Source organism: Zophobas morio, unplaced genomic scaffold, assembly GCF_036711695.1.
Source record: "Zophobas morio isolate AGI-343-1 ecotype UQ-CSIRO unplaced genomic scaffold, CSIRO_AGI_Zmor_V1 ptg000304l, whole genome shotgun sequence".
Classification (NCBI taxonomy): Eukaryota; Metazoa; Arthropoda; class Insecta; order Coleoptera; family Tenebrionidae; genus Zophobas; species Zophobas morio.
In genome coordinates this window covers 1-142,440 of record NW_026972408.1, presented here as the reverse complement: position 1 = coordinate 142,440, position 142,440 = coordinate 1, and the positions used below count along the sequence as shown (strand labels likewise).

At 32.1% G+C, this 142,440-nt stretch overlaps 9 protein-coding genes and 4 long non-coding RNA genes across 24 annotated transcripts; 9 read left to right on the top strand and 4 right to left on the bottom strand.

Moving 5' to 3' along the window:
- Window positions 1-4,254: 4,254 nt before the first annotated feature.
- On the top strand, window positions 4,255-4,963 carry LOC135119740 (uncharacterized). The gene is made up of 3 exons (XR_010278356.1): window positions 4,255-4,387; window positions 4,654-4,732; window positions 4,890-4,963. It is a non-coding gene; the product is annotated as an uncharacterized LOC135119740 (long non-coding RNA).
- Window positions 4,964-56,371: 51,408 nt separating this feature from the next.
- LOC135119799 (large ribosomal subunit protein mL38-like) lies at window positions 56,372-58,739 on the top strand. Its single transcript, XM_064044186.1, has 12 exons — window positions 56,372-56,389; window positions 56,444-56,509; window positions 56,623-56,705; window positions 56,757-56,836; window positions 56,887-56,984; window positions 57,281-57,388; window positions 57,814-57,889; window positions 57,999-58,044; window positions 58,110-58,168; window positions 58,264-58,378; window positions 58,440-58,558; window positions 58,613-58,739. Exons 2-12 carry the CDS (start codon window positions 56,450-56,452, stop codon window positions 58,732-58,734), a joined length of 966 nt encoding a protein of 321 aa, XP_063900256.1. The 5' UTR covers window positions 56,372-56,389; window positions 56,444-56,449; the 3' UTR covers window positions 58,735-58,739.
- A 4,366-nt stretch (window positions 58,740-63,105) lies between these two features.
- Window positions 63,106-64,280, top strand: LOC135119803 (uncharacterized). The gene is made up of 3 exons (XR_010278373.1): window positions 63,106-63,185; window positions 64,050-64,154; window positions 64,206-64,280. It is a non-coding gene; the product is annotated as an uncharacterized LOC135119803 (long non-coding RNA).
- A 1,963-nt stretch (window positions 64,281-66,243) lies between these two features.
- LOC135119795 (uncharacterized) lies at window positions 66,244-69,062 on the top strand. 2 transcript variants are annotated; one of them, XM_064044181.1, is made up of 5 exons: window positions 66,244-66,372; window positions 66,430-66,489; window positions 66,546-66,856; window positions 66,959-67,148; window positions 68,709-69,062. In XM_064044181.1, exons 2-5 carry the CDS (start codon window positions 66,444-66,446, stop codon window positions 69,029-69,031), a joined length of 870 nt encoding a protein of 289 aa, XP_063900251.1. In that variant the 5' UTR covers window positions 66,244-66,372; window positions 66,430-66,443; the 3' UTR covers window positions 69,032-69,062. The 2 variants fall into 2 exon arrangements, with proteins under 2 accessions (XP_063900251.1, XP_063900252.1); XM_064044182.1 differs by having other exon boundaries at window positions 66,419-66,489.
- Window positions 69,063-70,385: 1,323 nt separating this feature from the next.
- Window positions 70,386-75,523, bottom strand: LOC135119785 (uncharacterized). The gene is made up of 14 exons (XM_064044175.1): window positions 75,032-75,523; window positions 74,849-74,959; window positions 74,667-74,758; window positions 74,350-74,615; window positions 73,729-73,754; window positions 73,101-73,200; window positions 72,967-72,998; window positions 72,882-72,914; window positions 72,719-72,829; window positions 71,833-71,934; window positions 71,048-71,143; window positions 70,749-70,879; window positions 70,525-70,599; window positions 70,386-70,472 (listed from the first exon to the last, which is right to left on the bottom strand). Exons 4-14 carry the CDS (start codon window positions 74,387-74,389, stop codon window positions 70,403-70,405), a joined length of 816 nt encoding a protein of 271 aa, XP_063900245.1. The 5' UTR covers window positions 74,390-74,615; window positions 74,667-74,758; window positions 74,849-74,959; window positions 75,032-75,523; the 3' UTR covers window positions 70,386-70,402.
- A 5,825-nt stretch (window positions 75,524-81,348) lies between these two features.
- On the bottom strand, window positions 81,349-82,337 carry LOC135119775 (small ribosomal subunit protein uS9-like). Of its 2 annotated transcripts, none has more exons than XM_064044153.1 (4): window positions 82,121-82,337; window positions 81,963-82,047; window positions 81,723-81,849; window positions 81,349-81,664 (listed from the first exon to the last, which is right to left on the bottom strand). In XM_064044153.1, the coding sequence occupies exons 2-4, from the start codon at window positions 82,017-82,019 to the stop codon at window positions 81,399-81,401; spliced, it is 450 nt and encodes a 149-aa protein (XP_063900223.1). In that variant the 5' UTR covers window positions 82,020-82,047; window positions 82,121-82,337; the 3' UTR covers window positions 81,349-81,398. The 2 variants fall into 2 exon arrangements, with proteins under 2 accessions (XP_063900223.1, XP_063900222.1); XM_064044152.1 differs by having other exon boundaries at window positions 81,963-82,029.
- Window positions 82,338-82,466: 129 nt separating this feature from the next.
- Window positions 82,467-83,105, bottom strand: LOC135119741 (uncharacterized). Its single transcript, XR_010278357.1, has 3 exons — window positions 83,025-83,105; window positions 82,666-82,911; window positions 82,467-82,604 (listed from the first exon to the last, which is right to left on the bottom strand). It is a non-coding gene; the product is annotated as an uncharacterized LOC135119741 (long non-coding RNA).
- An 8,292-nt stretch (window positions 83,106-91,397) lies between these two features.
- Window positions 91,398-101,972, top strand: LOC135119776 (ATPase family gene 2 protein homolog A-like). Of its 6 annotated transcripts, none has more exons than XR_010278364.1 (31): window positions 91,399-91,456; window positions 91,537-91,650; window positions 91,718-91,775; window positions 91,828-91,868; window positions 93,902-94,034; window positions 94,228-94,365; window positions 94,453-94,517; window positions 94,585-94,626; window positions 94,687-94,786; window positions 94,839-94,905; window positions 94,963-95,050; window positions 95,172-95,261; window positions 95,316-95,398; window positions 95,451-95,542; window positions 95,593-95,672; window positions 95,725-95,794; window positions 95,847-96,053; window positions 96,110-96,272; window positions 96,331-96,440; window positions 96,494-96,570; window positions 96,633-96,768; window positions 96,823-96,965; window positions 97,025-97,144; window positions 99,539-99,608; window positions 99,736-99,839; window positions 99,888-100,146; window positions 100,203-100,252; window positions 100,349-100,442; window positions 101,499-101,675; window positions 101,758-101,832; window positions 101,895-101,972. XR_010278364.1 is itself a non-coding variant. In XM_064044155.1 (24 exons), the coding sequence occupies exons 1-23, from the start codon at window positions 91,421-91,423 to the stop codon at window positions 97,142-97,144; spliced, it is 2,253 nt and encodes a 750-aa protein (XP_063900225.1). In that variant the 5' UTR covers window positions 91,399-91,420; the 3' UTR covers window positions 97,207-97,264. The 6 variants fall into 6 exon arrangements, 2 of the variants coding, with proteins under 2 accessions (XP_063900225.1, XP_063900224.1); XR_010278362.1 differs by having other exon boundaries at window positions 100,345-100,442; XR_010278363.1 differs by having other exon boundaries at window positions 100,345-100,442; window positions 101,753-101,832.
- Window positions 101,973-104,849: 2,877 nt separating this feature from the next.
- Window positions 104,850-106,368, top strand: LOC135119781 (lymphoid-specific helicase-like). Of its 2 annotated transcripts, none has more exons than XM_064044170.1 (7): window positions 104,850-105,267; window positions 105,404-105,473; window positions 105,529-105,566; window positions 105,623-105,712; window positions 106,005-106,062; window positions 106,195-106,255; window positions 106,309-106,368. In XM_064044170.1, the coding sequence occupies exons 1-6, from the start codon at window positions 104,998-105,000 to the stop codon at window positions 106,248-106,250; spliced, it is 582 nt and encodes a 193-aa protein (XP_063900240.1). In that variant the 5' UTR covers window positions 104,850-104,997; the 3' UTR covers window positions 106,251-106,255; window positions 106,309-106,368. The 2 variants fall into 2 exon arrangements, with proteins under 2 accessions (XP_063900240.1, XP_063900239.1); XM_064044169.1 differs by having other exon boundaries at window positions 106,304-106,367.
- Window positions 106,369-106,414: 46 nt separating this feature from the next.
- Window positions 106,415-110,322, top strand: LOC135119780 (lymphoid-specific helicase-like). 3 transcript variants are annotated; one of them, XM_064044165.1, is made up of 18 exons: window positions 106,415-106,680; window positions 107,372-107,437; window positions 107,561-107,671; window positions 107,723-107,824; window positions 107,883-107,964; window positions 108,022-108,138; window positions 108,190-108,317; window positions 108,369-108,432; window positions 108,489-108,541; window positions 108,591-108,660; window positions 108,721-108,785; window positions 108,836-108,921; window positions 108,973-109,147; window positions 109,204-109,320; window positions 109,371-109,437; window positions 109,496-109,588; window positions 109,640-109,750; window positions 109,809-110,322. In XM_064044165.1, exons 2-18 carry the CDS (start codon window positions 107,378-107,380, stop codon window positions 109,877-109,879), a joined length of 1,572 nt encoding a protein of 523 aa, XP_063900235.1. In that variant the 5' UTR covers window positions 106,415-106,680; window positions 107,372-107,377; the 3' UTR covers window positions 109,880-110,322. The 3 variants fall into 3 exon arrangements, with proteins under 3 accessions (XP_063900235.1, XP_063900237.1, XP_063900236.1); XM_064044167.1 differs by having other exon boundaries at window positions 106,422-106,680; window positions 107,723-107,821; window positions 108,193-108,317; XM_064044166.1 differs by having other exon boundaries at window positions 106,423-106,680; window positions 107,723-107,821.
- A 2,426-nt stretch (window positions 110,323-112,748) lies between these two features.
- LOC135119748 (protein O-mannosyl-transferase 2-like) lies at window positions 112,749-116,887 on the top strand. Its single transcript, XM_064044130.1, has 18 exons — window positions 112,749-112,860; window positions 112,913-113,028; window positions 113,109-113,185; window positions 113,239-113,347; window positions 113,405-113,513; window positions 113,727-113,767; window positions 114,676-114,794; window positions 114,857-115,000; window positions 115,056-115,113; window positions 115,164-115,264; window positions 115,315-115,365; window positions 115,428-115,571; window positions 115,697-115,760; window positions 115,819-115,901; window positions 115,956-116,085; window positions 116,138-116,290; window positions 116,344-116,481; window positions 116,529-116,887. The coding sequence occupies exons 3-18, from the start codon at window positions 113,162-113,164 to the stop codon at window positions 116,885-116,887; spliced, it is 1,827 nt and encodes a 608-aa protein (XP_063900200.1). The 5' UTR covers window positions 112,749-112,860; window positions 112,913-113,028; window positions 113,109-113,161.
- Window positions 116,888-134,127: 17,240 nt separating this feature from the next.
- On the top strand, window positions 134,128-135,419 carry LOC135119791 (uncharacterized). Of its 2 annotated transcripts, none has more exons than XR_010278370.1 (6): window positions 134,128-134,247; window positions 134,309-134,458; window positions 134,511-134,765; window positions 134,835-134,909; window positions 134,967-135,127; window positions 135,326-135,419. It is a non-coding gene; the product is annotated as an uncharacterized LOC135119791 (long non-coding RNA). The 2 variants fall into 2 exon arrangements; XR_010278369.1 differs by having other exon boundaries at window positions 134,128-134,253.
- Window positions 135,420-139,385: 3,966 nt separating this feature from the next.
- On the bottom strand, window positions 139,386-140,697 carry LOC135119800 (DNA replication complex GINS protein PSF2-like). Its single transcript, XM_064044187.1, has 6 exons — window positions 140,603-140,697; window positions 140,190-140,337; window positions 139,961-140,067; window positions 139,833-139,907; window positions 139,645-139,767; window positions 139,386-139,568 (listed from the first exon to the last, which is right to left on the bottom strand). Exons 2-6 carry the CDS (start codon window positions 140,305-140,307, stop codon window positions 139,455-139,457), a joined length of 537 nt encoding a protein of 178 aa, XP_063900257.1. The 5' UTR covers window positions 140,308-140,337; window positions 140,603-140,697; the 3' UTR covers window positions 139,386-139,454.
- Between the last annotated feature and the right edge of the window lie 1,743 nt (window positions 140,698-142,440).

Below are 142,440 nucleotides of genomic sequence, written 5' to 3'. Positions count from 1 at the left end.
GGCTTAAGAGATTTTAAAAAGATGATTGTTGACTAAAATTATATTATACTATTTATTGGCATGCGCCGACTGTTGATTAGTGCAATCTTCTGTCGGGGGCGAGGGACTGGTCTTCCTCGGAGCCACTCCCTCATGACATCTAGTATATGTTCGTAATTTTTTTTTTACCGCAATGGGGGTTAAAACCCTTTTAGCTGCTTATAGGTCATCTGACTCTTCGCAGTAGAGTTAGCTCTCTAAGTGGCAACCCCATTTTAAGCCTCGAGAAACCCTCCAAGCAAGCCATGGCATATTTATGTAAGCACGTGCTAAGTTTTTAGTGTAATGACCCCATACTACTAGCATTAATTAAAAGCCTATTTAGTTTCTCATAATGGATACTTGTTGTCTTTTTTAAATATACAATTATTAAAAGTTTGAACTATGGGAGTATTAAAGCATATATACATATAATTTATAACTAATAAAGGTATACGCATTTGCGTTCGTTACGGTGTGCCATTTTTGTATAAGGCATAATTATATAAGGATAATATGAAGAAAGCTTGCAGTCAGATATAAATTACCTGAAATTATAAAGTTACTTCGTCTGCTGGTAGGGGTTAAATTCAAGTTTAATCTAGATTTTGATTTCTATAACTTTTAAACATTTCTAGATAAAAAAAGTCTAAAAAACAATTTTTTACGCGGATATCCTGCAAGTGTACTTTCAATTATTAAAATAGTAACTAACAAAGCTAAAATTGTAATTTTGTAAAACAGTTTTTTCTTGTTCAAGCAAAGATATTTAGTTATACAATTAGAAAACGTGGAGCGCATCTTTATTTAAGGGTAGCCAATCCACACCAGTCATATCAAAGAGAATTTGGTTTTATACGGGAGGTCAAAATATAAAAATACGGAAACACCAGCCTTATTGTACATGACACGCAAAGTGAGCGGGTTTGTGGGGAAAATGTCTTACTATTGCAGCTATTTTTATTGTGCAGTGTGTTAGTCTATGTTTATTAGTAATTTTTTCCTATTTATTCGCCATCTACTTTCTAAATTATGAAATTTTAAATTAGGTGACTGAAAAGTACGATAAAAATAAAATGACGTGCCCAATCCGGTTAGAGCCCGCTACAAGTCTAAATTAATCGAAGAGAGCGTTACTATAAAGTTTATATAACCCTTTTTAAAACCCGATGAATCACTTCCTTTAAACTAAATTAATATTTCGGACGTTATTTAATAAAATTTTTTTTATTACCCTCGCCACTCAAACAATACGCTCCTGTTTATTCCTGACTTTTGGCAAACTCAACCGCTTGTTTAAAAAAACGAATAGCGTTTTACCTTGTTAAACTTCCAAAATATATAATTCTGAAGGGCCTTTATAAATATGAAAGACGTCTGTAGTCTCATATTTATTTGTAAGAGATATAGCTTTATTTGTAATAACGCTTTATCACCATCTTCTTCCACTAGCCCGTTGGCAATTGCTATAATTAAGGTCATAAATCGGGTTAGCAAACCTAAACGTTCTTTAAAACTCATTAGGGTTTTGTTAAGGGCTTTTATTACTAAAAAGATAATATTAAATTTGTTATAATAAGTGATTTCTACTTAACTATTTAACTAAACTCTTACACTTTAATTAACTCTCAGAGCGGCGCTACAAACATAACCAAAATACCGGTGCCGTCAAAACAAAAAGGTTTAATAAAATTTTACAAAGGCCTTTTCGCGCAGATTTCCGTCTTTTTTAAACTGGATAAGCTTTTTCGAAATCAACGTTTTCTAAAATAAGTGGCTAAAAATTCTGTAAATCCATAGTATAGAGGACAAGCTGGGCTAAGAAAACAATCTTCAGCGACAAGATTATATCTTAAACTTAAGTCCTTCTTGTGACATTCTCTTAGCAAAAAGGAATTACGCAGTACTATTAATTAAGGTTCAAAAACACATATGCACTGCAGGACAGATCTTCGGCTTGTTATATTAATTATATATTTTTTATTACACAATCATTCAGTATTACCTTAAAAATTATTTTTCACAAATACCATCCCTCCATCCCCTACAACGATCTTCAATTGCAACTCCTTTTAACACTTTATCAACGTGTTCCCCGCAACCCACCCAAGTGGCCTTTCCACAGTCAAGGCATTTAACTTGTTTGCACATCTGATAAAGAGTTTATAACTATTTAGTCACTAAATTAAAATTTTGTAATAACGTAACTTTAACGGTTCTCCTACTTGCGTAACTTAAATAAATATTAGTTTGTAAGAAAACTATTTTAAAAGAAAGAGTAATAAATATAAATCTTGAAAGTTGTTAACTTTCTGAAAAATAACTGCTTTCATCCGCTAACCACTATTTAAAGAAAATTTTTACTAAGACATACTAGTTACAACAAGTATGTCTATAAATAAAAAGTGGTTAAAACATATTAGGACATATATTACATAATTTTAACAGTTTCGGAGGTTTTATAAAAAATTATATAAGATGGTTTTACGTAACAAACAAAATGACACAAAGCAACCATATATTAAGCGACCTTCACCACCTCAGACTCACCAGCAGCTTTGGAGCTATTGCATGGTTTAAAAATTATAGCGAATTTAAGTAATTACTACCTTACCAATAAATGCTACGATCAAGCATGCACAACCAGCTTTGTTTAATTTGGTCGAATTATAGTTTAAAAAAAAAGTTTGATAAGACTATTAAAAAGTAGGTTTTACGTATGAACATTTCTTTCCAATTTTTTTTTGAATGGCAGATTTGTATATATAAAGTGTAAATTTAAAAAAATAACAGTTCCCTGTTATAAATTTATAAAAAAAGTTTATAACAGTCATTAGAAAGCAAAAAAGAGAGAAAGTCCTTTAACAGATATAGGTATAAAGCAGGATATTAATGCTAACGAACTCAAAAGCGTTCGGCCAGCGGAACTAAGTTTTCACTTGTTTTTTTATCGTTAAAAACTTAAATTTAAACGCTGTTTAGGTGGGTTTTTCATGCTGTTTCCATCTTTTCTTTTACTTTTTCTTGTTTACTTTCATGTGAAAAAGTTGTTTGTCTGGTGCTAGTCTTTTAGAGGTTATCGTTGACACAAACAACTAAGCAACCTTAATAGCTTCATTAAGCATCATTGGAAAAGGAAGCTCAACAAGAAGTAAGAAACTAAAAATATTTGGCAAATCCGCTATCCACCATCTTATCTCATTAATTACTCTTGCTATAGCAATGAGTCCGTAATTCAAATTATAAATACATAATTCAAATTATAAATACATAACTTAGTATTTTTATTTAATTTTTTTTACTGATTTAAAGGAATATTCGATTACAAAGGAGCACAAAGGTCATCGGTCTGTTGAGTACATAAGGATATTAAGTTTTATACAGGCAACGCAAAATTTCTTATTTTGTAAAAAAACGGCATCCAAACATAAATTACATTGTTATTCTGAACATTTTCAGATGGGTATTTTGCTTCTCGTAATGAATAATAATATGTAATTGAATGCTTATTTTAAAAAAAAGGTGACAACAAAAAATCCTTTTATTTATATGTCTGCTCAGTGAGGTACGAGTGAATTTCTTTTTTTTTTATCAGCTAGGAACAAAGTCAACTATGAAGCAGGTGGTAATCTTTTAAGTCCGATCGTTGAAAGGGGCTCAGTTCACTTAAGTATTTTTATTGAAAACCCGTTATTAAAATTTATATAAATTAAGTATATTTAAATTTTTATGCACATTATATTTGTTTAAAAAAAAAGTAACTTTATATACAAAGTTTAAATATTAAGAAGGTGACAGTAATGAAGTGAGAAGGCAACCCTGTGCAAGGCTGCACAAGGGCTTGTTTGCACTTGGGTCCATTCGCGAACTGGGCGTTTTACGAATTAGCTATGTCCTCTAAGAAAAGTTTTTTAATTAGATTAGTTAACTTTTAAAACTAAAAGGAGAATTAACTTATTTTAATAAAAAAGAATTATAAGTATGAATAGAGACGTTATAAACTTAACTCGTCTAGCAAATAGTTTATCGAAGCTAGCCTCTACTGAAAAACCTGTTTATTCTACAAATTTAAAACTCGAAAAAGTATACATAGAAACCTGTCTTTTTTTACTTTAAAGAAAACTCAATATAATGACTTTCTTGTTAGTTATCGTTATTGTGGGGAATTAATTATGTAACTACTCTTAGTATTTGGAATCTTACTACTTACTGTTAGATTCCCTAAGAAACCGCGCGTAAGTCTTTCCATTTCATTTTACTTTTAATTAACTTTTGCATCACAATTCTAAGCCCTTCAGCCGTTGACTTTGCGGAGTTTCATCGTAAAGCTTTGCATTTCGAAAAGATTTTAGAAACTAATAAAGCTAAGGTTGTTAGCTTAGTATTATAGTTAACCTTTTGAACTAGTTTAAAATTTATATAATTTTATGATATCAACCTTATAAAAATTAGATGATAAATTTTTTTTTTAAAAAGAATAAACCAATTGAAGCTTAAGTAGTTATATTTTACTAAGTTAATTTTGTACTCATTTCAAATATAGAATTTTAATTATTTTTTTAAAACCTTTTTAACTTGCCAAAAATAAATTAAATAATATTTTGTAGACTTTTCTTAATGTGAACTTTATAGCAGGATCTTCTATCGAAAGATCTTTTGTATAATAAAAAAAATGCTTTTGATCTTTTAATTGTTCGCACTGCTAATCCTTCTGGTATATACATAGTAAAACTATTACTTTAAATAATAGAAAATAACTTTCATTATAATTTTTACTTTTAAGTGAATTATAATATTAGTTTGTATAGAAAAAAAAATAATTATGCAAAATAAAACAATTTTTAATTTTGGCATTATATTTTTTTAAATAGAAACGCCGGAGGAAGTGCAAGTACGTCAGCGTAGTAAAAATGATCTTTTTATAGAATCAAAGAAACTTCTTCTCAAAAAAGTAATTTTTTGGAATTATTTTTAATCAAACAATTTATTAATTTAAATTTTTTGTTTATTTTATTCTTAAATACTTCAAATATTTTTATTTTTATTTAAAAGTTTTCTTTTATTTTTATTAATAATAAAACTTTTTTCATATTTTTATTAAAAATAAGTATTAATTTTACAGATAATATTTTTTTTTAATATTTTTTATTATTATTTATTATTTTTAGTACTATTTATAGTATTTTAAGGATATTTTTATAAACATTTATATAAGTGATTTCTGTTTTAATTAAAAATTAAAATTTAGTTAGTTTTTTAATATAATTTATTTTTTAAAAATAATTTATTAGAATTAAACAATTATATTATTTAGAATACAAAAGTTTTATTTTGATAATTTTTTAAAAATTATATTTATAATAATAAAATTTAATAATGCAATCTTTTTATAAATGTTTTTTTACTTTTAACAATTAAATTTTTTACTTATTTTTATATTTTTAAAAACTTTATTAAACCAAATTCAAAAATTTTATAAATATTTTTTATATTTCACTATTTATTAAAAAATTGTTTTTATCGACCTTGAAAGTTAAACAATATTTTATAAATTATTTCTGGTTTTCATATTTTTATATATTTTTTAAATTAAAAAAATTATAATTTTTTTTTTTTAAAAAAAGAGTAAAAATTATAAAAACTTTACTATTAATAGCCAAATGAAACGGAGAGTTTTGATAATACTCACAAAGAAACTTTTGAAAAACAAATGGAAAGAGAAAGAAGTGAACAAGAAATGATTGCTCGTGAAATGCTGGAAATGACTGGATTAGTAAAACTTCTATTATATTTATATAATGTTTATAATATTTTTTTTTTACTTTTCTATATGCTTTTTTATATATATAAAAATTTATATTTTTATTAAATTTCTTTACATCTTTTTCAAACTTGTTTAATATAATACTTTTTATATATTTATTTTTATTATAATTATAAGAATAACATAATTTTTATTATCTTTTATGTTTACTAATAAAATATTAATAAATATATTTTTTTAATTTTTCTTATATATTTAATATATAAAGTTTTACTTTAATGTTATTAAAAATAATACGAATTTTATATTATTTATTATAAACTTTTTTTAAAAAAAAAATTTTATATAAAAAATTATATATAAAAGTTGTTAGTAATAATAAAAATATTAAAAAAATAAAATATAAAAAATATTCTGTTACGTTTTTACTAAGTATATTTTTTTATTATTATTAAACTTTTTTATTATTATATATAAATATTAATAGTTTATATTATTACAAAATATTTATTAACTGTTATTTATTTTATTACATACAATAAAATATTTTCATATGTATAAAAGCTTTTTAATTTTTATTGTATATAATAATTTTTATATAAACATTTTCTTTTTGATATATCTTTTTTATTAATATAATGAAAATTTATTCTTCTTTTTCTTTATAATAAAGATAAAAATTATACTATTTTTATTTTTCTATTACCTTTATAATAAAATATAATTTTTAACTAAAAGTTCAAGCAACAAGCAGAGAATACTCAAAGCATATTAAAAAGTGATACGCAGGTTTTGCCTTATTATTTTTTATTAAATATTTTGAATATTTACTTGTAATGAATATTTTTTTTTTATAAATAGTAATAATATATATATATTGTAATAAAAATTAAAAAATATATTAAAAAAAATAATCATAACTACTATAATAATTATATTTTTTAATATTTACTTGTTAGGAGTATTTTTTATTATATATATAATTTTGTTTTAAGAAAATTATTAATAATAAAAAAATATATTCTAAAGTATTTTTTCTTATTATTAATAAAAAGATTTTAAAAAGTTTTACTTATTAAAAAATTCTATATTCTTATTTTACAGTTTACTTTTGGAATTACTAAAATAGAAAACTGATTATAAAAAGTTTTATATATTAATTTTATTAAATTTTATAAGTCATTTTCGTTGAACGAACTAATAATTATAATTAGATAAAATCCTTTTTAAAAGATGAAATTTTATTAATAATCCTCTTGAGAGCATCTCTAAAATCTATTGCAATTTTTTTGTTAAGCGTTCGGTTAAATTAATAAGTTAAAACTTTTATTTAAAAAAACTTCCCTCCCGCTTGAAATTAGATGCCAATTTGTTAAGCGCGCAATCAGTTTTATAACTGAATTTCTTTAGTCCTCGTTGAATTATTGGAAAAACAGAAAATTTAATTTTGAATCTTTTTCAAAAAAAGAATTGCCACCTACCGATCAATTTAAAATTTCTACGCAAATTTGTTAGCTTATAACTGAAGTAATAGTAATTTTAAAAAGTCTATTAAAAGAACTTTTCTTCTAAAATTTCACTCAGCTCTGTTGAGCGCTTCATCCAGTTCATAAATCATTACAAAACTTCATTTTTAATTTTTTAGTTATTTAATTTGAAGAACAGAAAATAAATTAAAACATTAATTGATTATTTAAATTCACTTACTTATCCAATTATAATTATAACGCAATTTTGTTTAGCGCTTAACTAAAATAATAAAAAAAAGTACTTCAATAAAACTTTTTTTAAAAGTGCGCCTCATCAATTTTTTTTCTTTTGGCTTCAGTTTTCCTCAAATAATAAAGTCTATTATAAAAAAATTTAAATTAAATTTTATAAATTTAAAAATAGATTTTTTTAAGTATCGTATAATAAATTTAATGAATTAGAATTTCTTAATCTGTAAAAGTTTTCATAAAATTTTCCAGCAAAAGTATTATTTTACTAGGAATTTATTTATAAAATTTTAAAGCGCATTATTAATACTTTCAGCACTTTGTCCCTTTTTAGAGATTTTGTCTAGTAAATTTCAATTGACGTCTTTATACGATAATTTTTATAATTATTTTACTACTGTCACGTGGTTTTTCTATATTATTCCTATAAATTTTATTTTTTTATTATCCAAATTAGATATTTAACTTTTTTTCAAATTTAATTTCTTAATTTTTTTTTATAAAATGTTCCTAATCTCAATTTCTATGCTTAAAAATACCAAAGTTATAGTTTTTTTTTGCTAGCTTTGTAAATTAAATTATTAATAGCATTTTTAAATCGAATTTTATTCCAAGAGACTTTTTATTTTTCACTTTTAGTTATAATTTGAGTAATAACTTTCTTTTAATTTTAACAGTTTTTGGAAAACATTTTAAAATTATCCACGCAAAATGTAGAAAAACTTGAACGCGTGAATGAAAAACTAAAAAAGCATAATGAAATTTACAAGTCGTGGTGTATATTTGCCTTTCTTAGTATAGTCACTTCTATCTTCTTCGCAATGATTGTCATCATCAAACTTTTTCCAAAAATATAATTTAGTTCTTAATAAAAACGTTAAAAAATTCAAAAATATAAAATTAATTAAAGTTTTACTAAAAGAATTAAAAAGCTCCGGAAAGTAAAAATCTCAATTTTATCTAAATTTTAGTTGTCATTTCCTTTTTCTTCCTGATGACTAATATAAAAATTCAAAATAGATATAATGAATTTAGTAATTTTTATCATAAAAATCTCGAAATTTTTAAAACCATTAGATTTAATTTTTAGGTTTAGTTTTTTCCATTATCGCCCTAAAATGTGCTGAAACTTTTTACGAAATATAATGTTTAAATTTTGTTCTTATAAAAAAAAACTTTGAAAAATATAAACTTAAATAAAAAATTAAAGTTTTATTAAAAAGGGTAAACCTCTTTAGACATTAAATTTTTTAATTAAAAGTTTTTTTTTCTTCGCACTAAGTGGTGAACTAAATTCTTTAATGTAATTTATTAATACAGTTATTATTGTAATAAAAAAGTTAAAAAAAATTTAGAAACATTGATTTAATATCGTAAGTTTAACCTCTTCGATTTCACTGCCATAAATTGTGATCAAACTTTTCATTAAATTTAATTTTTAAATTTAATTTTTATAAAAAAAACTGTAAAAAAATAAATTAAAAAAATTAAACATCAAAGTTTTACTAAAAAGAAATAAGAATTTTGGGAAATTAAAATTTTTAAACATCAAAATTTAGCTATTTTTATAAATACTTTTAACTATTTAAAAACTCTTCAAAATGATAAAATAGTTATAGTTTATTAATTATAATTATAAAAAATACATGCTTTACAAGTTAAGTGTTTTGTGTTATATATTTTGTTTGTCTTAATTTAGTCACTTCCGTGTTCATCGCATTTAAATGTAATCATAAAACATTTTAGAAAATTTAATATAATTATTTCTTATAATAATTTAAATTTAATTTTTTTTTTTTTATTAAATTTAAAAACTAAATAAAACAAGAAAGGGTTTACTTTATAGTTGACATTTAAAATTATCAAATTTAAAGCAGTCTTAATAGTTTTCGGTAATAAACAATAATTTTATTTTTTTAAAGTGAGAGGTTAAAATTATTGCAATCATGTTTACAATTATATACTACTGTATTAAATTTGTATATTTATATTTAAAAAATTATAGTATTAGGTGAGATTTGCTCATAAGTAAAACTTTGAAGTTACTATTATTTAATTTTATGATCTGTTTTAATACTATCATACACAGTTTAATCGTGATAATTATAAGCCACGCTGTTTTAATTTATCGGCGATAAAAATTTAGGAAAAAAAAAGAAGTACCTTCTCGTATATACAAATATAAAACTTTAAAGTATATTACTTGAAATTGTAAAGAATAGCTAACAAAATTTTTCCTTAAACAGCACAAAATTATAAGTAAATTTTATTAGTTAATACTACGTGAACTTATAAAATGTTTATTTTAAACGAAAAAAGAAGTAAGACTTCATCTTTTGTTCAAAAGTGTAAGAAATTAGTTTAAAAGTGAGTAAGACCATTAGAACATAAAAAATTAAAAGTCGTGCTCAGCTCTTCTTTACCTATTTTTGTCGAAACTGTTATGAAAAACCAAAGTTAAAAAAATAATGTTAGAAAATTTAGATGTTTAAGAAAGTAAGATATATTAATAAATGGGTAAACGAAATACTTGCACCATTAATATTATCTTTATGTTATAATTTCAGATATATCAAATTTTAACTTAAAAGCGGTTTTATGCTAAGTTTCCGCGTACAAATTACTTTAGCCTAATCAAGAAATCAGTAAATCCTCTGATATGTATTCACTCTTTGAAAATCGGGGTAAAAAGAATTCTGTTAACCATTTTATGTAAGGTAGCAACAGAGGTCACATATTGTACACTGCAAAGTAAAATTAATACTTGCGTAACAACCAAAAAGTTTACATGTTATTTGTTTAACATATGCGCCGTCACTGTTCATTATATAAAGTTTAAAAATTGTATAAAATTTACAAAGCCAAACTTTTTAAGCGGTATGTCGCCATAGTAACGCAATAGAGTTGTACTAATGCAATAGCAAAGTCGTATCAGCTTACATAAACTTAGAAACATTAAAGTTTTTTTTTTTAACCTATATGAATTTAAAATTTGTACTTAATTAAAAAAGATGCTGTCTCTCTATTTTAGTATTGCTTTTACAAACATTTTTGAAAGAATTTTTACATACTTAAACGGAGTGTAAACCCCTTTTCTAAACATTAAGTTCGGCGTGATGCTATCTGCCTTCAATCGCTCACTTGCATTCCTTTGTTTAAAAAAAAGCCATCGAAGTTCTTTAGTTCAAGGCTATCTAATTTCCTTGCGCAAGTTAGAGTTGCAAATATCTAATAATATTCGATAACCAGTCCAAAGTTATTGGCCAAGCTTAATGTGGCCTCCATGGATGGTTTATTGCAATGTCAAATTTTTAGTACTTTACCAAAATATTTAGTAAAACTTGGGCATCTAAAATATGTGACGTCATGAGGATACAATGGTAGTATTCTTTCTTTTTTAAAGATTTGCTCCTAAATAAAAATTTAGTAAAAATTTTGCAAAATATTTGAAGTAACGAAGTCGTCAACTTATTTTTAATTTTGAAAAATAGCCGTTATCGTCACTTCCTAATTCAAAAACATAACAAAAACTGATGATGGATATACAGTGCTCCAATTTAATGTATAAACTAACGAGTTTAAGTCAGAATAGCTGTTATTTAGGACGATTGGTAGGCTTATTTTATAACTTTAAATCTTTGGGGCTTTCCAAAGTATATATTACAGCATTAAGAATTGTAAAAAAATTTTATATGCTTTCATTTTTTAGGCTGCGTTTTTTAATAAATCTTGAACCGGTCTATCGACTTTTTCATAAACATACTCTTTTCTCCCCGTTGATGGCCCACTTACAGTGCGCAGTTAAATAAGGTAGAGTTACGCAATCTAGGAGTCTGTATATATATTTACCTTATCCTTATTTAACAAGATTTTCTTATGTTTGGTAAAGTACGTATAGACTTTAACCTTGCCTGGTTATCTATAGGGAAAGCGTAATTTATTGTTTCGATTTTAAAGATTGAACTTAGTGTGCTTATTAGCTGTTTAGAGGGGAGTAGAGAAGAGTTTATAGAAGAGAGCAAATGTCAAGAGGGTACAATAAAAATAAAGATTTTTTAAACAACCACACTTTATTATACAATTTTTTTTCATCGTATTCGTACCTTTACAAAAGGTCTAAATAATTCCATGTTTGTAAAATTTAATTTTTCTTATCAAATTATATTATTTTTACCTTGTTAAATTTGTGTTAACATAAAGAATTGGGATCGATTTATCGTTTCGTTTTTGTATAAATAAATGTTTCCGTTCCGTTTTTTTCCGGGGAAAATTTTTTATTAATGTAATTTTTGTTTAGGTTGTTTTTTGGCTTATGTTTATTAGTCTATCACTTTGTGACAGTTGTGGTTTTGTTAACTATTTAATGTAATATCCTGAATTAAGAAATACTTCGTGTAGTGTTTTTTTGTTTTATTGTTAGTTAGAGAGCGTGTGCATTTATGAAGTTTGATTGCTCTAAAAAAATTTTAATAGAATTATAAAAGTTATAATCAAACATTCCATGACAGTATCATGTGAATAATATATTTCACATTCCTGGTAACATGTCTATACTATTACGTGGTGTATAGCTTAACTAAACTTTATAATAATTAATAATCTACATAAATTACATTTGGAGGTCAATAATATTTGCAACCTCGTTATATATTAAAAACTTAACGCCTTATTCTAGCCCTTCTGTCTTATAAAATACAAGTAAAATAAGCGCTATGCTTCCCTTCTGACTTTGGTTTTGCCAGTTAAGCGCTACCTTGCCAGTGATTTTCTTCTAAAATATTTTGGTGAACTCGTTTGGTATTTACTATTAAATACCCTCTTTAATCTTTGTAAGTATGGTATTTATCTTTAAGGTCGTCCTCATGTCTACATACATGTCGAAATTAAATGCAAAGACAAAAGAAGGCGCCCCCCAGTTGAGTGGGCCTATCCCGTTATAAAGTACGCAAGTTCGACAATATATGTAATTGTTTAAATTGTTAACCTCTAGTTATTTTTTTTCAAACTAGATTTTATCATATTAGTTTCTTACTTTTATGTAATCCTTTGAAATCTTTAACTTCTTTAACGTCACATACTACAAAGTGCTTTCTATAAGTGCCATCCCGCAGGCACTCCTACTCAAAGCCTACTAATTATATTTAATTAATATGTAACTTGCATAAAAACATTTAATTGTAAAAAATGACGTAATATTTCTTTGGTACGATCCAAGTCAATTATTGGTGAACGTAATGTGTTACAATTTAGCAGGACTCTCTGTTAAACGAATTAACTAGTTTGGTATATCATAATTATATGTTATAAATGGTTAGTTGTTATATTAAATTCTCTAATTAAGATTATAAGCCAGAAAAAAATTTCTGATGATATATATATGAGGCAACACGGCCGGTGACCCTCGATTTCTATAAAAAGTTTATTAGAAAATGAATTCTTTTTTAGTACTATTTTACTTTTCTTTATTTTTGAGTAAAAACGTATTTTCTAAAGGTAAATGTCGTGGTCCCTTTAGTGGTGCTCTTGTGTAAGAAGCCTTATTTTATTCGCTCGTAGCCCTATTATTTTTTAAGGGTAGTAGAATATTTAAAGACCCGCTAGGTATTCCTAAAAACTTTTAAGTACCTTCTAACTAACAACTATTTGACCTTCTGTAAAAAATCTCTTCTATAAGGTAGTTTAAATTTAACCTCTCTTTTATTTTTCATGTTTTCATATTAATTAATTAGTGCTTAAGAGAGCAGACATCTAGCATGACAAGCATTTCTCACCGTATATTAATTTTTTAACAACTCTACTGACTTAAATTACCCAAGGGATCTTACAAGATGTGCGCTGACAGCTTTTTCCCCGGAAAATATTCAGATACCAACAAATATAACTACTTTGTAAGTTTTAAATGCGCTTAGACTTATAAAAATCTTATTTTTGAAAAGGTCGTTAGGAAGAAATAAAATCCAATCTATTGAGAGAAACACTTTCACAGGGTTCAGTTCTTTAACTTATTTGTAAGTTAACTTCAAGGGTATTACAAGTTTACGTAAATTTTGGCTATAAAAGAATTTGCACGGTTGTGCTGCTTAAGAAAATATATATTATTAGTGGTTAATTAACATTTAGTAAAACCTGGCGAGAAAACTACTTTTATTTAAACAAATTAACAAGCAACTATTAATAAGGTTGTAAACGTCAATTATTCTTCAATAGAGCCCCTTTTCCATATACTAAGAAGCAGTTAGGTTTAAAAACTAAAAGAGCGAATTTGAAGTAACTAGTATAATTTTATAAGTTTAGTTTCCTTTTTAGGCCGAAAAGACTAATTATTGTCATAAACGTATTCTTTTTTCTCCTATAGACAACTTGGGAACAAGCTTTCTAAGATAGAAAATAATTCTTTTATGGAGCTTACCTCTTTAGAAACTTTGTATGTCTAAAATTTTTTTTTAAACTATCTCTCCCTGTTTTTAATTTTTTTTGATATCATATTTTTAGCTCACTAAAATAGTTTAACAGGTTTAGCAAAAATCATCTTAACGAGATAATATCACTTTTTTCAATTAATTTAAAGTTACCAAATTAATAAAGTTACTTAAATTTTATATTTAACTTGTTCCTTTAAAGAAATTTGGCAATTAATGAGATTAGAAGTATCGAAGGAGGAATGTTTAAGGGTCTTGTTAAACTAAAAGAGCTGTACGTTTTGCATAAATTAAAGAAAAACTCGGGGATGTAATAGTTAGTCGCACAATTTTTGAAGCTTTAACGCTGTGAGGGTGCACATTGACTTTTTAAATTCATTTTTGTAGTAAATAATCCTTTTTAAGAACCAATTCTTAATAATCTTGCGATGATTTTTTAATATTTCGAAATAAAATAGATTTCTTCCGTATAACAAAATTAGATCTATTGAAGCAGGTGCATTCTTAGAATTAAAAGGGCTAACTTCTTTGTAAGTTAAATAACAAATTAATACCCCACTTTTACGAAAAAGGTATTTAAAAATACTACCTCTGAGTAAGTTTTTATATACTTTTTTAAATAATTTTATGTAACTCTTCTCAGAATTTTAAGTAACAACGACTTAGCTTCGGTGGGTAGTTACTTCTTTCAGGGTCTTTTTAATTTGAAAGTATTGTAAGTTAAAATAAGATTAACAACTCTAAGGTTGTATTTTTTAAGAAACTTACTTGGTATTAGATATCTTAATGATAATAAAATTGAAGTAGTTGAATCAAAATCATTTTGTTGTCTAGAAAAATTAAATAGTTTGTAAGTTGCATTTTTTTGGAGCCTAATTCTAAAAATTGTTATATTTTCTTACATTAAATTATCTTGTAATACTAGCTTTCTTTTTTTTAGGGATTTGAAAGACAATATAATTACCGACATTGCACTAAACGCTTTTGGTGAAACCTTCAACTTCGCCGATTTGTAGGCGGTATTTAGGGCTGTAATAAATAAAATGAAGAGAAGTTATTTTACAGAAAACTGGAGCTCGATGAGACTTTTCTTTGTTGCTCCCGAGTGCATTACCAAGATAAACTTTACTTCAATAGAGGGGGATGCACCTATAACGAAACAATAGAAATTTACGAAAGTTTTTCTAAGACACTGTGTGACTATCCTAGTTAGTTAGAGTTGATAATAGAAGCTCTTAAATGTATATTTGAAGCCAATTCGCGTTAGTTATTGGTGCGTGATAATGTTGTAGTTAATAAATAATTAATAACTGTATGCTTTCATGAAATTAGTCAAATATTTCCTTCTTAAATATTTAGCTATAGTTTAAACTTTACTTGCTTTTATATTGTTATGTACATTTCTATACTGATCCCCTTCTTTTATTTGCTACTTACGAGGGTATTAGTCTCACTTGGTGCTAATTATCCACACCGTTCGTGATGAACTAATATAATCGTAACCGTATTCTTTCTTTCCTTATTTTTCAATTTCCTTGTATTTATAAATTACTTGGTACTCGCAGTTATCTGAACTCTTGTCAGAGGCTATATAAGTCTAAGTCTATTGTGTTTCTTCTTTCTATGACCGGGTGTTCGTAGCTTTTCTATGCTCTTTTTTTTTTTTTTTTCCAGTTTAACCCTAATTTAGTAATTTATATATATAAAGCTTTTGTTGGATTTACAACACCTCGTCTTTTACAGAATAACCTCACCTTAAAAAATTTTGTTAAAAGTATAGTAGGTTACGTTCTGTCAATTTTTTTTTAAACCTCTAAATATTAGAACTCCCAGGTTGAAGCCTCTACGTAAGAAGGCTCTCCGCTTATCAGTTTATGTATTTTTCCTAATTCCTGGTTATACATCTATGAAATAATGAAAAAATTAAGATTTTCTTTTAATAAAACCAACAAGAATAATTTTTACGCTTGAGTTTTATAAAAGTAGATCCAGTAGATTTTTTAAGTGTTTAAAAGGAAAAAATAAATAACTTTGTATGAATTACATTTGTAACCAGAAAGTCTTTTTTTCCTGGCATATAATAGTTAAAATTGTAAGCATCGGTTTTTCGTAACAGGCAATCAACCGAAGTGAATGCTTATGGAGTGGGTTATGTAGTTAATGCTGATATATTAATACCTTGCAAAATTAAGTTAGTATTTAGTTAAGAAGAAAGCATGTAACCGATAATGGTGTAACAATATTGGAAGATTATTGTTCAGTGCTACATTTAAAGAGAACTTTCTTTTCAACCTTTTATATTTATGACTTTTTAAAAGTTTTTATCACCAAATTACATTTAATTTAACTGAGTCTCTTTAAGAATTGAGAAAGACTTATTCTTAACTGTCAATGAGACCCTTTTTACATTGGGTTTATTTAGCTATTAACCCCCTTCAATTTGTACAAAGTTAACAGTTAGGTATACAATAAATTTTACCTATCTACAAATTTAGCACTGTAATCTAGTACAAATAAATTACTGCTTTCGAAGTAGAAATTTTGCATTGTTCGTAAGCGCTATTAGTTGGCCACTAACGCTTTTTTACCTTACAAGTGCTTGCCTTGTAGTTTTAAGTTCAGTTTTTACCTCGTTTTCCTTACCAAGTATAAGCTCCTACTTTTGTTTTCTTAATTTACGGTTGAGCTCCACATTTTTTTAAATATTTTCGGTCTCTTACAACACCTTAACACCTCGTTTCATCGTTGGAATTTCTTTATATTACTCTTTAATTGATCGTTACTATTTTAACACTTTTATTGGTGAATATTTCAAATCTTTCCACTTTTTTCGACTTGACCTTTTAAGCCAAAGATACGCTTAACTGAGTTGGGTTATACAGTTTACACCTAAGCATTATAAGATTGAAGTCTATATCCTACACAACTGAACTTAAAACTTTGTAGTGCTGAGGTTAAGTGCGTACCAACCGAATGTTTTAAAAATTATTCGGCTACTTAAGTTTACTTTTACTTTTTGAAAATATTAACCTGTTTAAAATAAGCTTATTACAATCTAAGAACCACCAAAATATCTTGCTAACACCCTTTTACCAGTCAATATCCAACTCCTACGGGTAAACAAACTTTTTTGGCTTTTATAAATTGATGACCTGCGGCTTATAAATTCTCCCTCTGCTGCGCCTTAGTAATTATTTTATATTAACCATGAGAATTTATGCCCTTTGCTATAGGGAATTATTATTTTTAATTATATACAGTAGACCTCGTTTAAAACGGACCCTCAATTAACCCTCTAACGGGTAAAACTCTGGGGCTTAAAATAATTTGTATTACGTTCACTGCTAACTAAATTTACCACTTTTTAATATCTGTTGGGTTGCTGCCTTATCCGTTAGAACAGGGTACCCAAAATTACTAGAGATTGTTTTGGAAAACCGAGTCTGTCGTCTAGGGTCAATTTCCATAGACCTACTTTGCAAATTGAACCTACGCTTCAAGTGGTAAACATAGTAACCAGTAACCTATAAGGGGTTCAACCGAAACCAAACCTTTCGGTCCCGTTCACAGTTATACTGAACCAAAGGGTATCGATGGCAGAGTTTAAAACATGATTTTTCATGCTGTTTTCTTTCAAATTTTGCGATATTTCTCCGACAAATTGGATTATTATATTTAGACATTAGGAAAAAATCTAAACGAAAACCGGTATTCTTTAAAAGAAAAGACCAAAATTTTATTCGAGTTAGGTTCAGGTGTGAAAACCCAAGTGGACGTGTGTAAAAAGTTTATTTTAGCTATTTCTACATTATAAGCAACAAAAAAACTATGAAAAATAATTAAGAAAAAAACACTCCGAAAGCGAAAAGGGGTTAAAAATCGAAGCAGGATGAATTAGGCCAAGTTTTTTTAGTGACTCACATTAAAATGGTCTGTGGTAATCCGCTGACTGATCCTTGCTACAGACTAAAGCCAACGAACTTATGAGTTGTTTGTTCGAGAGAAGGTCTTAATTCGTTTAAGAGAATGGTTGGATTGGTGGAATAAAAAAAACCACAACATCTTACCCAGTAAAGTTAGCAAGAAGTTGACAAATCGTTAAAAAATGAGTGGCCAAATATTAGTGAGGGTTATTCACCGGAGAATTATATATAACGGGAATGAAATGGATTTGTATTATAATACCTGATCAGTTTAAATTTGAACATGAAAACGGTGAGGGAGCAAAACTATCGAAAGAGAGCTTATTTATGTTCGTCTGCACTAACATGCCCTGTTAGAAAAGTGAAAATTACTTGTAACTAGCAAATTTGATAAACTCCGCTGTTAAAAACGTCAAACGCCTCCCTGTTAATTACGCCTTCAATAAAAAAGGATGGCCTCAAAGTTATTTAAGATGGTACTAAAGCGATGACACAGGAAATTAATTGATCGTAAGATTTACTTTTAGTGGATAGTTGTCCGACTCACCCTAAAGTGATGAATTTAAAAACAGTATTTAACTTTTTTTACTAACAAAACGGGGATCAGGGTGTGTTTGGAAGTTTTAAATGCCACTACCAAAAAAAAGTCTTCGGTTAATCTAAATATAAGAGTTTCGGGGAAAAGTTGGCCTGACAGCCTTGGTAGAGCAAACTCTTTACTAAAAAAGCCTGGCGAAGTGTAACACCGATTACAATATATAGTTGCCTTCATCTCGCTACAATATCAGTAGGTCTGTGGCCAAATAACGTGTTACCTTCGTCGCAGCTATTTCGACTTCAATGGTTCCATCTAATGAAAATCTTATTAAAGCTTACAATCTTATTGATGAAGTGATATTTTACGAAATTTTCAGTGATGCTCCCACTAGAGAGTTGGTCATGAACTTAAGCGTTGACGAGCCTGTTGAAGTCGAGGACGTTATAAAGAATGGGGTCGAGGATCAGAAAGATATTATTGAGCAGATGACAGCAAAAGGAGCGTTAGAAGGAATAAGGAGAACTATTCGTTATATAAAAACAGTCGATGCTAAAGATTCGGTCTTATGAAAGCACTTGATATAAAAAAAGAACAAAAAAATATCTGTCAAAAATGGGTTGAAGCATAAGTCGATAACCGATTGCAGTGTCTTTTCCAAAACTTAATTTGAATGAATTTTTAGACTGAATAATTAATAAAAACATGCCTATAATAAAATAAAGATTTTTTGAAATTTTTTTCTTTTTTCAGCGACCTAGTATTTAGCGTTCCTCAGTTATAACGAACAGAGATAGCCGGTCTGCTGGAGTTCGTTAAGCGAGGTCGACTATATTTTTATATATAGAGAGCAGAGTAACTAAGCGGGCTAAAGTCTTCAAATATATTTCGCTTGAGACGCTTGCCTTAAGTGTGGATGGTTTTGTTTAAAGTAGCTAAATATTACAGAGATTTTTCTTTTTAATCTTTAGAGTGTAAAGGGGCACAGGTAGTCCCAATTTAGGGTTTTGGGAAACATGTGTAAACATGTTATAGTAACATGCTTGGGTAGGTGGATGTGTGCGGGGAAGGCTATTATAATACATATTAGAGAAAACAGACTTTTCAGTGGCCTGAGCACGTTTTTAATTATTATCGAGGTAGATCAACTATGTGAAAGAAATTTATTTCATACGTTTAGTTACCACCATGCTGTTGTAGAAAAGTAGCAATCACGAAACGTTAATATAACCCTGCTAAAGGTACTTTATTTAACTAGTTGACTTAGCTTTAAAAATCTAATAAAATTTGAGCAACACTTTTCCCCACATGTTCCACTGTCACAACACTTTCGTTATTCTCACGAGCAACGTACGAGCTCCGACATACACATTCTACCAAAAAGAAGGGAAGGGGAAAGTTAGCTTGTAATATGTTCTTGGAAATTCAGCTTCTAAATATTTACTTGAAACAACTTTATATACACGTTGCAGCACAACAAAGTTATTTTACAATCAATATTATTACAGAATAAGTCAGTTTCATCTAGCTACAAGTTTTAACCAAGGTATCAAAAAAAAACTTCAATTTTTTTTACCTGTAACAAATATTTTTAGGTATTCAGCTGCAAGCGCCAAAGAGGAAGGGCTCGCTTTGTAAAAATATATATAAGTAAAGAAAATAGCATATAAAATAAAAAAGGTAGACAAGAGCTTTTTCTTACTATCGAACATAATGTTTAATAGTTAAAAAAAGATACATGCCCTTTTTCCCTTCTGTTTCTAAAATAATAAAACGACGTATTGCTTCCTAATAAATCATAAACTTAATTAATAATCTATATGTAAAATAAAGAAAAATAGATTCAAATATTTACTACGCTAAATAAACAAACTTCCTGCTTAAATAATATAAAACATCAAATACTTTTTTTAATATATTGGTAAAAGACTCTTATATTATATTGCGATATAAGAAAGTAACTATTACTTGATCGAAAGCGGCGCCGGAAATATCCATATTCTTTGCTAATTTAATGTTTCCTAATAAAAAATTAATAGTTACAATTATTAATAAACCCTACGCCGAACCTAATAAATATAGGGGAAAAAGCAACAAAGCTCTTTTAATTAAGGAGTTGCCACTAAACTTAGTGCTTAAATCAAGGCGGGCAAGTATAGAACAGTAACTATACACGCTCAACATGCTAGCAAAAGCAAAATAATATGCTCTGGTTTTTAATATTTAATAAATTACAAGTTTTATAAGTTGTACGTTCATGAAAGATTTCTCAAACTTAGAAAATATTTTACAGGTTGTGCTCTAATTAGGAAGTATAAATAACTTTATTCTGAGGCCTAAGTAATTCTTGTGTGTACTTGGGCTTGCGCGAGGGTGTTGCGAAGTTGGTTGTAGTGCTCGTATGTATGTATTTCTGGCGAGCATCGCAACCACCATTAGTTAATAGTTCTCATTAACCTTCGCTACCAAGGCGCTATAATTTTATACTACGCGAGAAGAGTGTTTGTAAACTAGCAAGTATTAACTTCTAAAAAGTGAAATATCTACTACCTGCGAATTATACCCATTATAAATGTAAATAAGGAATATATAAATAGTTGACAATATTATTTTTATTGCGACGAATTGATATTATTCATTACGTTTTTGAAATATTATACAATAAATTTTGGCAAATGTGTTTTTGACGTTATCTACAAAGAGTGCAGCACTTTTTGGAAGCTATTTCTAGTCTTTCTGTCTTTATAACAAAGACAACACCACATCTCGCTTTAGAGGCTTAAACTTTTTTTATTGAGATTTATGTGATCCCAAGACTGCGTCTGCATCGGTATTATTGTATTGTTAGAAGCCAGCAGGCGAACAAAATGGTACTTTTGGTTTTAAATTGGGTTATATAAAAAGTTTGTTTGCAGATTTAAGTCAGAGTCAAAAAGCTTGACCGTTAAAAAGTTCTAAAGAAATTTGAACGAAAATAGTACGGTTTAGGGAACCTCCAGGACCTATATTCACCGGTAAAAATCAATCGATGGAACGGTATTGATGTTAAAACTTGCGTTTGTAAGCAAAATACGAGGCGAATTTTGTGAAGGGCTTGGTGCACCTAACGTTAAAAAAACCTTTGCAAGTGTTGGTTAGGCCAACTGTGCGACAAACGATTTGTTCTATGACTCTGACCAAGCTCGCGGGTATGCCAGGTGAATGCGATTCTTCAGCTAAACAGTGCGAGCACTCAGAAGTCCAAATCTTGACTATGCCAGAGCATTGAGATCTATAACCGAAGAGCATAGAGCAAGGGGTACACAGCTGTTTAACATAAAATCATATGAATTGATGCAAATATGTGACGTTTGCAGCAAGCTGAATGTACGCTACATATTAATAAGTTCCACATACTGCTAGTCAGGTTAGACTAAACAAAAATATAGACAATGTCTGCTCGGAACTTGCCCTTCATCTTTACTCAGGACGAAATAAGAGAACATAATACATTATAGGTCGGGTTAGTAATTTGTGAGACTTTAGCTGCCTGCATATATTTAGGACAAGACTACAACGCGAAGTGTATACAATATGACAACAGAACAAGTAGTAAACAAATAGTAATTTTGTAATAATGAGCAGAGATATAATAAAAAATAATATGTTCTAAAAGCAATCCACACTCCGTGAAGCAGATTACTGGCAGTCAAGGTGAAAAACTCTAACCTACTATCTGGGATATCTAATGAGACAAATAACTTGCTAAGATTACGGTCGTATTTCATAGAATTAATATAACACCGAAATATAAATTGAGAAGTCACTCCTCTAGTAGTCTCAAAGAAAGTCAATATAATGTAAATAGTTGCATTTCAAGAGGATCTCAGCCCTTTTTAGTTTAATTTAATAAAGCTTAGGTACATGCTATTACAGACTTTAAACGCACGTAGAAATATCACTTTGAAACTATTTACTTTTGGTCTTCAATAGACATGGGTAATCCCGTTATGGGTAAAAGACAAACCTCAATGTATGTTTCTCGAGATGTTTCAAAAGATTTTTGTTATTAGTCGTTACTCAACATAAAGTTTTGCAATTAATGAGACATTTTCAAAACAGTGAAGGACAAGTTCCTATTAAATTTATCTACTGTAATCCTACAAGTTAATATTTATACTTTTATAAAAATTAACGAGATAGGCGTAAGCGCAGCAAGGCTACATGAGAAGTTTTGAGGGTCGTAAAGTAGTTCTTGCCTAGTAAAAAAAACATCACAAGCACACTGTGAACGCACTCCTCTACTGGGAAACCTTGAAAGCAGTGTTTACCAATCTAATGTACTCAACAATCAGCCTCCCAGCTAGAAGTTAGAAGGATGTACACCATTGCCAAGGAAAGGTTATAGAAAGATATATAACTGAAGCAATAGGGTGTGGAACCGGCTGGAATGTTGGAAATATTGATAAACAAATGAAGACACCGGAGTTGTGTGCTGCGGGAACTTAATAGTATCTTAATGTCATATATAGAAGAAAGGGGAGGGTGTGGAGGGAGCTCCTTGAGCAAAGTGCCCACCATGGACGGCCGGAGTTACACTGGAATGTTAAACGTTAAAAACCATCAGGAAAGGTTTCCCGAGTTTAGATCCGAGCTCTCCCGGAGATAACGTATAGTATTGCTGCCAACAGGTCTTCCCGGCTTTCAGCAATATGATAATTTAATTTTGAAAGATGAACTGTACGCAAATAAAAATATAAGTTTTCAAATTATAAGGATCAATAAAATGCATGAAGTGTAACATGTAACTGCGTGATCCAATTTAGCACGGGGTGTGTACCTTCATCTATCGGCAGTAAGTTATTTTAGCGCCAGATTTAACAATTTTAATAGGCCCTTCAGGCTTATATATGTTTGGTTTACCGGCAGAGAAAGTCAAGAATAGCGTAGGACCATCAAGAATAATGGGACTTGCACCACTATAAATGATAACTTGTGACTTATATTCACACCATGAGACACCCCCAAACATTTCACAAAAGAACAATATGACAGTTTCATTTAATCTGGTGCAGGTACAGTATCGATCTTCATTCCGGCAAGAATCGCAGTTTGCGAGAGCTTGTTATGAGCTCGAGAACTTTGAGGGTTTTTTTCTGCAAACTTAAAATTCTACAGGGTCGCTCTCCTCTTCTTGCGACCCAGTCGGCCGTAGGAAAATTCTTTAGGTTCCTCTTTGTCTTTCTACGTTGATAGCCACCTTTAACAGATTTATTGGCGTCTAGTGCTTAAAAAGTCCTGCGTTATTTGGTGTGTGTTTTTGATAACTAATTTTAACTGCTAAAGTTTCATCGAGAAATCAATAGAACTCAACTTGAGTAAAGCGAGAACAATTATAAAAGCTTGTATGATCTGTTTGATCGATAATTACAATAAACTAGCTGGATCTGGAGATAGTATTAATATCTATAAAAATGCACAAGGTTTAACCTATTGTCCAGCAGCAATTGGTTGCAGACGAAAGCGTTGGCAAAGAAAACTGCGTGATGACTGATGTTTAATTAACACTACGCTTATCCCAAAGCTGCAAGAACAGTCACAGAAAAATGGGCTGAACTTTAGGGTTAGATTTGAACGAATCCACTCGAATTCTATCCAATAAGCCCCTAGAACCAAAATCGAGTTAGTTCCAAGGGATATACTTAGGGTTCTTAGCATTCAATGCCCCTTGAAATTCTGTGTCGTTTGCTAGGATACTAAATAGTTATTAGCTAGTCTACATATACATGCAGGACATCCCGATGAAAGGGCAAATGAGGCATTAAAAGAGAGATTAAGGCTCTACTTTGGTAGAACAAAACTAATTAACTAACGGCCTAAAAACGCTAGTGACTCTTGCCACCAGTGTCTTCGTTGTAAAATACTATTAATGCGGAAAAGAACAGTTCTTTTTAGCACAAAAATGCACACCACACTAATACCGCCGATGACCTTTAGAAAAAGGAAATGCCTTGTTGTCCTGAAACAAAATACCTGGAGGTCATTATTGACGATAAGCTCTCTTGGCGACTACAAATAAACTATATCAAGGCGAAGGCCAAGGCGGCAGTTCAAACTCTTCACCCTTTACTTTGTACCTGAAAAAAACTCTAGATGCACAACAAAAGTCCCTTGTATTTGTTGTGCATTCCAACCGATCATGACATACACGTCTATTACCTGGGCTAAGACTCACCGGCAATAATCTCTTCGCTTCAAGTAAGACAAAACAAGCTGCTACGCCTTATGACAGGGCGCGCCGCGGTTTGTTCGTAATGAATGCCTTACATTAAGACCTCCAGATTGAACCTCTGGGTAACGTTTTTTGACATAATGCTGTCGCTACCTACGACCGACTCAACCCGCACAGCATTCGAATACTGACAGATGAGGCTATTTACGAAATCTTGCTATCGCCAACAGCGCAATGGACTCTAAATATATAATATGGTGGTTAGGGGTAGAATTATTTTTAATATACATATAAAATAAAGAGATTGCTTTTAACACAAGGCTAATGTGTACGCTATCACCCTTTTGAGAGCTCGTAAATTCGGTATTTTCTTTTACAACCTAATCGAGCGCCAGGAAATGTCATTAATAAAAAAAAAAAATAAAGAGCGAACTCAGTTTCGCACTGCGTTTTTGGTTATTTGTTTATAGTTTTGAAAAGCAGTCTATAGGGCTGCAAAAATCATAATTTTAAAATATCAATTTCTTTGGGTGTTTAGGGCTAAAGCTAAAAGGAGTTAAAAATCCTCATCCTTTTTTCTAATGTTGAAACATTATTTTCATTTTATATGAGGAAATCTAACCTGAGTACGCTAATAACTATAGGTGAATTTTTTTTTTAAAAAAACGCTTCTGTTAGTTAAGACCTCCAATTGTGTTGTTTCCCAAGTTGACTGTAGTGCTTCTAAAAATAAAATTGATATGAAAAGAAGTGGCATGATTAGTGAACTATTCTGCAACTGCACTTAATACACAGACAAGAAAAACTAGGTATCCACAGTTCGTTCGTATAATACATTAATAATCAATTAAATTGGTAATGTACTAGGTTTTCCACGTTGCTAAACACTTCTAAAAAATCCAAATAGATATTTTATAAGCTAATAACAATATAAAAAAGATGAGGTATGCCCCCTGTAAAAAATGCGAATTCCTGGTGCATGTGTAAAGCAATAAAAAAAAGTAGTCGTAGACTATGAGTTAAATTCTAAAACTTATATCTTTAAAATAAAATTAAAGAAAAGAGTATATTATTTTGGTATGGTATATAAATAAAAAGGATCTGGGTAAAAAGGAAAACCAAGTTATTATAAAAATAATTCTTGTAGCTATAATTTAGCATAATAGAAAACCGTTTAACAGTCAAAGCTCTATTTTCTTCCACTTCCAACGCTATGAACCAGTAGTAACAGTAAACAAATCAAAAAAAAATTCCATTTAACGCATTATTATATCTTTAGAAGTAAAAGCTTATTTATGTAAGCCTGTCGGGAATATATTAAGCGCCTAACTAATATTAAATAGGTAAGTATCCCTTGCACGTAAAAATAAAAGGATTATTTATACCAAATATTTTAAAAAATTTTTTAATGGTAATGTGTTTAGTGTATTTCTATGATCTGGCTATAAGCTGACTGCACGTAGTAAGTCTTAGTATATATATATATTATGTAAAGTTTTTTACATAGTTCCGGCATTCTACGATGTGTTAAATATTATGAAATAATTAATTTAAAATAATTTTTTTTTTAACTTAGAATTACATAGCATCAATCCTATTAACTTTATGATCATACAGAATTTGATCCCCGTTTCCGATAAAAAGTTTACACAACTATTATAACATATATGCAAATTATTGGTTGTAAACAAACTACATAACTTCTATTCGCTGTAGGTACTTAATATTTAAGAACTGGGGAAAAAAAATTAAAGAATGGCAACTGTAAAAATAGTTTTTTTAAGTGGATTTATTCCTGGTTAGCATTCTATTAAGTCACTCAATATATGATGTAAAAATTAACTCAAACTACTTAGCTTTTTGGATGTCACCTGTGATGTAAACTACTATAATAGGAAATAGTTATTTGGTAAAAAAAATTAATCCTTTATAATAAAGTCTTCCAAAAAGATAGTGTTCCTTTATTACTCCAGTTATATAGATTTTATACCGGTATTTTACCTTCAGCAAATATTGATAGAAGCACTTAATTGATCATTGTAAATTTTCAGAAAAAAAATTGAATAGGTAAATTAAGAAAGCTTTTTAAAATAGTGCTTTGTAATAAAATAATTCTGTTAACTTAAACACTGCACTTTGTAATACTGCTTAGAATGATAATTTATTATTATTTAATAGCGCGTCATTCTGCACTTTTACTTCCACTTGACAAATGGACTTTAAAATTTATATATTAAGAAAAGTGGAGTTAAGAAAGTACTCTGGGCAAACTTTTATACTTTTAGACCGCTTGTTAGACGTATGAAACTAACTATCATTTAACATCATCACAAAGTTCACTTCAAGATATGCTATTAAGAAATAAATAGACTTCTTTGGAAGACATTCGTTCCAGAATAAATTTTTATTTCTCAATTTCAATATTAATTAAAATAAGTTGGAGTAGACTATAACTTAAATACAATTCATTTTGAAATCAACTACCTTTAAAAATAATTAAACGAGTAACATTTATCTAATGAGTTTTAAACACTTTCTGTAACGTACCAAAAGGTTAATTCACTTATATAAAGATGAATGGGCTTGTGAATGTCAATAATTTTAATAGATGTAGAACGTATACAACTTTATAAAATATGAGACATTGAAAAGAAGAAACAGTAAAAAGAACAACAAGACATATAGACAAAAAAAAAACAAAAACAGAACAAAAGATGACTAGAACAGCATACACAGATCATCTGAGGATAACTGACTAGAACCGAACCTCATAGCAAGAAAGGGGTATCTAGACGCAAAAAACAACCACAACTTGGGTTTTTCCTCGAGCATGTAAACATGGTATATACTAGCCGTATTCGTTCTTTCAGCTCTTTGGAGGCCCTATCTATCTTTGTATTATCGTGAACGTTCTTTCTTTAAATTTACAAACCTATGCTAATTTATTGCTGATATATAAGTAAAGATAGTATGTAATTTCACGAAGCATTATAAGCTATAGTTAGAGTGGAGCAGCGCAGGTTTCTTATGTTCTACACAGAGTGTAATTTTCTAGTGGCCTGCGTCTTGCGTTAGGTAGCGTCGCCAAGCTGGACAAATGATTAAATATATATAAGAAATGTTGTAAAGTAAATCGCACCCTAAGATTTCAGCCTTAAAGAGGGTTAGAAATTTACAAAAGTTATAAATATTGTAGATCTAAACTAACGAATTTTTAACAAATTGGTGTATTAAAGAAAATATGGTAATATAATATAGATAAATTGGTATAAAATTTAATAGACTATCCAGAATTATAAGTTAGTGTAGGATAAAAGACGAGAGCTCTTGCGGTTTGTACCTAATATTCTTTTTATGCACTGTGCTAGTGTGCGAATAAGATGTACGTGTTAGGCTTCAATTCGAGTATGCAACAATTGCATAAACCCCGTCTTTAAAGTATTTTGCTTAGATTTTTTGTAAAAGCAATGATGCCCGTTATCCGCCGAACTAAAATGCTTAAAAGTATTTACGAAAAGTAAACGTGTGGCATGAATGGATTATTTATTTGGTCATCTTGCTAAAACTCATTGCTGCGCATTTCCTTTTGAACTTTATAAAAGCGGTATCATGCCGTAAATGTTATCCAATACCAGATTTTAAATATTAAATAACACTTTTGCTGGTTAAATAAAATTATAATAAAGATACTATGTTTAAAATTAAACTAGTAAACAAATGTTTTATCATTTTTCAGAATATCTAAAACACTTAGAACTCTTATCTTTACTTTCGCCACTTTTTTATACCCCATTCAGGTTGTGTGACTTTAGCCTTTTCACTCAAAAAGTTGATTTTATATATTTTTACTACTGCAAATATAGTATTGAGCATGGGTTGTAACTAATACATCGCAGGTAGTTAATCTTTAGTCACTAAAATATTAACGCTATTTACTTTTTTTTTGTGTGATTGTTGTTACGGTTAGACCACTATGTTTTTTTTTATTATTAAAAGAGGCATCCTTCGTTTTTAACCGTAGAACCGTAATAACTCATCACTCATCACTCGAATATGTTCTTGACTTAACCCATCGCCAAGTTTACTTAAGTTTTTAATTGGATGAAAAATGATGAAGATTCCTTAATCTTAAAAATAAGGAATTTAAAGTTTTTGAAAACTTTTTTTTTGATCGCCCGAGAATAATTTTTAAGTTAGTGGTAACAAAGAACTAAGAGAGACCCACAAAAAAACACTCACATCTTTTGAGGCGCCTATAAAATAGTCAAGCGCAAGGAGCAAGGTTTATATAAATAAAAAGCATTTAGAGCAAGTTACTAAGAGTAGAAGTTAATATGATAATTTTCCACACCTAACCCTCACCACGAATTTAGCCTCCTAGCAATATAGATGAAACACCTCTTTAAAATACTAATGCATTGAATATACTTTTATATTTTTAATGCCGTGGTGTTTTTCAGGAAGAGCTTAAAAGATTAATTATGATTTAAAAAGCAATCTAACAAAACGTCAAAACACCTGATATGTATTAATAAACACGAAACGGACCACGCCCTAATTTTAGTATACAATCTTTGAATTTCAGTGCAAACCATATATAGCATATTATAGACTTTATATTTAAAAGATAAGCACAAGCCAAACCAAAAATAATGCCGAAGCATTTTATTTGTGTGCACACAAACAAATTTTCCTTTCGGTGGATGAGACCCTCCCTCATGGGCTGCGCTAGTATTATGGGCCTTCGCAAGGAACTTATAATTTGGTAGAGATAAGAGTCTCCGCTTTAAAATTAATGGTCTTAGAAATTTCATTACCCACAAGGTCTGTTTGCTTAAATTATTAATAATTTCCTTTTTCAGTTTCTTCGATCAGACTTCGCAGAAACTGCGGGAGATTGGTCTTTGAAGAGCCCAAAATGACCATCAGCTTTTTCTATTTTTGTATTTTAATATTTTTTTTTTTTAGGAATTTTGATGGATCCACTAAGGTTGAGTCTGAGTTATTCAAAACATTTTTATGACACAGTATTTGACTTGGTTGTCAATTGGTTTAGTCACCCATAAATTGTTGTCTATAGATGGATCATTAATGTTAATGTTATGCTATGCAGCACTCATATTTTACAATAACATATAAGGTTATTATTGTAGCGTTTATAACATCAATGATCGCGTAATATGCGTTGATATAATTTTTAATTGGAAAAGTTGGTCATCTCTTGTAATGTTTTAATAGACACAAACGATGAAAGCGTTATCAAAGGAAATTGAGGACCAAAATTGAAAAATAATTAGTTTTCTTAACAAAAAACCTTCAATAGTTTGAGGACGGCGTTTTGGGAGGTACTAAAGATAGTTTAAAGCGTAACGTTGGTTAACAAAACACCCTTTTCCAATAATTGACAGATTCACTTCTGTTTTCTGATGCGGCCTCAACCCCTTCCTGTTGGATTCTTTATTTTATTTGACGTCTAAGCAATTCATTCGGGATCATAAAGACAATTTTCGATGTGGAAGCATTTCAAGTAATATTTTTTGATAAATTGGTAGATTAAATCTTTAAGTACACCAAGTGTACAGCAGGATATAAATATAAGTTTACTTGCTTATAATTGTTCTGCAACATACTTTGTTGTACTAAAAGAATGATAATAATAATGACAGGAGTTTTTTTGACCCAAATTATTGTAATGTTTGTCACCTTTTATTAAATGAAATTAACGGTAGTAAGATAATAAGTATAGTAACAATATTTTTACTACTAGAGCAGGTTTTATAAAAAAATTTTTGGAACGAAGTTGCGAAATCTTGGTGTGTCAACAGATGCAGCATGTATTTAAATGGGACACTAGAGGTAATATAAAATATTACAAATGTTTCTTAAAAGTGGATAGAAAAAGCTACCGGTTTTTTTTGATTTTTAAATATCGGGTTTGATTCTGATCCTTCATCTATAAAGTAACTGGGGGTGTTATTAAGGCTTGACTTTTTAATTATAAGAGAGGAAAAACTTATTTTGCTCCATTAATAACTGCCCTAAATTGCTTTCATCTTATTAATAAACGATTCATTAATTTTATATGAAATTAATTTATGAGTTTTATTTTTGTTTTATATCAGACTTACGTTCCCTTATCTAACTTTTCAAGTAATTTGTGATCGGGCTACATATTATAGTGTGTATTAAGGAATAAGACTATTATAATACTAACCTTTACTAGAACGCTATCATACATGAAAACTTATTTCTGTTCATCCGGTTGCAACTAGTCATCCAAGCATCCAGCCAGACTTAGTTCCACTGAGACAAAACCACCCCAAAGTTAGCCAAACCCGGCCATTTCAGAAAGCTCTTTAATGCAATTCTAGTACAACACTAGAAGATAATACTATATCTTGGCCAGCTTAAGGCTAGTAAGATAGCATTTAGAACCGATGTAAGTTGTATTGTTTCATATCACTCATAAGAGTAACACATTGCTCACAGGTCCTATCCTGTCTGAACTGTCATACACAGACACATGAGTACGCCAGAAACTTTTTCCGCACCTAATCACTTAGTGAAGCAGTTATACTCTGACTTAGTTAAAGACTACACACAGTCTAAGGGTCTGACTATCCGTCGCATCAGACGAAAACGACTCGGGAGGCAATAATTTATTATTTTAACGCAAATTTGATTAACAACAGTAGTTACACGGGAAAATTAGGGTGTAGAATTTTCCAAACCAGACATGTTTCTTTAAGCCCTGAATAGCCCAAGAATTGGGGCTTTCTAAGATCTAAATTGACTCTCCTGGTTTCCCATTTTAGAGTGATCCTTTTAAACCGTGCCGATTTGTGGCTGTTAGATCTGTCAGTTCTCACTTACAACTCTCACTTTAATTCTTTGCAAGGCATCCATAATTAGACTTAAACTTGAATCTTTTTTGAATAGAGATAAATTGTATCCTACATCTCTTTTCAGCTAAAGCCAAATAATCCTTTGAATTTAAAATGCTACTAAACATCACTCGGGAAGTGAGAGATTCCGGTCAACTTGTAATCTACCCTTTGATGGTAATCCGCCCCCTACGACTTCATCGAGTGAAGCGACGAACTTTTACCATAGGGTCAATTATTTTTTTTAGATCACTTTTCGATGGTGACCTAGGGACGCAATAGTGAATCCTTACTCTACTTCTTTAAGGTGGGAGCGGGGCAGAGTTAGGTATTATCATGGTACTATTAATGTACATAGAATTCAAAACCAGTTTACAATAGTTTCAATGATGGGATAACCCGTACAGGTAAGCATCAAAATTACGGTACCTTCCTGCAGTTTGCTCTGGAGAGTCTAAACAAAGTAAAAGTCGATTCTCTAAAGTAGTTCGCTCAAGAAATTCTTATTCCATTGCAGTCAGGAGATATAATAACACTAACTAATATGCTTATTTATTCTGTTCATTCTAATAATAGTACACGTCCATAGTTTTCATTCAAGGTCTGAACATCACATACCCTTCGAGATACGAGCGATAGGTCGGCATCAACAACGATATTTAATCATTTTAATAAGTAGTACTTTTGAATTGAGCATAAGCATTTTAGCACTCTCCAGTGTCCAGCTCAACCCTAAACCTAGAGCTTAGCTAAGTAAGGCACCATAATTACAATTCATCCAAAATACCTTCAAAACCAATTTGCAATCAGCATCTGGCGATGGCACTAGTGTTTTTTAGTAGTAAAATCTACGCCATAACTTAGCAAATCTCGCCAATTTGTAATCATCAGGTCGAAGGGATCTACTTAATTACCTATGAAAATATACATGTTCTGCAAGCGACGCCCAGTGTGTAGTATGCTTAAGTATCAAAAATGAGAATGAATGCTACAGACGCCAACTACCACAGCTCGAGCCGATTTTTACTATAGATCACAGACTTCTAATAAGAAAAATGAAGACAAGTCAAGTCAAAGTCTAGTTTTCAGCTCAATATCTCAATGAAAGCTGTCCCAGGGTTCTACTCTAGATTAAGAGAACAAAGGGTTAGATTGAATTCACGTTGTAGCGAATAGTTAAGCTAACAGTAATTTATCTCCAAATACAGCTTTATAACGTTAACTGGAGCCAATTAAAAAAAATTGAACGGCGCAATCCCTCAATAGATACTCTGGCTATAACATTAAGAATGAGGACCCCTAGAGAACCGCTCATTCTACAGGGACAAGTGTATTTTTTTTATTACTAGCCTAAATTCGTAAAACGGTGGTTGCCACCATGCTAATACCAACATACGCTCTGCCGGTGAGCCACCGCAGATGGATGTCCAACGCGAATTACCTTCCTTTTACGAAATACAATAATAAAGGCATCAACAGCCATGAGGATACTGCTAGGGACGTTCTTCTAGACAGACTTGGTAATGCTATTTCAGGGGGTGCTTTGTCACTTAATAGTACAATTAAAAGAGTTACTGGATTTAATTATTAATACGATCTGGTTCTAACACTCACACGTTTGAACCAGCATGCTTTAATATCCTTAAATCAGATAAAGTCAAAAACTACCAATTCGCTTTGACCTTCTTCAAGGACTTAGCACAATAAGTTAATATGCTGTGACAATAATAAGCGCTAAACTAAGAGAATTCTACCTGGAACCTCTGAGAGAAAGAGTTTAAAAAGGATTTGATTTATAGTAACACATCTCGGAATCTTGGAGTTGCTTATTAAATATTTAGAATTTCAAGTAAAGTTGGGAAAACTGTACTCAAACATCCAGTTTTATAACTTTTCTATGCAAATTACATACCTGTAAATGCATGGAGGAAGTTCAGTAGCGAAAGTCATGATATAAAAACTGTTTTAATATTGTTTTAAGCTCTAATGCTCTTACTTTTTTAGTTTTTCCAAGTAAAAAGAATCTATTAAAAATAAATTCTTTCCATTTTTTTAAGTAGGTTATCCCACAAATGACTTGAGACCAAAAAGGCAACTTAATTGTTATATGTATTGAGATTTTACCAGTTACTGTTACTAATGCTAAAGCTATTATTTAATTTTGAAAGAATTTTTAACATTTTGTAAACTTATATTTATTAAAAAAGGGCTTTTAATTTCACTCTTCCTCATTAATTAAAAATTGATAATTTTTCCTTGTATAAAGTTCAATCATTGAGCTTTTAGTAATAAGAATTTGTCTAAATTTAAATATAAAGGGTAATTATATTATAATAAAATAGTTAGTCTAAGCTATTATTTTTTTAATTTCTCACTGTTAAGATGAAGTCAACTTCCTTTTGGTTATTACACAAACGGCAGCTAAAATAACGGTACTTAAAAACCTCTTAACAATTTATATTACATTCTTTAATAATTTATACTTAGTAACTTTAATATTAAAGGTTTTGGCATGTGCTCCTGTATAATAGATTATTTGGAACTACTATAAGAGAAGAAAAATTTTGCATCTATAAACCTTTTAGGTTTATAAAACTATATTCATACTTTTGCTATATAAGCTCGCTTAGTAGCGATCATCTAATATAATTGGCTATATTATACGTTTTAAGTTTTTGTTTAAATTGTGAAACGCCAAGATATCGTTATTATGATTTGTGGGCTATAAAGTAATAAACTTTAAAAGGAAAAATTTGAATTTTAAGAAATATTTACTATAAATAAGAAGACAATTTTTTTTAACATTGTTCACTTAGTTTAAAAATGTTTTTTATATTACATAATACGGGCCTTAAAGAATTAGGCTTTTTAGTTAAAAGGAATTACAATTTTTTTAGGTGAATATTAAAAACAATTTAATAGTTCATTATAAAAGTTTTACTGCGTTAGGTAATATATTTTGTGCTTTCTTACAACTTTTTTCTTCATAGGCACTTTTTAACGGTATTGTCAAAAACTTCTTATACATGCAAAGGCGGACTTGTCCGTGCGTTAAGTAAAGAACTCAACAATTGCATTAAATAAAAGAAAGACAGGATCTATTGGTTTCCCCAATATTTTTTTATAAGTACATCTTTTACCGGCAAGATAATTTTTAAATAGAACTTTTTATTAACTACAATATCTTTGGCAGCTTGCAGAAGATTGACTTGTAAAAGCAAGGTTTACATTATTTGAAAAGGTTTTAAAACCCTTCCTGGAGCTGGGTTTTCCTTTTCCCTTCATATTTTTGACTATATTTTCTAATGTGGGTGCCACATGTTAATAGGAAGGTTAAAAAGGGAAGAGAAATTGTAGCTTCATCAAAAGTCTGGAGGGCACTCACAGGGGACCTTGTGGCCTCGGGAGTCGCTAGCCTCAAAGGGTTAACTCCCGTACCAGCTTGGACGGCTTCTGCCCCAAAGATTGGCCCTCTGTAGTGCTCTGAACTCTTTTCTCTGAGATCCAAATTTACTATCTCAAAGTAATATTAAATTCTGTTTCTGACAATTTATAACCAAACTTTCTAAATAACGCCTTCTTTCTTCAAGTAAAGTAGTGGTGTAATAAAGCAGAACGGCTTCTAGTAAGTTGTCCTTTATACGCTGGTCTTTTTTAAACACTTCTTAGGGCGTCTTTAGGATTTGCAATAGTTCTACTCACCTTAAAGTTATAGCTAACGTCCTTTCAAAATGCAGTAAAAAGAATTTTTTTTGGGTACTGCCATTTCTGGACGTCGTGCATCAATCTTATTTTACTTCAGGATCCCAAAATACTCTATCTTTTTTTTTTTTCCTCAAGTTGCCCTATTTAAAAGTATTTTGTAATTATTTAAAAAGGTTTTCCCCTTTTTTCGCCTTGAGTAGCCTCGGATGAAAAACTCTATTTTCTGTAGTTTCCTTCCTTTAAAATTTTTTTACCCTTTAGTAGTTATAACACTAGATAACAGAACCTATTAATAAAAATGTCTTCTACGAGCTCTTTGGTTATTTTGAATGTTATAAGCATTATTTAACCCATGCACCGAATTAAAAGACAGTCACAATGTTTCTCGAGAGAAGGGAGAAATGTTGAGGTTGCAACTCTAAGAAATTTTTGTTTTCAGAAATTTGATACTTGTTAAGCATAAGCACAGGCTGAATACAACTAAGATATATACGGAATTTATTAGCCAATCTTTCAGCGTAACTGAGTGTTCTGACCACTCCGCGCAATAGTTGGTATAATTTAGTAGGAAAATGAAAAAGGCTACCGGATGGCAGCAGTCTTACGACTCTGGCTATTCAACTCTTAAAATATAAAAGCAGTACTACTTAGGGTCTTTAAGCACTGACTTGAAAAATGTTACGTATCTATAACTATCACTATATAATTCTTTTTAACAACACTTTACTGTCTTCCCGGAGTCGCTTAGTAAAGAAGGTTTTCTTAATCACCTTCGAAAAAACTATATTCCTCCACTATTTTTGGTAATTTGAAATAAAAATGGAATTTTTTTTGCAAAAAAATGTATAATAACCCATATAAAACTTTGGAGACAAAAGGTAATTTGCGTCCTGTTTTTAAGTGGAAACTCGAACAACTTCATAAAAGAAATATAACAGAGATAAGCCATTTGTCTATTAAAAAATTATAAAACCAGTAAAAATATATTTTAATAGACCAGCTAATAAAAATAATGAGTAATAATAATAAGCCTTAATTATAATAGTTATATTTTTAATAATTGATAATGAATAATGAAAAAAGTAAATCGTATTTATTTTTTATAATATTAACTTAAATCATAAATACTTTATTTTTAAATAATTTTTTCTAGTAAAGAATTTTTTTTTACTAAGTGTTTTTAAAAATAAAATAACTTACTACTTTTAATAAAAAACTGTAAAAGTATAATCTAATATTAAAAAAAATATACAAGTAATATTCATAATAGATAATAAAAAATTCTCTATTAACCTTGCAGTTTTATAAAGCATTAACAAAAAAATTTTAATGGCGTGCTTATTATCATAAAAATAAATGTGACACTAACACTTTTAAATAATAAATTAGAAGAAATTTTATAAAAACCGAAATTCTAGTTTTACAAAAATTAGCACATTTCAAAGTTAAAAGTAAAAAAATTAAATAATTTTATATCCAAAATTCAGATATGTTAGTGAACTGGGAAAACTTTCAGAACTTTTCCTAAGTATTTGATGTATAAAAGTAAAATACTTTTTCAGGACATTAACTATGAAGCTGAAAAAGCTTTCTAATACTTTTTAAAATAAGGTTATAAAAGTTTCATCTGAAGACATATAAGACCTGAAGCTTTTTTTCAATACTTTTTTTTAAATAGATTTAGGTAAATACTACGAGATAGCCAAAAAGTCTAGAATTGTGGAAGCTGCATCTTATTAGAATTTATGAGGGCGAGGTTACCGCTGAGCTAAGAGGACAATTCTCGATCCCGGTAGAGATGGTCTCGGGTATTTAACCGGTTACATACCACCTTAGTAAATATCAAATTTTACTTGAAAATAGTAGTATTTTAATGGATTTCCGTATAAAATATTTCGCGTGACATATATTCATGTCGAAAATTTTTCTTGGTGGGTCAAAAGAAGTAGAGTTACCTTATAACAATGACGGGATTTTGAATTCGCAGATAACTGATAATATTATCGTTTACTTTAAAAGAAATAATCTTTTCGAAAAGCTTTAAAAAAAGGATACTTACGAGGTTAACTAGAAATAATAGATATTTTGGAGACCTTTCTGAAGGCCAATTAGGGGCATCGGGCATTTTCTCATGACGATATAATTGGAACCTCCGCGAGCAATGATAAAATATTTAAAAAAATAGCTTTCAATTCTCTAAAGCGAAGAGTTTAAAAATCTAGGAAGTTACTCATTTTCCATTACCTAACACCCAAAATTATTAGCTTGAGAACTTAATTATTGTAAATTTTTAAAAGCATTTTTTAATAAAAATTTTCAAATTGACAACTCAAGTGCATTCATAATGAGAGGTAGATTAAGGGAAAACAAGAGTAGGTTTATTAACTGTTTAATGATTTTCGGTTATAAGAAATAAAAAAAATAAAAAAAAAAAATTAAATGTTGGTACAATAATAACCAGAGGCAACTTATTTATTAGCACAATTCCTCAAATTAAGTTAAAAACTAATGCGTTAAAGACCTTCATGGGTAGGGATTAGCCCGTTGTTTTTAAATGGAGTCCTCTTTTTTACATCTTATAACGACTTTTGTATCTTTTACTCTCTTAGTTTAGATGTCACTATTTTACCACTCTATGTTTCAATAGTTTTTCACGGCGCTCATGACCTTCAATTCTCACTATATTTATCATATTTGTTGTATCCTAATGACACATCCAACCCATTTGGTAGTTTGCAACGAACTACATTTATATAATCTTTCTCTAAAGCTTCTTTCACTATAATAGCAGGTTTGGTCACTAACAAATTGATTTTCAATTAATACGCTAAAGTCTAATTTTTTTTTAAATAATATTATTTTCTTAAATGTATATAACTATTACCTGCCTAGGATATTTAAGATACATATTAATTCATATATTTTATTCTTTGCTAGGATTCCATCGCTTAATTTATTTAGGGTATATATATCCTAAAGAGATTTAAGCTACTCCGAATATTTTGTATGAATGATTTTTATGCTACTTTTTACTGTAACAAGTTCAGTTTAGACTTCAAATCTATTATAGAATTCTATAGGTTACTTAACTACTTAGATACATCCTCTTATATACTTCTCAATAATAACTTCTACCTTGTACATCTATACCTCTCTTTTTTTTATTTTAATAACTGACCTTCCATATCAATTAATATGTGGGCTAAAAGTTTTGAGATCTAGTATACTAATAATATTGGGTACAAAATATATGACATGAGTTAATCAAATACTTAAAGGCTCAAGTAAAATTGAATTATTCTTAACATGGTGGAAGCCACGCTGTGTGGAACTTAACAAAATATTTAAATTTTTAAATAAAAGGGAACAGGTTTTTACGGAAAGTCACTACCTTCCCATAATACTTAAAATAAGAAGGTAACTACGTAAAACTTTTCAATAAGTGCCAGTTACTTAAACGTTTACTATTTGTGAACCCCCTTTTTTTTTCGAAAAGCGACTACTGCACTTATCCACGGTTAATTTTATAAAGCAAAAAAGTTTATAATAGTAGGGCTCGTAGTTAACGGTTTAATAAAAAGAGAAAATAGTTTAAAAATTTACCTGATATTTTAAATTGCTCTTAAAACCATTTTTTTAGAAAAACTTAGGTCAAACATTTTTTAATTTTTTCAATTCTAGCTCTCAGCGCGTAATGAAAAATTTAACTGTAGCTCCTAAAGATAACGTTACATTAATGAGGAGAAAACTGGTTATTGAGCCGTAGAGCTTTCAAAAAGGTAACGCCTCGTTTAAATGGCAGTTTTTTTTAAGAATCGAAAATAACATTGAACTTATTTTTTCTGTACTAGCAGGTCTCGCTCACACCTCAGCAAGGGGACAGCAGGCTCTGCCTGATTACTTATCAGAATAGAGTACTTTTAAAGGACAAGCCAATGTACAGAGGGTTGCTCAAACTCAAGGTTATTTACCTCGCTAATAAATACCCATGAAGGGCGCCAGCGTGAACTGAAGACCACGTTGCCTCTAGCATTGTAGGGGAGATAGCACCTGCTATAGAACTAAAATGCATAGGAGTTTTTGCCAATATATAAAGCATATCTTTGACTAAAAAATTATATGACTTCCCGCAGCGCAAAATAACCCTGAGATCAGAACTTGGCCTAAGAAGTTACCATATTTACGGTTCACCGGTTGGGGTTGCAATAACAGAGACCAAGTATCAAATCGGATACAAGCCATACTTTGCCAAAAGTAGGTACATAAATCAGAGAGCTTATTGGTACACCCGCCAAGTATTGCCAAAGAGTAGAGGATTTCATAACCAAAGACAAGATTAGAGTATGTTTTAAATGCTCTCCACTTGCAAATGGCAGCCTTTTAACAGCCCTGGAAACGTAATTCAGGGGAAGCTGCAAGGATTAACATCTATGTGAGGCACACCTTGAAATGTAGGTATGATCTTTTTCGTGCTTACGTTAACGGACAGAGACATTTTTTTAAAAGTCCTTCCTCTAAAGAGTTTACATAATTGGATGAAGGCTAGCAAGTTAGAATTTAAAGTAAAAGCTATGGTCAAATGCAAACACGAAGATAGAGCTGCTTAGTCCTTCCCTCCCCCTCCTGATAGGCCCACCTATACCGCTCCTTTGGAAAGGACTTTAAATGATTTCTGACGCCTACAAGCTAATTAACTTGCTCTCTGTTGCGCACTTTCTCTCGTGCGCGGACCACCTTTTGTTCGCGTACGAGCTTGTGTCGCATCCTTAACTAAGCTGTAACTTCCGCAAGTAAGACCATTGTATCGCGGTGATAGCAACCCATTAAAGGAGGGTGGCACCAATTTCCGTACCTAAAAAGAAAGTAAAAATGAGAAATGCTGCGTTCATGAGCAGGTGCTCGCATCGAAATACCACCCTCAAACTCGTACCTATTTTACGGGCCGGTAAAGACCTTATTGTCAATTAATGTTATTATCCAGAAAGAAAAGCCAGCAGTAGAGCCATCTATTCAACTAAAGTTGTATTAATTAATAGAAAATACGAGTACCCAACAAGTGTGTAGCTCATTGGATAGAAATTGAAGCTAAAGTCTGATTAACGAGGCTAAAATAGTATCAAATCATAATACTTCTGACCTGTAAGCTAACTAAGAGAGTTATAGGAAAGCTGCCACAAAGATATAGGGTTTACAAGCAAATAATGTCATTCCATATGATTCATTACCAAGTACTACACTAAAACAGTAGTATATATATTAGTAGTAAGCACTGTTTTCAATGCTATGAAAAGCTGAGCGAACTCTCCTATCTAGCTAACAAGAATTATTAGAGTCGTAGCCATAAAGCTAGCATTAGCATTAAAGCCTAATACCGAATTATACTACAAGTCAAGCATAATACTAAGAATTAAGTACATGTAGTTCGGAACTAGTTAACAGCTGGTCGAAAAGCCTTTCTGAGCACTGTTAGAATTTATGATGGTGAGGCTCTATACGCAGCCATTCGAAGACCGAATGAGAGAGTGGCGTTGCTGAAAAATGGAGTCTACAACCATGAGTCTGCGCGTCAATGCTAATAATCGCTAAGTTACGTATTTAAACTTTTAAGCAGTCCCTCCCCTTACACTTTCCGGTAAAATTTTGTAGCGAGGTTTTCTTTTTATATTAGCTGAGGGGCATCCTAAAGAAGAGGTCAGGGGTTTTTACAGCTCATATATTTAGAAGTCATACTTAGTTAGAAAATAAGGTAAAAACTAAGCGCATGGCTTGTGCTATAACAAAGTTTGGGGAATTGAAGCTTCTCTCTATATATGTCTTAACCAAACAATAAGTTTTTTACTATAGTACTACTTGACAATGTACAAAATTATGATAACAGGGACTATTTTGCACCAAGCTAGGGTAGGGTTTTTTCACTTTATAATATTTTAAAACTAACGTTAGCAAAATATAAGTGTAGTTAATATTTTCACAGTTATATGTAATTGAGGGCTGACTATCTCAGGGCAGAGCCCTAATTCAACATTTAAGGGGACGTCGTGAGCGTCGTGCTCTTTTTTGCTTTTTTTTTTTTGTCGTTAATGTGTGTTAGGTGTGAGCCTTGGGCTACTCAGACGGCTCGATAACAATTAAATAGGTTATACAGATTTCTTCATTTTAACTAACTGTATATTATATTTCTTTGTAATATAATTTACATATTACTCTCGGTTTGTTTATAATATATTAGTTCTTGAAGTTATCAAGTCTGTAAGATCAACAGTTTGTTTCTCAAGCTGTCTGGAAGCACTTTAAAAAATCACAATTATGATGAAAGATCAGTTTCTTAATTTAAAACTTCAGCTAGAGAGTGAAAAGATTCTAAAACTGAGAAGAATTGTCCGAAAGACCTTAAAGAGGTGTAGTTTAACTATTTTAGGTGACCTTTTTTTAAAAGTTATTATCGACTTGAGGTATAAACTTGAGTATAAATTACAAGTTTTTGCGTTAAAAATTACTATAAAATTTTCAAGACCTGCAGAGTCTTCTCTGTTAAACCAATCAGTTATAGTAGGTGTGATGGCCTCACCGTTACAAGTGGATTGAGCGGAGAGCAATGTATATTAGGTTTAGACTCCGTGGCAGAAATCAGTTTTATACTATATGAGAGTTAAGAATCATTCACAAAGCACTCTCGGCACGGTCAAGTTACCGGTAGCTGTCATCAGAACACGAGAAAAAGTAAGTTTCACTGTTGTAAAGCACGGCTTCCTATCGGTAATGATGTACTATTTGGAAGGAGAGATCAGAAAAATTTAATTATGACTGGTGTATATTGAGTATCGGGCATCCTCTATACAAATAAGCAAATAAATAGAGAAGACGTTAAAGGAAAAAAAGCTAAAAATGATAATGTTGATAAAGTTAAGTGATATAAGGATTGCGAAGTCAAGAAGGTAGTCGAAACTGAGTTTAAGGAAATAAGGAATGAGCTTCCAATGAAAGACTTTGAAAACGTGGAAAGAAGAATGATTTGTGTTTCAGTAAGTGATCTAGAGATACAATTAAGCAGTTTACAAAAAAGACGGATAACCAGAACTTTAGCCGAGCATATTTTTGGACTAAACTGGCGTCCCAAATAGAAGTCATTGTGGAACTTGTCCCTCTAAAAGTAGAATTAAAGAATAGCTTTCGTCCTGCATGACTAGGTTATGTTGACAAGGACGAGTTAAAGAGAAGGGTAAGTCAAAGAGAGTGTAGGAAATATGCGAAAAAGGTATACAAGTTAAAATTAGAAGAATATATGGGATTGTATGAGGCAGGGTGAACCAACAGTTTTTGGTTAAGCGTTATACTGTTCAGAACGAAAAAGTTATAAATATGACAGCGAGGAATAGCAACTATATTACTACTTTAGATAATGCTAAAGACTTTTATCAGCGAGATAGGTAAATAGAGTAGAAAATAATTTACTATTTCATTGCCGGACGGGTGCAGGGTTTAGTGGACTGTATCACCTTTTGGTTATGCGAATGGTTTATTTGAGTACCAAAAAGGGCGTAGACATCGTAATAACTGGCCTTCGAGATACAAGTGTATGTAAAGGTCTGCTTAGTTGGTAGCGAACTAAACTGGACTATTAAAAGGGACTACGAGCTTTGATTTCGTGAAACGAAAAATTTAACGTAATTTCTAAGACTTGAAAAATGTAATTTTGTAAAGATCTCTGAAAAATAATTGGAAGAAGGGCTAGTACAGCAGGCTCGCGGATGTGTGCGAAAGGCTACAAGCTTTCAAAAATATGAAGTACCCGGAAAATAAATAAAAAAAATTTGCAGTTTGATACAAATGCTTAATTATTGGAGCATGTATATACCGAAGCGCGCCCTATTATTGGAGTTTTTAAGTAAGCTTTTAATAAAAAAATTAAATTTATGTGGGAAGATGAACAGAAGTCTGCTTGGGAAAAGGCACAGACGATTTTACAAAGAGAGTACACGCGGCGCAGGTAATAAAAGATGAAGAATTAATTTTACAGACTGACGTTAGTGACATAGGTATGAGTGGCGCCCGAGTTCAACGATATGGTGGTCAGACATAAAAGGACCCAGCATTATAGAAGGACAACAAACCGGACAGACTTAAAAAGAAACACAAGCGTAAGAACAGATCACTACACCAGGGTGAACAGATCATATGAGATTAGACATGAACAGGACCCCGTAACTAGAAAGGGGCAGGTCAATCTACGAGTGCATTTGTAAGTTCTAAATTTAAGTGCTCAAAGAAGTTCTGGTACTACTGATAGCCTTAGCAGTTAATTTGGTCCACTACAAATTTTATGGACCTAATAGAAATGAATGTAAAAAAGTTTATTGTGGAATTCGACCACAGAATCTGATAGGGCTTTTTGAAAAGGATATGGAAAATGACTGTAAGAGGGGAAAAGTTGAACAGATGGAGACAGGTGATGAATCCGTTTACGTGGACATTGCGATATTTACTGGGAGTTGAACTGCGCCATCCGATTTGCTCTCAAGGCTCATTAAAGAGGATATTCAAGTTCGCAAGATTCATCTGTCCCCCCTCAAAGATAAAAATTGACAGAATTTTTATGCATACTATTCATAAAAAATTGTTTCGTTCTGGTAAAAAAAAGCTTTACCCAATGTCTAAAGGTCTTTGGGAAGCGAGAGGAGAATCGTCCAGTTTATATATATCTAGTGTTTTCGTTATAAGTTCGTGCCAAAAGGTAGCAGCAGGAAAGGAAGTAAACCGAAGCACCATTAAAACTTGCGACACTCTCGTAAGCTCCTTCGGATGTAGTAAACAGCCTACTTTCACTTTTTGAATTGTAATATATAACTGTCCGTTTAAAACATCCCTATTGGTAGAGTGCTTTCCTCTATTCATATATCTTAATCGACATTGACAGTTATAACTATTCGGTATTAAAAACATTTAGTAGCCCATGAAAGGAAATTGCGCTTATAATATTTTATAGTGGTCTCATTAGAATACAGCTAACGACCTTATTGTAACGCACTTTCCCCAAACCAAAAGCAAATAGTTTAGTTGTTTGCTTAAGTTTCTGATAAATAAAGAACGGTGTTTTTTATGCAGAAAACTGGTAACTTAATTGTGTATACAAAACAGAGAAAAAAATTTAAGGGGGTCCTCTTTCTCTAGTTATTAAAAATTTATTATAGCCGACAAAATGAAATATTAATATTGCTGATCAATTTGTCATTTTATTAAAATAAGCAATTTCGATAAATTTTATAATGAGCTTTTGACAATCTTATATATTATACTCAAAGGGGAAAAATCACACCGTTTTAAAATATACTTAATTATTCTTATGTTACTATAAATATAAGTTGAATTTCTTAAATAATCAGTGGTTATCAATAATTCTAAATAATCTTTATATAGCAACTGACACTTTTTGATCTTGTTTTGATTAATATTTTAATCTCCCACTTATTGAAGCTATAAAATTCTATTTCATTATAATTCAATTCTTATTTAATTATTCCATTTTTTGAGTTCTCTAACCGCTTATAGAAGTTAAATTGTTTTGATTCAATTAACTCATTACACCCTTCCCTACAAGAGGGAATATGCCTTATAACAATTATATTATTACGTTAAAAGGCTAAAAAATCTTTGATAGTTATAATAAATTTTATTTACGTGCACGGTGTAAAACTTACCGCAATTACTCTATAACAACAAGTAGCTAATTTGCAATTCCGTTTATAAACGACTTTTATTAATCTTCTAATGTTTACTAATAATTACGTATATTTTGTCTATAAAATTAAAAGGTTATACGCCCTTTCTTATTCTATATGTAAACTAACGTTTATTTCTTATATAATTTTTTACAGTTTATTATCATTCAATTTTTGTTGGTAAGAGCTGTGTCTAAACGCAATACCCTTATGACAACGGTATAATACATCTTAATACTCCACCTCAATATTTATTTACCATGCTAAAATTTTTACATAAATGTTTAAGTAATGACTGACATAATACTCATTGTCGTTTATTAAGTTAAAAAAAAACATCTGTTACTCTTATTAATAGATTACTATACTTTGTTTCTTTGGTTAACGTATATTTATAAATTGTGTGTACTAGGAACCAAATAAACCCCGTACTTTTCACCAAGTATACTGGAGAAAAGGATAATCTTGATAATCTTTTCTGGCCTTATTTTTTATTGTATATTTTACATAAATTAGGTATATTATAACGCATAGGCCCTGCTATATTTAAGTATGGCCTGCAAACCCAATACTCTTTCGAGAATTTAACTATTTTCCTTATCTTATTAAATCTTTTAACGTATTTTTTTTTACAAGTACTTAGCTTGTTCAATATTTTTTTTTTTATATAAATAAATGAAGGGTTTAAAAATAGAAAGTGGTTAAAAAATTATATAACCCACTGAAGAGCAAAGGCTAGTAAACTAGATAAATGTTCCTCACTAAATCTAAACCATCAACGTACGAATATTTAACATCGAAAGTGTTAACGGGGTTTGTTGCTGTTAGTTCTCTTATAGTAATCAAAACCTTCTCTACTGTAAAATAAAACTAGTAATAATTAAATGTACTTTATCTGGAAAAAATATTAATATATACTTTTCTTGACTTTTTAAAATTTTTAAATGAATTCATTATAAAATTCAAGTTAATTAGTATAATTTTAGAAGTAGTAATATTAAAAAATAATTAAGTTAACTCGATTTTAAAATTTAAATTTAGTTCAAAAAATTTCATAAATTTTTTAAATATTAAATTAGGTTCGGAGGTTTTATTGTATAGGCTTAAATTTTAATTTGTTAACTCTACAAAAATATAAATTTAGTTCTTTTCTACTCGCAAAGCAGGATAAATCTATTATTAAAATATTATGGCCGGAAAGAATATATTCGTTATTCTTAACTTTATTAATAATTTATAAATATTACTTAGCGCAGAGAGAAGGCCTCTTTTTGTAAGTTAATAGGTACTTCCCATATAAATTTTACCAACAATTTTTTAAAATTATAATTCGGAATAAAGTAAAAGTTAACCGATTTAATTAACGGATTGCAATTAGCAAGTCGAAAAGAATTTTTTAAGAATTTTAAAAAGGATAATAGTATTATAAAAAAAAAAATTACAATACTAAACGTTAATGAGTCGAAATATTTTTTAAAAATTGTTAGCAGACAGTTTTCTGGGTAGGATATAATATCAAAGTCAATATTTTCGGCTAAAGTTTTTTATGGTCTTTAAGTTTACCGACCGCTGGGTTGTGGGTATAATGTCATGTTCATTATTGCTTTTATAAATCGCCGAATAAACATAGTACTTTGCGTAAACGGAAGATTCTATTATATTTAGTAAATTAAGAGTTTCCAAAGATTGGATTTTAAAAGGAATCCCTTCTTGTTAGTATATGATTAATGAAAGTAAAGCTAGGCTTACCACTTTCATTAAACTACAGGTAAAAAGGGCTTAGCACCCTCGCATAAATTCATTGGCTCGAGTGGTTCCCGTTATTCCAGTCATGCTTTAGTAAGCAGTAAGCTACATTATAAACCATTATTACCCCGTAAGATAACTTATTTTTTCTTTTTGCATAAACCTTGAAGACATTTCGCTACAATGACATCAATCTTCTTATAAAATTTTATAGCTTTTATCTTTTGTTTCCTTAAAATTTTTGCTTTTTGTAAAAAAGACATAAAAAAATTTCAAAGGGAACTCCTTTAAATAAAAAATAAATATAATTAAACATATAATGTAGTGAAATTTAATTATAAAATAAATATACTGCCTATCGAAGCCGACATAAGCAAGATTAGAAATGCGGCCCTATATGTCTTCATAAACAAAGCAATGCAAAAGTGTAAAGAACGGTTCAAATGATTTGGTGAAACTTAAACAAATATGGAAATAGTTTACAAAAATTACACTTCAAACTAATTAAGCGCTTGGCTTTAACCATCCAAATAAGCCAATATTCTTAGTTTTTAGAACCACATACTGAATGTCGTAGTCGGTCGACTTGCTGTACTAGCATCTGCAGCGCTATCTGATCTGATGCGTTTATTAGAAGCCGGCTTTACTATTATGCATTGTTAAGAGTTACACAGTTTTTATAAGAGTGCTGGTGAGTAAGAAAGTAAAAAACAGCAAATTATATATACAATAACTAGTATGTTTAAAATAGAATTTTTGTGTCTGCTTCTCTAGGATGCCCTAGTCACTGCCCAACTGTTTTCACGAAAAATAGATTTACTGGCTGATATTGTCGATATACTAAAGCTAGCTTTGACGCACTCCAAGACCTTTTCACCTCATAATTATTTCTACGCCTAACCACAATTGTTTATTAATGACTTTTCGCTCCGGTGTTCAAACTTAATTGAAATATTTTGCTTCTACCAATTATTTATAAAACTAAACTTTTAAATCTTTTAAAGCTTAACTGTTTCTAAACTTTGGATGCTTTGTTTTTGTCAGTTAGCGAAGTTTTTTAAAAGCTTATCTTAATGCTCGGCGCGCTTTTATCTATATATATACTAGTAAATAGCGCTCTTATAGTACCAATACCATATTTTTACACAAATCATACGATATCAGCACTACTAGCACTTGGCAAGGGGTGCAAACAATACTGGTACTATTCATATATTATACATATAGTATCAGCACTATTCTCCAGCCGCCGCTCAGATTTGATTCCGGAACGGCACCAGCGGTTCATGGATTGAGTAAGTGCTATTTCAGTCACTCATTATACAAAACTTATTCAACAAACGCTCTCGCGCGGAGTTATCAGCTAGAAGCTGAAGTACTTGTATAACTTAGCTGCTTCCCTCAATATATTTATAGCGAATATACTGATGTTCACATATCTTTCTACGGAAAGAGTTCATTCTCTTTTGTCTATCCATCTCACGACATAGACCATCTACTTACCCGAAAATCAGCAGGTTATCAATTGTTTAGCATCAGTTTACATCATAAAATCCGTAAGAAATTTGCTATTGCCTTCCAAGATTAGTATTTCACTGCTTTTTCCAATTCATTTAAGTTCTTACTACAACAATAAAATAGCTCTCAAAGAAGTAGCTGAGGGAAAGATCAAAAGGCCTCGAGTTTATTGAAGTATACTAATGCTATTGACTTAATTCCCTTTGAATTGTATCTTGGCTTCTTCAATAATTCGCTAACTCATTATGCAAAAGCTATAAAATTATACGCCTTAATTTTAAGTTTCATACTCTATTTCCCTCCCTTCAAGGGACTCCATACTTTCCTCCGTAATTTGCGCTGAGATACGAGACCAACAGCTATAAATTTTTTATTATTGTCCAACATACTATACACTATAGGCGTGTATAAAGCGTATCATTTTTAATAATATTAAACTTTTAAACTCATTTTCACTAGATATGATTATAAGGTTAACAATGTTTCGATTGGAAATGGCCATTTTATTAAAAATTTATGAATTAGACATTAAATAATTAGTATTAAAAGTAGTTGATGATTAATCAAACATTTTGATCATATAAAAGTTCATAATAAAAAAAATTATGTAATTAATTAACTAATAACGTATTAATTAATTCCAAATATCGAACTTTTTTTAAAAAATACAATATGAATATTGGAGTGTGCAGCTATTATTATTTTTAATGACTTTTGGGGTTGCTCGATGACTTAACGCAGTCATTATTTTAGGCAATATAAATGTTTGAAAAGCAAATTTGATCAATAACTAGTAAGCAATGAGACTTCATTTCCACTTTTAGGATGTTATCATTACCATAATTATATCGTTGTGGAAAAATACTGTTTAAAAGTTTTATTATACTACCTAAAACAAAATATTGACTTTGTAGTCCTCTAAGGGATAAAGTTATCTTTAGCATACGTCGCGGCTCGGCATAGCGAACTGCTGTGTCTTGGCTACGATGCCTGTGCTATTGGTACTTTTGTACTAGTGTTAGTACTATGCTTTATGCATAGTGCTAATACTATATATATTAACGTGGCCGCTTTCCAATGTCAGCTACAACAAGTAAAAAGAAACGCGAAGCTAACTAGCCACATAATTATTTTGTAAGCATTTGCATGCTAAAAAAGGCCTTTTAGAAGTCATTATAATGCTTAAAGTAATTCTCCCTTCCTCAAAAGGGGGTGGAAGAATGGGTGCAAATTAGTATATACTTCCGGAGATGTATCGGACCTGGACTACTTAGTGTGAGGGAAAACTATAATAAAACCACCAAGGACCTCCTTGATTGTTAGTTTCTATTTAGAGGGGGGGACGCAAGTGTCACACAAGTTTTATAAAAAATATATAAAAAAATTTGCTTAACAAGTTTGGTGCTGTTTGGTGGTTTTGTTAGGGTCTCAATTAACACAAGATGACAATTGCCTGATAAAAATTATATTTTATATATTGTTTCGTAAACTAAAAGACCCAACTCACACAAACGGATATCGAGTTAAAGAAATGAGAAAGAAAAGAAAAATCGGAGTTCTCCTTTAGACATTTATATTATTCCTACACTATTAATAATACTACAACCTTCACTTTAATAATTCAACTTGCAATAAGAAGATTAAATACTACTAAACAAAAGTTTTGAATGACCCCATTGGAAAAATTAACACCTCTCTTTGAGGCCTCTTTTCAGGTCAGTTGTTAAAGGCATAGCTCATACCATTGTATATTTAGAACTGCATTGATTTCACAAGCTGATAGTTTCGTAAGATAGTATATTAGGGATAATGAAAAAATATAATATAGGCAATTCGAAGGACTAAAGAAACTGTGGTAATTTATTTGACAGCCTTTAACTCTCCCAAAAGCTTTGCCACCTTAAACTAAGAGCAAGTAAAATACAAATTAATAAGCAACGTGTGCCGGCTCGCTTATTATTTTCAGTGCTAAGTCTTTTCGGTAATTTAAATAAAACTGAAGTATTTTTAAGTTTTTGTAATAAGAATTTAAGTATAATGATTATTTTTAGTTAAAGTCAAAATATTTTTCTTATTAGTTGCACGTTGCAGCCATTTTTCTTTGGTTAAAAAAAGTTTATTTACGAAGAGGCGCCTTAACGATTGCAACCTTTAGTCTTTTGTAAGTTAACTTTAATAATAAATTAAGAAGTAAAAAGTACTAAGAAATTATACATTTTATTTAAGGATCCTTCATTTTTTAGATATCTTAAAAAAAATACAAAAACTTAAATCTTACTTGATAGTAAACTTTTCCAAAAAGTCATTCATTTGTAGTGTTTCATAAGGGATATATATTTCAACTGAGTTTGAGCAGTACTGACTTATTTCTTTAGATCCACAATCTTTTGCAGATTTTACAAAAAAGAAGTAATTTTTTAAAATTACTTGATTAGCTCTCCACAATTTCATTTTTTTGATTTATTATTTTTTTTTTTGCATAAGTTACTTAATTGCTAACGAGCAGGCTCAATTACGAGTCACGCACGGGACACGTTATCGGAGCCTCAGTAAAGTTCTTTGAATGCTAGTTACTGTTTCTCAGGTGAAAAATATATTAAAAAAACCATATCAATCTGAGATTACTTGTGGTAAATCCGTATAGTAGCTAATAGTAACTGTTATAGAGTCTCGTCTATTGAGTCAGAAAGTAGTATAATTTCCAAGTAATGAATTATTCGAAATTGTTGGCAGTAAAATTGTCTAGTAATAAAAGTAGCAATAATAAATTAAGGTTTTATTTAGCATGTTTATCTCCACTTAAGTAAACTATTTCTGCATGATTAGCAGTCTGTATGATATAAGTAAACTGTACAAACCAATCAACCAGGTGAGCTTCAGACAAATATAAACGGTTAAGCGGGGAAAGGGGGGGACTGAAGAGGCGTTTTATTACATTACTGGTATATATGCATATACAAATAATTTCTATTGCTCCATTGCAAATATCCAAAACGCAAGCTGTTATACAGGGTTACCGAGACAAGGTTTGATCAACCGCCATTCAGAGGTTCTTGCTCGTCGTTCGAAACTGCCGACATTAAAAACAAAAATGGTAAGTGCAGATAAACAAATTGAGGTGTTTAAAGTGGCAACAATATCGTGTGTAAAATTTTATAAAGAATTAATATGTGAAGTGCATACAAAATTATTTCATTCGGAAGGAAGAAACTGAGAGAGATCTTTAAAGAAAGCAAAGAAAAGGAGCTATAATAGACGTGGTGGTTAATGGCTGTGTCACTTGTCCAAAGTTTGCTAAAAATTTAATGTTTAAAAGGAGCCTAAACATATAATAGTAGACTCAACAAACTATTTTACAGCCTGTCAATGGATTGTAAAAAGTTACCAAATACTAAAGTAGGGTATGATTGGGCTCAAGTAATAGTAGATAGATATTCATGGTATGTGTGGGTAAGAGAAATTAAAAAAGATACCCACTTTCGAAGCACTAGATTTATTAGAATTAATTTACAAGATGTAGAAGCCGGCGGAGATGATCCCGAAACCCCTTTCCGCACATGGCGTGGTTTAAAGTAAAAAATTACTAGACTGAAAAGGAAAAATTTTATAAAAAGGGATTATATACGTGTAGCACATCACCTTACAACTGTTGACAGCCACTAAAGCAATGAAATTGGGGAAAATGCTGTTCAGGCAATAAAAAGGCTTTAACAAAAAGGTGTTATGGATAGCAGTTAAAATTGGACGAAGTGATGGGCAAATATAATTTTTAAAAAGGTGCCTAACATGTTAAGGAGTATCTCCTACACTAATGCTTTTTTAAATGCAGGTTAATATTCTGAGTTATTATTAAAAAAACCGGCAGTTAAAGAACATAAAGAAGAAATTAATACGGCTAATTCATCACAACATAATATCGATTACAGCAAACTAACTAATGATACGGTAACATTTTTTGATGTAAAGTAGAAAGCAGAAAAACTAATTACTGGAGACAGTTTATTTCAAAAATAATAACATTGAACCAATTTTTATCGAAAAAGTTTATTTAAGTACGAGATTATTGAAACGTCCCTGAGATCATACCAGAAAACGCATGGGATGGATTTCAGTGCTAATGGAGAAAAATTAGGAAAACCTAGAAAAAATAAATGAGTGTTAGTGAATTTTAAATAAACCCCATATCACAACGACGGAAAATAAGAAAATGAACACAATTTTTAGCGTTAAGTGTGGTCATTTATAGTTAGACAGAATATTAACCTCCCTGGATAAATTGGTAAAATGAAACAAAGCTCAAGATCTAAATCCTTTCGAAATACCTAATAATGATAAGCAGGTAGAATATCAGATATAACTTTAGGGTCCAAACAAAAACTTAAAGTTAAAAAAGCCCAATATTATTGCCGCGTGTAAAATTTTAAAAGGATATCAGTTTAAGAAAGCATGCTTTTGGCTGTCCATTAAGTAATTTCAATCTTCTCCGAGATATAGTTGAAAAGAAGGGCTTTATCCACGATTGCATAACCCTCGAGGGTATGTTGCATTACATGCCTTGCAAAGCAACAGTTTTTTAAAAGCTAATATCTTAAATACATATATAATAATATGATGATCTGAGTATAGTAAAGCCTAAGGTTTAAAAAATAGCTTTAAACTGTTAAATACAAGTTGGAATAAATATTATTTGTTTATAATCTATGCAAAAAATGCTTTTTAAATATGTTAAATTCATACAAGCCACTCATAACTGTTTTTATTTTAGTATATTAACAGTTTTAAGTTAATTTTAAATTGTTAGAAAAAGCTTCATTAAACTTTAATACATTCATTTTATAATAAAAAAGGTACTATGCCGTCTCACTTCCCATAAAGATGAGATTGAACAGTTTTAAAGCAAATAAATAAATTTTTTACAAAAAGTGGAAAAACATTTAAAAGTCAGCGTTTCATTGTAGTATTTTTAAAATTACTAAATCCCCAACATGATAAAAACGCTTAGAGTACTTTTATTAAACTTGTTTATGGAAGTCTACTATTAGAATAATCACAAATTTAAACAAACAATTAACTGTATCAATTTAACCAAAATACCTTAAACTGAACTTTAATTTTGTTTCGAAGTAGAAGCAGATTATACAGAGCATAGTGCGCTGCTTAGTATACTCAGGTGGTTATCGGAATCTACTTCCGGTGGAGCCTTAGTAAGCTATATTTTTTCAACTTTATCTAGTTTTACTTCAAACAATAGTACTTTAAATAGTTATATTGCCATGGACTGGAGTATGTTTTATGTATTATTACTATATTAATTATTATCTCTAATTTACTTATAATTGATATTTGCTGTTTGAGAGTAGTGAAATTTTACTAATGTAATTATTTATTTAACGTTAGTTTACTATGACTTTTTAGGGTTTCCGACATTTTTTGATAATATTAAGTAAAGGATTTTTTTGAAGAGGGAAAAAAAGTCAAAAAACACTAAAAATTTTATTATTTACTATACATGGTTTTCGTTTATGTAAATTTATTCATTAGTTAGAGTAACTTAAGAAAGTATAACCTCCTTTCTTTATTTTATTCCTTTTTTTTTTTTATTAACAAAATATATTATAAAGTTTTGTTGAGTGAACTTTAAATAGACTTTATTTTAATGGTGCATATTCCCTTTGTAAAAGGAGTTATCAACTTTTATTCTTTATACTTAAAGTTAACTAAATTACTTGAACTTGATAATTAAGAGCTTGTTTATAGTATCCTATTAAAAAGGTGGACACATCATTGTCAGCTAGAGGCACGCGGTCTTTTATTGAGCCTACTCCTGCACTTAACTTGGACTGCGCTCCTTTCCTGCCCGGTTCAATTTTTGTTCGCTATAATAGCGGGGCTAAACCATTCCTAAATTTTTTCCGGTTTACTGCATCTTTCCTTGCTCCTGCAGAAAAGACGATAAGTTACCTGACCAAAATGTAAGCGTAGAGTACAAGAAGGAGTATGAAAGCGACAAACTTGAAATCAACCGCTGGAAGCATAAACCTGGAGAAAACATTGTGATGACAGACGTCCTCGCTACTGGCGGGATTAAGAAGGTTTTTACGACATCATACAATCCTCCTTTTCCTAATAGGGTTATTCCTAGACTAGTATTCTTTTTATTATAAGGCTGCTGAAGGTCTGGGAAAAAAGCTGGGCTGAAATGCTATGAAATACTCGATGCTTATCGAAATCACCGAGTTAAAGGGAAAAAAATTATCGACGGGCCTTTTGAAGAATAATGGAATATATATATAATACTTTTAATCCCACGCCCTTATTTTACATCTTGATTAGCGCTTTTTGAATTTGTTCGCTAAATAAAAATTTCTTCTTAATTTTTTTAAATATCTTAGTTGTTTTATTTATGAAAATTACAAAATACATACATAAGCTTGCAAAATATTGAACTTAGTTTTTCACTATATGTTCAAAGTTTAGCAAAGACGCGTTTACACGTTTAAGATAACGCAAAGGAACTTTTTGTAAATGTAAATAACCTTTAAGGGGGCTCCAAATTAAACTAACAATTAACAATTTTTCATCGCAAGAGGCAAATATATTCCAAGTTCCTTATTTAAAAAAGAGTAGGAAAGGTTCGAATTTGAGAAGTTTAACTGATTACAGGAGAATTCATTCTGCTTTTGCAGTGTGAATTTTCCTTATGGGGCAAACACATCAAGCAACACCCCAACCTGTAGTTCAAAGTGTTAAGACTGGGCCCCTTGATAAACCATTTCTTACTCCAAAGGAGGGCGTCCACTTTCCAGCATGCTGGGAAAATCCAAGAAATGTTAACTTCCCATTAAACACTATACATCGGGTAGCAAAAGTTAATTAACATTAATGTGAAGAGGGGTGGTTCAAGTTAACCTACAAGACGTTAAAGCTTTCGTATACATTGCCTTTTTTCTCACTTGTTCGTTTCAAATTGCGAGTAAAATGATGTAATTTTAAAGATGGTAATAAGCACATGGCTAAGCAACTGAAGAATTATTATTACCCCTTAACATTTCTGGTTTTCTTTTTGCCCAGTGTATATTACGTAATACACCACCTATCTTACTACTGTTGTTAATAGTCGACTTTAGTTATAATTACGATCTTGTTCTTTTACGTCGCACCTTAAATTTAAAATGATATTTCAATCTCAGCTTACCACTCCAGTAACATTCGTAGGATGTTCAAGGAGCAATATGTTGTCCAGTACTTAAAAAATGTTTACTATAGTCCTTAAATATTTTTTTTTAAGCACGTAGTTTCTGTGCGATTCTGTAATGGTTTTGCGGTTTCTGAAATTTACCTACTCCTCTTTTTTAATAAGTTATAAAGTTGTTAGGAGCTATGTATGAGGTGGCGAGCTAATAAGAAATTATACTTTACGACAATCTCTATTTTGCCTGCCTCTACAAAATAAAACTAAAATATATTGGTTATTATGCCCTTTGCTTACTACTTAAGTTACAATACGGCTCCTGTTATAAGATTTATTTTATTTCCAAATCCCAAGTGCTCGTAATATACAACATCCAAGCCACGCTTAATCCTTTTTTAGACCAGAATTAGCGGTACCCGTTATTTGGATACAATCTTAAACGGTTAATAGTGGATATATGCCTTAAAAAGTGAAGTTGTTACCATCTTTAGAAAACTTTTGGGATTGTGTTTATTATACAGGCCCCTTTATAATAAAACATTATTTTCTGTATCCTCTTCTCGCTAGGACTATAAGTAATCTAAATGAACTCTACAAACCAAGCTTCTATATGTTTTAAAAACTTTGTGACTCCCTATACTTCCTTATCCTTGCATATAGTGATTGCACCTAGAAGTTAAAGTTATACTTTTTTTATAAAAAAAAGTCAAAAAGAGTACAGAAATATGGAAATTTAAAAATTAAACAACATATTCACATCTGTTGAATACTTTATTACAAACTAGTATAAGCTATTTATTATAAAAAAAGAGCCTGCTAAATATTTATAAATTCTATTAAACATTAGTACACAATTTTCTCTTTAAACTTTTTCATATATTATTTAAGAGTGTTGGTTGCAGGTAGCTGGTTGAGTCGATCGAACCAAAGCCACACAGGCACGAACTTAATGAATAGCTCATGCCAAAATACTTCCTTTTCTTGACATCCGTAAAACTGGCGGGCCTTGGCTTCAATAATCTCTTAATATCTATACAAACGTAAATATAAAAAGAGCATATTTCGTTTTAAACCCGTTTAAATCAAATACTTAGTTGTTCATGTTTTTCAAGAGATTTACTTATTCCTTTATAAAAAATTGTAGATCGCTTTCACCGAAGGTGAGCCGCACCCTTTTACTATATTTTTGTATTACTTTATTTACTTTATTCATTATTATTACTTCTTATTATATATTATTATAATTATTTGTTTTTTATTTAAATTAATAAAGAGGAAGTATACTTTGTTAACTAAAGAGGTTGCAGTCCCTAAAACTTCTACGTACATTCCCCTTAAAAACATTATACCAAAAGAGTATTCTTTTCCCTTACAACAACTATAACTGTTATATTAATACCGTTTTAGGGTTTACCAACAATTGAAGCCAATTTTTATAGAAGAGCTGGAAGCTGAAAGGAAAAGGGTCTTTTTTTTGCAATTTGGAGGTTTCTTGGTCACTGTTACTTCGAGTTTATTTTTAGAAATAACAATTTAGAGAGCTTTGATTTTTACGGTACACATACTACTTTATGGAAGGAACGAGGGGGAAGACAGCTTGCTTTACAATTATTTCAATATTATAAGCTTATTCCAGTAGTTTTTTATCTACCGTTTACTTTCTACTTAGTTACATATTTTATTAGTTATATAGTTAATTAGTAAAAACTATCTTTAATATTTCTCCGGCATAGCATATCTCTTAAATCTTTTTGATCTCCGCCTTTTTTATAGATGTTTATGTTACTGTTATTAACGAACTTATATTTGTGGTTATTAATATTATAAAAATAATAAAAAAGTAAAAGTAAATATTATTTTTTACTAGGAACGCTTATTAAGTAAAAACAACTTACCTGATTTGATAAGCAAAAACATTTTATTTTCAAAAGGATCTTTTTAGCGACTCCACTCTTCTTGAAAACCTCGATGCAAACTTAGAAGTTCAGTTGAAGTCAAACGAAAGGATTCTTTACGGAAGAATTGTCCCTCCCCGGAAAGTTCGTCCTATCTTTTTAGCTAATTTTATTATAAATATATTTATGAAACGTGTGTGGGTTATTATAACTATTTTAGTAAGTGTAAACAATCTTAATAAAATATTTTAAGTCCAGTAAGAATACATTAATTTCTACTTGCATTCACTCGGCACTGTATTTTTAAAAATTCAGCTTTCAGTTTCTTTCGAGAAACTCTACTTTTTCAGACGCTATAATTTTTTTAGGGAAAAAAGAGGGTCAATATTAAATTCTTATTAATTTAAAAAATGTTTAATTTTTACAAGTAAACATTATTGATCCTTTTGTGCTGTTTCGCTCTATAAATTTATAAGATTTTATTATTATGATACTCTACTACTACTTTTAGAGCTTTTTTTATAATATTGGTGAGCACATTAATATTAATTTTTTATTGTAAATTTCAGCTCCGAGAGATTCCGGACGTTCGTTTTTCCCGTACAGCAAACGACTATTACTATACTCTCTTGTGTGTGTCTCCAGGTTTTCTTATAATATTCTATTTTATGCATTTTATTAAAACTTAAACGTATTTATATTAGCAAATTATTAAGTTTATATTTTATTTCCTAAATTAAAACTTTTTTTCAAGATGATAATATTTTTAACTTTCATGTTGAATCGCTTCGTTGGATGATGTAATTTTCTTCTATTACCCAATTATGACAATTTGCCCCTTATTATCTTTTTGGCGTCTAAAAAGCACGAATATTAAGGGAGGCGCACCAGAGGAGCTAATCAGGATATCCGCTCTACAAAACGGTCATTATTCGGCGCGTTATTGAATTATTTAAGTTTATTTGGTTCACCTTCTCTGCTCTGCACGCTCGTTAAAGCTATTTTCTCTACTGCTACAGCGGATACGGCATGCGAGTATCTTCCGCCCACGCCTGCGAGGGGTACTGGCTATCTGCGCTACGTATTTTTATTGCTGGAACACACCAAGCGGCTCAAACTCGGCACAATTCAACCGTTATTTTTATTTTAAATTTTTTCTTCCTTTTTTTATTGTATACGACTTTGCCCCGCAAAGAGGAGGGGACTTCAGTACACGCGACTTTTTACAATCGCACGAAGCACGCATTAAAGGGCTTAACTTTTTTCAAAGCTGCTGGGACGAAAGTGTGGATGTCACATACACTCAGACACTCGGTCCGCTTTATTTTGGTAGTGCCATTTCATATGCATTGATTTGGGTCTCAAAAGGTCTGCTAAAGCCTCCCGTTTATGAGCCGAAATCGCGCTATCCCGGTAAGGTGAAGAGACGGCGGTATATGCCGAAGCCTAAAGAACCACAATACAAGAAGACACTTCTTCGAGATAAATAATAAAAAGGAGTGAAAGTTATTACGCTATGAAAGTTGCGAGGTAAAGCTGGGAGTGCTGTCGAACTCCATGAACTGCAGATCCACCGATCGACGGTCAGTAACACGTGGAATTTCAGAGCCTACACTGCTAAGGGCAGTTCGCTCATCCTTGATAGCAGTATTGGCAAGTTGAGTAGGAATGTGCTCGCGAGGTCGAATGTTCGTCCCCCTGCCAAGAAGAGCGCTCTTCTTTCCAAAAGAGTCGTAGTTAAATCGGCCTCTGCGGGTGGAGGGCCCCCCGCCGAGTATGGTGTAGGTCTGTAGCGTTGTTAGAAACCTGGTAAACTGAGGGCTACTCTTGAAGCGGTTCAGGCTGTCCGTCCCTATCAGCATCATGACCTCCTTAAGCGCCTCGTCAAATAACTCCAAGCAGTCCTCCTTACCAGTAACCTGCTTGTAGGCTTTGAGTGTGCCCATGCGACATTGGTCAGAGAGGTTCAACGCGTCACCCTTAAAGTACTTTTCAATTAGTTCCTTAGCGGAGCCAACCCCTCCAGCTTTAAAGTCGAGCACATCGATGACGAAACTCAAATTTTCAGCGCTGAATTCCTCCTTGAGAAACTCCATGAAGCATTTTAAGGCCTTTGGATGGTATATAATATTCTCCACCGAGAGGGAATACGGGTCGAGGCGGGACCGGAACTCGGCCTCGAGCAAGGGGTTCTTCGCAAAAAGCTTTGAAAAATTGTACTTATTGCAGGTTAGCATGACGCAGGGGGTCTTCGTCCGTACCGTCGCAGTGCGCTTACTTTCGTGCAGTAGCCCTATTTCGCCAAAGTAGTGGCCCTCGCCCATCTCGCCAACCTTCTCGTTATTAACGAAAACGTTAACTTCTCCAAAAGCTATCATGTAGAATTTAGTAGCGTCTGTGTTTTCCTTAACCACTTCATAGTGAGGTGCAAAGTACTCAAGCTGAGTCACTTGCGCAAGGCTCTCATAGTCTTCCCTAGTAAAGCCTCTTAAAAAAGGGGCGTTGAACCTCTCTAGCTGAGCAGTGATGCGTACAATTACATTTTTCTGAAACGATTCCCGCCACGCCTGCCTGGCTTCCGGGCAAAGTTTAAGAAACTTAAGAAAGTCAGTTCCTTCTAACTTAAGTACGACGCTTGGCTCAATTGAGATGGCGGAAGAAGTACGGGGTATGTAAGAGGTTAAAAGTGATAACTCGCCAAAGTAAGTGCCTGGCAAAAATTTACAAATCAACTTCTGGCTCTTGTCGCTCCCTTCTTTGTAAATTCCAACGCAACCACGAACAAGTACAAATAATCCCGTACTAAATTCATTTTCTTTATAAATGAAGTCACCAGCTTTGTAAGACTGGAAGCGGAGTAAAGAAGCAAGTAAAATTTCGTGCTCTTTGGAAAGATTTGAAACACCTATACACAAGCAAATCATAACTTATATACTTGATCTATAAGTAAAGTCACCTAGTAAATTATTTGTAGAAGAAAGATACTGCAATCTGTTTAATAAGCGTAAAGAGCCAGCAAGAGCAGCATTTCTTTGTAACTTCTGGCTGTCTCCTTCGCAGATAAAAGCTAAGCGACAGTTTGTTTTAGCCTCTAAATTTTGAAACAGGGAAGATAAAGGCAGGGCATCCACGGGAAACGACGAACAAAGTGCATCCTCAAACAAAACATCTCCTATGCATATAAAAATCTAATAGATAAGTATAAAGACCTAAAATAATTTTTTTCATAACCTTTTTTAACTTGTAATCTGTAGTTTGAGTTCTTAAAACCTTGTAATTCTAAAGTACCGTCAAGTACGGCAATAATACTGTTAATAAATTCTTCCTTAGGGAGAATGGTCCCTTTAAGTAAATTTTATAAAACGTTCATGATGATATTATATAATATAACTATTAATACCTTTCTTTAAGTCCTTAGTAGTTGTGAAAGTATTTAAAAGGTAAAGTTCTTTTTTACTTAATAACACATGAAAAGGATTATAACAGCTCAAAAGTCCTTTCGGGGCCCAGTTAAATGATTTAAAAAAATTTGATAAATTACTCAGTATCCTAAAGCTAATTGTCATTGTATACCGCTTATACGAAGCTTACTGACACAATCCGCTTTTATTAAACATATTTAGCACAAGGACGCACTGCACATAAATTCAAAGCTCTCAAAACTTTTCCATCAACCACTTACGAGGTAGTTTAATTTGCGTAACATTTTTTTGAGCAAATCGGAACAGTCTAATTTATTCCTCCAATCACTGCCAGGACATTTCGTGTTTAAAAAAGGTGTAAATGTTTGGTTGGCAAAGTTCCCTTAAAGGGGAAATTTTTAAGATTTTTTCTTTTAGTTTTATTAAAGTTTTTATACCGATTACTTTAAACAAGACAAGTTGATCAGTGTAAAAATTGTACTTATATGATCAAAAAAGACCTTAACGTCTTTGGTAGGTCCTTAAGTTTTCAAGTTATGTGTTGTAACTTTAATTTTTAACTAATATGTCATTTAATAAATTTAAATACATTTTGCGGTATTTACAAATTAAAAATTAGTATTTCACTTCTCTTAACAGAATAAAGACGCGAAAATATATTTTTTCTTAAGTCTTCATAATCCGAAAATATACCACATAAAGATGTCTACAACCTTTAAGGCTATTAACAACTCTTAAAACTAAATAGCGGGTCGTGTAGTTCATTAAACTGTGCTTAATAGTTTTTTTTTTATTAAAGTTAAGACATATACAATTAATATGTGAGTCAGGTTGTACATAATCACTTTTAACGGTAATGCAGCTCTCCAACATTGAGTGAGTAAAATTAGGCCATCATTTACAGAAACATGGAATTTTGCTAATCACTAAATGGCTTATTGCTTTTAGGACGTTCATGCAACCAGTAAAACCGAAAAGTTTTGGTCGCCGATTATTTTTGCGCTCATTATTCTATTTACTGAGCTATGTTTACAACCCATACTCCTAGTTAATAGATTACGTATAGCTCAGTGGTTAAAGAACTATGTCGCCCCCACACTTTTTGGTCTTAGTAATTACTTGTACGACCCCCCAAAAAACAAATTTTGATAAGATAATTGAAAAATAAAATTATCTTTCTCCTGAAAAACGTGCTTTTTATTATATAAGAATCTATGGTTGCCTAAATAGTTTGGCAAACTCTAAGGTATCTTTAATAATTTTTTTTAAGTTAAGTAAAATTCCAAGCGTTCCAGATTTTTCACCCTTGTTTACTTAACGCTTTTCTTTTTTTTATATTTACTTTATAGGCCAAAAATTCTCAAGAACTTGTGTTTTTTAGACAATAAAATAATATAGTTATAAAATATATTGCAGACTGTGGATTGATTAAATCATTGTAGTAATTTATTTGATAATAACGAACCCCTTAAAGCCAAAAGAGGAAGAGAAGATTAAAAAAAGGTAGCAGCTGGTGTACGGGCTGTACATTTACTAAAGCATGGTGCAAGACACCTTCAGTTTTAATGCCATATCACCAAGTTATTAATACCGTATTCCGAAATATTTAATGCAAGTAGTAGCCTTTGACGTTAAAAATATCAAAAACTGTTTTATTAATATTACATCACACATAGTGGCAATGGTTTTACAATTACACTAATTATGACAGTCGGTTAATAAAGTTGCATAGTTAAAATAAAAACAAACAAGTTACCACCAGGCTAATAGTTGATTATTAGTCAATATAAGGCTCAATATTTTAGCATTTATATTAGATTATCCAAGGCATCGCTCTCCTTAACCTTTCTATAACGAAGGGTTAATGGCTTATGAGCTTATAAAATTGGCATAATGATTAATTATATTTTATAGTTTTCGTTTATACTTCTACTTAGCGATAATTTTTTTAATGTAGCATAGTAGTTAAGCTTAAAGTGGTCATAGAAATCATTCATTGTTAATAAATATTATTAATTGTAGAGCAACGCTACCAAATATATTTCGTTTGTTGCACAGTAACTGCAAATTTGAAAGTTTTCTATTTATATATAGATGAACTTAACCCTCGAGGGCTATTTCTTTTATACTTAGGAAAGGGTCCGAGCACGACAATTTTCTTCTTTGCGTTTTGGCTGTGTGGGTGCCCCCTGGGAGTTTTTGAATTTATCAAATAAATAATTAGTGCTGAATCTTTAATAACTTTATATTATAATAACTTATAATCTATAATACACAATTTAATTTATTATATTACTTACTTTACAAATCTACCAGTTTTAGAGACCTAACACCGGCGAAATCAGCAGTTAAGAAAACTACTGCTCTTAAGTTTTTACTAAAGGCATCTATGTTGGGACTTGATTATTTGTTTCAATTTTTTTATAAGTATTTTTTCCAAGACCTTCTGCTTCAGGAGACCCTATTAACCATTTTTTAGCTTTCTTTTTATGTCGAAGGCTTTCAACTTCAGTTGTGAAGTAAGTTTGTAGTTCGTATTTTATTCTCTTTCAAATTTTATCAATTTCGTAAAAAAAAGGTACGTAGTAACTTGTAGGAATAACTACAAAAGTATTATGTGGGAGTGAGCTTTTAATATGCCTTTCTAAAATATCATACTGTTTCTTAGGAATTGAAACGACCTTTAAAGGGGTATTGGATAACTATTAACCTTTGAGTTGTACTATGACTAAACTAAATAAGCCGATAATAAAAAATACATTTATATTGTAAAAGGGGGTATTATTTTGAAGACTAAAAGCTCATATTTATTATATAATAACAAAATTATCGTCGTTTATTTAGTTGGACCGAAAAAATTGTATTTTTTGAAATTTTATTATGTACTTTTAAGGGATTCTTTTATTATTAGATTGGTATACTGTAATATATATTTTTTTTAGTTATTAAAATAGTCCGTATAAAAAATGTATATTTGAGATAAGAAGCACTTAAACGAAATATAGATGCTATCAAAAAGTTTATACATTTTTAGATTCTAGTATACGTAAAATCTGGTAGTGGGTAGACTACCAAAAACGAGTTTATCGTAAAAGTGTTAAATAAAAGGGCTTAATACTATAACTTTTTTGTGGGCAACTACCTATTAAGCATCCCTCATGCCACTATTTCTGCTGACTCTTTCCGAAAAGAATTTTTTTTAAGATGGAATTTAAAACCAATTTTTAACTATTAAGAGTTGCTAGTATAAAAATTATTAAAAAGATTGCTGAATATTTGTTATGGGTTAAACAATTTTTTTTATGACATTAACGGGTTATACAAGCTGAGGTGTAATATAATTCCACGAAACATATTAGATAACTAATTCTTTATTAACACAGCTACCACAGCTACTAACGCACTAGAGGAAGCACTACCTAGCAACTCTATTACGAGCTTAACCCCGCTAATTCAATCCTCGTTAAGGACGCTATGATAATGGAAGGGTAGAAACTTGTATTAAATAGTTTTGTAAAAATGTTCTTTCGATATTCTAGATTGATTGAGAAGAAAAAAAATGACATCTGCGAGAGAGAAAATAAAATTAACCTGTAATATTATTTGGATAAATACAAACAAACATTGGCACAGATATCTGGCGCTCGGCAGCATCTATGAGCTCTTGGGCTAAAGCGAAAATACAAAAAAATATTTAAATATGTCATGTGGACCATGTCTAATGTTAGATCTCCCACCACGCCATTTATTTAGAAATCGAGGCCTAACATAGTTTAATAGTGGTATCAAAATACACGTAGTTGGTTGTGGCGATAGGAAATTACTTGTAGAGGAGTGACATTTTGCTTAATGTCGTTAAGACATGATGTAACGCTTTAAAATTTTTTTTTTTTGCATTAGGTGGGTCCACAGTACGCTATTTACAGTAGCAATACTATATCTAAAAGGACAATTGCACTTGCTTCAGTATAATACCTTGTTATTAATGTTTCTTCCATCTCTTAAGTTTTTCATTATTAAAAAGCGGTTCACTCTTGTCTTTTAATAATAGCCTTTATATCTATATTTTTTAGAACTTCCTCTTGGGCGGCTAGCTGTATTTGTGGTACTGCGCAGTCAAGTTAAAAAATTAGTGCTGGTCAAACAAAACATGCCACAAATTAGAGCCTGTTAAATTGTGATTTACCGCCTTCTCATAAATATTAGTAAGATGTATAATTTAATAAATTTTAAGCATATTAGATACTCATGCTAGGCAAATAATTTAAAAAAATATTATATTTAACTTAATTAAACTCTGGACGTTTAGTAGATGATGATATTAGTATTAAAGTAGAGGGTTGCACTCGCCTTTAAAGAATTGAAGGTAATTCATATAATAAGTCTATAAAAAGAGGCGCAATAAGCAAGGGGGCACTGTTAATAGCATTAGCTATTAATGTCTAACTTCAAAATAATCCGTCATAATTGTGAGGATGGATCACCGAAACTAACTATACGGGCACTGGTCAGGGACTTAATAACTTACTTATTGATTTATTTGTAGTTTAGTGTCTAGTCATAAAATTTTTAGTTAGATAAGGTACATACCTTGTCTTTAACTTCCTTACGATAGGGTTAAATGTTGTTAAACCCAAATGTCACTCCAAACCTATACATTTAACAGGCGGAGCCCTCAACTTAGTTCCTTTTTTTTTAATGGGCAAAACATAACTGTGACGTTAAACTTTTAAATTTCAAAATTACATTATTTGCATGTAAGCGGGTTTAATAACGTTTCAAGTTACGAATTAATTTAAGCCTCCTGCGTTTAGTAATTAATAACCCACTCAATTTTATAAAAACCCACTCTGAGAATCGGTGTGTATTAGTACTGAATCCCAGTGTTTTTAAACCTACTGGCTTTATTCAAATTTTTTATTGAGTAATAAAACTATGTTAATTAATTAGTCTGGCAAACAGCCGTTAAAACAAGTTTAATTTCTTACACTAACAATGACATATAAAGCAGAGGTAGAGTGTATATAAAGACTATTGCAAACAAACTTTAAACCTTCGCTGTTAAAAAAATAATGCTAGCTTACATAATTCCTTGCTACAAATTCTTGGTGCACCTGTTATAAGTACACTAAGCTTCTACTTCTCCGTTAACGAAAGGGGGGCCTATGAAGCAAAGTTTTTAATTTATTTGAAGATACTATAAAGTTGCTATGTAGTACAACCCCCCAAAATGTTATTAATGCTGATTAATAATGGTAAATAAGATGTCTTTTTCAGTTAGCCTCGTTTAAAAAGTTAAAGCCCCTCGGCTTGAGGGCCAGGTCGGAACCTGTTCTGATGAAAAATAACGATTAATTTACCAGTGCGTATTGACTGTATCGTTATGTATGCATACGGGTATAAAAGAATTGTGCCACACCGTAAGCATTAAGGTTTGGTTCATCAAGGGTAGAAGGCTACCTTGATGACTTAGCCGGGGGCGTACTCTATAAATAAACGTGGCTTTCTTTATCGAGTTTTGCCTCTAAATCCCGACCATTTTTTCTTTGGGGGCCTTCTTATCTTCTTAAAGTTGTATGCGTGTATTAAAAACTGCTCTTTAACCTAAAAATCCACTAAACAATATCTAATTTTTTATATGTTTTTTTTTTTGGTCGCTGTTAAGTCGCCCCTTTAGTCCTGGTTCCTTAGTTTCTTACGTTTAAAGTATCATCCATTGTTCTTTATTTTTATATATACTATTATATGTCAGTTTTGTTGTAGGTCATAGTTTAGTCATGATTTTTCAATACCAAGATGGGCTAGATTCTTCACTTACAGAGGGTATATTGTAAATAATAATATTATTAAAAGTATTTAAACAACAATATGTAACATAGACCCGTCGGATCTTTCTCAATCTGCGCAAGTTTCTCAAACCCTTCCGCCTTTCATCTCTTTTACGTTAGACTTAAAACCTTCTGTACGGAAAACCTTGGGCTCTTTTGCTTTTACTATTGAAAGGCAAAACTTAAGTTGGGAAACTCTTTTATCGGAAATACAAACTATCGTTTCTTCTAAGAAACTTGATTTGGACGTTGAATTAAACAAGGACACCATTTCACGAATTCTGAAGTTTTTTTCTTCTTCTCGTTGTAACATTGCGGGGGCCACCCATTTAACCAAAGAAAATATGCTTCCTTTATTTGAAGTACTTATAAGTATTCCAAAACTGTTTTCAGAAAACTACTTAACTACTTAGTAAATCCATTTGTAATAAGTTACTTAGTTGTTACTTCTGTTATACTTTTAGGCAACTTATCGCAATTATGTGGCCTTCTTGAGAAAAGAAAACTCGCCAAACTCAACTTTTAAAATTCGCCTCTTACTTTTATTAAGCGAAATTAATAACAACTTTACCAGCACATTTTACCCCGATCACATGTTACTAACCCACAACGAAAGTTTTAAAAAGAAGCAAAGGAACAACGACTTTAAAAAATGTTAAGTTCTGTAATGTTTTCATATAAGTGAGCAAAAAAATACTTTTATTTTTTAATTATGATATTGTTCTTATTAAATAACTAACCACTCAGTTTTAATTTTAATAACATTTTATTTAGCTTTTATAAAACTATTCCATAAATCACATTTTAATTACATTCTTATTAAATATTTTGTTTGTATGACCTTTTCGTAAACTTAATTTTTTATTACAAATATATGTACTAATCTTTCTTTACTATTAAAATCGTTATTTCTATGAAATTTATGTTTTTAAATAGAATATTAACATTATGAATGTTTTCAAATGTTTTTTTTATAAATATTCAATCATTTTATAAATAGCTATCTTCCGGGTTTAACAAAAGTTAATAGTTTTTACTTTATAGAAAAAGTTTATTAGTCGTTATCAGTTTTCATGCATTATTTATTTTTTAAGGAAAACTTTATTTAATTAAAATTGTATTACTTTCTGTTTAATCACCATTTCTAAATTAAAAGTGAAAATTTTAATATTCTATTCATTTATCAATGAAATTACAACATTACGTTAATTATTATTCAACTTATAATCATTATATATATTACATTCATTTATTATTCAACTTATAATTATTCTTCATTTTCTATGACTTTAAAGATTTTTATCTTTTATTATGAGTTCATATATTTAAAAAAGTTTTTGTTCTTTGGTTATTTTAAATTATACCTTTAGTATTTATAATTAAAAGGATTACTATTTTACCCATTTTTGTTACATAAACTTGTATAATAAATCTCGACTTTAATATTTTAATATATAAGGGGTCTCGTCATTAGTTTATTAGTTTAAAAAGTGGTTTTTGATTCGCATATATATAATAGTTGTTAGGTTTGCAACTTATGAAGTTATTAGTTACTACAATTTTTTTTTAAAATAATTATTATATACGTTATATTTAAGTAAATTTTATATTATATAACTTATTTTTTTATGATTTTACCTTGCAGAAGGTTTACTTACATTATTAATAATTTTATAAAAAAATTATAAGATATATATGTTAAGAAGGTATATTTGTATTATAAAAGCTAATTAAAATATTAATAGCGAAAAGTAATATAATACTTTAAATATTAAAAAGTTATTGTACAATTATAAATTTGCACAAATTACTAATGTATAAGTAATTTTATAATATTTACAATTAATTACCTATTAAATAAAAATTAACTTGAAGTTGCTTCTAGCAAATGAACTACTATTGCCATTCGTCTTATAATTTTAAAACTTTCTCAATTTTTTGGCATCTTATAACTAGACCTTTAGCGCGCCAGAAACTTTCGTCCTTTTTTAGTCTAGCGTTCATGTTTTCAAAAATAAATAAAATATTGATTTTATTTACCTTGTGTTTTTATTTTAATTTTTCACCCTATAAGGATTTATTATTCGTACTATGTACACAGTTACATTACTTGAACTTAATACTTTAAATAGTAAATTTTAAGAAATAGTGATTTATGTTATATGTCAAGTTTAGTTGCTCTACCATTAATAACTTTTCTTTAAACCTTTGCAGCCATAAATATGAAATGGCCCCATTTTGACTCTCGAATGCAAAGCTCTCCTCAGGGTTCGAGCACCGGGGCGAGTCTGCCTAACTCAATCCGGTTTAATTGCATTATGGAAACCCAGTACGGCACGAAAAGACAGCAGTGCGCGCTGGAAGTCAGTATTCCGGATATCCTCGAGGCCTACAAAATTATAGAGCCTCATTTGTTGTACGCCTCCAACTTAAATAACAGTTCCACAAGTAGTCAAGTGTCTCAATCGGCCGACTTGAATATTGATCACAACCAATCCGATCTCTCCTCCCTGCAAATTCCCCGTCAAAACCACTAGCTATTTAAAAAATTGTAAAATTGTAATATATGAAATTTGGAAGTTCTTTTAAAAAATTTCAGTAATAACGTTTGTTATATTCTTTAAAGATTAATTAATATGAATAAAATTATTTCTACTTTTTTAAATGAGCTTTTGTTATTATAAGGTTTGCTTTATATGATAAAAGCTAAAATTTATTAGTTCTAATAGAGTAAATTTTAGTCTTAACTTATATATAAATCTTGTTAGAATCCTTATAACAATGAAGTAAGGAGTTTGCAGCCCTTAAACTAAAAGCTGAGCTCAGTCAAAATTAAATCCTGGATATCTGTTACCTATTATCTGTTTACCCAATTTTTTGTACTCTTTAAATTTTTAAAAGAAACTTCCTGCATGTATAGTATTTTCCTTTAAAAAAATTAAGGTTAGCAAAACAAGGTCGATTCAATTTTTTTTGTTAAAAGCGAATATCTCAGAACTATTAGAGTTTTAAATCTACAGCTGGTGAGGTTAAGTGGGACTGGCGAACGGACTTCTTCGTTTTCCCCAACTTCCTTTCTAGTCTGACGCTGATGGTGTGCGCGTAATATTTGACTACAGAAAGTATTAACAGCTTCTTATCGTTTGTGCAAATTTATAGTATGAAGAGATCTCCTCTTTACATAACTTTTTAGAAACCTAAGCTTTGGTCTTTAAATTTAACAGAAGAGATAATAATTAAATACGGGGTTAGCTCAAATATAGTTCCCTTTAATATAGTGCAAAATGGTATAAAAAATAGAGCTTACCGAGTTATGTTGTCAGTAATAATAAAATGGCATAAAGTCATAAATACACTTTAAAAAGAATACTAACGGTTGAAAGACTTTTAACAAAAGGTGACCACCGAACGTAAAGAGTACAAATAGTAAGGAAGTATAGGTAATACAACAATTAATGGAGAAGTCTCTGTTTTAAGTATATTAATTAACTTTTTATTCCACCAACTGCTCCTTACACTTTTTTTTATTAGTAAGTAACCTATAAATATTAATGACTTTAACTAATAAATAGTTACACTTCAGAGACTTATTTCCATTATTAAATATAGTTTAGTTTATATATATATTAACCTTTACTAATTTTCAAAATGCAGGAAAATCACAAGTATCGCCAAGTTATTTTATTTTTAATGCGGTAGCTAAAATCTTGTGATTGTACTACATTTTATATGGAAGCGCTATATATTTAGTGTACTACTAAAAAATATTCGTGAATTTTTTAATGTAAGACAAGTTTAGATAAAAATCAACTACTTCCATATTACCAGATTTTTTAAATTAATTAATTTGGCTACTTCGAACATTAAAAAGTTTAAATGTTATTTCGTGCGGTTTATTATTTTAATTTTTAGGAACAGTGAAGGATTTTAATACTGCTACCTTCCTTTTTAGTAGCAATTTCAAGTTGACTCAAAAATCTTCAAGCAATTCGAATAAAACTTTTAATATTATAACCGAAATATAAATTACCCCTCAAGATCTATGGGATTGCTAATTTCACTTAAAAGTGATACGTAAGCCATAAATGGCAATTTTTTGATTGTTCTTCATTATATATTGATTTTTAGTATTAGAGTTTTATAGATTACCTTTTTTTATATATATTGCTCTCCCCGAGAGCTATTTTTAGCGATAATAAGCTGGCGTAGTTATGCAACACAATTGTTCATGAAGTAGCGTATATGAGGACTTACCTGGCACTTAACTCTCGACAAAGCGAACTGATTTTTCGCAAATGATCGCTATTTGCTACTCTCTTCTCTTTCAGTTGAGAGTTATTTTGAAATTTTTCGTTTAATTCGTCCAGTGGAAGTAATAAAGGAGGCTCTAAAAGTAACAAAAAGAATTTTGTTTAACGATTGGATTAGAAGTTTTGTCGCGAGGTCGACTTCTAATGTACAGTTTTTTATAGGCTAATTAGTCTCTGAACATGCTAAAGTGTTGCAATTGGCAATAATTTTAAGTGTACATATATATATTTATATATATACACGCCTTTATGAGGGCTAGTGATCAAATTAACTCGAATTAATTCCAAGATGCATGAATACAGGATCGCGTATATGGCAGACTCACTCGGTAAGCCCACCTTAAAAACAGTAATATTTTACATATTCTTATTACGTATAACAAAATTTCAGGTTTAAAATAAATAACAAAAAAGTCAAAAGTATATTTTGAAATTCCATATACAACTATGTAAAAAGGTTTACCATAATAGAAAAATTTACAAAGTTAGTTAACAAACCATTGGCCAACAATTATAAATGAGGCCGTCACGTAAAAATGTACGATTATTTTTAATAAATTTTTTTCTTTGAAGCAATAATCACTGACTACGCCTACTCTAATACTTTATCTTAGTGTTAAATGGTTTATTAAAATTAAATATAACTTTTGTGTTAATATAATTTTTTACGATGGGGGTATTCGAAAAATTAAAAATGCACAGTGAGGGAAGAGTTAATTAGTTAACTTAAAATCTATACTGCGATAATTCAATGTTTGTTATAATCAGCGAAAGCTTATAGATGACTGTTGGCTCTACGTCTACTAAAGTCTTAGTGTCACGTCGAATATGTGCGTATTCATCTTGCTAACTTTCATAATCGTACTTAAAGTAGCAAAAAATTCCATTTCTATTTTTTTCTTGTGGTTACAAGTGTTAATATTGACTTTTATAACTTATTATAGTTGCATAAAGTTTGAGTTTAAGCTCTCATTACACCAAAAGTTTTACTTTAATTAAATATAAAGTATTCTATAAAAAAAACTAACATAAAATTTAACATCGGCACGATCAATAAATGCGCAATCTATTGATATTAACATATTTGAAGTAGTTAGTAACATTACGTTTGAGTAGTTTCGAAGTTGATCCTAAAATATAAAATAATACACAAATAATATAAGTTAACTTTAAATAATACTATTATTTATTTAGTTAAACTAAATTTTATATTTAAAGATCAACAATATTAATAGGAGTAATACAAACCTTTTATTTATTAATTTTAAGGTATAATACTCTATTAATTGCTGTATATACAATTTTTTATCCAAAAGAAAATTTTTATTATAAAACTTTTTAAAGTAAGTTTAAAAGAAACAGTATGTAGTAATGCAATCTGTTTAAATTATATAAGGGATGAAAACTTTGACTTTCTTGCGTCTATTTAACACTATAAACTCTTTTATTCAGGTTATAGTAATTTTGATAAGCATTCTTTAAAAAATTTAACTAAATATATTTTTCTGGTATTTGTAAAATATGTAGTTTCCTTTACTTAACTGGTGGCTTATAATTTAGTTCAAGAGTAAAGATTTATGGGATTTCCGTATGTTTGTGGGTCTCATAGCTTGATCAGTATTATCTTAATTAAAAATAGACTTAATTTCTATGACTTTAGCTCCCTCTTCTAAATTTTTACGCAGAAGCTTAATACCAGATTTCTTGTGAATCTTTACAGAAGTTTTGGATTTTAAATGTGAAAGTTTTAACTTTATTATGTTTAACTACTTTCATTAGTGTATAAAGAATTTTATAAATTTCTAATATATAGTAGTAGTAAATTAGATTCTTTTAATCCATATTCTTAACTTCATTCTTTTAATATAATTTTTTCATATTTAATAAAAAAAGAAAAAAGGAAAAAAAAAGAACAATTTGAGTAAGAATCGTATTGACGACTCGCATAACGTCGCTCGGTTCATTTTCAGTAAGTTTTTTTCGGGAAGTTACAAGAGTTTCTATCTCATCAATAAGTACAAACACCTTTTATTATTATTTATATAATTATTATCATTATCAAGTATAATTATTATACGAAAGTTCGTTCGTCCGCGATCAAATCTTGAATCTAAAAAAAAAAATTATACATAATTAGTTGAGTTTTTAAAATTTTATATTACCTTTTCAAACATTCTGTTAACTAACTTTCCACCTGCATTAGATTTACTATTAATACTTCCGAAGTATTGGATTTAAATATAATAATATTTTTTACAGAAAATATAAAGTAATCAAGAACAGAAAAATCAGTTACTTTCGGAAAAGTACTTCGACATGAGGCTTTCGCTGTGAAGCTCGATAAGTTGGCACTGTACATTATCTTTACTGCGGATCGCCATTTTTTGAGATAACGCCTTTTAAGCATAAATAATAGTGAATATTCCAGCCCGCCTGTATAGAAGACACGTGGCAGATTGGCTTTTTTTAATTTTTATGTATAAAATTTTGAAGTTCATAAACTATAACTAATACAATATGCAATAAAGTTATCAACTATTTTTAGTATATTTAATAATACATATTCAATAAAAATATTAATAAATATTGTCTATTAACTGTAACTAATATAATTTGCAACAATCTTTTATTTCATTATATTTAATAGTTAAAATACAATATAAATATTAAAAATATTCACACGCATTATAATTAATTTTATGTCTATGATTAATATTTTTTCCTTTTACTAAAAAATTTAAATAAATAGTTTATTTATATTTTATAATATCAGCGTCTTTTAATTTTTATCGAGAATATTATAACTTTTTATTAGAAAATTATACAATTTTTATATTAAGAATAATAAATAGTACATGAGTTGAAAAGAGGTATTAAACTTTAAAAAAAACTTTTTTTGGTTAACATATAGTATAAGTAAAAACCTTGCAGAGAGTAGTTTTCCCTGTACCTAACACATATACAGTTGTGGCAAAGGATTAATATATATCAACGCCACAAAATGGTAAAAAAAAGTTTTAATAAATTAATAGAAAAGAAAAAATTATTATTTATATAGAATAACAAAGGACTGTAAAAGTCAATATAATTCAGTAAATAAAGATAATTAGGTAGCAGGTGTTTAAATGGTTGCATATAAACGGCCAAAAAACACATTGCTGCATTTTATTGGCTCTTCCTGTGTATGTACTTTAAATAAAAAAAGGTTCTCTGGATTGAAATAGGTAATTTAGAATTAATTATAAATGTTTTCTGTAAAGGGAGTTACTGGCTCGAACCAACATTTGAGAGAAGAGAGTAATAACTTTAGATCTTTTTTTTAATTAAAACATAATGAAATTAAAAAATTTTTTAAAATATTGCAAAAAAAGTCTGTTATCGTTTAAACGCAACATAAAACTTTCAAAACAAAATTAAATTTTTAATGTGAAGACAGCGGAAAAACATAACAATAAACTTTTACTTAATTATCTACTTTCTATAAAATAAAAAATCACTCAAACAAAAAGAAATATTTGAAATAATAATAAAGTAAAGGTGCTGACCAGGAGGCCCGTACAAAAACACCAGCCGGTTGTACGACATGACATTCTCGTTAATTCCAATATTTGAAAATAATGATAAAGTCAGTGCATAACTAAGTAACTGATCTTTTAAGGTCGATTCGTAAATCAGTGATTCCCTAGTTAAAATTTTTATGATATAAAATTTTTAATTATACAAATGGTAGATGATGCTCATGTTAGAGGCTTCTGTAATGTATAAGGGCTTGAATAGGCAGGAGAATTTTTTTATAAGAAAAAAGTACCAACTATTAGATTTAAGTGAATATTGAATTAAAAATTATATAATGCAACGTTACAGGCCGTGGAAGTGAGTGGAAGGAAGCATCCACTGCCTCGCGCAGACAACCTCGTTGTTGTCGCCTTGTTCATCACTTACGTAGTCTTCCAGCTAAAATATAATATTAATGTTAATTAAAAAACCACTTCTATTTTTCTTAAGTGAACGTTAATAATTAAATTTTAACATACTTTAATTTACCTGAAAAACTAAAGGTAATAAAGTTACGGGGTGCCCGGCAATAACGGCCTTTTTAATAAATTCATTCTCGCTTCCGTTTCTACTTTCCAAGTTAATGCTACAGATTTGATTCTTTCCCAATATTTTTAGGTGACATAAGCAAGATAAGGTAAGCAAATATGGAAGAGGATACTAAATTATTACAGAAAAACTTAGAATATTTCTAAAAATGCTTCCACTATGATAACCAAAATTAAACTTCCAAAAAGTTTTTATAGGAACTGCTGGGACTTCATCGTGGCATTGAAAATTTTTAAAAGCGTTTGTTAAAGTAGTGGCCCCTTCACCACTTTTCTTGTCTTTAAAGTTATTAGAAGCGTTGCTCGATTCTATTAACTTGGCTAACGCCTTGCAAACGATGCTTCCAAACTTTTCATTATCTAGAGCTTTTTTCTCTTCTGCAGTCGCTACGCGATTTATTTCCACGCTGAGCTGGTACGTTTTATTGAAGGAGGAGTGGCAACTGCTGACTTCACTTTTTGCTGATTCATAATCGACCTCGAGACATTTAAAAAAGGTCATTTCTTTATAGAAGTAGCTTTCTCATAACATTGGCCTTCTGTGAGTGAAAGAAATTATATGAACACGAAAGCAGTCTCTTTCACAAAAGAAAAGGCTGCAATTTTTTTTAAGATAGTTGGGGTACATAATTTCCGCCTTATTCTTAAAAAGAAAACACCGTAACTAAAATACTACTAACTTGCGAGAAAAAATTTTCATGTCGTTGTGCTACTTAAATTTTTAAAAAAGTTTGGCAATTTTATCGTGAAGAGAATTTTAGAGAAAAGATAAAAATTTAAAAGTTAGGGTTTATTAAAAAACTCTTTAACTATATTTAAAGCCGGATGATATAATTCCTAACTAAAATAAAAGTTAAAATTATATGATTTTTGACTAATTGCATCAAGAAAACAATTCATTTCCTCCCTGGTCCATGGTAGTTAAACAGCCCAAAAATACATACTTCGAATAGTATGGGAGTAGATTCTTTAACATAGTGTGTCGCTATTTACTTCAAGCCTAAATGTTTGTGTATGGGCCTTTTTTAAATGCTATCCAAATTTCTTGCGCACCATAAAAGGGTATCATGTTCTAAGTTTAATGTTCACGATTATCTTAACTTTAGGAAAAAACGCAGGTAGAGAATGCGCAAGTATACGCCTAAGTCAGTCTCTATTTTTTTTTAATGGAACTTCTAAAACATGTACATTAGAGGTTTAGGTCGAGGCGCTGGGCCGTATCGCCTCGAGTTCAATTACCATATCAACTTTATACAATAACGGGCATTATTCTTTATATCCAAATTTTATGAAATTTAATGTTCAGCTTTATCCGGCGCTAAGGTGAGTCATTTCACATCAATTTTTTAAACTCTGTTATAGGGAGTCTCGCATATAATAAGTAAGTTTACTTTTTTTAATATTTAAATATATAACATATACTTTTTATTCGATGTATTCTCAAGCTGTTGGTTTTTATTATTATTTTTTGACCCTCCCTATGAACTTAAAGACATGTATTAAAAACTTCTGTTTAAAAAGCGTAAAGAAGATAACGACCGATAGCACGAGTTGCTCCATGGTACGTAAGTGAGCCTTTGTCCTTTGTGGGTAGTTAATGTACAAATTATATTAAACAGAGTCGTTTGACAAAAGTGCAGATAACCTCATAGTAACTCTTTTGTAAATAAGGAATGATTAGAATATTTCATATAATAAACCTAAAATTCTTCAAAGAATTTGATCATTAACATGCATTTTATAATTACAAAGTTAATCCTATCAATTGTAAGCTAAATTTGGACTTACAGAGTTTTTTACACAACTTATTTTGATTGTAATTATAAATAAAAAATTAGGTTTGGTCGCAAAAGAACCAGGAAGGCTTGCTTGGAAAATTTCTCAACCGCTTCTCAATTCTTCTTCAGGAGAGCATTCGTATTTAATGAAACACAGATTAGATAGTATGAGGTTAGTTAATAGGCAGTCCGTAGAATGTGCATGAAAGCGCAAAAAAAAATTTAAGAAAAAAATCGCACATGGGACGAAAAGCACTTCTTCTCATTCTATGCAAGCCAAATCGCATGAAGCTTGGCTAGCGCTGCGGAGGATAACGAAGCGAAAATATCCCGTATTGTAGCTCTCCCTTAAAAAAAGTTATTGTGGAAAACGATAAATCTCGATGTACTTAAATATGCTGTCCGGTCATTAAGGAGCCGAGAAAATGGCGCTCGGGGTCGGTTCTCCCACCAGTGATATTTTTTAGCGATTTACTGTGCTCTAGGCTTGTTATTTCTCCACTGTTTCTCGGTCCTTAAAAACAGTAATTGTTCTCCTTAAAGGAGAGTCCATTGGTGAGCGAACTTAGGAAGTTGCTTAAGTGAAAATTTACCTTCTAAACTTTTTTTTCCTCCTAGTTTATTTCGTCTTTTTAATTAATAAAATTTTAATTTTTTATTTTTTTTACTTTTTTATTCTTACTTTGTTGTGTACATTAAACCTCTCTTTAAAAAAAATTTAAATGTGACGCATCTTGCTTAAAGACAGAACATTGCTAATCAGTTGGAAAACCTGGGGCAGTGCTTGGTTTCGCACAGCACGATGCGGCCGTCACGGCACGGTAGTTGGTTATGTCCTACACGGTAATCCCTAGCAGCACACATACTATAATTGAACGAGTTTAACTGTGGCTCATTAAGCCTTATTACTCAAAAAGTACTTCCCTTTTTGGTAATGCAGAGATTTCTTGAACTAAAAGTAACTTGCTAGATGTTGTGCTTAATAGTTATTCTTCTAAGTCAAAGTTGGCACAAAGGGTCGTCGAACAGAGAGACTTATGGCACACTCGTTATCAGCTGACGACTGTGGGAGATATTAAAATGCCTTAAAAACTACTAAATATGGAAAGGCGCTAAGTGTATAAAGAAACTTGGTTGTAGAAAAAAGAGAAATTTTATAAAAAATTGAGAACGTGCATTTTTGCGATCTTTGGTGGGCTATAGTGATACTAAAAAACGGTTAAAGACTAAGCAAAAAAGCTTGAGTTTGTGTATACATAAGGAATCAAGTCACTCCAACAAACATTTACTAGTATATATATAATCATTTGCTCTGTCATCATGGGGTAGTCTTGCTGGCAACGAATACTGCCAATTTTTTCCCCACTGATCAAAGAGAGACAACCTGCGAAAGTCTGCCCTAAAAAACCTTAGGTTCTATTCTTCTACCCCATGCCTTTTAAGCTTGTATACATTTTAAAAACGAAAAAAACAAAAAAAGAAAAAAACAAAGTACAGGAAAATAAAAGAACTTGTGGAACATTTAGGGTAAAAATAAAAAAAATGGTCCTTAAAATAATAAAGGCGGTTTAAGGGCATCGAAAAGGGAGCTAGAAAAAAAGTTGTTTTCATTAAAGCATGCTAAATTTTTAGATGATATTATGGATAGAAATAAATAATTATTTAAATAATAAACTGTTCTAGAATTCGCACTTGGCCGTCGACTTTGGTAAATTGGGGATAAAACAAAAATATTTTTAAATTTGTAGAAAACTAATTTTTTATAACATTGGAGAAAATTGTTTACACTATAAAGTTTTTATTTTTAAAGGTATGTTATAAAGTTTTTTAACTATAAACTTACAAAAAAGTGGTGGCGCTATTAATATAAAGGCGAACACTACTGTATTGCAATTTTTTTTAAAAATTGTTGGGCTTCCATACAAATTAAGATTAGTTGATGTTGGCTTCACTTTTTTACCGAGTATATGCGTATAAGTGTTGAAAGTAGTTAACTTTTAATACAAGTAGAAAATATAGTTTGGGTTTAAGTCAAATGCATAAAACTAAAAAGTATTTAATTGTTTAAAGTGGGTTTTGCAGTGATCAATTTTAAATAGCTTGTAAATGTTCTTCACTTAATACTGGCCCTACTAACAACTTATGTTGTTCAAAGACTTATTAAAGCTCGATACTACTGTTTATAAAAATTGAGGGCCTTTAAAATTACTAATACTTTCAATACTAATAAGATTTAAACTTATAAGTCATTGACAAATTGGTAGTTTAAGTTTATACTGTTGTATAACAGCTAAGTGGGTTTTTTTATAAACCCTACTAGTCTGACGTTTAACTTATGTTATTATTGGTATTATCGTTAAATACTATTAGATTTCCATTAAACTTCTACATTAACAGTTAAACTTTTTTCGGTGTAATGATTTTTTAGTAAGCATTTAGTTAATTTACAATAGAGAACCTAGAAGAGTATTCTGCATTCAACGGCCTTGGCTATTTGGTACAAAGATTGGAATCAAGGAAACGGTAATAGAGCCGTTAAATTCAGAATCATAATAAATGAGCTCAAACCTCATTTAAATTATTTTTTTTTTCAAATTAACTTTAATTATAATAGCTGCCAGTTCAGAAAAAAAGAAGTAATTCAAAAAATTTGAAGTGGCTCTTCACAATTTTCGGAGTTAAAGGTTTCTTAAATTCTCGCTAAAAGTCCTGTATAATAACAGAAGCTTTCCGTACTTATAAAATGTCTTCATAATCAGACGCTGAGCCACTTGTCATATTCCAAGGAGCAAGCAACCTATATCATTCTATTCATTTCCACCAACCAATTCATAGTCCTTATACAAACTCCCCCTCTCAGATTTATACCCAAAATTTTAACACGTCAACCAAGTTCGACTTGTGTAAAAATGAAAACTATCTTTCTTGGTACCAAAAAAAAGTTTTAGGTCTTAATTTCCTACTTGGAACTTCAACAAGTTTTAGCAATAAACATGATCAAGAATACGGATTTCACAATCACAGTAATGAAAAGTATTTTTTATGTGAAAATCACTCCCAATATGTATACAACTAGTAAAAAAATTACTTAATGTATTAAAACTTGGTAACATAGATAAATTCTAAAATAAAAGCTAGGCCTAATATATATTTTGTTAATAATAAAATTTCGAGTTTACAAGGTCAAAAAAATAGTTTACGTGCTAAACTAAACTTATTTTTAAAGGAAAAAAGCTCATGGTCAATTATTTTAAAATACAGCCCAGACGCATCTCTTTCGTGATTGGATTTGATTTGCTGTCGTTGAATACCTAAAACTCATATCAACTCGCTTGAAAAGAATTACAACATTTTCAAACGTTCATTTAAACAGAGAGAAATAATTCTTTTTTTACGAGAAAATATACGAAAGTAATAAATTAAGAAATTTTTTGCTTCTAATTTTATTATCTCGTAATATATTTAAGCTAGAAACATTTTTATAGTAAATGTAAAACAGTTATTTAATGTTCAACAGCCCTGTGAGTGTGCACTTAAGACGAAGAAATAAATATTTCTTGTGTTATATTGCTTATTTTTTTAAATATATAAATATAACTAAATTTAAGTAGAGCAGCAGCCTTTAGTATGAGAGTAATGACTACATTTGAGGTTTTAGCTTTGTATACATAAGCATTTTATGCTTACCGCGTGCCAGGATTGCGCAATGTAAGCCTCCAGTTCCATGGCAGAGTAACGAACCGTAGAAGGGCGCATAGTTATCGGTAGACAGGTTAAGTTGCGACCTAATAGCTGAAATAATTTAATTTGAAAAGGTAAGGGTCATCCTTTATCTCGTTAATATACATCATTTTTTATAATTGCTTCTCCTTGATGCTCCATTAAGTCAAACAAACTTTATATACTCGAGATCTCATACAAGTTAGTAAAGTACATTACTACAGTTAGTTAAAATGGTAGTAAATTTGAGTCATGTACAGTTGTATATTTCTCTTTTTTTATCTTCCAGCGCAAACTTTTATCTACTGCTACAGCATGCATTAAAATTTTTAGAGAACAATCAATTAGTAGGTCACTTCGTACACAAGGATAAAAAATTCTCCCGCACTCATATATTTGTTTTGGTAAAGTAATAGACCCTTCTTTTTTTCTTATATAAAATCTAACGCTACACTGGTTTGACCTCCAACTACTATGGAGATAAACTTTAACAAGGTTTAGAAATCAACTCCTTAAAAGCTACAAAAATTAAGTGAGAGCTAAAGTAAAAGTGAAAAGTAATTAGACAATATTAAAAAAAGAATAAAGAGATAAATGAGGTGAACTTGTAATTTTAAAAAGTACATAAACCCTTATTTAATTTTTCGATTACATTTTACCAACTCGAAAACACCACCTAATAAATACTTCTGTAAACTATGGTGTTGCGATCATATGCATTTATATTTAACCCAAACAAGATTTCTAGTTTTTTAAATACAAGTAAACTTAAATCTCTTTGATTAAATGATCTTAATAAATTATATGCAATTTTTTCTACTGTACTCTGTTATATACGACCAACACTACAGGGGAAGACCAGAGTAAAATTTGAAACGCAATATAATAAAAGCAAAACAGGCACAGACTTTAAACTTCAGCAGCTAATTATAAAAAAATTTGATCGTTCTTTATTATAAAAAAACTAAAATTAACCACAACGCAAATATATAATCATCGATAGGACTTCTGATAGCGAGCGCGAGCGCCCGGTCCACCGAATTTTTTAGGTTCGCAGCGGCGTGGATCAGCTACCAATAAAGATCGATCGTAATTTATAAGCATAGTCTTCATGGTATTCTTAATGCTTTCATCAACGTATTTCTGATGATAGGCTACAATGGCTTTCGATATGGCCTGACGTATAGCGTAAATTCTAGACACAGAACCGCCTCCACTCACGCGAATCCTCATATCAACAGAAGCAAACTTATCTTTACCTTTAAATAATAAAGGAAAAAAATTAAAAAACACAAACTATGGGGCACAATCTATAACCTAATAGAATAATAGGTTCTAAAACTTTAATTCGTAAAATTTCAGGTTCAAGGAGATCAATGGGGGTGCCGTTAACTTTCATTAAACCGCGACCCTTTTTGCAATAGGCTACGGCTGTTGCCGTTTTCTAAAAAAATATATAATTTTTACTACAGAAGTAAAAAAGTTAAATATTGAACAAAAAAAATAACCTAGATAGTACAAACTAAACTGTAACGGAAGTATAGAATAATAATAGACCTTGCGCCCAAAGCATTGTACTGAAGGTATAATGACCTTTTTTTTAGTTTCAGGCATACGAATAAATCTAAGTATGGAAAAAAACCTCAAAAAAATTCGTTTATATAAATTCTATATATATTAATATAAAACTACAGGCACTTAAAAAAGTCAGTTACCAGTATAATGACTAAAGCCAAATATGAGGTGCAAAGCAAGCCGAGATAAAAAAAAGGGTAGCTTAGCACTATTTTTATTCCTTAGAATCCCTTCCGTCCACGTGAATGCGAACGGCTGTTTCTATAAGCTGTCGATGGGTGGGAGGCCTTAACGTTTTTCGCTGTTAGCTCGTGCGATTTTATTTAAATAGCGTGGTAAACTTTAAATATAATAAGATTAATTAAATAGAACTACAAAGTGCGAAAAATCTCGAAGTATATAACATCATTTGTAAAAAATTTAATTACCTTCCCTTGTCTTTTTTTTACCTTAAAAAAATTAGATACAACTTGTGAAATGCGTGCAGACAACGTTCTAAGTTATTGTTTTAAATATAGTAAACTTCGGTATTAACTACAAGGAAAACTTTCCCTTAGTGTTACCTGAGGCATTACTTCAAGTTTGTATTAACCGTTGCACGCTTACATGTAGATTTTAATTTTACTAATTATACATACACAAAAATTGTATTATAATGTTTTCTTCGTTATTTTATCGGCATTACTTATCATCAAAGTAGGCTTTCTTTTTTTAATTATTCAGCTGCGTAGTATGTGTCGTAGTTATTTTTGTTAAGTTATCTTTGGCTTTTTAAGCCATTATTTGCGTACGTCTCCTTGAAGAAGAAGCCAAAATTTATATGCAGAGACCAGCTTCTAATAACTTTCTTTTATGCCCACTTTTTATTAATGTAGTGTCTTAAAGCATCATCTTTCTTTATAGAATTTTGAAGTTTTTTTTGTGGTATAATCTGGTAATAGTGAAAGTAACGCTTAATTAAGAAGTTAATGAAAACTTTTCTGTAACAGCTCTGTATATTAGCAATAAAGGTATTGTAATGTTGTCGTTATAATTTCGTTATACCTGACGTAAGGTACTCTTCCCTCTGGGATAATTAGTTGATTATTCTTCTCCTTTCCTTCAAAAAGAGAAATTTCTGCTCTGCCTCGGCAGACAAGTCGGGGGCATTCCTTTTTAAGTACCTGCATTTTTCGAGTTCCTGCGCCCCGGAAGCTCTGCCGAATTTTTTGATTAATTCAAACAAGTAGGAGCTCAAACGCAAACTCCGTACTTTGACGGAAATAATCTCCTAGCCTGGAAGGAAAAGTTAAGTTATTGACCGCTGTAAATGAACGCGATCGGGTTTAAAAAGGGATTGCGCCCCATACAGTGGACGTTGCAGTGCTTGCAAAGCAGTACGCACGTGCTGCCACCCTCCGTTCGCTCTCACTTTGTGCTCAGGCCATTAACCACCTACTCACCACCGATACCCCACGTAAAGCATGGGGGTCGCCTTTTTAACGGTGTGAGAAAAGGTTGACCCATAGTCTGTTCTACAACAAGCATAAACTGTACCATTTAAGCCTCTCAGAATACGCAAAGAGAGAAGGCCATTGGGGACTTTCTCTGTTACAAGGGCATTTGGGTTTGCTTTCTGAATGGTCTACTCGACGAATACTCCGACGTCACTAGCATCATTAGTTCCCAACATGAGCAGGGCACTCTCACGGGGGTTGACAATGTGAATATTGTGCTTGCCGCTGGGTGGGACGTGAGAGGATAGGGGGGGATGAGAAGTGGAGGGACTTATGTCATGTGCCGGGTCTATAACAAGTTTCTCGCTGTGTTCTTGTCCGAAGTTCTTGAAATGAGACAAAACGCCCAAGCAGACTGCCTACTTTGCGATTCTTGCCGGTGATACCAAGCGTTACTGACCTGCCCCCAATATAATAAGATCTTGCATAGCACCCTTCTTGGTCTTGCATTGTCTAAAATTGGCCTATGTAGAGGTTTAGTTGAAAGGCAATGACTATTATTGACAATGGCGCATGCGTCAATATACCCAATGACCATGCACCCTTCTAAACTCTACTTAACGAAAATAGATTATGAATACCAAAGGACTTTATACATGCAACTTGTATAGGAGCAGTTACAATTTAAAGTCTGGAACTGAAAGCCTGTTGCTGCAGGGTGATTAAGTTATACATACCCCCCGTTGATAAACTTGACAGCAGTGTACGAGTCTGTTCTTTTACAAGAGAAGTTACTTGGCCCCTGCTGAGACAGAAGAGTGACGTTTTAAAGCATACTTGATCACTCGACGGTGTAAGACGTCCCATTTGAAGGGATAAGGTGGCTCCATATTCTAGTAAAGCTGAGGAATATTTTTATCCCAAGGACTCGTAGATGGATATACTTTAAGAGGACTCAATGTTACTTATAATTTACCCCATACCCCTCAACGCAATGAAAAATGCTAAAAGGAGCAATCAGACAGCATTTAAACACGGTGAGAGTTTTGCTATATGATTCTGGGTTACCCCAGAGTACCTGTAGGGAGGAGCTCTCTTATACAGCGCGCAAAAATTTAAAATTGTCTAAGTACCAGCCGTAACGTCCTCTCTACTGCTTATCAATTAATACCTACATGTAAACCGGACAGGAAGAGTTTTCAACTTATAACGAGAGCTTATACTCTGAAGTATACCCCGCGAGGAAAACTGAAGGATTGAAGAAGTAAAAGACACTTCGTAGAAGAACACTTAAAAAAACCCATTTTATAGATATGCACCTGACTTTGAGCCATCCACTTCTTATGCTCTCTCTTCTCTTGCGTACCCTCTCCCCAGCGGCAAGCACAGTATTCATCTTGTCAACCTGGTCAGTCATTTTAAATTTCTTATCAAGGATAGCCGTAACAACACCCTGGAAAGGAAGCTTAGGTTGGAGATATATGATACCAATGACGTTGAAGTAATCGTCGGATAGACCGCTTAAAAAAGCAACCAACATGTCCTCCTCACTGAAATATAGTCCGCGTGGAAAGCTTGGAGATCTGAGCCTTAAAGAATTTTTTCATTGGTCTGGAGCCGAAGAGCTACTCCTTTAAAACTGAAACCTGAAGTTTTTAAAATACTAAGCGGTAGGAAAGTAACCTTTAATGAATTGCTTATACGACAAATAAACCGAATTCATCTGCAAACCCGTATACTACACCTACTAGCTCAGTAAAATTAACACAGCAGGCGTCCTACGTTTGTGACATCTATAGGAATCGGATACAGTACGAAAACTTAGCGCTGAGAATGTACCTAATGATGAACCGACGCCCTCCCCCCGGCAAACCCTGGATAAGCCCCTACTACGGCCAATACCCACCCCGAAACAGATGGAAATGCACCCATTGCTACTGCTATCACCTAAGACCCTCGACGACACACTATACCTTCTGAAAGCTCATCTTTAAGTGTAGCTGAAGGTTTAAAACGCAGAAGTTAACGAATTGCCTCGCATCGAGCAATGGACACGAGAGTCTAGAAAATAAACCAGGCTTGGATATACAATCCAGTGTGCCTCTAATTCTGCGCTCTTATCCTATGCGCTTACTACGCATTCCAAAGAGGCACTGGAATGGTTAAAGTCCCGTCAGCATGAACTTAACCATATTAAAACCGGACATGGATACTTGCCACCAGCTGCACGTTATAAGATTAGCTATTAGTGGGCCCTCGTAGTGAAAGATAATGTTGATGGCACAATTGATCTATACAAGAGCCTCATTTGTGCTAAAGATTACAAGCCGGTATACGGAGTCGGCTACCTAGATACTTTTAGCGCAGTAGCCGATAATAACTCAGCGATGCCAAAAATGGAAGAGTTTTAATTTGATATTGATTGCGCTTTTATTATACCACCGCTAACGGAAGAATCTACAAGAAAGTGCCTAGTGGTATTAAACTGCCAAAAGGGTATAACTGTGTGTGTCTCTTAATGCCTGGACTGAAACATCCTAGAATGAGGTGGAATGCGACTATACATCACCTCCTTAACTACGGCTCCCTCCAGTGTAATAGCGTCCCTTGCGCGTACCACCTCTAGAAAAAGGACTATTTCACGCTACTCCTCTTATACGTAGTAATTTCCTAGTCGCATCCCCGAGAAAAGAATATCAAAGAACTAGGAAAGACAACTTAAATGCTTAAATGAATGTCACCAGAATGACTTTGGTACGATATTTTGACCGAGTTTAGGCTCGAGATAATAGTATCAGTTACTATAGAATGTAGCGAAGTATAGAGTATAGGCACTGTATCAAGAGAATGCTAGTAGCTGGTATATAGATTAGAATGCCCTCGGCGAGCCCGACTGAGGAATTTTTTTTTTCTGAACTAGGGTAAATATATACTGAAATATAGCCAGATTCAAGATGACTAATGTCAGTCGCTAATGCTGATACTGGCAAAGTGAAACCTTACAGAGAGTTGGTCGGTTTTAGGCCGGATATAGCTTTTGCTGTGAATAGAGCTGCCAGAAATTTTTTAAACCCTACTAAGGGTTACTGGAAAGCAGCCCAGCGTATCTTTAGATACTTGGTAAATACGAAACGCTACAGGTTCTACTACCCACGCAATGTGACATTCGCTTTGGAGGATTTTTGCGGTAGCGATTATGCCGGTCGTCTTAGAAATCGAAGTGCGACAGAATACATCTTTACGGCGAATAAAACTCCTGTTGTTGAAAAATACATATTTGAATAGACAACGGCCCTGTCGACCATGAAGCGGAGCTAATGGCAGTAGAGGACGCGACGAAGGAAGCTTATTGGTTACGCTACTTTAAAACTTGCATTGGTTTGAACCTAATATATATCGCAAATCAGAGCATCATGAATCGTTGAACAACATTGATATCAAACACCTTGTCAATCATGATGAGCTGAATAACAATAGTTTCTCCCTGAAATAGAATACTTTCGATAGCATTATGGCGGGTCTGCTTACCAAGTTTGCGCCTACTAGGAAACTAGAGGATATATATTCATACGTGCTTACAACACGCGACTTTGTAACGTGTCGTCGCACGCGTTCTATCCTGTGTGACATTTATTATAAATTCCCTGAAAGTAAAAGTATATCCTTCCCCTACGAGACAATAAACTGAGCACTCCTTTTTTTTTTTTTTACTCTGTCAGTTTCATAACGATTATAGTTATATGTTATCAAGAAAACTTTTTATCATTATGGTTCCTGTTAGAAGATTAATTTGATCGGCGACCTATTATTGAGATTTGCTTAATAATAGTTTTTCCACCGTATATATCAGTATTTGGTATTCCCTGTTTCATATCGCTCTGCAAATTGGGTAACGTATTTTCTCGCATTCTCTTGACATAGGCTACTCTGAAATAAGGGTTTAGTTTCGGTGTTATTCTGTATCTTTGTTGAAAACCTTTAGTATACTTTAATCTTAAATTTATTTTTTTTCGGTTCCCACTTCCTGTACCAACTTTTATGACTCTAAAGAACATTAATTATGTATACTTATTCTAGTAGATCCTTTTGTAGAGTCCAGTATTACTATTTATATGCCTCCCTTTCGTAAGAGCGTATACAAAAGTAATGATCTTATAACTACCTTACCCCATACCAGTTCCCAGCGCTATAATATGGTCTTGTATCACTTAACAAGTTTTTGTAAACAACTTTCAACCGTCACCCTTTGAGGTCTAGATCTACTCATCAGATTCTTAACTAGTAACCAGCCCGTATGTATGCAGCGTCCAGAAAGTTAACGGGATACCAATGCTACTCTCTTTTCCCGTATGAGAACTGCACGTTCAGTTAAACCCTTTCAATTATAATAGAATTACCTTTGGTTCCCACGCGATCTTACCACGTGTAATAGTCGGTTCCTCTGTATAATTGTTTGTTTTATTAATATATTTATAGCATTTTGTGGTGCTCACTCGGTCAACAAAATTTCTGTTAGTGCACGGATAACGGTCCTCCCATGGGCTCCTGCCAGCTCTCTATCAAGGCTTCATTGCATTGAAAATGAGGCTCTAGTTTGGATTTTGGTGCGTAAAGCATTATTACGCACAAAACTAGCTTGTTTTTTCTCGTATAAAACGATAATTGGCTTTTAAAAAAGTCATATAAATGAAAAAAGAGTTATATACTTATTAATATACAATACTAAATATAACTTCAAAATTCTTTTCAGTGGCCATGGAGACAACAAGAGTATTAAAATTGAGGGATACAGGCTCCCACATTTCTTTGTTATTGTAAAGACTCGCTACTTATATAATTGATTTCCTACCCCTTTAAGATGGCCATCCACTTTTTGGCCTGTTTTGAAACCAGCAGTTATAATGCACGCTGTGGCGTCTGAGAGTATAAATTAGTAAATACCGCATTACAATAGACAATGTTGGGCTAGAAAAAGGAAGCATTAAAGATACACTGCCAAATTCACTTAATAGCTCTTGAAAGCACTCCTGCCTATACCGGTACAACTATAAACTCCCGCTTTACTGAACAAAGCTGTTGCCGAACTCAAGCATGCAATGACAAAAGCTCATATCAACGCAACGACGATATGCGTAGCTACATGTCGCCTTAACTTCCGAGATGTGGGGCTAAAGGCGTTGGTATGAGAGCGTTCGCTCCTCATTCGAGTGGTTCTTTCAGAGCGTTTAACAAAAACTGGCACTAAATCGCCTTCACCAGCGGATTAGAATAAAACTGATGGCGCACTTAAACAATTAATGGGGTAACAAATTGAGCAAAGTGAGGGAAACTGGAGACCTCGGTCGCACCTCCTTCTGGAAGATAAGTCGAGCAAGTTAGAAATAGCTGGTTTTCACCTTGGCCTTAACTGCTCCGCAAAAATACTGTAGCCTAAAGCGCTGAAAACTTTATAAAACTTTTTTTCTTGGTCGTCTGATTAACCAGTGTTTACAACCTATCTGACTGTCAATAACGCTCTCCCTGAGCCGAGTTATCTTACAGCCATAATAGCTGATACCATAGAGCGGCCTACCGCAGAACAAGATCAAATCCTATCGCCAAAGAGCTACAGAGGCGAAAGATGCCTAGCTTTGACGGCATCACTTGCTTGATGTTAAAACAAGTAACGGAGGCAGCTATGGAATATTAATGCTGCGTCGTCAACTTAATAGTGGGCTTCGGTTTTTTTCCCGTTAGATGAGAATGGTTGTAGTTCACCAAAGGCATCACAATTGGCATTTGAGTCTTACAAGCCCCCACCCGTCTGCCTTTTGTCGGCAATATGCAAGGTTAACCGGAGTAGTCATGCTAAATCGTTAGACGGCAATTGTTAACCCTCGTAAAAATAATTCAAAGGGATTTAACAGCCCAACACATTTTTCGCCTATCCAAGTAGACCATACAAATATTTAGAATTAAGGAAGCCATTAGAGTTGTCTGTTTAAAGTCAAGAAGGTTTTTACCTGTTATAAAGGCTGCATACCCTAGAAGTATTGCGCGTCTTGTCAGACGTGTTCAAGTCGTATCTAAATGACTATGTCTTCAGCATGCAAGTGGGTGCCGCACTGTCGCCGCCTCGCAGCGGGAGTCCCGCAGGGTTCTCTTCTATCACCGCTTCCATGCACACTCCATACATGCGAAATACCGCGTGATTCGCTTATGATTCGACGCTATACGACAATGTATAGTCAAAGTAACCCTATTACTGGCATCATCTATATCTTTATCTAGACTTAGCCCTCTCTCTTAACGCAGCAAAGAATAACCCGCTTCTTTTTACAAAGAATTACCTCATCTAAAATATTAGGGGGCATAAATGCTAAGCTCTCGTGGCGTCGGCACGTAAATTAAGTAAAGGCAAAGGTCAAGGCAGTCACACAACCCCGCTTAGCTGTGCCACATGCTTTTGTTGCACTATAAGCGAGGGCTGTACGTGCTGTGCATTCGGCCGATCAAGGCGTATGAAAAAATAAATAGATGTGCCTTTTAACAAAAGTCTTTTGGTTTGAGCGCAGTGATACACTACATCACAAATATAAGCTCAGCTGCTGATTACAATCTTTGAAAGCAAAGCCATCGACATTTACGAACGGATAGCTAACACGCTAATCGTGAGGCTTCGAGCAATATCACCATCCGCGCTACGCACTCTTAGCGGGTCGGAATCTGTTAGGTAGTTAGCTCTATTAGATTTAATAAAGGTGAGGTTCAGAAATGTAACAACCCTCTAGACCGAAAAGACAGTCGTGTCAGTGGAGATCAAACCCACGACCTTAAATGTTCGCGTCAATGCCTTAACCGCTGATCTATGATGACAACCATCAATCCTGTTATGATGGTTTTATGTGCGTTGATTTCACAGCTGCAAGTCTTTGAATTCTTGCATAGTATAGGCAGTAAATTGATGTAATATAAATAAATCGAAGAACTTGAAAGCACTGTATTTATTTGGTTATCATTGACTCTTCAAGCGCACCAAACCCAACTGCACAACGTAGAAAAATAAAAAAATTGCAGCATTTATTTATTTATTAATGACAGTGCCTGTGCTTCGAGTTAAACTTCGAATTCTCGAGCTCATAATCATCGCCGATATTACAACTAGCATTCAGGGTGTCTTTAATTTTTTGCATCAATGAAAAAAAAAATATCGCTTAAGCGGGTCACGTGGGCGGCGATTACGTGCCCCGTCATGGCTAGTAAGTTCGCTCACCAGCATGCGATTAGTGTCTCTAGTGAGCCTGCTGCAGAGGACCTCGACATGCCTTTGGAAGACAATGTTCAAAGGGTTCAGCTGAAGATCCCGGTGAAGAGCCTCATCCGCACAAACCACGGCATATCTATCAGAACACGCAGGAATTTGTTCTGTCGCACTTGAAGTGCCGAGACATCGCAGTGGGCGTAAGCAGCAGACGCTTATGTCATTATTAGCTGGTTATAACACAAATACAATTGCCGTTTGTTGCCATCTTCCATCGAATAGGAAAGGCACCAAGGAGCATAGAAGATTTTTTAAGTAGGTAAAGATAGTGCATCCTTATTAATGGTATTTTCTTCATCATCTCAGTGATGCCATCGGTGCGAGGCTCTTTTAGTAGCGCTTCGACAATTGCTTGCACCTCGGCGACATTAACTGGTTTAAGTGGTTCGTAGTTAACGGGGAGAGGTAAGCTCAGAGGAGGAGACGCGTTATCATTAGCAGTATAGTGATGGCTGGCACGTTAAAATTGCAGCGTGCGCTCGAGTCAAACTTATATAATCAAATGTGCACTGTCTAAGAACTACCCTCTTATTGAAAACACGTGTTAAAAATCAAACGAGGACATATCAGAGTGCTAAATATGCGAAATATCGACTCGATTCGGACCCCAGGAAACGCTTTTTACAAAATAGAAATTATAGTAGTATGCTTTAGTTCCTGCGGTTGGTTTGGCGCTAGTTTTTTTTTAGTTCCTAGTGAAGTAAATGATTTATGAACTTGAACTTGTTCCGGAGAGTAAGGTTACTTTAAGATCCTCTTAATTTTGGATAGCTTTATGGTTTTTACTTTATGGAGGTTATTAATTTTATTTTTATTTTAGGCTAAGTTCTCAGATATAATTAAAGAAAGATGCATATATCTATCAGAAATATTGTTAAAAAGGTCTTCTAATTTAGCCGTAGGAACTCTTGCTTTTATACGACCTCTATCCTCAGTACTTCTCTTACAACCTTTTATGAAATTTATAAAAAGAAATTAAACTTAGTTTATTGATTATATAGGATAACGTAAGGTGTTCGTGTGCTCGAGTTTGGTGCTCTAAATTTCTAAACTCTAACGGTAGTTTTAAATTTTTTAATAAAACCTCTTTTTTTACTATTTCATTCTGTAGAATGTATAGTTAGTTCTGGCATAAGACATTACTTAGAGGAGGTACACGTACTTTCAATTTATAAAAGATTATGCTTTTTTTTTTAACCTAAACGTTTTAATTAGTGGATATCTTGTTAAATTAATTTATTTATAATTATAAATAATTAACTAATTATATCACAATTTTTTTAAAAATAGTTATTAATTTTTTTTAGAACCCGCCTTATTATTGATTTTTAAATATCATTTTTAATTAACAATATACTTTTTGTATAATTTTTTTAATAGATTACTTTTTTTAGTTTTTGATTTGTGTTATTGTTTCCGAAAATGCAGGAGAATCTTTTTTTAATATTTTTTAAGTTAATTTTTTTTAAAATGTGTTTTATTTAAAGGAATACACTATTTAAAAGAAGACTATTTTTTTAAAATTAATTACAAAATGATCTTATATCTGACATTTACGTATTTTACTCTTCTATATAATTATAATTATTACACTAAATTCTGTAATTTCCGACACGCATACTGGAGTTTAGCAGTATATTTTCACTTTAATCTTATTATATTACTCTTATTTTTCTAAAAATTTAAGATTTCCTATTCACCTGTTTTTTAACTGTAAAAAGCAGCTTTCTATTATAAAAGCAAAAAAAAAACGATATTATATATAATTATAAACTATACGATCGCGTGTCTACTATTGTTTTCGTTAGTAACATAAAGAATTAAAAATATATATTGTAGTTTGGGGGCGCGAGTTTATCCACGACAGTTTAGCTATATAACAAAAATTTCAAAGCCTACTCGGCGCTTCTGAGCTGTTTTCTTTTCGCGACTGCAAGCTGAATTAGATTCTGAACAACATTATTCTTTTAAGGTTAACAAAACAAATAGCTATAATGAATTCATTTTTTGGTTTCTGCAAGTCCCCGACATAAGAAATCGGTAAAACGATTTCTTTTAAGCTTAAGAAATATGAGAAAAAATATATGGTTGCCCCGCTTAAGAAAGAAATCTCGCTTTTTAAAGTAAAAATTTTTTTTATTTAAAGATCAACTTAGAAATTCGGTGGTGTAAAGATTAGCACGACAAGAGAGCCACCACTTTTGAAGGACTAAATCATCTTGCGAGCTTTTATACTATTAGTGTCTTGAGATCATTGAAAATCAGATTCACGTTCTCCACACTGAAGCGCCAAACTTGCCCTCTAATAAAAAAGGTGTTTAACATTTGTAAAAAATAATTTATGTGATGACCTTGAGCCAATAAATGGTATAAAAAGCTTGCAAATATAGCGCTTTACAGAATTTTTTGGAGTGCGCGTTTTTTTGTATCAATTCTACACAATTTTAGTTCTATACAGCCTTAAAATTAATTTAAAACTTTTAATTGAATTATTCAGAGGAAGCCTTTCGCGTAGTATCTATCATTATTGTGTCGCATTTCTAGTGATTTCTATAAGCAATCTCAATATGACTGTTATTAAACTGCTTGTAACCAATAGAATTTTTTTTTGTTCACACATATGGGCATAACTTAGAATTTTGATAATATTTGATGACGTTAAAAGAATTTATAACGCTGTCACTGTTTTAAAGTTTCTTTATTTTAAAATAATAATGAAACATATTTGCCTACAAATTTTGCATGCAACAGTTCATCGTGAGAGTGGTGTGCACGATATTTAAAACAATGGGACGTTAATCTGACTTACGTAGCTTTCTTTAAAGGGAAACTCCGAGTATATATTTTTTGTCTTCGTTTTAGTGGAAAACGGTTCGTGAAACCAAAACTGGTAACTGCATTGACATCATTGTGTTATTAGCTTGCTTGATAAGTTGCTGCGGAGCATAACAGCGTGGCATTTACCATATAATTTCAAATTGTCAACCTTTTAGCTTGTACCTTCATTCATTATATACAAGTGCCATACCACCATATAGATATGAGGGACTGCATTTTAATTCAAATGATATATTCGTGTTATTTCAGTTTATATATCAACTTTAAACTCTTGGCTACACCTTTTAATACTTTAATTTACGTCAACGTCTACAACTAACTATAATGTAAAATAATGTTTGCATTAGAGTTTTGGGAGTAAACTACTCGTAACTCGTGTTTTAAACGCTCAAATACTATTGGCCGATAAGATAACTTTAACTTCCTGTGTGGCTGATGAGTTGATGGCTCCTTTAAAGTCGTATATACGCGTGACTTTAAGTATTCTATATATTATATTTTTCTCTCGTGTTCTGCGGGTGTTTAGTTGTAACTTTCCAGGAGTAATAGTAGTTTTCAGCATAAACACACTTTTTTACTAAATTAAGTAAAAAATAAAAAATTAGGATAAATATTTTTGGCCATAGAACGTAAAGTCAAAATTTTTTTTGAAAAAAATTATGAATATGTTCAGGAAACTTTTACCTATGCAATAAAGAAAAAATTGAGATATCTGTGTCTGGGAAGCGGATGGATTTTACTTGTGTCATAAATGAAGACATCGATGCTTTTAACGATCTCAGCAGTTCTTTTGCCAGCCTTAATATTTTAAGTAAATCTACTTGCTGAAAAGTTCAGTATTAGTATAAAGCGTTAACTTTTTTAAGTTTGGTGTGCTTATGACTTTTTTTATGCTCAGCCTCCAAAAACATCAAACTTACAGCGGTCTATAAAGTCACGAGCGAAACTAGCTTTGAACTTACTGTATAGCTTCTTTTGTTAGCTGCTCTAGACTTTAGCAGATCCTTTATTTATTATAAATAACTTATAGTGTGTAAAGGAAAAACCATGCAATGAAGTTCAACAGTCGAAAGTTATATTTTATTCGTTTCTTAAACGTTCGAATTGTGAATACTTTTTCGACATACTAAAGGTGAACTTTCACGACATTGGCGGATTAGATTCCGAACTGGAAGAGATTCGCTCCTTTTTAAAAGTTCCCCTATTATCTTCAGAATTGTTTCTAGATTTTGGTTGGCTTGTTTTTTTTATGACGTAACAATTCCGCCCCTGACTGCATGTTAGGCTTTGTTCCGCCGAAAGGGCTACTTTTATATGGCCCACCTGGTACTGGAAAAACTCTTATTGCTAAGTATTTGATCGCATCGATTTTCTAAGCGTGTCATGGTATACTGATTTTAAACAAAAGAGCCATAGCTAATGAAATGCGCGTCAACTTCATTACGATTAACGCAACCGAAGTCTTAGCAAAGTTTTACGGACAATCAGAAGCAAAAGTTAAAAGACTAATCACTTTATTATAATTACTTTTAAAATTATAGTAAGCCTAATACTAGTGAACTTAACGTGTATTTTTTTTCTTTTTAAAAGTTTAGCCTTTATTACAACCTTCTTTAGCTGCGAAGTGTATTCCACACAGCTGCGCAGTCTTCTCCTTGCATCATATTTATAGATGAAGTTGATGCGCTTTGTCCCAAGCGGGAACACGTAGAGATTTATAAATAAAAATAAAAGGTGGGCATTTTTTCTTATTATTTGAAGGCCGAAACAGAAGTGGAGAAGCGGGTGGTGACCACTATGCTTTCATTGCTGGATTCCATCTCTAACGGAGAGAAGCAAAACTGGTGACAATCATCCTTAATTAATAGTTGCTAGTACTCATCTTTATATTTTCAGCCGAGTGGTAGTCATTGGCGCCACAAATGCTCCCGATCGGCTTGACTCGGCTCTGCGCCGACCAGGCAGGTTTGACCGCGAGATAGAAATCGGTCGCTTTTCTCGTGCCTGCATGTCGCTTTTGTAGTTATTTTGGTTGAAGGCATTCCCAATAGTAAACAGCGCCTCTGCATACTGAAAAGGCTTCTCGCTAAAACGCCCCATACAGTCTCTGATTCGCAGGTCTCTCTTTTCCAGTCCTCCCATTGGCTTATTCTATCCATAGTGTCGGCAGTTGGAATCCATCAGCGCCCTCATGCATGGTTACGTCGGAGCTGACGTATCTTCTCTTTGCAAAGAGGCTGGTTTGCCCTTTCTCTCCGTCCCCTTCCTCAATGACTAATGAAGCCACTGTAGGGCTGCTGGCTGTTAAGAGGACCATGTGTTCTACTGGTGAAGAGGACTCGGCTGGACTTTCCGATTTGGTTGTTACTGAAGCCGACCTGCGGAAAGCGTTAACATTAGTTCGCCCGAGCGCCATGCGCGCGGTTGTTGTGGATGTCCCACAGGTGTACTGGAGCGACATTGGCGGGCAGGAGGACACCAAGCAGAAGTTACGCGAAGGTTTGACTTTCCTTTAACCATACAAGTAGAAAGTGAGGGAATTCTCCTGTCTTCAGCGGTCACGTGGCCTCTCCTCCACCCCGAGGCGTTCCTGCGGATGGGCATACGGCCTCCTAAAGGCGTGCTTTTGTATGGTCCGCCAGGCTGCTCAAAGACGCTTCTAGCGAAGGCTCTTGCTACTGAGTCGCAGCTGAACTTCATATCCGTGAAGAGCTCAGAGTTGACTTTTATTTGTTTCAGAAAGTTTGTAAAAGTTTTTATTATTTTTATACAACAGTCTTTTTAGTAAATGGGTCGGGGAGAGCGAGAAGGCCATGAAAGAGTTCTTTCGAAAAGCTCGTGCGGCATCGCCTTGCATTATATTTTTTGACGAGCTTGACGCTATTGGTGTGACCCACCATAGCATTTTGATTGGCTTTGATACACATGTACCTTTCTAGCGGGAAAACGGGGTAGAGACAGCGGAGAGAACAGCGTGGCAGACCGCGTGTTGACACAGCTTTTGAACGAGCTAGACGTCTCTATTCCGCTCTTTGTATTAGGCAATCTGTACTCTTGACTAAATTATAACCTTAAAAGGGTGTCGAGCCTTTAAAAAACGTGACGTTTTTAGCGGCGAGCAACCGACCGGACGCTATAGATCCTGCCTTGATGCGGCCCGGAAGAATCGACCGTATACTTTTTGTAGCGCCTCCCGACGAATCTTCAAGAAGAGGTTTTTGTTTAGTATTCTCCTCGCTATATTATATAAGTATAAAAATTCATCTAGAAATTTTTACTATTCACCTGAAAAAGATGCCTAATGACTTAACAGACGTTGAAGTGGATGAACTCGCGAGGAAAACATCCTTTTTTTCCGGTGCCGAGATCGTGGCTGTCTGCCGAGAGGCCGCGATGGAAGCCTTGAGACGAGTTTCTGAGTGCTTCTCTTTGGAGTTTACCTCTCACCGCTTTTTTACTAAATATTACAGGATAACGACACCACTTGTATAAGATATTCGGACTTTGAAAAAAGTTTGTGCTCGTTTCAGCCTCAAATTACAGAAAGCATGATGAAGTATTACTTGAACTACTCGACGGGGAGACTATGAGTTGTGTTTTCTTTTACATTTCTTAAATAGACTATTTAAAAACACATTCGTTGAACTATTAGTTATTGTTAGTATCAATAAATATCCGGAGGCTTACAAAGTTTTCCGCAAGTTGAGTTATTTAGAAAGCTGCATTAACCTTTACATTAGTGTTTCATGCGCTCAAAAATAAATAAAGTTAATACTTTAGCGCATACTCGACAAGGCGTGTGATTATACTTTTAAATTCTATAACAGTAGTATAAAAAGTCACGTACTTATCGCTATACAATTTCTTTAACAATGAGCGGTCGTGCAGCTTTAAACGTTTTTCCAACATTCAAATATTGTTGTTTTGCCAAATTTAACACTCAAAAAACTTAATAAATAATTGCTTGGGATGGTCTGCCTGTATATAGAATATACCGTTAAATAACACTATTCTCATCTTTATGGTATGGGCACTTTATAGTCTTGATGCTTCTAGACTCAGAAAAACTTGGTTTATGTTATAAAGTTACACGGCTATCATTCTGGCAATCTATATGAAACTTAAAAATAGTCTTTGTAGCGCCCCCTAGATCACCCTTCCAAATTTGTAACTAAAAACTAATGAAAAGGGATGATTTTCAGTTGTAAGTGAAATCCATTGGGGGGAACTATAATAACAATACGCTGGGACCCGTCGCGGTTGGTGCAGTACGCCTCTAATTTGCCTAAATAACGAACTTAGAAGCGAACTGTAAAGTATCAGTCTGGGTTTACGTCCCTTAAACTCAAATAATACGGAGTAACCTTGTATAATTATGATTCATAAAGGAAACTTGGAGTGAATTTACTTCAATTAGCCAACTTACCTACAAGATAAATATTAAAATTAACTTAACTTAAGTAGCTTATCTGTAAAAGTATTGAAAACTCGAAGAACTGTAGTTCAATTCTACATTTAAATGTAAAGGTCATGGCTTTCAATTTTATTATTTAATTACGAGTAATAACACTCTTCTATCCCTGAGACTAGTCAAGCCGAGTTATGGCTTTGAAAATCCCGTATAAGAGGTAGGAGACTCGTTCTCTTGTCTCATTTCCTTGAGGTTATCCCTGCATGCAAATTAAACTATTTTTAACATTATCTTAACCATTCTTGTTGAGTCTCGCAAGGAACCAATAGTGCACTGTAATCTCAGAGCCAGGCTTTATTCGTCCCTAGTTTAAAGAAAGATTCTACCTCAGCAGTGTAGGTTGGTGCCTATAGCGGAGGCATTTAACGCCTTTATTTGTGGTGCTTACGACTGTTAGCTCGGATCTTTTGAGTTTTCGTGCACTAATGTACGCTCTGACGGAGCAGGATTGCTTCTTTGTCCCTAGGCTGTCATCGTAAAGCGTCCGAAAAAGATCGGACCTATAGATTAAATCAGCGTCAACCGGCGGCGTTTTATTCCGCGCGGGTTGCCAAGTTTTCGATCTAGGTTAATCAAAATGTTGTAATCCAGAGATGGAATGTTCTATTCAAGCACACTAACCTTGAACGGGTCATTTAAATGTCTACTCAGCAATGGAGTCAGAACTTTGTCTCGGTCAACTCTAACCATATCAACTAACACGAGCGGCTAATAAACTGTGAAATCCAATGTAGCGTGATTATGGTAACTTCATTAAACCTCTGAGTTGAGATATGTACAATACTTTGGAGAGCTCTAGAGTTGCAAGAAATAACCTTATGTTATTGACGCCTGTATCGAAAGATATGCTCTTAAACCTGGCAAAAACTCGTCGGTTGCTAGTCCTTCGGCAGGTGAAATCTTCCTTTTAACTTTGGATGTCTCATTGTGGTATATATTCTGCCTTGTGCCTGATGCTTTCGGATTCATTAACTAAACTTGACACGTTCTATAGTTGACCCTTGTTGATTTAAAATAAATAGGCTAACTAACCTTGCTAAAGTAAAATTTTACGCTACATATACTGTTATAGCCTTTCGAAGGAGTTTTATAACTAATACACCTGGAAAGATCATATGAATCCCTTGGTAAAGCTTTGGGCGCGATCATGCTAAGTACTATGGAACCCTACTGCTATCCGAGTGATAAGTTGCGGACGAAAGCCATGGCGGAAAGATCTGTAGAATGAGTAATGACAAATGACACTATTGTTGATTCCACAACCACTAAAAAAATCACAAAAAGTAGCTTAAAGTTTGTCTAAATATGTGTAAACTGAGCGTGGTTCTAATAGCGCTTCTTACTAAAGCATTTGATGCTCGGTCTTAAAATCAGTCGAAATTATAGAGAGGAGAATAGTGTTATTTACCAATATATTCTATATCATTGGCCGACCATCCCATAAAAATTTTAAAAATTATTATTAAAAAAAAAAATTGCTTAACTATAAATATACACTAACTGATGAATAAAGATCCACACTGCAACAAGAAACGTTTCGTCGGTGATGCGGTTCTTCGTTTTGAGACACGTACCAGCGAAAGGTAAAAAAGGTGTTTTTTTAATCCCTAACTGTCCTTTTCCTAAATAGTCTTAGGGGGTAAAAGTAGAGGGGGCTTGTATAGAATGCCAATTTTTTAAAACCTTCTGTCCTAACTCATACCACAAAAGATTGTGTACGGTAAGGTCAATTACGTAACCTCCAAAGATTGAAAAGATAACCACGTCGATGAGAATCGAAGCGATAACTCTTAATACCGATGCGACGCCTTTACGTATAAAACCTGTCTAATTTCTTATATAGATAACCCACCGCCTTCTAGTACACGAGAAATAAAACTATGCTCCACGTAATGATCACCTCCTAAACTAACAAAAAAACGTGTCTTCGCAGCTGAACGGTTAAAAGCATAGACGCGTACTCTGGTTGGGGTGTTCAAACTCCGACTATGTGGCTCTTCTTTTGAGATTTGCTTATTGCTATTTGGCTCACATCAAAGTTGTAACAGTGCTCTGCATTCATCAGCGAAGTGGCCGAGCTGGATGCTCTTAAACAAACTATTTACTTAGATTTTATCCAAGGTTAGCCACTATCTTTCTTAAAAAAGCTTTAAAATTTCTTGGGTTCCCTTTTATAGATCCTGAAGTTTGCAAAAAGAAAGCTATATTAGAAGACGACTTCCTTTGTGTAAGACCGTGTTATACATGTCACTTTTCTCACAATATACACTACCTATACCAAAAACATAAACAACTCCTGAATGTTTTCTTTTTAACCAGGAAGTATGGTTGACGGAATCCATTTAAGCACTGGTTACATCCTTCTGGTAGTGTCATGAAGGTCGTTTCGTATATGCAAGCGGGAATGTTAATTCCAGGTGGGTTTTTATATTTGGCGAATATTCTCTGAGGCGATTTTCAGATACATAATATTTACCTCTTCTATACACGCTTTGTCTAAAAAAATACTGTCTAATAGGCATTTAAAAGCATAGATAAGAAATTGATACACAGTGGTGCCACAAAACCTTAGTGCACACTTTTTATTGATACATTTACCACTGTAAAAGAAAGAAATTACTTCTATTTAAGTATATGTTTAAAGTATATTGCACTCTTACATGTTTATAAATTCAGTTGCTTAATTTGTTGTTGGTGCTTAAAGCGTTAAATTTTTAGTCTGGTGATTTCTGAACCTTTAAGATTTTATATATAACAGTCAAAGTAACATAATAAATTTACAAAAATGTTATAAAACTCTGCTAACTTAATGGAGCATCTTAGAAAGCGTTACTTTCTCCGTCTTGGAATTAATTAAAAAATTCAATCATTTCTTCTTAACAATCAGTTAAGTTGTGATATGCCTAAAAATAGATACAGCAAAAATATAAAAACATTTTTTTTCTTAGTTTATTTTTTGAATTAGTGCTTTATTTTTAAGGTTAACGGGGTGTTTTTGCGTTGAATGAGCTTACATCTTTATCTTTAATTTAAATTATTTGTTTTAAGTTATAATATATATTTATATGTCTGCTATCTATTTTTTAAAAATTAGTCAAGGTTATTAACGTCAGTACATAGTTTACTTTTTTTAATTTTATCTCTTGTGTTTCGTTGTATTCTCTCCTGTTGCTATTTACTGGATTAAAAGGTTAACATCATTTATGTTGCGGATGCACTAAAAATTGTCTCTAAAACACACTACTATGACCTGTGAAATATTAGTTAAAAGACTCTTTAAGGTCAAATTATGGAAATGCGTACTGCTGTGAACTCTAAGGAGGACGAACTACTAACATCTTTAAAGTTAAAGCAACAAAAAAGTAAAATTAGGGATACTTAAGAGACTTGTAAACTTATTTTGTTAGCTCGAGGATCGTCTTAACTATAAACCTGAATGGTGAAAAATTAAAATCCTAACTGCTTAATTATAGACCCTGTTTGAGGGTTGAAATTTTCCATGAAGGCTAATAACCAAATCCGTAACTTTGCTTACAAGCCTGTCTCTTTACATTCGTAAATACCATGGAGAATCCGCATGAGCAGCAGCAAGCGGTGATTTCCTATTCATTTCAATAGTGTCGCTGCGATTGCAATTCTTATTTAATTTTGTTAGTTTTTTAGTTTAATTTTAAAAAACCAAAAAGAAAAGTACTTTGTTATATACAAAATCTGATTTGAAACTAAGGGCAGGTGTTGATTGAAAGAATAACTGCCAACGTTGAAAAACTTTGTGAAACTATTGCACAAATTAATGAAACCCTTGAGGTTCATCATTTTATCGACACTATATTTAATTTTTTTTAACTATTATCATATTTTATAACAAGGAAGCTGAATTTTACAAAGCTGAAATTAGTTATGTTAGTCAGGTTTGGGCGGGTTATGCACGAAACTTAAGAATTAATATAGATAATAATAAACTTTGATAGCTTTAATAAAAATATATCCCTGAATGATAGGTTAACAAATACCACAATTTCACCGGTTATCTTGACATAATTATATTTAGGACTAATTTACGCTAACACTCTTTTTTTTATTATAAGTTAAACCATGGGTTTCGGTGGTTGCTACTTAAAAATAAACAGTTTTAAATAAACTATGACGTTAAACAGACTATATTTCTAGGCTATAAAGATACTTTTTTCTAAGTAAATGGTTTTCCACCTTCTTGTTCTTAATTAATGTTATGTTACCTACTATATATTTATGAACGATCATATCCTTAAAATATCTAATAAAGAATGTACCGTTTTTGTGAGGCTTTTGATTATATAAAATTATTCAAATATTTGAGCGTTAGTTGTGTATATGATATGCAGACGAATAATGAAAAAAAAATATATATCCGAATTAAAAACCAGAAACTTTTGGTTTCACTTTTTATTACTCGTATGATAATTATATTTTTGTATAAAAAAAAAAGTTTAAGAAATTATAAGTTTGTAAATATACTGGATTAAGTTACGGTATATTACTTACGTAAGTAGGGACAGTGTCCTCTTGACTAACCTGACTTCTGTTTGTTATAATATACGAGCCAAACTACTAGTCATAATTATTAATTTAACTTTAATAAAGCGGTGTATAATGGTGCTTCTTCTTCTCAATTTTATTTATACTACCTATATTTTGATTTATTACAGTTTTACTTTATGCTACTAGTAGTCCCACTTCTCAAATAAAACCCTGATTAGTAAATAAAATAAATTGAAACAAAGTCGATCATGGTTTATTATTGTCATCAATATGATTTGTTACCCTTTGTAACCTAACGTAGTTAACGTTAAAGTGCTCCCGGTGTATTATTTCGGACTGACTTTGGGCTTTATATTAGAACTCTCAGCTCTCTGTGCGGTTGAATATTGCTAAATTACAAAACGTAAGTAAACGTAATAGCTTATCCTGCTACACTGAAGTTTCCTAGCTATTTGAAAAGGGCGTACTGCTAGGCGGAAAAAACCCACGTTAGAATTGGGCGGTACTCGTCTTGTACTTTAAAAACTTGTCCTTTAGTAAAAAATTACTTATTCGGTTAAAACATGTGTACAGTTACAAAACGCGCAGGCGCGTCTTGAGGACTTTATGCGTATCTCATATAATAGCTAATAAAGGCTTTTATAAAAACCAGATAATGGATTTTAATACCTTTTAAGATTAGTGTATAAATACTTGAATAATCGCCCCTTCTGTTATAATATATCCTTGTGTAGTAAAAAGTATTTATTTTATCAATGATTATTTTCTGGGTGAGGAGCACATTATCATGGAGGCCTGGCTGTGTCTCCAGGTGGCATCGGGTCTTGTGCCTAAAGCTCTCTCTTCCGTAGGTGGTTTTTGTTGAGGAAAAGATCCCGGTCCATAGGTTTTAAGGCAAATTACCATTTCAGGCAATTTTATTACTATTATTGATTATTCCATTGCTTGGTTAGTATATAATGCAGGTTCACTAAAAATAAACAGGCAGTCGTGTTAATTTTTTTTAGTGCTTTTTTTGTTTCAGTCACACCTCTACATCTGTATATATATACATTTGTTTACAATTAATTTTAAAAGGTTTATAGGTTTAAATACCAGTCAGTAAAGGTTTAAATACCCCAACAGTTTTTAGCGCCTTCCTACCACTAGGCTGAATAGAGGAGGTCCGGGCCTGTATTTTTCACTTTTTCGGTCCTTCGGGATGGTCTTTATATAGCTCTATAAAGCACGTACACTGGTGAACAGCCGTGCTCTAACTACTTCAGAAGAGGGGGATTCAAATTAAGCGGTTTAAGGCCTTAAAAAGACTGGCCATGGACGCCAGTACTAAAAAATTAAGGAAAAAAAAAGTTGTATGCACAAAGATCAAAATAGAAAGTAGTTTACTTAACCAATCGACCAGCGATAGGTGCAGACCACTAAGGGAGCCCTGAATACCAGAACTTATGGTTCCAGATTGTAAATTGGGTTTTATGCTCACTTATGATTAGCTATTTCCAGGTAATTCTATTTCGGAGAAATACTCCCAATCTTTAATTTGCATCAGATCTATGTGCCAGTATTATGTTCCAGTTTCATATATGGTAACCGTTTTGCTGTGTCATGTAAACTAGTAAATGGGTTGTTACTTTCACACCTTACCTCACTCTTCTCATGCGAGTGTGGACGCTGAGCAATTCAGTAAACCTGTGTTTGCTTCAATCCTACTTCTAAATCATTGGCGTAGGCGCTATAGTTAATATATATTACACTACGCTTGATAGAGGCAATAGTTAACAAGAGTGTAAAGAGAAGCCGCGACATCGTTAGCTTTGTTAATAGCATGTGTGTGTTCAATTTAATATTTTTTTTGTCAAATATGCTCCTAAAAATATTCAAGATTCATGAGATTTATAGATGTCTTCCTCATTAAGATATACTACTAAAGCTTCTTTTTTATCTAATTAATTTTTAACTTTCATTTTTCCCATCTTGCTTCTTCCTTGAAAGAGAAACAAAAATGTGCATGTACTAAAGCAGTATCTTTAGAAGAGGAGGAAATTAGTGCAAAATAATTTTCAAAGTGTCGCTATTTATTAATAAGTTTGCTATATAGATTAGTAATTTAATTATATTTATATTGTATACACAACACATTAATTAACTAAGTTCGGTAATTGTAGTAAAAAGCTTGATGTTAATTGGTTCACACTTTTAAAATTTTCCTGCATAGAAACACCGTTGGAATGATTACTCTCTGCCGTTTTAAATGCAAAGTTTTATAAAAACCCTCTTATAAAATCTGTTAGACTTGGGCGCCTACAGGAGAGTCAGACCTATTCACCGTTTTTGTCATCAACTTATTAGGCAATTTACTTTTAATATAGTCGTGAGAAAACTAACTTAAAATAGTTTGTTATCTGAGTAAAGTAAATTTAAACCTCCAGTACGCATACTTTTTCGTTTTCGACAATGCTAGGAAACTCTAAAGTATCAACAAATGGAAATACTAGCGAAGGAGAGACAGAAAAACAGCTACTTCGTTTAAAGCATTTAGTTGAAAAGACTTCCATCTATTCTAAATTTTTGTATGAAAGGATGAAGGAACAGCAAGAGATAAAGGTCAAGGAAAAACTGAGAACTCAAAATAGGTTAACTAAGAAACTCAAGTTAGAATCTTCTAAAATAAAACTTACACCAGAAAAATGTCAAAGCCTTGCTTCTTCGGCTAAAGTATCAATGGTAACAAAGTTATTACAATAGTGCGTGAAACTTTATATAGTTAATTACGCCTATCTCCACAATAATATTTTAGTTTTACTTCTTTTATAGAATAATACAAGTATGTTCCTTTTTTATACCAAGTTTTGTTTTCCAGTTTAGAACCAAGGAAAAAGGTGGTGACTCTGTTGTTTTAAAAAAGGCTTCCCAGTCTATAAAAAAACCGAGTATTAATTTTATTAAACCACAAACTATTTTGCTTTTTACTTTAAACATCCATAGGCAATAAGTACACTATTGCGGACTACTTAACCGAAGCTGTAACTTTACTTATACTATTACAGTTATGACTCTTATAGTTTATTATTGTTATTAGGATTTTGATTTAACTTTGAAGGATTCTTCAGATTTTGCTAGTGAGGCAGAATCAGTGGACAGTTATTCCCGCATCATCAATGGCCAACGCGTATCTTCTTTATTATATTTAAAAGCTCGTTTTTCTTTTTTAAGTTCAATGCATTTTTTTTCTTCGTTGAAGTTTTTAAGCACGTCTCTTAGTATAAGTCCTTTAAATAATAAATGTTTAAAAATCTTTTGTGTACTAAACTTTACTTATTATCACAGTAACTAATTTTGTACAAGCTGATAATAAAACTGTAAGCAATTTAAAATATGTATATACACTGGTTATTAAATTATTTAAATTAAATTTTTTACTGTATATTTTTTAAAAAATCCGATGATGTGCGACCTTGCAGGCGTCCGACAGACAGCCGGAACTCGTGACGGGCGGCGTCTTAAGGGACTACCAATTAGGTATTCTGCTACTTTTATAAATTTATAATTAAAAAAATAACCAGTTCATCTTGAAATTCTTTTAAATTTTATTTTAGCGGAATTTAGATCTTTTTGTTTTAGTTTATTGCACTTATTTTATTTCTGCTTTAGTGACAATTCAGTTCCACCGCCTTTACTTTTTTTTAGAAGAGAAATTTTTAATGTGAAAAAAGTTGGCTTTGTTAATTTGTTTGTAAAAAAATTAAAAAATTGAATTTAGCACAGAATAAGGCTTTTGTAAATTTAATTACCGCTTGCTCCCTTGTACTGCTCTGTACAGCGCCATTGCTCTTTGCTCACTTGCTTGTGCCTTTTTTATATAAAAAATCATGTAAAAACGTGTTTTTTTTTATTAATGAGGTTGTGAGTCGTTAAGTTTTTTAATTATATAAAAAAAATAACTGCCTTGTAATCTTTTTTTGTTTTTTGTCACGTGATTGGGCCCGCTGACGCGTTTCTTGTAACAACACGACTCAGTCGGGCTCGAGTGGCTTATTTCCTTATACGAGAACGGCCTTAACGGGGTCCTCGGCGACGAGATGGGCCTTGGAAAAACACTCCAGTGCATAAGTTTTCTTGCTCATCTTATAGAAAAAGGTACTTGTGTCCACGTTAAATATAGATGAAGTGTTTTCTTTGTTTATTATTATGTTGTAGTCATTAAAAAAAAATAATTTCCTCTCGCCTGCTTTCCTCTTAATAAAATTTATTGTTATTTAGCAGAATCCTTTTTTCTATTTTCTATTCCAAGATAAAATTGTTTCAGTACTTGCTGAGTTTAATTCGCTGGAAACAAAGAAATACGTTGGGAACGCATTCCTTACCTTTTAACTTTTTTAGCTTAACTGAATGATCCCAACTTTGGCTGTCGCTAAACTCTTCATCTCGAGCTTCATAATTTGAAATTAGACATTAATTAAAATCATTTCGATTAAAATTTAGATAAAATTTAAACTGACATACGCCGATTAACTTTTTACTTGAAACAGTTTAAAGCAAGAATTTTTTTAATATTTTCGTAATAAAATCTTCATTATAGCTTTGGAGGGAAATTTTCTTGTTATTCTTCCCTTTTTTAGTCGTGTAATTAATAAATTTTCCTTTATTTATACTTTAAACTATTAATAATATGCGCTTCTGCAGCAAAACAAGAAAACTTAACCTAACTTTAGAAGTAGGGGTAGTTGAACGAATGTAATTTTACTCCATTTATAATTTTTTTACATTTATTTTAAATTTTTCAAATTTTTATATCTTTTTCTGAAAGTAACCGTTGTTTTCTCGGAAGGTGTGCATGGCCCATTCCTTATCTGCGCTCCTACCTCGACCGTCGGAAACTGGGCAGCTGAATTCAGTAACTACACACCAGCCGTTCCTGTTGTTATAGGAATTACCGTTTTCCGTTACCGTTTCCCATATAATAATAACAACCAACAAGACTATTATTGTGCTCTCTTTTAATTCTATGAACCAATAGTATCACGGGACTCCCCAGGAACGAAAGGCGATTCGTCGAAATGTGCTGAATATGCGCAACTTTGCGACACTTGCGGGAAAGCGCGGCGTTGTGCGTAACAACGGAAAGCAGGTTATTTATATATTTGCCGATGTCATTATTTTTCTTGAGCTTTTAAAATAGTTGGACATTATGCCCGTCATCATAACAACGTATGAGATGGTGATGCGCGATCACAGGGCATTCCAGGGCATCCAGTGGCATTACATTATAGTTGACGAAGTCGTGATTTATTGTTATTATTATTATTGTGATTACAATCATTGTTATTGCTTCTTTTCAGGGCCACCGTCTAAAAAACCTCCACTGCAAGCTTATCAAGGAGCTCAAGTCCTGTCCCTCCTCGAATCGGCTTCTTCTGACTGGTGACGGCTTTGACTTTCTACTTTCGCCCGTTTCTACTCTTCTCTGTTTCTTTGCAGGCACGCCCCTTCAGAACAGTTTGTCTGAGCTCTGGTCTCTCCTCAACTTTCTCCTTCCCGATATTTTCGACGATCTGGACGCCTTCCAGAGCTGGTTCGACTTTGATCTTCAAGAAGGTTTTTCTCTTTTCTTATATTTTTATATGTACTGAACGATTATTGAACCAGAAGGTCGTCAACTTTTTCTTGAGGAAGACACCGAGAAGTGGCTTCTGAGTCAACTTCACAAGATTCTCGAGCCGTTTCTTCTCAGGCGGTTGAAGCAGGACGTTGAACAGGCGCTGCCCCTCAAGAGGGTTGCGCCTCTCTGCTTCCATTAGTTCGTTTCAGTGGTTTATTATTGGCAGGAACTCATCGTTTACACGCCAATGAGCGATCTGCAGAAGCAGATGTATACCACTTCCCTTTTAGGTTTGGTGTTAGTTTTCTTATTAATACTTAACTTTTTCCTCTTTTTTTTCTTAAAGGAAAGTTTCGGGAATATGTAGAGGAGAGAGACAGAAAGGATTCCTGCACTAATGTTTTATTTATAGAGAATGTTAAGCTTTAACTTTTACAATTCAATTTAGCAACGGTTGTCTCCTTTGGGTGATGCTGCGCTGGAAGACCGCAGAAATCACGTGAAACCAGAGAGCGACGGTTTGCTGATTGGGTCTTTGTGAATATATTTTTTCTTCTCGGCCAATCCCCGCTCGTTAGAAGGTCCAATCAAGAGTTCTTGGAGAAATATAAAGTTGCAAAACTTACTCGTGCATTTGAGGAAGGTCTTATGCGATTGGTCTCTTAATAGAATGTTTTTTTCCCGACCTATCAGATCTGCAATCATCCTTATCTCGTCGAGTATCCGCTCGACCATCACGGCAACTATCTCGTGGACGACGACTTGGTGAAGGCGAGCGGGTTCTTTTTATTGGTTACTGCAAAGCCTTCTTTATTACTGCGAGCATCAAGGAAACTTGTGATGCTGGATCGTCTCCTGCCAGCGCTGCAGCATCGGGGGCACCGTCTTTTGCTCTTCTCGCAGATGACGAGGATGCTCGATATTCTGCAGGACTACTGCTCCTTAAGAAGCTACAAGTACTCGCGGCTAGACGGCTCGCTAGCCCAGAAGGAAAGAGAGCGCGTGGTTCGATAAACATCGACGCCCTTTGTGGGGAGCCGATAATAACAGGATCATTGAAGATCTCCGAATTCAACGAAGACGCGAGCATTTTCATATTCCTGCTAAGCACGCGGGCAGGCGGGATGGGCATCAACCTCACCAGCGCAGACACCGTGCTGATATACGACAGCGACTGGGTGGCTTCGAACTACAATTGTCCAATTACACTCTTATATTCGTCCATTAGAACCCCCAATGTGACCTCCAAGCACAAGACAGGTGTCATCGGATTGGCCAGAAGAAACCAGTCTTGGGTCTATATTTATCACTTTTCTGTATTTCGGTAGTAAATAGTTGTTTTTCTCCGCCCAGTTTACCGCTTTGTGACGGATAAAAGTGTGGAGATCACCTTGCTCAATCGGGCGCAAGCCAAGCGGCGGCTGGAAAAGGCCGTTTTTCACAAAGGTGTGCTGTTCCGCCTCTCTGCTATTGGTGAACTCAACAGCCTATCATTAGCCAAGTTTAAGGGGAAGTGCCTAGATGAAGCGACCGAACCCCTCACTGCGGAAGAACTCAGCACTCTCATAGAAGAAACAGGTCACGTGCGGGTGATTTCCAGTGTAGACGGTGAACGATCTGCATTTTGATTGGATAAGAAGGGTCTATCACCATTTGTTTTTGACAGATGTCATTTCAAATCGAGAGTTGGAACTTTTATTGGACCGCTCCGAAGGGTCCAATTGTAAGTACGCATGAGCCTTATAACTGGCGTGAAACATCGCCTTATTAGGAAGTTGCGGTGCTCTTTTGCGACTGCATTGTACTTCTAAAAAAGTTTAAATACGGTTTATATGAGTGCTGATTGGTTTATATATGGGCTAAAAGCCGGGGGTGGCCAATATGATATAGTTTTCTTATGGCTTACCCATATATAAGCTGTATACTACTATTTTCTTATTATCTACAGAAACCTCCTCTACGGCTCCCGCGTTACAGACGTGTTATCAAAGTTTGCTTTTCTTTATTTTATAACATGAATATGTTGGAATTTATTATAGTGAATCCCAAGTTTTCCAATGTGCTGTCCTCGTGGCTTGACAGTTCTGTAGCGATTTTCTCAGTCTTTTCCTATAATAAATAGAAATTACTGAATAGTCGCCTAAAGAAACTCTACCAAATATAAATTCTTACAGAGTTAACAATTTGATTCCTACCCCTAAACCGAAAAGCAAGAACCCGGGGAAATGTTGCCGCTATTCCTTGAACCACCGAGGCAGTCACGCTATGCCTTTGAGGGGGGGAACACTGGTAGGTTCTGTACCTTAACCCCGTAAATGAAGTAACCAAAAAAAAAAGGTTGTCGGCTTCTCTGTTGCAGCCACGGTCAGTTGGTTACATAACCGGTTATTCGCTTTTATATAAACGGCAGTGCGTTGAACATCACAGAAGTAATAGCTGGATAATTTAGACTATTTACAACACTTCGCGACACCTCTACACTAGACAAAAACAAATATTCACACTTTAAAAACAATTATGCAAAATAATTATACTTCATTTTCACATTTGGAAAATAAAGAGAAATATCTTTTGAAGAAAACTTAACTAATTACATGGGCTAGAAAACACACAAAGTTATTAAACAATATCTGATTAAATCAATAAAAAAAAATTGTATAAAAACAAATTTAAAATTGGTTAATTAACCACAAAACGAATTTTCATTTGTTTTCCTACAAAAGTACAATATATATAAAATACTATTATCTTCCCGTTCAAAAAAAATTAAAAATTACAAACAATAACATTGTGACAAATAATAAAAAATTATAGAAAAATGTAGATAATTTTTAGTTTTTTGTAAAAACATTATACGCCACCCCGTGACTAGTAAAGCTAACCCGTAAAAATTAGTTGCTTCTTTAATTCTTTAAAATGTATGCTTACATATTAAATAAAACCTTTAACTAGTTATACTTTGCTCTTCACACGTATATTACGAAGTACATAATATCTCTTTGACAATTTTATTAGTTATAAATATGCTCTGTTCTCCTCCTTCCAAACTATTCTCTTTAAAATTAGTAACTACTTTACCTCTCCAACTTAGTGTAACTTATATATATTGTTTTAATACTCAAAATTTGTTTCAAAAAAGAGAGTTGAATTAATACGTCGCCTATAAAGCTCCAGGACTCGCCCACGAATGCCTTCATGGTACGTATCAAATTTGATGGCATTCCGTTCGTTAGTTATCGAGATCTCAAAATTTTAGTGACGTTGCCTTTGTCATTTTCAAAACAATTGATAAAAACGGATTTTGTGTTGGTTAAGCACTATATAATGTATAGAAAAAAATACCGTTAAAGGTCAGCAATGATCTAACGATTACTAGAAATTTGCTGAGTTTAAAATGGGGCCGTACGGACACATAAAGCTGAACGATCTTGACGCCTAAATTAGGCGGTCACTCCAGAAAACAGAAATTCCACCAATTCTCGTTGATGACCGTAAAGTGAAGTTGCGTGAGTTAGCTGACCTCGCAAAGATATCAAATGAAAGTGTAAGCTACATTGTGTACGAGAAAACTCTGTGCAAATCGGTGTGTTGCGATTGCTCACATTGGATAAAAAACAATGCTGGAACTGTTTAAGCGAAATAAAAAGAATTTTTAGTGCGATATGTAACAATATATGGATCATGTATCCATCACTCTACTTTAGAGGCAGCTAAATGGAAAGCTAATGATGAAAGTCGCTTCGAAGCGATGGGACTTTTATTTTGCATAACATTTTTTTCTTTCCCCATTCTTGTTCTAAAGTCAGCAAAAAAAATCGAAGATATCTACTTATTAGAAAAGGAACCAATATCTCTGAAGCTCCTGAATAAATTCATGATACTGAGGAGGTTTTAAAAAAAACACTAAGGATGGAATTATACTTTTTTACTACGACGGAATTAATATTATATATATTTAAACCAATTAAAAAATTAAGCTAAACCAATAATTATATGATACAGGCTATAAGACTTCCTGTAAAGCGTTTTGATAATATTAATACATTCAGTGCTATATTCGCCGCCTTGACTTAAGGCACATACTTCAAACAAAGCGTTCAAGATTGCATTATGTCACGAAAAGGAGAAGGTAGCAATTGCCATTATCAAATTATTTTGCACCGCTCCCAAGTCCAGGCCTGTTCATATAAATTTTTATATTGTGCACTAATAGTAACGGCCATTTTACAATGCTTTGCCATACATTAATATTCGTCCCCTAATGATAAAAATAACTGAACCAATGTTCTACGGAGCCTTCTTCACTTTAAAGTAGGTTACGTAATCCTAAAACTCGATTTCGAGTTTTACTAAATTGATCAAGCATCGAGATAACGGCTATTAGTAAAAACCTGTTTGAACTTTTTTTTCCAAATATAGACATCTAGATGAGATTTTCGGCAATGAGACAAGGCTCACGAGTAAGCAATTTTACTATCTAATGTTACTGCATTGGGTTATGACGAAGTTTCCCAATTAAAAAATTCGAGCGTACTTTGAAATTCAGTAGCTTTTTATATTTTTTCCTCGCAAGTTTTAGCTATAAAAAATATCATGCATTCTGTCATTAGAAAGCTATCCAGTTTTTTTAGTTTAAAATTATCCAATGCTTTCTTTTTTACAACGGTCCTATCCTTAATTACAAGATTGTACCACCTTCGCATTCCCCCTCAGGTTTGGTAAGAAGTATAATTGCGTATATTAGTTTATTACTTAAGTAAATAAAACCAGCTGGGATGAAACCCACTTTGGAAAACATATTAACGGCTATATCCAAAGAAGATATTTTTTTGACGTTCATCCTCCTTTGGGTAAATTGTTACTTGCCTTTGCTGGTGTACTATCAGGTCTCTTAATTTTATTTTTTTACTTATAGAAGTATATTTTTTTATTTTTTGAACCTTAATATTATATTTTATAAATCAAGGGTATGACGGAACCTTCCCCTTTAAGGAGCCCGGCCAGCCGTTTCCTGAAAACATGAACTTCGTATACATGAGACTGGTTGGAGCCCAAAGTTTTATAATAGTTTATAAGTTTCTCTGATTGTTAAATAGCTTCCTGCGGTATTGGGAGCGCTTTCACCTTCCTTACTTTTTGGTGCGTTGTATTCCTTGAAGTTTTCTTTGGAAACTTGCTTTTTCGCTGCCCTATTAATGATTTGCGGTGGGTCTTCCCTTTTATAAGAAATCTATTTAGTTTTTAACCCCTTTATAATAACAGACACTTATTGTTTAATACTGTCGAGATATATTCTTCTTGAAGGATTCACGGCTTTTTTCCAAAATCTTGCGGTTTTTGCGTACTGCCGCTTTCGTACTTATACTAGCAGGTGCTCTTCAGGACGTACAATACTTTATTTTCATTTTGCATTAAGTTTACTTACTATCTTTATTATATTTAGCGTTAACTTAATAAGCTTTTAAACTAACTTTGGATACTTGTTATTGTAATAAATTATACCTAACATGTATGTTGCAACTAATTTCTTATATATAAAGTTTTTATTTTTATATTATAATTGGTTATAATTTTATTTCATTAGGCCTTTTACCAAGTTGTGGTGGATATGTCTATTTTTAACAGGTTTATACCAAGATGCTTTATTAATTAATTTTCTAAAATTTGAAAAAGAAAGTATTTAAGTACCTTATTAAAAAAAACTTTGAGAGAGTTATTAATTTATATGCAAGAAAAGGTAAGAGTTATGAAAAATCCCATGAAATTTTATATTACTTAAACTTTTTAATTATAGAAAAAATAAATATTTACTTTAAGTCGGTTTTATTACTCATTAATCAATCTTTGATAGAATATTAATCCCTTAAAGAATCTTTTTATATTCTTTAATATTTATTTTTTTTACATAAGAAAATTCTAGTCCGTGTAAATACGTTCCTATTGTTAGCTAAATAATTTTATGCAAAACTATAACTTTTGTTGGTTTTATGGAAATTTTTATTTGATTTTATAAAAATTAGTTAATAGTTATTTTTAACATGATTGATTTTTAATTTTGCACACTTAAATTATTTGATTGTAAATTTTATTTAATACTTATTTCAATTTTCATTACTATTTTCCTGTTTCAAGTTGTAAACTGTAGATTTAATATGAAACTTCTTATAAAGAGTATTCTGTTTATTCTTTACTAGAAGACCATTTACTAATTTTACTAGTAATAATTTATTATTCCTGCGGGATATTTATAAAGTTTCATACGATTTAATGCTCTTCTACGGTATTTTGTAAAAACTGCTTATATTTTTCTTAACAATTTCTTGGTTAATTAATTTCTGCAGACTTCCCTTTTTACTTTTATACTTTTTCTACTTCTCTCGTAATATTGTACTTGATAATAATTAATTATTATATACATAATACTTTAGATATTTAAATATGGTAACAACTGCTTACGAACGTATTGAGTATTACGTAAACCTTTTTGTAGTATATTGCTAACAGAAATTAATAGTACCATTTACAAAGTACAGGATTTTCATTGGGCTGCTGCTTAGGCGTCAAGTGGACGGGCGCCTTTGTTGTGTTTCTGATTGGTCTGTCCACTGCCTACGAGCTTTGGAATATTTGGGGCGACCTGCGTAATTCTCCAGTAAAGCTTTTAGTTTGTGCTTTCGCACTATTTCCGATATTTTTCGCCTAAATATGACACAGAAAACAGTTTTGCACCACTTTCTTGCCCGCGTGGTTTGCTTGATTGTCGTTCCTCTTGCACTGTACGTGTCTTTTTTCTGGGTCCACTTCAGTTGGGCGTTCTATTCCGGCCAGGGAGACGGCTTCATGAGCTCAAAGTTTCAAGTAGGGTCTGCCCGTATGCTTTGTGGCAATATAGTCCGGCTAACCCACCTTCCAGCTCTCGATCGTTGGAAATCCTCTGGCTCACCAGTTGAGCGCAAAGCGCTTGGTTTATGGTAAGCCTTGCGGTTGCACTCTTTTTACGTCGCCAAACAGTTTTAACAAGGGGCCAAATTTACACTACGGAACGCATATACTGGCGGGGGGCTCCTGCACTCCCACGCAGACCTCTACCCCAAGGAGTTTTCGCAGGCTCTCCACCAGCAGGTGCGTCTCGGTGGTTGCTATCGTGCATTACTGTGAATTATTCTCAACAGGTCACAACTTATACTTTTAAGGACGGTAATAACGATTGGTACATCAAAAAGGTATCGCATAGTGACCTCTAGCATGCCTAATTCGATCCAGTATATTTTACTTGGGGTGTCAGCTAAATCAATCGGTGGCCGAACTCCAAGTCGGAGCGCCGGTTCCTGTTCTTCATGGAGACCTCGTGCGTCTGAAGCACGTGAGAACTTCCAAGCACCTGCACAGCCATAATGTACCGGCGCCCATGACACCGTCGCAGAAGCAGGCACTTCCATTATTGTTGATCTATAGAACCACGCCTGCTCAAATTTTTTTATTTTGTTACTATCGTTAATAATTACTTTTTCTATACCGCTTTAGTTGCTCTTTGATGTATTATTTATTATTCAGGTTTTCGGCTGCAACCACAATGATTCCAACGACTACTGGCAAATACTGGTAGACGGCTACGCTGGTTTTGCTATAATAATTATAGTACAAAATGGAGTTCTATAATTATTATGGACCAAAAGAGCCTGTACGTCCGGATAAGAGCAGCGCAACGCCTGTGATCGAGGTAGTAAACTCGTTGGTTCGATTCAGACATGTGAATGAGGTCTCTGTTTCCCACCAATCTTGCTCACTTATCTCTGATAACAGTCTATCACAGCATTGCTATCTGCACTACAGCGGCATGAACCTTCCGAATTGGGGCTTTGAGCAGGGCGAAGTCACGTGCAATCCTTTCTATTCCAAATCCGGCAATTTGTGGAACTTTGAGACCATTGCCGATCCCCGCGGTTTTTTACTTTCGTGCATCGCTCCAACTTTTCCTTATTGTGCACTGCACAGTCGAGGCGTTTACTCTGAAGCATTCGAAACCTCTTTCTTTTCTCGAGAGAGTCGTTGAGTTGAACGCCTTGATGATGGAAGTCAGCAATAAATTCAAACCCAAGCCGGGAGAAAACCCTTCCCGACCCTGGGATTGGCCCTTACTGAAGCAAGGTTTCTGCTCCATTAAGCTTTCTGGGGCAGTTCTGCTTATTCTTTCTTGGTAGGTTACCATTTCAATCCTTATTATGAGCACAATCATCGTATCTTCTTGATGGGCAATCCGCTGGTGTTTGGCGTGTGCGGACTCTCGCTCATCGCTTATTGTTTTCTCCTACTCTTTTACGCGATTATTAGGGGAAAAGGTGTAGCAACAATCTTATATGGGCTACTAGAACTCACTCTAATGCAGGAGTAGAACATCCCTATCTGAAGCACCGGAGCGCTGTGGTGCACACGTCAGGGGCATGGCTATTTCTAGGCTATCTTCTGCACTACCTTCCCTTTTACTTCATCACAAGAGTTCTATACTTCCATCACTACCTCCCCGCACTGCTCTTCAATTTTATGGTCAGCGGAGTTGTATTCGAAGAGCTGTTATTCTGGCTGCGAGCCTGGAAACCGTCGCTCTTCCCCTCTCGCCTGTTGCTTCTATTCTCTACAGGCGCTCTCATATACTCTTTTGTGTACTTTTCGCCTTTTGCATATGGAATGACGGGCGACAAAAAATTATATAACCATCTTAAATGGGGCGCCCATTGGCTTATCTAACTTTACAATAAAAAAATTAGAATAGACACCTAGGAGTAGTACTCGTTTATACTAATAATACGATCGTTGGCAGATTCCGCGTATGACCTTGTGCAGTAAGAATATATATTGTTTTCGTATTGCCATTTAGGTGGTCATAAAAAGTAGCGTAGCATAATGTAACGTCCTTACTTAAATTCGTTATCTTTACGATGTCGTGCTAATAATATGAATATTAACTTTTCATGGTCTGAATATATAAAGTTTGCCTTTTATATAATATTTCGCCAGTAAGTTGGCATCTTAGACGAGTTTAAATTTATTCAGAACATTATATGATATACTTAGATATGCTGGCAATAAGTAATAGAAAAATTAATCAATCATGTCGTATCACCCTTTATTTCTTTTTTTAAGTTAAAACACCATCTTTGATAAGTTGCTAATCCAAAGATCTTACGGGAACCTTTAAAACTTTTCGAGGTGTCGCGTTAATTTGTGTTCTATTAATAGTTTTATCCCCCTCGGTGTTATTGCACGCGGGTTACGTATTAACAAAAAACCTCCTTTCAGGAATTACCCAAAATCTATAATTCAATTTATTCTTTTACTATGTTACATATATATATATTGGTATATAACAGTGATTGTAATAAGCTTAAATATATATTACCTAAGATATGGTTAAGTTCATATATACTTATAAGTCAACATACATGCTACCCACAATAAGTAGGCTGTTCTATTTCCCACACCACGTTCCGCCTAGTTAGTTAAGCTTCTTAATAAGCACACTATTTAATATTACTAATCTACTAATCTCTTGTACCTTCGAATGACTTATATCATACCAAAGATATTAAACAAAGCAGAAGCAAGACCGGTAATAAGAAAATAACCACAATATTATTTTAAAAAATTAAGTTAACGCAAAAAAAGGATTTTGATTTAGTTGCCGATAACGAGTTTGATTTCTTCAATATAAAAGGTAATCTTTTAAAGCTAATTTTTTTTAAAGAAAAATGATACCATATTTCATAATCAACTGAGCGACATTTAGCTGATATCGTGTCAAATAAATCTGCTTGATTATTTATAGAGCCACTAGACTAGTAACTTCTCAGGCATTTAAAATTGTGAATACGCTTTGTAAAATTTTCTGGTATATATGTTTCTAAGTAAATGTCGCTGAATCTGAAAAGGAATTAGTTTTATATAAATAGCAAAAATGCCCGAAAGAATCATAGTGTTGATCTGACCTATATAAAGTTTGCTTTTTTGAAAAATAATGACTTCTTTTTGTAAAAGCTATGTATTAAGCTTGATCAATTTAATAAATTTTACTTATAAGTAGTTATTATTCTTATTTATACAATTAAAATAATTATATTCGATCCTGGTCTGGGTAAAGGGATTCAAGTAGACAAACTTATTTCAAATTCTAAATACAAGAAGAAAAGATTCACAGAATATCTTATATACGTAAGTTAAAAGGAATGGTTAAACCATTCATCCCTAATTTATCAGTAAAGTAACTCCAAATTGTGTCTCAGGTCATTCAAAATCTATTATTTTTCCTTAAAAAATTGTTTTTACACCATCCTATTAAGGTAGTTTTAAACTTTACGGAACATTATTTTTTTAGTAAACTTACATATTATTTTAATAAGACTATTAACAGCAATCTCTGAAAACCATATTGTAACGTTATGTAAGATTAGTAATTAAATGCGACTGTTAAAAAATTTATTTTAACTTTTAAATGTCTTAAGAGATTATTATTAATTCAAAGTTCTAAATTTTTGAATTATTGGTTGCTTAGCTGATAGACCCGTCCAGAAAGTCTTAGTTCTTTAGACTTAAGTAATTATCTTACCTGATCGTTTTATAGTCTCTGTCAGCTTACTTCTATTTAAGCCCTCTTAACTCAAGTCACTAAGTTGTAAGGTTTTGAATTACGGCCTACTTCCAGGAAAGCTCCGCTGTATTATATTTTTAAAAAAACCTCAAATGTGAGAGGTACTTATGAGACATGACCGTACTTGTACCACATCTTACCATAAACAGTCAATTAAACGAGTTAAAAAATTAAAATTATTGCACCCCCCCTCCCCTTTATGAACTCAGTTCAAGGTTCCTTCCAGATCCACCCTCTCTGTCTTTTTTTCTAATTTGAAGTTATAATATTTTTAAGCCCAAGGTATATAGGTAATGCTCTGTCCTAAAGTTTTTATTATTTTTCTGGTAAATAGTTCTACCTACGAAAGAGATGTCGGCAAATATTTATATAATAGAACTTTTATCACAAAGCTCTCTCATTTTTAGATTTGAAGATTGTGACAAATAGGAGAGAGGTGAACGTATCATTGATACACAGTTAATATAAGCTAAAAATGGTTTTAAAGTTAACAATTCTACTTCTCCGCTTAAAGAAGAAATATTTTGTATTAAATCTTTTTTAACATAAAAGAAACAAGAAATTTTAATTTAAAAGTTGAACTATATTAAAGACATACACCAGATATTTAATAAAAAGATTTAAAGTTCGTTAAAAAAGGTATAGATGAAATTAACAAAAAGAAAGTTCTCGGCGGAGCAAGTAAAAGATTTGGCTGGCTAATTTTTCAAAATCAAATGAACTTTCCTCTTTTATATAAAAATATTTCATCAGGTACTTGATTTCATCAGTGCAATTAAAATATGTTCCTTTACAAAATACTAATTCGAGTCGACTTTTGAATTCTTTATATTCGTCTTCCTTTTCTTTGTGTAAATCAAAGCTATTAGAAAGTTGATTTATGTTTTCTAACATTTTATATGCAATGTTCTCAGTAAATTTTTTTTCCATTATAATAGTCTCGTTCATAATAGTATTTATTTGAAGTGATATATTATTAGTAAATTCCCTAAAGTTTTTTTTCAAAGTTCTTTCTAAATCTTTTATTACAAGAAGTTTATCAAATACTTGCTCATATAATTTATCCATTTCTATTTTGATATGACCCTTTCCAGTAACGAACTTGCGTCGCAAAAAAATTAACTTATCATGAAGGTCAGAGAATGTGTAATTTATCATTGTAAGTTCCGAACTCACGTTATACAAGTCGTTTTTAGAATCATTAAAATTCTTCTTTATAGTCGTAAGTTTAACTAAATTACTTTGTTGTAAAATCCCATTTTTTTCAGCACTATACTTAGCTGTCTTTAAATTTCTAACAACCTTTTCAAAGTTTTCCAAAACTATGTTATCCCGTATAATATATATTATAATTCCTGCTAGCACGAACGAATGGGTTACGCCTAACTTGACAATGAAATAATTCATTCTTAAAATTCGCTGGGAAGGAAAGTTACCTACTTTGCAAGGATTTCAATACCTTTTCAAAAAAATGCATTACTAGCTGGAATATCATTCATCGGACTGTTAACATAATAAAGTTATTATACTTTTAGATTGCCAGAACCAATAGAAATGATGTAGGCTATCGAAGAGTAAGGTATTATAATATCCATTACGAATTATTAAAATTTTCGGCATTAATAAGTTTAAATTTTAACTTATTTTGCGGTAACGTTAAATGATTATACCCTAAAAAAGTAAAAAAATTATTTTCTAATTTATTGGCTATCATAAACTTATTTAAAATTGACGCAAAACAAAACAAAGTCCTTAAACTCAGGATTCGCACGATATTTCTTTGTTTAAGACCAAGTTTTTATAAGTTATTTATTGTTATAAACACATACTTAACTAAAGTAGGCTATATAAGTAGTATTTTAAAAAGGTGTTAAATTCTATTTCTTATATGTATATGGATTATGGATGGATGCCATTTACTTAAGCAATATTGCTATAGTCCTTTAAATATGACGTAATACTTCAAATCCTCAAATATTCCAATGTTAAAAGAACACCAATTGCTTTATATATTTAGTTCGCATGCGCCTAAATTTACCAATAGGCTTGTTTTTAGTTTATTTCGAAAAATATCCATAAAACAAAGTTTTCTGTCCCTACATTCTTAAAGTATACTATTTATTACACAATAAATTTATAAGAAAGTAAGCAAATACCAAAATTTTCTTGTAAAATTGAAAGTAAATTCGATATTTTATTGTATTTAAAGGAGTTGCTGTATCAGTTGAAGTTTATTAGCTGCGTCTTTTAAATTAAAAAAACATTTTTAATAATAGTAAAGTCAGTTTTTTTTAACCAATATAATTATATGTGACGTACTTCGGTATGACAATTTAATTTTTCAGTGGTTATATTAACTACAACTCTAGCGTTATTAAACCATTGTATCAAAGAATAAATAAATTTTTATAGTATAAGAAATTCATATTTTTTGGTAGCTTTAGATAGTTTACATTTAGTTTTTATACTTAAAAATATATCTTTATTATTTTCAAGTTGTTAAAATTAAAATTTACGTACAGGTATATAAGTCTAATAACTATAGCTAAGGGCCTTAAATAACATTGTAGTGTTCTAATGTTTTTAAAAACCTAATCTACCTAGACTCGTTGAAAACTTATGTAGGTATCTTGATCCTTTAAGAAAAGACGGAGAAGTGATATTTTATTATATTACGTGTTTTTAAGCTCTAAGGATTATTTTAAATTGTATTGATAACTATATAAATAAGGACCTTGTACTTATAACCTTACACAGCATGCCGAATATAAAACTCAGTACTACCATTGTAATTTTTCTGTTAATTGAATTAACGGAGAAAACTTATGCACGCGTGAAACAAAAAGTTGCTAACAATTTATATTTCCTATCACTGCGAGTTGAGATATATCAACCGATAAATTAATAACCAAAAATCTTTCGTACGTCAACCACACTAACGTATATAACGTTAGCGGTAAATATGATTTTCTCGATAATTAAAGTTAACCTTTTAACCAGAACCTAAGAGAAAAATTTTTAATAAAAATATCATAAACACAAATAAAATCTCTTTAATTATTTATCCGATAAAGTTGGAATATTAGCTCTCACAAATGTTCGATGTTAATTCTTTTTATCTCGAAAGCTTAGTTAAATTTAAAAAATATTTTTTAGAAAAGTAAAGTTAATCAAATTAAACAAATTTTTATCCTAATCTAACCTTACGTCGATTATAAACGTATTTAATAACTTAGTCTTAATATATAGTTTCCTGCACAATCGTTTTCGTTTGTAAGTTGTACTTAGCAAATTAAAATAAATCCTTGTAAGCAGCTTTAAAAGTAGTTATTTTGCGAATGAGACTATATAAGCCCCAATTAATTTGCTAAGGTTGAAAACCTAAAAGTAAGCCTGTTGGTATCTGCTTTTTAAGTTCCTAAAACTATAGGATCAAGAGTTCATACTGGGGTTATTACTGTCTAAGAGACAAAAATTACTTGCAGCGGACATTTGGCGTGAACTAATACCTACAAGGACACATCGTGGTCTTTAACTAACCTAGACGTAAAAAAATATATTAATAATTTATTGATGAACTACTTTTGCCGTTCCCGCTTGCTTACATCCATTTTATAATTTATAATTCTTTTATTTCATCACTACTTTCTGAGTTTTCATTGGTTAACGATAATTCGTGAAATGTTTTTTGTCTTATTTATTATGTCACGATAAAGGAGCATTACTAACGACATTGAACTAACTAAAAAATAATGGCCTCCAGGCAAACACGGTTAAACAAGAAACATTTTCGAGTGATGAATTTAAAATTTCTAGGATTTAATATGTCTATTTTTTAATAATCCTCCTTTCCTTTCAAAAAAAAATGCTTACGAAGAAACTTAATTGGGTTAACTATAAAGGTAGTTCCTTAAATTTTTATGTTCTTAACTTATAAGGTTGAGTTTAAACTTGTGTAATGTCCCTTCTAACACTTTCAAGCGTGATTGCTGACTTTTTCATACTTAACAAATTTAATGCGCAAATTCGGTTATATATAGATCTAGAAAAAAAAGTTCTATTCTTTTTCTAATTTAAAATTTTTAACATATTTTAAAGGCAGATCCCTTTAGAACATATAAAATGAAATTTGAATCCCATACTTCAAAATTATTATATCTAAGGTCATATATTGTCTTTCGCCACAGATTTTTAATGACAAAAAAGCTGATCAAAAGTAAAATAGCTGAAGACCTGTTGTTTATTTTCTATAAAATTAATGAACACATATAAAAACTAAAACACGTAGACATACAGAAAACGGTCATATGTTAATAAGAAAATAATAAGGTAAAATACAGTAAAATCATAAGTGAAGACCTGGCGTGCAAATTGTGAAATTGAGATATACATAACATGAACTTATTTATAGACATTAACTCGCTCATTTATTTTTAACAGTTGCACTACCTAAGTTAAATAGTCTAATGAGTGTTATGGTAAAAAGTAAAAATAAAAAAGGGTGATGTCGTAGGCCATAAAAACAGTCAATTACTTTAATCAACACAACGATTATAAATATTATGGATTTTGATTTTAATAATTACTGAAAGCACGAAGCTCTCGATACCCATCTAAAATTGTTTTCCTGATTTTTTTTTGAATAATACATTGGGTTATATACAATAGGAGAACCTTGTAACACTATTATTTTAATTTTTGTCTAACAAGTGTCACTCCGCACTTAAAGTTTCAATTAAAAAAATCATAACTAAAAAAATTATACTTGTAAAATTTCTTTTAGATGTGTTTAATGTACTAATACATTATTACAAATGAGCTTTAAAGATGAAAAAAAATGTTCTTTTCGCAGGTCAAAAAGTTATTACTGAATGGTGCCCCTAATAAAAAAATTAAAAGTAGGTTTTGAAAGCCTCATCTGTAGTGTCGATAATTCATGTTATATCTCTAAAAGTTATAAACTTCTAATAACTCTTCCCAAAAAAATATATATATATATTACTGTAAAGTTGATTATTTTCTATACAAGGGGATGAACCTTCGTTTACTGAACAACAATATAAGCTCTACTAAAAAGAATTTAACACTGAAAAAAGGGAGAGTAAGTTTAACTTAAATGACTTGAAATTAAATAACCGTAACCTTGACTCTTGATCTGATCATGAAAATTATGGTTGAAAGTTTTAATTTTTAATTAGCTCTCCTATATTTAAGCTAAACTGGTCAATAGAAAATAGCTTTGTAATGAGTATTTCGACTGTAGAATAATGTTATAGAAGCTTTAAAATGTCTTCATTTCTTACAGAAACCAATTACAGCTCCAATACGTTAAATGCCTTATAACGCGACATAATTATCATGGCCAAGAGCAAGACTTTCGTCTTTAAAGATAATATCATAATTTGATACCTTACTACATAGGTCAGTGTTATAAACTATAGCATAGTTATTATAAACTGCTATAATTTTTGGAGGAAATTAAACGGCAATGAAACAAATAAAGAAGCAAACAACAACTTCCGAGGTTGGCCATTTAACACTATATAAAAAAACTACATAAAAAACTATTCGCTACTTTCTAGATGACGGTTTGACTAGCTTTACGACACCGAAAACGGCGCTAATTTTAGAAGGCGGCCAAGTTCGGTTCTAAAAAGGACAGAGATGTATTATTAAGTTCGAATTTTTGGATGCAATGTATATTTAATTTATAAAAATCGGAATCCAACATGCTAACTATAACTTCTAGTGTAGCCTCAAACTGGTGGAAATTACATAAGATAGGAGCTTTAAAATCCTAGGATCTAGGGCTTTAATTTCTTATACCTGTTTGCTCAACACCTAAATATTCATCTTGCGCTCTTTTTTATTAAAAAAATATAGTACTTTTTACTCGAGCCCTGCCACGAGTTTCTAAACAATGTTAACTAGGGTAAACTAGGTTAAACCAGTTTATCTCGAATGGTAGACCCAGTACTCATGTTAGCATAGTTTACTGCACGAAAGTGTTGATGGGCAACTAAGTTTTCCGTGTTGTCAAATATTTTGGCAACGCCATAATTCCTCAAATGGTCAATAAGGAAAGTTTGTAATCATTGATTCTTGGTCGGTAGTACTAGCGGTGTCTCCTGGAGGTCTCGGGTCTATTTACTCGGAGCCACCCCTCCTATTGGTGGTATCGCTTTAGGCTAAATGGAGGGAGGCCGGGCCAATTGGGAAAGTGGCACATATGTAAATGTGTTCTAGCCCCTTTATTTGTAAACGCTGATCAAGCGCTAACGACCTCACAAGACTGGGCCGTGATAAAAAATTAATTTGATAAATTTCGTTTTTATCTCAAATTATATAAAAATATTTTGTTGCTCTTTCTATATAGAATAATCAGGTAAAAACACACTATCTTATTATTATAAATGTGAGAAATTATTCTTTTAGAAATTATTATGAGGAAATTATATTAGCTTATGCTTTATTCATTTAAATAATTTTTAACCCAAAATTATTTTGTTTATTCCTTGATTATTTACTTGAGTTTATTTACTCCTTACTATTTATCTTAATATTCTTCTTAACTATTACGATTGGTAGAAATATTAAAGGCTTATGCTAATTTTACTATCCTTAACAGTTATTCAACAAGTTTTAGCTTCCTTATTAGTTCCATTAGCTTATTATGAGGTGTTAACTGAAGTATAATACTAACCTCACTTACCATTCATGAGTCAGTTGGTAAATATTTTCACATAACAATATAAGATGAACTCCCCCAAATTACTTTTAGAGTTGAGAAAGCATTTAATTTTAATTTGTTTCCGGTGATTAGGAAAATAAGAGACATTTCCAACACTTTAAAGGTTAAAGGTATAATATATGACTTTAGGTTTAAAATCTCTAAACACGCGTTGATAATCCATAAACTCATTTTTTCAATTTCTAAGAGATGGATACTGCTGACCATTTCTGGAGTGGTGAGCCCGGGTACCTGGTCTAGGACGTAGTTTAACCAAATGTTACGTTTAAGTCAAAAATCCATCTTAATGATATCGTGGTGAAATTATTTTAAATTCAATTTTAGGCAAAAAATGTAGATTGTGCGCCATTTGCTAAGGGGGTTGAAGAAATTGTTGTAATTATAATATAAAGCTTTTACTACCTTTTATATTAAATTATTTTGGGCCACTAAGGGATACTAACTTGAATGTTCAAGATAGATTATATTGCTAAAGTAGGCTTCATACAGCCTGGCATTTGAATATTAGTTTTTTTCTAATTGTAAAGAAGAAGATGAGTAATATAAATTAAATGACTTTTTGTTTTCTTATGTCTTTTTAATTAAATGTTAATTAAATATATAAGGAGATATAGATTAATCGTTAACTAATTTAATATAAGGGAGGAAAATTCTTAGCTTTCGGTCTCTGCAAGAAGAAATAACTTGTATCACGAAATTTTATCTTACCTACAGCGTTGTAATCTAGTCATTAGTGATAACACGTCTTAAGGTATGTCAGCTCTTAAATCGACTCCTAACAAAGCGCAGGTTTTTAAGGAAGAGCCGAATAAAGTTGTACCGCCTTTATATAATGCCTACTCGAAAATTATTGGCAGTATTATCAAGTTAGCAGAACTGCGATAAAGGTAGACTACTTTATATCTTGTACTATTATAAAAAATAATTTATAACATGTTTTATAATATACAAAACAATACTAGGGTTAAAAATATATACGAGATAGAACAGCAATTTAATTTTTTAGTTAATATTATTGGATAAGAACTTTAAATTAGTACGCTAAAAATTATATTTCGAGAGAGGAGCAATAAATATAAAACTATTAAAGCGCTTTAGTTAAGATTTTTTAGTAACTATAATACCTATCAAGGGCTTTCTTTGTACAATTAAATAAGTTTTATGAGACCGTTATCTATAATTAAATCCTTTTCGATTTACGGTTAATTTTTCATCATAAATTATTGAAAATATAGACTAAGTATCAACCTTATATTTAATATATACAAAGATTTTACATAATATTTTTATATGCTAATAAAAATTTTGCCAATACCGTAAAACTTGCTCTGTGGTGCTAAAGGTAAACTTCTCATTTTTCTAATTTCTCGAAGTAAAAGACTATTTGCCTTATAAACGTACAAGTCAATGTATTTTACAGGAAGCAACAAACAACTCTCGAGCTTCTTTTACATTTAAATGAACCCATAATTCTTCGGTTTAACAAATACACGGTTTTTATCCTTTAACTTGATAAATTTTAACAAAAAAATTAAAACAATACCAAAATAAAATATACAACATATTAAAAGAAACTTTTTAAATTTGAAAAAGTAACGGCAAGCGAAATCTTGAGTAAAGAATATTAAATTTCAATTAACCCAAAAATTAAAACAAGATTATAACTAAAAACTGGGAAGGAATTGATTGAATTTAGGATAAGCTTGCTGGTTTATTGTAATCAAGGTAGTTTAACTACTAACTTATATGGTATTTGCCGTTACTACGACAAAGAAAATCGTCTTCATAGTTATTCGTAAAAGAAGTTATAACCAAGATGAATCGTCGTATATTTAGTTTGTTCTATACCACAGAGCAACAACCTAATATTTCTAATCTTCAAGATATAATACCTCTATCAATTTTGGTAGAATTATATCTGTCTTAAGATGAAATATTAAAAAATTGAAATGTGGCATATTGTCGGAGTGACCAACTCGCTTATTACGAGGGTTAAGGTTTTTATTATTATGTACTATGAAGGATTATGGTTAAAAAACATTAGTAACCGACTGAAATTGTAATATATTTTTAGCTCAATCACAAAATATACAAAAACTTGCTGAAAAATTCAAATTTGACCAGTTTATGCTGAATCTTTAAACTTCATTAACGGAAACAATTCGCACCCTTACTATAAAACTCATTACGAATCTTAAACCTCTAAGGGTTCAATAAAAGAAAGCAATGATTAAGCAATAACTCTCCTTAATTTAGATATAGTGTTAGTATCAAAGAGATGAAACTACAACAACAATAGCTACTTTTAATAAAAATCATATCAGGTCTAATTGCAGGCGGGGCCGTAGATATGTTAATTCTAACACCATTAATTTAACCTTAGTGATCAATGCAAGATATGTAAAGGAATATTACTATTGATGATGGGGCAGCGATTTATTCGCTAATCTTTATGAGGCCCAATTTTAATTAGTGCTTCATGAATTCTCCTATATCTCTTCTTTCTTTAAATGCACCCTACTTTCTTGATTTTTCTTTAGTGTTAATACTTACTCTATTAAAAAAACATTAACATATGAACATGTAGCTCTCAAACCTTCTATAGTTTATAATACGTAAATTTTGTAGACATAATCGCTTTTAATCGCTATTTTACAAAAATGTGTAATCTCTGACGAGCTAAACCAATTATCATGAATTTAATTCGTAACCCGCCTAACTTCTCTTATTTTTATGATCTTAGCATTTTAATTACTTTTTTATATTACTTTAGTAACAGTCTATCCTCATAACCTCCTAGCTACTTGCTAGGTTTGTTATATTTCATATTAGTACGCTATATTTTCAATTATTTATTATTATTTAATTATTTATTTATTAATGATAGTGCCTGACCCTCGGTCGAGTCAAAAAACTTAGAGCCCCCAAGCTCTCGATCCGAAGTGATTGCCGACATTTTACATAATAGCTTTCAATCGATAATGTGTCATTATTTTCTTGACATTAACAAGCAAAAACTAGCGTTAACTCACGTCATGTGGGCGACGATTACGTGCCCCATCCCATAACTCGTAATAAGTTCACTCTCCAGCAGGCAGTGTGCCTTGAAGACGACGTCTAAAGGGTCAAGCTGAAAGTCCCAGGGAAGAGCTTCATTTTGCACAAACCACGGAGCATTTGTCATCAAGCGCAGCAATTGGTTCTGTCGCACTTGAAGTGCCGACGCTATTGCATTGGAGTCAGCAGTGGACGCGAAATAGGTCATTATTGGCTGCATGTAGGACATAAACGAATGCCGTTTGTTTCTCAGAGAAAGTTTGGTCTTGTAGCATAGTAAAGGGTACAGCGCCTTTATTGCTTCCAGGAAATGTTGTTGTCTACGATGCCTCTTAAGTATTTCGCTTAAGTACTCCACGTAATCTTCACGCCATTAAAGGTTAAGGATGCCAACAATGGGACGCGTTTCTTAGTAATTAAAAGCGCTTTGCTCTTCATCATTTTAAATGGAGGAGCTGCTGGGCGGTTAAGTGCCCTTGCCGAAATTCAATCTGAAACTTCCTCAAGGCGTCCAGATCATCAACGACCTCTTATAGACGGTGCAGTAGAACGACCTACCCACTTTGCCGAGAGCTGACAAGAGATTGATGGATCGGTACTTGCTAGTTGCTGATTCCGGTTTAATTGCCTTTGGCAGCATTGAACGGTCGTCGACTTTCATCGGGTCAGAAGGGCGCCAAGCTATCACAGATTTTATTAGGAGTAACATATAATCCATCCCTGTTAGAAGGCAACTTCTTTTAGGTCTCATTAATGATGCCATCGGGGGTCAGGCGCTTTTCTTTCGGGTAACTCTTTAACAATCGCTTGAAACTCTTCAAAATTAACTAGATCAAATGGTTAATGGACATCGGAAAGAAGGAAGCTCAGTTGTTGGAACGCATCTTTGGCAGTTAAATGAGCAGCTGGCAAGTTTTGAATAGCAAGGAAATCAGCGAAAAGCGTAGCTTTGTCTTCGTCGCTCTCGGCCACTATATTTTTTCACGCAGGGGCATAGTAGTACAAGTCCCCTATTTTTGAGTATAAAAAACTTTACTCTGAGTACCATTTCTGTGTGCTGAGCTTGCGTGAGAGTAGTGTGAAGTAGTTGTCTTAGCGCTCAGCTGTCTATATCTGGCGAGCAACGGATACTATTCCACAAATAGGTCTCATTAATCTTCGCTAGATTTTATGGGAGCTATGGTTATATACCGCGAAGGGTAACAATATATAACAATTTAAAAATAACGCAACTAGAGAAATTTAATTTTTCACCTTTTTTTTCATTTTACTTTAGTAGAACAAGCTAGTTAGCAATCGTTTTAAAATTGACCTGCCTTTATATAAATTTATTATTGCTCAGATTTAGCAGTCTGTGTTTAAGGGTATTAAGCAATTGCCCAAGTCGTTAAAAGAAAGCCAAACGAGCGGTTTCGTTTAAAAAATTTTCTGCAACGCCGAAAACCTCTTTTTCTATGAATCTCTTACCGTGCAGTCGACTTAGTCTTTAAAAACTTGACAGCAAACGATTTTTCAAAATCTGTTATATTTTATATAAAATATTCCTAATAAAACTCGTTTAATTTTCCTGTACACTTTCTCCTAAATTCGCACTTACTCGGCCCTCGATTTAACGACAAATTTTGAACCTTAATATACTTAGCTACAACCCGACGGGGTTGGCCTCATTTTTAGTCTTTAAACTCTCTTTAGCTTGTTAGGTAAAGGCGCCTTTTTTTTAAATTTTTTGACCTTTTTTTTTCCCTTCACTTAAAAATAAACTGACCTCTAATCAGCAGCTATGATATACGCCTATGGAAGGTCTGCTTTAGCAATGAGCGGTGAAATAATGCTATGCTCCGTCTCTAAGCTTTTGACTAATCCATACAATATTATCGAACCTAAGAATAGATATTACTCCCGTTTGATAGAAAACAAGCTTAGACCTATACCAGTGTTAGAAGTGTAGTAGCTCGTGCTTAAGTAAGCATTAAATGCGTATGCCTATTGAAGAATCTTGATATCCGTTCACAGAAATTAAACAAATCACTTTCAGCATCAAAATTTTAAATTAATTAGGCATATAGTCATTAAGGATCGAAACAAATGAAATTAGAAATTTATCGTAGGCGATGAACCGAATTACGCAAACGTTAGACATTGCGTATCTTGAGAAAATTATCGTTAAAGGACACAAAGTTCAATTTAACAATTACTTTAGTGTGTTAAGTATTCATACAAGAAAACTATAAACAGGGAGAACATCGCAAAGAAATTGTGGACTAGCAGCTTGACAATTCATAGAGACCAAATAACTTAATTGGCGCGCAGTACGGTTAAATTAGTATAACCTTGAAACGTTGACATCACTCAAAGAGTAAATTGTACAATAAAGGATGGAACACAATAAAATATTAGGACAGAAAATTGTTTAGACAACTGTTAAAAATCAAGACATGTTTTCTTGGAATTTTCGCCTGACAATGTGGTACGAATCAAGCAATAGTTTTAATATATAAAAAACGTGCCTCTTTAAAAACTCGAATATAATAAAGGGAACCCAGAGAAAGTAATTAAAATAAGAGCTCGAAAACAATATGTTTCCAATGAAAAGAAAAGTGTGCTTTCCTTTTAAAGGACGAAACCTACTTCACAACAGATCTTATTCACTACTTTATACCGCGTATAATAAAGTCTTTTCACCAGAAGAAACTTGAAAGTTTGTCACTAGGCATCTTGCGTAAAAAGCTTTTGCCACTGCGGTACAGAAACCATTTGTCCCCAGCGGGTAATTAGTGCAGAATGTACATCAACGTTTCCTCAAGAAAACGTTAATTTTAATTTGGTCTCCGCACACTATACATGGCAACAAGGGCAATTTTACTGAAACTACTTTTAACTTAGTAGAAAAAAAGAATGAATCCCTTAGAAGTCCCTCAATATTGTCCTATTGAAAGATATTGCGCCCCTGTTAGGAGAACTAAAAACAGATGAGTAGTTTTTGAAATAAGGTAGAAAAGGGCTTACGGAAGAGTTACAGATATCGACATTAATCTTATGACGAACATACGGAACAAATTAAGGAGTGAGCAAGAGCTTAGGTGATAACGTTAAAATTCATGTGGAATATTTTACAAAAAGTATAGAAATTATATATGTAATAATTAAGTAATAAAGTAATTTTTCTGTTACTTTAAAATTTCCAATCTCCTTCGTTTCACCCCTTACACAAGATGGTCAGCTAATTATAAAAGATTAAAGCCAGCTTGTAACGAACTATTAAATTTGTCTCAGTTGAAGAGAACAACGCCACTATTTTTTTTGATGCCTAAGTGCATTTTAAGAACTTACAAGGTGAAAAGATATATACCGCCTCTGATAGGATCTCATATGATTATTTAAGTCACCTAATAAGTTTTGGAAGGTAAATCTATAAATATTTAAATACGCCATAGCTAGTAGCCGATTGATATTTGGACTTATTAAGAATATTTAAACCAATAAATCGTGATTAAGATACCTTACTAATTCAAGCTCTGGGTTGAGAAGTCTGTTTTACTTCGGTATAAACCTTTGTTCAAAGAGCCACCCTCTAAAAGGGGACTAAAGAAATTTATTACACTTATAACAATTTTAATTTAACTAAACCTACAATTAAATTCCTCAGCTAATAAGGAAAGAAGGCTATTATAAAATTCAAAACGTTAACAGAACGTTAAACATAACAAAATGGGTTTAAAATTTTGTTTAAAAATAGGCACTAGGTTTATGGAAACAGCTGACAAGTAACTAAATCTGCTTTAAAGTAAATTTGGTCGGTCCGTTAACTAAAATGTAGAGTAGTATTTTTTTGCATTTAAAAATCTTTCAAACGAATTGCTTGATATTTGTAATATATGCTTTTCATATTTAAAGCTATTCTGTCAATATATAAGATATTTTTTAATAAACAAATTTGTCTATTGATTTCTTTTCGTAACAACCAGTAGTTTTTTCTTTTTAATTGTTCAACTTTTGTTGAAATCAGACAGCTAATAGTCCTTAAAGAAAAGGCTTGTTCGGTCGTCTATTAAATCAAGGCGAATTCTTTATCTAATTGAGTACAAAAAACTGCGTGAACTACTCGTAGAGGGGGCCCGACGCTTGTCTTAAATGGTTTATCCTTGGGTAGTTTCTTATTCAAGGAGTTCCCTATATAAACATTATTTTGGGGTCGCTTGTAATAGTTGCACTTTAAGATACTATCCCGTAACTCGACGCCAGAATAAATAAAATAGTTTTCTTAAGGTTTAGCAGCACTGCTATGTGGTATGGAACTAAACGCGTACGTTGTAATACCAATAACTCTTATGGTATTTATATATATTAATAATTTATTTTGAAACCAATTATAGCATCGTTATATTTGACTTAACAATCCAAGAGGGAGAGTTTGCAGTGGTCATAATTAATGTCTTCCTATTTTTACATAATATAAGGGTACAATAGACTTTTCAAGAGGTTAATAGCTAAATTCCGCTTGTTAACCAGATAACAAGTAGGTTAAGGCAACATTACAAGAGATCACTGCAGCCTATGGGTGTGTTGGGGTAACCCCAACTTTGATCAAGTTTCATAATAAAAAATTACTTCATTATAGTTTTTAGTTTGAAAGTAAAATGAAGAGAAGTTAATTTTATTGTTATATTAACAATTAAAATTACAAAAATAGGCTGACGTCGGTCAGTAAAACTATATATTCTAAGGAATCTTAAAACTCTACGAAGTAAAAAGGTATGCAGACCCAAGAAAATAATAAAAAGAATAATAAAAAGTTATTTCTATACAAGAATTATAATTCTAAATTAATTTCAAATGATAAATTACGATATATAAAAGTAAGTGAACATATTTTAAAACTGACATTAAAAAAGAGTAGGGTGGAGACCCATAAACAGAGGAAATGGAAAGACTAAACTATCTAACAGTATCCAAAAAAAACCTTAAAACTAGAAATAATGCATTGAAAGTAAAAACGAATACAAATTCCATTTTAATAGGGACCCCTTCTTTGATAAGCATTTCTTGTCGTTGGTCGAGCGTCATGACTTACCGACAAAAAACTTTTCTCCAAAATTAGAAAACAACAACTACATGTACCATCTCTCAGGAAAGACTTTGATAACAATAACACATAACTTTTTAGATAGCTTAATAATAAAAATAGTATTATTTAGATCTTGAGCAAGCCCTAATTGCCTTAGGTCTTAAAAGCACAACACAACAAATAAAATAATAACTTAAAATACAAAAATTTCTATCAGGACATTGTTTAAAAAAAAAAAAGTAAAAGAACATATATATTTAAGCCTGTTAGAATAATGACATTTGCTTTTATCTTTATTAATTGATATTGCAACTGCTCATTAGTCCCTACGCTTATTTTGCGTTATTTTTTATTAGATGCATGTCTAATTATATTACAATTTTGTGGTTATGAGTAAATAAAGAGATGGCGCTTCTACGCTCATCGTTCATTTATCCCAGTACTTGAGCTCTCTTCTTTTTGTGCGCCCGGTTTCTGATTTAAAATGTTTTTAATAAAATTTTTAGACACCAGCGATAATAAGGTGTTATGCGGCCTTTGGCTTTTTTCCCTATTTTACTTAGTTCAAACTACAATAAGTTGTGCCTCTGGTAAAAGTAAACTTTCATATTATTTATTATCTAAAAGTAACTAATTATTGTACACCCCGAGGTTGCCGTGGGTCTCATGCAGTTGCGTTGGCAGTTGGTGCCATCTCCACTTTGCTTATTTCTGGTTCAGTATTCTTGAAATGTTTTTACAGTTATAGACCTAGAGTTGTGGATCTAATAATGGCTATTTTCTTACTACTGTTATGGACAGGTTTTCAAGTTAGAGTATTGCATCTTATTACCCTAAAATATATGACGGGTAGCTGGTCTGGGGGTAGGGACCTTTTACGGCCCCTATGGCATAGTAATCGGTGCAAATGCAAATGGTTATTTATCCGCGTGGACGGCCTTCTTTTTAAGCGGCTATTATGTTTTTTTTTTCTGTTCCGCTCATCAACAAATTACAGCGCATAAAAATAGAATTATAAATACAACCGGACTTCTTTTAATTAGTACTTTGTTTTATTTAATATCTTCTGCGATAGTATGTAAACGGGAGCTGTGCACGTCGTATGTAGGTATAAAACTTTTATTACTTTGTTGGTAATTAATTTTTTCTTGGCTTTTTAAAAATTTGCTAAAAAAAGGATATGCGATTGTTGTGGGCGCTGTAGGGCTTATATTCGCTATGCTTTTGTTTATCTCCAGGTTACTGGTAAAAGGTTAATTAACATATATTTAACTACCCGAGTACAAGCAAATATAACCGTAACGCGTAGGGCTGTCAAAAAAAATCGAGGTTTGTTTGGTTGGTTTCTTATTTTTGTGGATAACCTCCGGGACAGTTGTGGGAACTTTTGCTTCTCCGTTTAACCTTTTGGGAAATGGGTACCTAACGGCTTGGGTATCCTTCTTCGGAACTCTAGCTCTTTTATTAGAGGTAGCTCAACGGCCCATAGAGCTCATTATTATTAATTTTATAGTTATAGTCAGCAGAAGATTTTTATTAAATAAGAAATAATCTTTTTTTATTAGCTTTTTAACCAACTATGAACTTTTCTATAAATTTATAAATTATAATATAAAATATGACAAGTCACAAATTGCATTAATAAATTTTTATATTTGGTCTCCACAGGTAGTGGGTCGAAAGTCAGAGCAGCCGGCTGGGAATTATCACCCAAACACTTTTGCAGCGCCGATTTAAACTTTAATAAAAGGCTATACTTCAACAGTAGATCTTATTACTTGCTGTAATTGACAATTTTTATTTATCTTAATTTTTATATAACTTTTTTGCCTTATTTTGTTAACATTTTTATTTTTGAGTATTGCTGTTATCACAATCAAACCGTGGTTATGAAAACAAACGTATATTTTGCAAGTTTACTGGCCTGCAGTTAAAATAAGAAAAAATTATTGACTAACTTTTGTCAGCCTCGATAAATTTCTCCTTGATCGCTACAAGGTCTCAATCTCTATCACACCTGTCGGTCGTTCAGAAGCTAGACACCTTGTTCGGAATAAGATCTAAGATATTAAACCGATATTTCTAAGAAACGCAATGCAGCTTTTGATCCTGAAAAATTGTACAGTTATTTTTCAGAAACACTTGTGCTGTCTAGAACCGAAAAGGAACATTTCTTGTAGTTAAGTTCTTTCCGCATTATAAGAGCCAAGCTCTGATAAAAATCTTATACTGCTGTAACTAACGACCTATTAATACAAAGTCCATTTGCTTAATGCTCGTCAATAAGCTGTAGGCCTAACCATTCCTCATACAGTCATTCAAAACTAATTAAAATGGACAGCTCCAGGTGGGTGCAAATCAACAACAAAATTTATCCCACGCTTTTACAGGAAATTACCAAGAAATATATCTTTGATGTACGAAATATCTCAAAATTAAATGAAAAAATAAGAATAATTTAAAGCTGCTTAGTTGTATCTTACTGAAGAGACGTGTCAAATATTCTAAATACACCATGAAAAGTAAAAGTTTATACCTTTTCTGTAACCCGATTTGAGTTTTATGCTTATAATTGGTCAGTGACAGTTAAATTCCGACGTATATATTTGTTTATTTGTTTATTTGTAAATAACTCTTCCTGGTGCTCGATTGAATCAACAACTTCTAATTTTCGAGCTCTCTATTAAATAGCAAAAAGACGAACTACATATCTAGTCTTAGATCTATAAAGTTTCTCCATATTTTTTTCACCTGCAAAACAAAAACTGGCGAATGAAGCGCTTCGCATGGTGGCGATAACGTGCTCTGTCCCACTCTCATAAATGAGCTTGCTCGCCGGTAGGCGATTAATAGCTAGCCGTTGGAAGACAGGGCTCAATGGGTTTAGCTGAAAGATTTCGGTGGAAAGCCCCAATTCATGCAAACCACTCTGCGTTTGACCTCAGGCACAGCAACCTATCTTTGCTTGGAGTGCACAATATTATCGTGAAGTCGTAAACTAAAGCAGGAGACGCATGCGTTATTACTGACTGAATGCTAAACGCATACAATCGTCATTTTTTGCGCAACGGAAGCCTGCTCTTGCTGCATAGTGAAAGATAAAGCGTTTTTGTCGTTGTCTTAGCCTTCGCCACCTGTCGATGATGACCCTTAAGTATTTTGCTTGAGTGTATTTCATACCATTAAATGTTGAGTACCATCAAGGAAACGCGATTCTTCGTTATTGAAAGCGCTTTACTCGCATTTGTAGCAACTTCCATTTATAGCACCAGTAGACAAGTGCGTTAAGATTGCACTATAAGCACAGCAGGGCGGACGACTTAGACGAAGACTAAATGGTTGCATCATTCAAGAGACGCCGTCTGTTGTCATATTGGAAAGGTCTAAGACCCATCGCCCGAATTAACTGGGGGCGATATATTGCATCGCTGTTAAAAAGCATTTTTTCCAGGATTTCATTTGTTGCCTTTAGTTTGGGTTACACTTTGACAATCGCTTAAATCTTGCTTGATTCAAGATATTACCCGTAAATATCAGTCATAAAAAGCTCAGCTGGAGGAGTACAGCATTGGCATATGAGAGAGCAAATTGCATATTCTGGGCTACGAAAAAAGTAGCGAAAAGCGTAGCCTTGCCTTCATTTACAAACTTTCATGAGGGGCGGCCGCTGTCGCCTGTTTCCGATATATTGCTCAGTTTGGCCTCCTATCTACAATTAAAACGGGCCACCAGCTTTCGAATGCACCAGTGCATTGGATTTAGATTTGACCTCGGCGCTTTCTGACAGTATGGCCACTTGGATAGGGGCCGACAGACGATCGCGGGACGATACGTCACTTCCCGCTTTGTGGTGGCGTAGTGTGAGCCATGGTCAGTGCGCTTCTTAAGCAGGCAAGAGCATCACCCAAGGGGCGGGTGCGGAGAAAGTGTGGTTTCGAGAAAACCAGCAAATTTGTCCCAGTCAGTGAAGGACTGAGTGATGGCCTTCGGTGTATCCTTTCCTTCCCTTAATTTAAAAAGAACAGAAGCGTGGTAAGACAACAGTTCGTTGAGCGCTTTAATCGAAGTGGAGAGATGTATAGCTTTCAGTAAGAGCACCCAATGTGCCTGGCGCCCCAAGAGCTTTAAGCCGAGGTTGCACATTTCGCAGAGCTAGCAGAGATAACGGAGTTTAAAATTGTCTGCATCAATTCAGTATTAGTGTGAAGTAGCAAAGTTGCACTATTTAATGCGACATCGGGGAGGAGGTCCCTTTCGTTGATTGCGCACACCTCAATTCCTTCACGTCGCATTAACTCCCCTAACCCTAACCCTAACCCTAAGGGTTAACCTTGGCATTCCAGAACAGGAGTCGATTGCGACGGTGCGTCTTTGGTCTAGAAACCGTTAGAACCAGGTTCTAATCCTTTTAGCCTCAAGTATGATGAACAGATTCGTCCACAAAATCGCTAACAGATGTCGTAATTCGGCTGTGGAAGTTTAGGCCGCTATTATCGATCAACTGTCTTGATAGGAGCTAGGTAAGCAAGCTATAAGACTTTTGGACAAAGCTGAATGAGGTCTTGTCCTCACACGGATTCAGAAGTATATAACAAAATGACTGAATAGATAAATGAGAGCATTAAGGACTTACAAGCACTCAAGAGTCCGTCAAAACCGTTAGGAAAACGACTCTTTCTTTTCCATAGGCTAACTTCACTGCCTCGTAGTGTATTATTATATACAATTTCTTGAGCAGTACTCGTTACTGTCAAATATCGGATGAAAAGTATTCAAGGCGGTAATTTGCAGTTAGATATAACCTTTTGTGCTGATAAAAAAGTTTTAACCGCAATTTGGTTTTAGAAACTACTGTATAACATGTAGTCAGAATCCTACTTCTGCTTGCCTAACTTATACCTTTCAGCTCCTCTTTATTGATGTTAACTTTTTTATGGGAGATTATGTAGATGACATATTAAACTTCTACTTCCGGCCTATTTGAATGCTCTCTTGTTTCCTTCGCATTATTACTTTTGTACTTTCGATTATGCCACAAATGAAAGACAGCTTTTTTCGCAAGTTCGCTTTAGTCAGCTTCTTTAAAATTCCCTCTTTTGTAGCACTTGCATAAATCTTTCAAAAAGGCTTACAAACACGGAGATCATCTACTGACGTAGAAAAATTAAAGAAAAAAAGGGATTTACCCTACATAATTAATCGAATGCCTTCGGGATGGTAATGAACACTTAAGGGAATTTACTTTCGTACACTACAAATGATCTGGCCCCTTTTCCAACTTAGAGTTATGCTTCTTTTACTTTCGAAAAAAAAAAGGATAAAATATTTAAAAAGAAATATGAAATTTAAGTTATCGAGGGTTATGTGACGTCGCGCTATACTGAACCTGAAATCTATGCAAGAACGTACTATGGATAGGAGGCCCTTCTGGAAGCGGTCAGCTACCAAAACACAGTAACCCCTTGGGACATCTCTGCTAACTATTTAGAAGGTTATGCGATTGAGTACCAAAGACTGACCAGTTAAAACAGTTTTATTGTTACCGTTAGTTGCCATAGCAAGAGAAATGAAGTGAATATTGCTGTGCACTGTTTAGTTACCTACTCCTGTTTTTATATTATGTTCTTTATACTTTTATAAAACTTTTATTGTTAAATATACGTTATTAGAAATGTAAGATCATGTTGTAAAATACATAATTATTATCCTCCTTAATCAACTTATTATAAAGCTGCTATATTGACATTTTATAAATTAATTTTGTTTTAAAACTTTTAAATTATAAGCTGAGGTTCATCTAGAGATTAGCTTCAGTCATTTCATAAAAGTAATCCATGGAATGCGTGAGAAAACTCCTCCAATAATTTATTTCCATATGCGAGATATTTTTAAGTTTTAAAGCAGTGGGATCCTTGTTAGATAGGAATTATTTACAGCAAAATTAAAATATAAAAGCGTCATTTTCTAATGTTATTAGTCAGTCATACCGAAATTTCGTGAAGAGATTTTTTTAATTTAGCTAAACGGGTCTCCCAAAGTTTTTCTAACGATATTCGAGTTTGTGTGGCGTTAGAAATATCGTCGGGTGCATATTTTAACACTCGCATGCCCTTAAATATAATTTATTATAACAAGTTAATAAACTTAAATTTAAATTAAAAAAAAAACAGTTTACTATTTCAAGCGCATAGGCTGGCAGTTCGGATAATTGTTCTTTTTCCTGTTCTTCTTCAATTTTCTTAGTAAGGAACTAGAATATAAGAGGGGGATGAGACTATTCGTAGTAGAGTAAAATCAATTTACTTCAGTGTTTAACCAAGGAGGCGATACTATTCTACAACGACTCCTCTTTTTTAGATTCATGGCTAACCATAAGGGGACCTCAACGGGTAGAGATGGCTCAAAAGGTCCTGTAATTTTTAAACTTTACAATACTTTTTAAGAGTATATTCTATATTGTACAAAATACTTGGAAAAATTATGATAAAAAAAAAAGAAATAGCTTATGAGCAGGATTTATAGCAGCACGAACCGTAGTCTTTTCTAATTAGACTAAGCTTCTCCAATCGAAAGTTTGGAACAATAGTTATCCCTTCATCTTCAGCAAAAAATTCTATTTCTGAAGCAGTGAACTCGCTTAACGAATCCATTAAAAAGCGGTTAGAGTAAATGTGGCGCGCCTCATTATTTAAAAGTAATATTAAAGAATATTTATCTTAGCTGTGGTTATAAAAATTTTCCAAGAAAAAATCTTAGTACACTCAAACTTTTAATTTATTTATACTTTAGTAAACTCGTAAAAGGTAAATCTTGACGAATAACTTGCAAGTTGCTTAAAAGTAAAAGATATAAAGAAGAGGCACGCAATAAAGAGAGTTCGGAGTATAGATATTTTCGTTAAGTAATAAAATTCTTTAGAACATTATAATATATATAGAGGCCTACAAAGGCATAAAAAAAACAATGAAACAGGGAACAGAGCAACTAAATGTAAGTAACATCAACTTTTCTCTCAAAAAACTTAACTCAGGTTAAGCAGCAATAAGTTCTACAAAGTTTTAAAATAAATTAGTCTTGAATAAAACACTTGCTGCGACAGAAAAACCCCTTACAAAACCTAACATAAGATTACATCTAAGACTTTAATAAAAAGGGAGCGAAACACATAAAAACTACGTAAATATACAGAATGCTCTACAAACAAGTGCTTTAGAAGACTATCAACTCAAATACTGTACGAACTAGAAGTCAGTGTGCTAACTAGGTAAAGCTACTGTACCTGTGGGCCTTTGAGGGAGGGTTAGTGCGACAACCTTTCCTGTAGTTATGAAACACTATATTAAAGTGATCGAAGTCCATAAGATATAATAAAAAAATTGCCTGGATGTAAATAATGCCTTCTATATATGTGGCAACCTTCCTTACTCAAAAGTCATTCTTTACTAGTTCTTTTGTTTTAAATAGTTAATGAATTTGTTGAGGATTAAACGATAGTATTTAAAATAAATCATCGTTCACAAGGTGCTACCTATTAGTTTAATAGCTTTATTTCTCAGATGTAAAATTTTGATATTGAGAATTCAAAAAATCTTTTAAACCTTGTCTAAAATAAAAGCAAACTGAAAAGATAACTAAGCGCCCACGAAAGTGTGAGAAGTCAATAGTTAGAAACCCTTCCTTACGTGACCGGAATAGATTTAATTTTTAAAAATTGTAGATGTTCGCTCCCTGATATATTATTTATTATAACCGCTGAACTTCATTTTGCTTTTATATCCAGATTGTATTATATATTGGCATATAAACCGAAATAAAAATTTAAAAAAATCACTCTTAAAATTTTTTAGTTCTGCTTGGGATTACCCGTATCGAATATTAGTTGTATTCAAATCTTTCGCTACATATGTCAGCTTGGAATAATTTAAACCTGGTTTATATTTGTGCTAACCAGTGTCAGAATTTTACTTTGGAATTATTCTCGCTTTCAACGCTAACATAGCTGACTTGAAAAGAAGTTTCTGAAGTTTGCCGCCTGTTATGTTCATAGCTGTCAACTTACTATGTGTTATTTGAAACACAATATATAACAACTCACTGACCATGACTTAAAAGATTTGCTATACGAAGACAATACAGCTGAGCAAAAGTCATCAAAAACGTCCACGTTTATCTAAGTAGTAAAATTAGTGTTTTAGGTGCTGCCGTTTACAATGAGGTCTCGAATATTTTTTCCGACCGTAAATGTTTGGGGGGGTTAAAGAATACCTGTGTTCCACCGAACATAATTAGGATAAACTTAATGAAGAGCTATAAGATTTAAGAAAACTTAGAGATTTAAAGGATTTTAAATAAAGTTTATGCCCACATAACTAATTTGATCGTTTCGCATAATAAAAAGATATAAATTAACTACTGTTACAGAAATATATGCATGACCGAAATTTGTATTATTATGAAAGAGAAGTACATATTAGCACTACTAACTGTAACAGCTTTAAAAATTTGCCGTCATTAATTAGATTAAACGATCAGTTATAAGCCACCTTGACAGTTTATCCAGAAATCTTTTAATTAACTCCAATTCACTGGGCTTTCATTCAACAATCGTTGGGATGGACATTAACTTGTGAGTACTGTTCTTTTAAATATTTTCTTAAGCTAAAAAACTTCAAACAAAGTAGTGCCTATTCGAAAAAAGAAGTGAACTTTATTTCTTTAAATTTCTTTCTTAAACCAAAACGAAAGAACTGCTAAGATCAACAACCAAAAAAAGCCAAATTAAT

Excerpts from the sequence above, each read along its gene's own strand:
- LOC135119799 (XM_064044186.1), top strand. The coding sequence starts at position 56,450 with ATGTTTTTCAAGAGATTTACTTATTCCTTTATAAAAAATTGTAGATCG. Across the intron at positions 56,837-56,886 it reads CTTTTTTTTGCAATTTGGAG|AGAGCTTTGATTTTTACGGT; the intron begins GTTTCTTGGTCA and ends ATAACAATTTAG. Across the intron at positions 57,389-57,813 it reads GAATTGTCCCTCCCCGGAAA|CTCCGAGAGATTCCGGACGT; the intron begins GTTCGTCCTATC and ends TGTAAATTTCAG.
- LOC135119795 (XM_064044181.1), top strand. The coding sequence starts at position 66,444 with ATGATTTTTCAATACCAAGATGGGCTAGATTCTTCACTTACAGAGG. Across the intron at positions 66,490-66,545 it reads AGATTCTTCACTTACAGAGG|ACCCGTCGGATCTTTCTCAA; the intron begins GTATATTGTAAA and ends TATGTAACATAG. Across the intron at positions 66,857-66,958 it reads ATATGCTTCCTTTATTTGAA|GCAACTTATCGCAATTATGT; the intron begins GTACTTATAAGT and ends TTATACTTTTAG.
- LOC135119785 (XM_064044175.1), bottom strand. The coding sequence starts at position 74,389 with ATGTCGTACAACCGGCTGGTGTTTTTGTACGGGCCTCCTG. Across the intron at positions 72,830-72,881 it reads TCGCGGACGAACGAACTTTC|GTGTTTGTACTTATTGATGA; the intron begins GTATAATAATTA and ends TAATAATAAAAG. Across the intron at positions 71,144-71,832 it reads GTGCCGATGTTAAATTTTAT|GTGGGCTTACCGAGTGAGTC; the intron begins GTTAGTTTTTTT and ends ACTGTTTTTAAG.
- LOC135119775 (XM_064044153.1), bottom strand. The coding sequence starts at position 82,019 with ATGCCTGAAACTAAAAAAAAGGTCATTATACCTTCAGTACAATGCTTT. Across the intron at positions 81,850-81,962 it reads TACAATGCTTTGGGCGCAAG|AAAACGGCAACAGCCGTAGC; the intron begins GTCTATTATTAT and ends ATATTTTTTTAG. Across the intron at positions 81,665-81,722 it reads AGAACCTATTATTCTATTAG|GTAAAGATAAGTTTGCTTCT; the intron begins GTTATAGATTGT and ends TATTATTTAAAG.
- LOC135119776 (XM_064044154.1), top strand. The coding sequence starts at position 91,421 with ATGATTTATGAACTTGAACTTGTTCCGGAGAGTAAG. Across the intron at positions 94,518-94,584 it reads AAACTAGCTTTGAACTTACT|TGTGTAAAGGAAAAACCATG; the intron begins GTATAGCTTCTT and ends AATAACTTATAG. Across the intron at positions 96,571-96,632 it reads AGCTTTTGAACGAGCTAGAC|GGTGTCGAGCCTTTAAAAAA; the intron begins GTCTCTATTCCG and ends TAACCTTAAAAG.
- LOC135119781 (XM_064044170.1), top strand. The coding sequence starts at position 104,998 with ATGCTAGGAAACTCTAAAGTATCAACAAATGGAAATACTAGCGAAGGA. Across the intron at positions 105,474-105,528 it reads CCAGTCTATAAAAAAACCGA|GCAATAAGTACACTATTGCG; the intron begins GTATTAATTTTA and ends AAACATCCATAG. Across the intron at positions 106,063-106,194 it reads CTTAAGGGACTACCAATTAG|TGACAATTCAGTTCCACCGC; the intron begins GTATTCTGCTAC and ends TTTCTGCTTTAG.
- LOC135119780 (XM_064044165.1), top strand. The coding sequence starts at position 107,378 with ATGGCCCATTCCTTATCTGCGCTCCTACCTCGACCGTCGGAAACTGGG. Across the intron at positions 107,965-108,021 it reads GAATCGGCTTCTTCTGACTG|GCACGCCCCTTCAGAACAGT; the intron begins GTGACGGCTTTG and ends GTTTCTTTGCAG. Across the intron at positions 109,438-109,495 it reads CCAGAAGAAACCAGTCTTGG|TTTACCGCTTTGTGACGGAT; the intron begins GTCTATATTTAT and ends TTCTCCGCCCAG.
- LOC135119748 (XM_064044130.1), top strand. The coding sequence starts at position 113,162 with ATGAACTTCGTATACATGAGACTG. Across the intron at positions 113,186-113,238 it reads ACTTCGTATACATGAGACTG|CTTCCTGCGGTATTGGGAGC; the intron begins GTTGGAGCCCAA and ends ATTGTTAAATAG. Across the intron at positions 116,482-116,528 it reads CGCGATTATTAGGGGAAAAG|GAGTAGAACATCCCTATCTG; the intron begins GTGTAGCAACAA and ends ACTCTAATGCAG.
- LOC135119800 (XM_064044187.1), bottom strand. The coding sequence starts at position 140,307 with ATGGATTCGTTAAGCGAGTTCACTGCTTCAGAAATAGAATTTTTTGCT. Across the intron at positions 140,068-140,189 it reads TCTAATTAGAAAAGACTACG|GACCTTTTGAGCCATCTCTA; the intron begins GTTCGTGCTGCT and ends TAAAAATTACAG. Across the intron at positions 139,569-139,644 it reads AATCTCTTCACGAAATTTCG|GATCCCACTGCTTTAAAACT; the intron begins GTATGACTGACT and ends CTATCTAACAAG.